At 49.6% G+C, this 103695-nt stretch overlaps 1 protein-coding gene across 1 annotated transcript; it reads left to right on the forward strand.

Moving 5' to 3' along the window:
- Positions 1-14889: 14889 nt before the first annotated feature.
- Positions 14890-88181, forward strand: LOC119963775 (microsomal triglyceride transfer protein large subunit-like). The gene is given in 19 exon segments (XM_038793061.1): positions 14890-15042; positions 26773-26954; positions 30819-30962; positions 40623-40730; positions 41532-41648; positions 53443-53582; positions 56122-56272; positions 58265-58422; positions 61793-61961; positions 64408-64515; positions 67490-67702; positions 71071-71282; positions 71739-71836; positions 74229-74350; positions 77492-77719; positions 84384-84508; positions 85573-85743; positions 88009-88073; positions 88076-88181. Coding segments are annotated over 19 exon segments (2682 nt in total). The 5' UTR covers positions 14890-14969; the 3' UTR covers positions 88174-88181.
- The last annotated feature ends 15514 nt before the right edge of the window (positions 88182-103695 follow it).

Consider the following 103695-nt stretch of genomic DNA (forward strand, 5'->3'; position numbering starts at 1 on the left):
ATCGAACCTGGGACCCTGGAGCTGTGAAGCAATTGTGCTATCCACAATGCTACCGTGCTGCCCCCACAGTCCAGACAGATCGTTCCATCCATGAAAACATAGGACATACGATAAATACACAATTTAAATACATAGACACAGGCATCGGGTGAAGCAGATGGAGTGTAGTGCTACTCAGCAGAGAAGATGTGTGAAGAGATCAGTTCAGTCTATAAGAGGGTCATTCAGGAGTCTGGTAACAGCGGGGAAGAAGCTGTTTTTGAATCTGTTTGTGCATGTTCTCAGACTTTGTTATCTTCTGTCCGATGGAAGAGATTGGAGTGGGAGGGGGCCTTTGATTATGCTGCGGGAGGTGTAGACAGAATGCTCAGCTGGATTTTGTGACCATCGGAGTCTGCATTGAGCCCATATTACTCAGTTGGGTGACCCTTGACTGTCGCTCAAACAACACCACCCACACCTCCTGCCAACACTTCAATTATTGTTATCATTAATAAAAGTGTTCAATTTTTTAAAATGAAAGATTTTAATGCCTCTCTCCACCGGGACAATTCTGGAGAGTTGGCAACTCCAGTGGGGGGGGGAGAGCAGGTTCATTCGTCTAGAAGAAAGACAAGCTGCTCGTTACATAACGAGAGATGGAGCACAATCCATCATGGAGTTAGCAGCTATGAATGCGTGGTGCCACCAATTTAAAAACCTGGTTAAGGACAGGCAGGCCCAGGGGAGGACAACATTCTCAATTATGACTATCAAGGAATGGTTGTATCCCTGGAGGTTTCTTTACATTTACGAGACAATAACTTTTATCATTGTGATTTTCTTTTCAAAAGACAATTAAAATGAGGATAGATTTTACCAAAGGAGGCTTGCTGGGTAATAAATGTATTGCATTTGTTTTCTGTATTCTTTTCACGGGCTGTGGGCATCATTTGTTGCCCATCCCTAATTGCCCTGGAACGGTCTCACTCAGCCATTTCAGAGATGATGTGGAGATGCCGCTGTTGGACTCGGGTGGGCACAGTAAGAGCACCAGGTTAAAGTCCAACATGTTTGTTTCAAACACTAGCTTTCAGAGCACAGCTCCTTCCTCAGGTTCACCCTGAGGTGCCAAAATAGACACGTACACCGTCGATTCTACCCCCTTCTCCAGTCCCCTTGTCGTCAGCACCTCCTCCAGCAATGTGGAAGCCGCTCTACTGGGAAGCTCAGTATCTCCTTCCTGGCAAAGTCTCGAACCTGCATGTATCTAAACATTTCCCCCTGCTCCAGCCCATACTTTGCTTCCAGCTCCTTCAATCCCGCAAACCGACCCCCAAGAAACAAATCTTTCAGTGTCCGAATTCCTTTCTCCTCCCATCTCTGAAAATTTCCACCCCACTTCCCTGGCTCAAATCTATGGTTCCCCCGAATCGGCATTTCCCTTGACCCTACCCCCAACCCAAAGTGCTGTCGAAACTGCCTCCAAATTCTCAACGAAGCTTTTACTACTGGACTCCCTCAATCCCAGATGTATTAATAGAATTTAAATTCCATCAGCTACCATGGTGGGATTTGAACCCAGTCCCCAGAGTATTAGCCTGGGCCTCTGGATTGCTAACTGCTTGACATTACCACTACCCCACCCTCTCCCCAATACCTTTACGCTTCTCAGGCTACCCTCCTATGTCATAAAAATACTTTGTAACACAAGTATTTATTTCTGTATAAGCATAGTCATGCAATCACAGTATATATTGTGGCTTATGTTCAATGTAAAACGTTTTGCTGGCACTGAGCATCAATTCTGGTAAAACGCGGAGGAATCTCGGCACGCACGTTATCGTCAATGTTCATCCTGCCTCGGTAACTTGCGTCCATCGATGTCAGTGCTGACGATCCGGCTTTGCATCAGTGGGTTGTGCTGAATGGGAGCGCCACCTTCAGGGTTCCAGAGGAATCGACACTGGGTTCAGTCAGAGCATTCACACCAACAGCTCTCACTCTAGTGGCAGTCCCTACTCCATTGAGGCGTCTATACCTTCTCACGTGGCAATAATTGAAAGAGAAGCCAACTCCCACCGGTCAAAAGAAGCACGAGGGTGGGGGAGGAGCGTGGTGGTGGAAGAGCATTGGGAGCGAATGGCAATAAATATCACGCAGTCATAAAGTAACTATGAAAGGATCTTAATGAGAAATGGAGTAAAATATTGTTGGCTGTTCAGTCTTGATGTTGAACTTTGGAAACGAATTGCTGCCTCCTGGGAGATGAGAGTGGGGAGTGTCAAATTGGGCACACGAGTGATACAGTGCTGACTTATTGCTACCGATCAGTAGGAAGGAGCTGGACCGACCTGGGGCTAAATTGATGGTGTTGGCAGGAGACGCAGAGTTGTAGCAGACCCCGCAAACCCTTCTCGCGTGACCCCCCCCAGTTGAGATCCCCTGTTAACTAATCCATGTGAAAAAATGAAAATGAAAAGAAAAATGCTTATTGTCACGTGTAGTCTTCAATGAAGTTACTGTGTGATGGAACCATCAATTCACCAGACAGGGCACGTGCTTTCAGATATGAACAGTGGTTTTAATCTACTTACTACAGAGCCAGCCTGTTACCCGTTGATGAACTCTCGGTGAACTGCAGGCTAACTCTGGACAAGGGTATTTATACAGCAGCACAAGGGGGAGGAGTCATGGGTGGAGCCAAGGGTGGAGCCCTGTACAAACTCCTGAGCATTCCCAGAGCTATTCCCCCTAGTGGTTGGATAACGCTACTGTGCTTACAAAGATACAGTGTGAATTACCAAGTTACATTCACCACACTGTGAAAAGCCCCTAGTCGCTACATTCCGGCACCTATTCAGGAAGGCTGGTACAGGAATTGAACCATGTTGCTGGCCTGCCTTGGTCTGCTTTAAAAGCCAGCGATTTAGCCCAGTGTGCTAAACCAGGCCATTAACCAGATTTGATCCCAGCTCTACATTGAGTGAGCTAAATTCTCAGCCACTGTCGGAATGATAGTGTTGACGGCAGTTATCCTGGTCGGTGTCGAGCTGGTGGGGGGAAAGACTAACAGCCAAGAGGAGTACAAGATCACCATCCAAACAATCCCTGCAGGATGCGTGGCAAACATAATTCAACGCTTTAAAAAGAAAAATACATAACCTCTTCCATAGCCGCGAACAATTCCAACGCACTGAATACCAATGAAATACTTCATGAAGTATAGTCATTATTGTAGCGTAGGAAATGTGGCAACCAATTGGGGCACAGCAAGATCCCACACACAGCAATGTGGCAATGACCAGGTAATCTGTTTTCAGTGATGTTGGTTAAGGGCTAAATATTAGCCAGAACACGGGAGAACTTCCTTGCTCTTCAAAATAAATCCGTGGGATATTTTAGACCTACTTCAGAGGGTAGACGGTGCCTCAATCTAACATCTCATCTGGAATTCATGCTCAGCAAGGGCGAGATCCAAGTCGCGAGTCGGGTGAATTGCGATCGGTCCGGTGTGGAGCCCGATTTGGGGCCCCGTGCTGGATTCACCCATTGGGCTCGGGTCTGCGCTGGGCGCAAGGCGGGGGTTGAGTTTCACCCTCTGCTTCCCTCTCCACAGGCGCTGTCAGGTCCGCTGAGTATTTCCAGCATTTCCTGGCGGGGTTTTTTTTGATTATGGCTAACTCAGTTTTGGATGATTGAGTTAGAAATAGACCAAAAAATGGTGATCAGAGCACAATCAAGATTTCAGTGTGTGCTTTCCGCGGGTGAGAATCTCAAAGTGTCAGAAAGTTAACTGGGACAAATGAGCTCACTGCTGGGATGCTTATGGGGAATAACGTGTAAAAAAAAGGAAACTTGTCAACATTAATTTTGTACTTGCGCTGATTTGTTCTTCATTATGATGCAGAACAGGGTGCATTTCAGTTCCAAATAAAACGGACCTGCAATCCTCGCATATCGTAGTTCAAAGTGCAAATTCCAGCCTTCGTATTTTATGGCCCGCATTTTCAGTTTCGCAAAGATCCTTTGGCCTTCAGGCAAATGCCGAGGTCAACACCATATAAAGTGAGAGGGAGATTGTGGGGTGCAGTAAATAGCATCCCTGCATTCTGAAGAGGAGTCATTGGACTTGAAGCGTTAACTCTTTCTTTCTGCATAGATGGTGTCAGACCCGACGATGGGCTTTTTCTGCCACTTCCTGTTTTTATTACGAATTGTTCTCTGTTGCGGTTGGAGATATGTAATTGTCGAGGGAAATAGGGAATGGAAAATGTAATTCCCATCATGGAGCCCAAATGATTCTTTCCATTGGTTTAAAGCTTGATTATAGGGATATTTTAAAGGGATGCTACACTGCAGACATATTTCAATGGGCCCATCGACATCTGGGTGGACACATGACCACACTTGCAGCAGGGAATTTCAAAGCGGTCAGTTCAATATATTTGTAACCAGCAATATTAACGATCAGGTAAAACCAGTTATGGGCAGGCTTAGACACATAGGTACATTGAAGATAGGAGCAGGGGGAGGCCTTTTGGCCCTTCGAGCCTGCTCCGCCATTCATTATGATCATGGCTGATCATCCAACTCAATAGCCTAATCCTGCTTTCTCCCCATAGCCTTTGATCCCATTCTCCTACTTGTGGCGCAATGGGTAGTACCCCTGCCTTCGAGCCAGAGGCTCTGGGTTCAAGGCCCACTCCAGGACTTGGTGGCTGAGGAAGGTGAGTTTACAACTCGGCCCAACAGGTTGTGCGTCAGCTTGTAAATTCTTCCAACACACACCAATGGCTGGCGGTCAGAGCGGGTCAGCCTTAGAACCATAGAATTTCTACAGTGCAGAAGGAAGCCATTCAACCCACCATGTTTGCACCGACCCTCTGAAAGGGCACCCTACTTACGCCCCTGCCCTATCCTCACCTAACCTGCGCATCTTTGGACACTAAGGGGCAATTTTTACCATGGCCAATCCACCTTACCTGTGCATCTCTGGACAGTGGGAGCAAACAGGAGACCCGGAGGAAACCCAAGGTGGGAATTGAAGCCGGTGTCTGGTGCTGTGAGACAGCAGTGCTAGCCACTTTGTGCTGTGTTGTCCTGGTTGATGGAAAGAAATTGGAGCCACTACCAGCACTATCCATAGCTCCAGACTGCAACATGCATGGAGAAGGGGATGTTGCCATGGCATCTCGACTCCTTGGAAGTCAGGTTGGCTCAGTTAACTGGCCGGCTGGTGTGGGTCAGATTGGTGCCGGCAACATGAGGTTCAATCCCTGTTCTGGCTATGGGTGGATTTGGGACCTGCCTCTTTGCCCTCCCCATGGTGGAGGTTGTGGGTTAGACTTTCCTTCATGCAGAGAACTCAAGATGAAGTAGTGCCACTCAGAAAAAGACCATAAGAAGGGGTAGGTATTGATGGAACCATCAATTCACCAGACACGTGCTTTCAGATATGAACAGTGGTTTTAATCTACTTACTACAGAGCCAGCCTGTTACCCGTTGATGAACTCTCGGTGAACTGCAGGCTGACTCTGGACAAGGGTATTTATACAGCAGCACAAGGGGGAGGAGTCATGGGCGGAGCCAAGGGTGGAGCCCTGTACAAACTCCAGAGCATTCCCCGAGCTACTCCCCCTAGTGGCCGTATAACGCTACCGCGCTTACAAAGATACAGTGTGAATTACCAAGTTACATTCACCACAGGTATTAACTCCAGTCCTTTGGAGAACAGGCAACTCCGTGGTGAAATTCTTTCCTCTAAAGGCAGTATGTACTTCCAACTCCGCATGATCATCACATCATCAATCATCAGGCTATCAGTGACATTGGAACCCATTTATATTTGAAACATTAACAGGATCTCTGCAAAGCCCAGCATGTGTTAGCTCAATCATTCCTACCCTATTTTAAGTGCAGGAAAGATTGATGATAATGGTTCCAAGGATAAGGAGCTTCAGTTATGAGGCTAGATCGGAGAAGTTGGGACAGTTTTCCTTGGAGAATGGAAAGTTGAGAGGAGATTTGATAGAGATGTTCAAAATCATGAGGGGTCTGGACAGAGTAGACAGAGAGAAACTGTTCCACTTGTGGAAGGATCGAGAACGAGAGGGCACGGGTTTAAAGTCATTAGCAAAAGAAGCAAAACTGATGTGAGAAAACTTTTTCCCGCAGTGAGCGGTTAATGTCTGGAATCTACTGGCTGAGAGTGTGGCAGCGGCAACACTCAATTGTTATCAGAAAAGGAACAATGTACAGGGTTACAGGGAGAAAGCGGGCGACCAACACTAAGTGAGTCTCTCATTCGGAGAGAACAAAGAACAATAGAGCACAGGAACAGGCCCTTCGGCCCTCAAAGCCTGTACCAGTCATGATACCTCCCTTGGCCAAAAACCTCAGCACTTCCTACTACCATATCCCTCTATACCCATCCTATTCGTATATTTGAGCTGGTGCACCTGGGAGGGGCTGAATGGCCTCTTTCTGTCTCTAACAATTCTGTGAGCGTTTTTAAGGACTTGGTTCCATTTTTGTTTCTCCCAGAGCCTCTCCAACAGCAGCTTTATAGACTTTATAGCGCCATGGGAGGCCATTCGGCCTATCGAGTCGGCAATGGCCCTTGGAATTAGCACCCTACTTAAGCCCACACACGTAACCCAGCGACCCCACCTAACCTTTTTTTGTGGACACGAAGGGCAATTTTAGCATGGCCAATCCACCTAACCTACACATCTTTGGACTGTGAGAGGAAACCGGAGCACCCGGAGGAAACCCACACAGACACGGGGAGAATGTGCAGACTCCGCACAGACAGTGACCCAAGCCGGGAATAGAACCCGGGTCCCTCGAGCTGTGAAGCAACTATGCTAACCACTGTGCTACCGTGCTGCCCTTAGCCTGGAGTGAGACCGTTTAGCATTAGAATCATAGAATTTACAGTGCAGAAGGAGGCCAATTGGCCCATCGAGTCTGTACCGGAGTGCAGTGGGTGAATCATTTAGAGTGGATCCGCATCTGATTTTTTTCTTGCACCATCCCTTACTCGTAGCTCAGTGTTTATAGAAGGAAACTCTCCCAGTCGCCCAGAGGCCATATTGACGCGAGTGCAGTGCCTTTGCATTGCATTGTGAGGACCATTAACCATAAAGAGAACCATAAACCACTCAGCCGACTCAGTGAGTTCTGCCAGTGGCCATTGCCTCCCCCTTGTTCATCACCACAGCGGCCAGTGTTCATGCATTAACCTTGGCAATGAGGTCCTTGGCAAGAGGCCACTGTCATAATATACACACAAGTCTATGATGGTGCACAGACAGACATTGATTGACACACAGGATGACCAATGAACACACAGAACACAGCAGCCAATCACCAGACAGGACACGGCCACTATAAAGCCAGAGGGCACTAGATTTCCCGCTCTCTGGGGATGCAGCCTCTGAGACAGTCAGAGCCTGTGAGCAACAACTTGAACATCCACCATGTGGTAGTAAGATAGTCTGGTCAGGTTAGCCTCAGGTCTCCAGTCAACTCAGCATAGTATCAACCCACATTTAAAGCATGTTTAATCGTTGAGAGTTAATAAAATAGAGTTGCATTTCTCCGAGTGTTGGAAGCCTGTCTCTCTCACTGCTATGGTAAACGCAGTCCTCGCAGACCCAGCTTACCCAACACATCAGTCACTACCTAGATGAGTCCCTTTTCCATATGGGATCTTTGCACAGCCATGGCTCAGTTGAATTGAACACTCACCTCACAATCAAAAGGTTGTCTGTTCAGGATCCACTCCAGTGACTTGAGCACGAAATCCAGGCTGACTCTCCCAGTGCAGTACTGTTGGAAGTTAGAACATAGAACATAGGTGTTGCCTTGTGAATGAGTTGTTAAACTGAGACCAATATTTCCTGCTCGGGTGGACCTATGGCACTAGGTGTACTGGCCAGTATTTATCCCTGGACCAACATCATTAAAACAGTTGATCATAGACTTCCGGTTGCGGCTATGACTAGCTAAGCCGCACATTTGGAAGCTCCTGCAACAAAGGTGTTTTTGGGCCAATTGGAGGGCCCCAACGGCGCTGAAAAAACGAATCCCGGTGGGGGAAGGTCCCCTGAGGAGAACTAGACCGATTTTATGGTCGGTACCCGGAGTGGAGCGGCAAGAAAAACGGCAGCAGCTCCCCAAAAAAAGCGGGGGAAGAAAATCAAAATGGCGGCCGGCGGTGCACCGGAGGAGTGGAAGAAATGGGCGGAGGAGCAGCAGGCCGCTCTCCTCCGTTTTTTCACGGAGATGAAAGTGGAACTCTTAGAGTCCATGAACGCGACGGCCACCAGGTTGGTGGGAGCCCAGGCGATCCAAGAGGCGTCGATTAAAGATCTGCAGCAGGAGATGGCCGCGAGGGAGGAGGAGGCCACAGTCATCGGGGCAAAGGTGGAGGTGCACGAGGCACTCCACATGAAGTGGCAGAGCCGCTTCGAGGAGCTGGACACTCGGATGAGGAGGAAAAATTTGAGGATCCTGGGCCTGGAAGAAGGCCTGGAGGGGTCGGATCTCCCGGGATATGTGGCGGAGATGTTGAGCTCCCTGATGGGGGAAGGGGCCGGTCCGGCGCCCCTGGAACTGGAAGAGGCATACCGGGTCATGGCCAGGAGGCCTAGGGCAAACGAGCCCCCGAGGGCGGTGCTGGTGCGGTTCCAGCGGCTAAGTGATCGAGAGAAAGTCCTGAGGTGGGCTAAAAGGGAGAAAAGCAGCAAGTGGCAGAACTCGACGGTAAGGGTGTACCAGGACTGGAGTGCGGAGGTGGCAAAGCGGCGGGCCCGGTACAACCGGACAAAGGCGGTGCTACACGCGAAAAAGATCAAATTTGGAATGTTGCAACCGGCGCGCTTGTGGGTCACCTACAAGGACCAACATCATTATTTCGAGTCCCCAGAGGAGGCCTGGACCTTTGTACAAGAGGAAAAGTTGGACACGAACTAAAACCTGGGAGCACCGGCGGTCGTAGCCGCCGGGGGACTCTTGATTGTGCAAGTGGCCCTTTTCTTTTTCAGGCCAGGTCGGAACTGGGTAACAGTTTCGTGGAGTGGTTGGGGTGTTTTTCTCGAACGGTTGACTTTTCTGAATATTTTGAAGGTTTCGAGTTGTTGGGTGTTTCTGTATATTTGTACTGTTGAAATCTCTATTGTGGGTCGTTGGCTTCTTATGGGGTGTTTTTTCCCGTTTCCAATTTCCCTTAGTTATTTACCCCTCTTACCCTTTTTCTTTGGGTGCTTGGGGGGGTTTTTTGTTCTTTTTTTTCTTTTCGGGTTATGGTTATCTGCGGTTATTTATACTGTTTGATGGAGGGTGATGGTTGGGCACACTGTTAGTTGATAGTTAGTTAATTATTTTGTTATTTAAGTATGTAGTTAAGTATTTATGTATTTAGTTGCCATTGGGTATTTGTATTTATATCGTTAAGTTGGGGAGACGGGACGGGGGGGAGCGGGTTGATTATGCGGGTCTTTCTCGGGGGTTTTAAGGGGATCTTTCACGGGCGCAGATGGGGTGAACCGGGAGGAGTCGGAATGTGGCAGGAGCAGCCGGGTCAGCGGAGACCAGCTGACTCTCGGGAGTACGATGTGGGGTACATCGCGGCTAGGAGGGGTCCTAGCCAGGGGGGGGGGGGGGGAAGGGGGGGGGGGACTGGGGGGGGACACCGGGTTGCTGCTAGAAAGACCAGGGACGAGAAGGGGAGAGCCGGGGGGGGGGGGCCATCGCTATGGGAAGCGGGTCAGAAAAGAAGGGATGACCCGGGGCGAGCAAGGGACAAGACATGGCTAATCGACAGGGAGTAGGGACGGGTCGCTCTGCGACCCGATTGATCACGTGGAACGTAAGGGGGCTGAATGGGCCGGTCAAAAGATCAAGGGTCTTCTCACACCTGAAGGGACTGAAGGCTGATGTAGCAATGCTGCAGGAGACTCATTTGAGGGTAGCAGATCAGGTCCGCCTGAGAAGGGGGTGGGTGGGACAGGTGTTCCACTCAGGCTTGGATATCAAGAACCGGGGGGTGGCGATTTTGGTGGGAAAGAGAGTGTCGTTTGTGGCGGCAGAGGTGGTGGCAGACAAGGAGGGCAGGTACGTGATGGTGAGGGGTAGGCTGCAGGGAGAGAGTGTGGTACTGGTAAATGTGTATGCCCCGAACTGGGACGACGCGGGTTTTATGAGGCGCCTGCTGGGCCTCATCCCGGGACTGGAGGCAGGGGGCCTGATCATGGGAGGGGACTTTAATACGGTGTTAGACCCTGGGCTGGATAGATCGAGTTCCAGGACGAATAGGAGGCCGGCAGCGGCAGAGGTGTTAAGGGGGTTCATGGAGCAGATGGGAGGGGTAGACCCATGGAGATTTGGTAGGCCTAGGGCGAGGGAGTATTCTTTTTTCTCCCACGTCCACAGAGTGTACTCTAGGATCGATTTTTTCGTATTGAACAGGGGGCTGATACCGAGAGTGCAGGACACGGAGTACTCGGCCATTGCGATATCGGACCATGCACCACATTGGGTGGACGTGGACATGGGGGAGGCGCGGGACCAACGCCCGTTGTGGCGCCTGGATGTAGGGCTGCTGGCGGACGAAGAGGTGTGCAGAAGGGTGAGAACGGGCATTGAGAACTATCTGGGTACGAATGACACAGGTGAGGTGCAGGTGGGGACGGTCTGGGAGGCCTTGAAAGCAGTGATTAGAGGAGAGCTGATCTCCATAAGGGCACACAGAGAGAGGAAGGAGAGGCAGGAAAGGGGCTGGTGGGGGAGCTCCTAGAAGTAGATAGGAAATATGCGGCGGCGCCAGAGGAGGGGCTATTAAGGGAGCGGCGTAGCTTGCAGGCCAGGTTCGACCTACTGACCACTAGGAAGGCGGAAATGCAGTGGAGAAGGGCGCAGGGTGCGGCGTATGAGTACGGGGAAAAGGCGAGCAGGATGCTGGCACACCAGCTTCGTAAGCGAGATGCAGCCAGAGAGATTGGGGGAGTGAGAGAGAGGGGTGGGGATGTAGTGCAGAAGGGGCAAGAGGTGAATAGGGTCTTTAGGGACTTCTATAGGGAATTGTATAGGTCTGAACCGCCGAAGAGGAGAGGGGGAATGAAGAACTTTCTCGACAAATTGGGGTTCCCAAAGGTACAGGAGGAGCTGGTGGAAGGGTTGGGGGCGCCGATAGAGCTGCAGGAGCTAATTAAAGGGATAGGCCAGATGCAGGCGGGGAAGGCGCCGGGGCCGGATGGGTTCCCGGTGGAGTTTTACAGGAAATTTGTGGACTTGGTGGGTCCAGTGCTGGTGCGAGCCTTCAATGAGGCGCGCGAGGGGGGGGTTCTGCCTCCAACAATGTCGCAGGCCCTGATCTCCTTGATTTTGAAGCGGGACAAGGACCCGGTCCAGTGCGGGTCCTACAGGCCTATCTCCCTCTTAAATGTAGATGCCAAGCTGTTAGCAAAGGTCCTGGCAACCAGGATAGAGGACTGTGTGCCAGGGGTAGTCCATGAAGACCAGACGGGGTTCGTGAAGGGACGCCAACTTAACACAAATGTCCGGAGATTGTTAAATGTGATTATGATGCCAGCAGTGGAAGGGGAGGCGGAGATAGTGGTAGCGCTGGACGCGGAGAAGGCATTTGACAGGGTGGAGTGGGAATACTTGTGGGAGACGTTGGAAAGGTTTGGGTTTGGGGAGGGATTTATCAAGTGGGTAAAACTGCTCTATTCAGCTCCGATGGCAAGTGTGGTAACAAACGGGAGGAGGTCAGAATATTTTGGGCTCCATCGAGGTACTAGGCAGGGATGTCCCCTATCTCCCTTACTCTTTGCATTAGCGATTGAGCCGTTGGCGATGGCACTGAGGGGTTCAGGGGGGTGGAGAGGACTGACAAGGGGAGGGGAGGAACATCGGGTCTCGCTCTATGCGGATGATTTGTTGTTGTATGTGGCAGACCCGGAGGGGGGAATGCCGGAGGTAATGGGGATACTAGCGGAGTTCGGGGACTTTTCGGGATATAAATTAAATCTGGGGAAAAGTGAGGTCTTTGTAATACACCCGGGAGACCAAGGGGAGGGAATTGGGAGGCTCCCCTTCAAAAGAGCAGTTAAAAGTTTTAGGTATTTGGGGGTGCAGGTGGCAAAGAACTGGGGGACCCTACACAAGTTGAACTTTTCCAGACTGGTGGAGCAGATGGAGGAGGAGTTTAAGAGGTGGGACATGGTGCCGCTGTCGCTGGCAGGGAGGGTGCAGTCAGTTAAAATGACGGTCCTCCCGAGGTTCTTGTTTTTGTTCCAGTGTCTGCCCATCTTCCTCCCCAGGGCCTTTTTCAAGAAGGTAACGAGTAGTATCATGGGGTATGTGTGGGCACATGGCACCCCGAGAGTTAGAAGGGTCTTTTTGGAGCGGAGTAGGGATAGTGGAGGGCTGGCGTTACCCAACCTTTCAGGATATTACTGGGCGGCAAATACATCGATGGTACGAAAGTGGATGATGGAAGGGGAGGGGGCAGCCTGGAAGCGCATGGAGAGGGCGTCCTGCGGCAACATAAGCTTAGGGGCACTGGTAACGGCACCATGGCCGCTCCCTCCCACGAGGTATACCACGAGCCCGGTGGTGGCGGCCACCCTCAAGATCTGGGGGCAGTGGAGGCGACACAGGGGGGAAGTGGGAGGTCTGATAGGGGCACCACTAAGAGGGAACCACAGATTTGCGCCGGGAAACACAGGAGGGGGATTCCAGAGCTGGCAGAGGGCGGGTATTAGACAACTGAGGGACTTGTTTATAGAGGGGAGGTTTGCGAGCCTGGGAGAGCTGGAGGAGAAATTTGGGCTCCCCCCGGGGAACACGTTCAGGTACCTCCAAGTGAAGGCATTTGCCAGACGACAGGTAGCGGGGTTCCCCGCGCTCCCCGACAGGGGGGTGAGTGATAGGGTGCTATCAGGGGTCTGGGTCGGGGAGGGGAAGATCTCGGACATCTATAAGATTATGCAGGAGGTGGAGGAGGTACCAGTAGAGGAGCTGAAAGATAAGTGGGAGTTAGAGCTGGGGGAACAGATAGAGGACGGGACATGGGCAGACGCCCTGGAGAGGGTCAACTCGTCGTCGTCATGTGCGAGACTAAGTCTCATTCAATTTAAGGTACTGCATAGAGCCCACATGACGGGGACAAGGATGAGTCGGTTTTTCGGGGGTGAAGACAGGTGTATTAGATGTTCGGGAAGCCCTGCGAATCATGCACATATGTTTTGGGCATGTCCGGCACTGGAGGAGTTCTGGAAGGGGGTGGCAGGGACGGTGTCGAGAGTGGTGGGGTCCAGGGTCAAGCCAGGATGGGGACTTGCGATCTTCGGGGTTGGGGTGGAACCGGGGGTACAGGAGGCGAGGGAGGCTGGAATATTAGCCTTTGCGTCCTTGGTGGCTCGGAGGAGGATCCTGATTCAGTGGAGGGACGAAAGGCCTCCGAGTGTTAACACCTGGTTAAACGACATGGCAAACTTCATCCAATTGGAAAGGATCAAATTCGCCCTGAGAGGGTCGGTGCAGGGGTTTTCCAGGCGATGGCAACCCTTCCTAGACCTCTTGGATCAGAGATAGAAACTGAGGCCATGACAGCAGCAACCCGGGAGGGGAGGGGAGGGCGGGAGGGGGGGAGGGGGGGGGGGGAGGGGGGACAACGACGAAGGAAGTACGGTAGCGGCGGTGGCACGGGCAAGGCCTGCCCGAGGACGCTGCTAGAAATGATAAGTTGGTCTGACTGTCGGTTCGCCGGCGGGGGGGGGGGGTGGGGGGGACGCGCGGGTAGGGGGGGGGGGGGGAATTTTTTTTTTTTTTTTTTCTTTTTCTTGTTAAGTAGGGGGGTTTGACTTTGTTTCGTTATAATTTAAATGTAAATGTAGGGGGGGTTAAAATGTTTGTATTTTGAAAAATTCAATAAAAATTATTTAAAAAAAAAAAAAAAAACAGTTGATCATATTGGCTGCTGTGTTTCTTCCATTACGCAGCACGGTAGCATTGTGGATAGCACAATGGCTTCACAGCTCCAGGGTCCCAGGTTCGATTCCGGCTTGGGTCACTGTCTGTGCGGAGTCTGCACATCCTCCCCGTGTGTGCGTGGGTTTCCTCCGGGTGCTCCGGTTTCCTCCCACAGTCCAAAGATGTGCAAGTTAGGTGGATTTGACATGATAAATTGCCCTTAGTGTCCAAAATTGCCCTTAGTGTTGGGTGGGGGTTACTGGGTTATGGGGATAGGGTGGAGGTGTTAACCTTGGGTAGGGTGCTCTTTCCAGGAGCCGGTGCAGACTTGATGGGCCGAATGGCCTCCTTCTGCACTGTAAATTCTATGATCTATTACAACAATACAATGCTTCACAAGGACATAATTGGCTGTCCAGCAATTTGCAGTTTCCTCCAGTTACGAAATGTTCTACATAAATGCAAGTCTCTTCCTGCGTAACCAATGACCTGGATGACATCAGTGAACTTGGGATGAGAGTGGAATATAAGATTAAACTTGAGAGATTCGTCCGTACTTTGTGATTTCAACAAGAAGGACTTTCCTGGACCTTTTCAAAGAGGCCTTTAACATCTACCGCCTTAATTGTAAGGTCTGGGAAAATGGACAGAAAGTTACACTGGAGGGAGTAACAAAGCCTTTGCAATGCTGATTCATCACTTTGATCGAGTGTGAGGTGTCGTGTGTGCCTTTTCATTCCGATGAACTGAGGACCCGGAATGTTTTGGGCCAGTTGATTCCAGGATCCACGTCAAATTACAGCTGATTAATATTTAACCCAGGGGGCCTAGAACCACTGTTTGGAGTTTGGAATCTGACCTCTGGTCCATCTAGATAAAAGTTAAACCTTCTGCCCTAACTCTTTCTAGTCAGTTGATTTCATTTTCCTCATCTGCCTCTCTCTCTCCCCCTGTTCCTGTTTTCTTTGATGCTGCCCCTTTCTGAATTGCTCCTGCCAGGGTAATGCAGTGCCGAAAAATGTCAACACTCTGGGTGCTGTTGATCCTAATGGCCTCCTCTTCAACATCGGCAAAAAGTAAGTAACGTGTCGTGAGTTCTGCTTTCTTGTTGTCTTTCATCTTTTCTGTGTGTAGTCCGAGGATCTGATTAGTAGTTTTGCAGCATTTATTTCTATCGGCCGCTTATTATCTAGTTTTTATCCTTTGCCTGTCTTCAACAATTAATGAGACTAAAACAACATTCAGTTCATTTAGTGCCAGCAATTTGCCGATTGTGTCAAGCATTCCACTCTCTGCTGTTCCACTGGGCTTTGGGAGAATAGAGAGTCACTCATGGGGAGCTGAGGCTGGAGAAAATTGAAACCAACAAATCTAATCTGGAATTCAGGAGAAGCGTCTTTACTCGGAGACTGGTGGGAGCTCAGGCCCACCAGGGGTAGCTGAGGTGAATGGTATCGGTGGATTTCAGGAGAAGCTGCTGAATGCAGGAGGTTGAAAGGAATAAAAAGGTTGTGCTGATGGGACGTGTTGAAAGGAGCCAGGAGTAAGCTCACGTGGAACAGTTGGGGCCGCTGGACCTGTTTCTGCGCTGTGATGTAATATGGAATCTCTTTTATCCAGGAAGAATGCCCTTTATTTTGCTCTTTCCATCTTGATTTCTTTCTCTTCTGACTCGAAGCTACTTTGTTGATTAAGATGTAAGAGCCGATGGGAACGCAAAAAGTTGTTTTCATCTACACAAAGAATATTGATGTACCACAAGTTGCCCACAAGAAAAGGCCTCGATGGAACTACTGCTCCAATGGTCGAGATTTGTCAGGAATAAAATAAATTGAGCGACGCAAACAGTTTCAGTACTGCCCCAGTCTCTTGCAAATGGAACTTGGGCCAAGCTCAGTAAAATTGATTGGTTTCGATTAAATTACATTACACAGAAAATATGGGGTCAGGGCAGCCCATGGAGGAGATGGTGGGCTGGATTCCCCCCCCCCCCCCCACCACCACCACCGGACGCCTAAATCGCGTTTGACGACAGGGTGGAGAATCCGTTTTCACACAAAAAATCGGGACCGTTGCCGGTTTCGCAATTCTCCGCCCGCCCGAAAGTCGGCGTACTCACGGAGTACACCGCGCTGAGTATTCATGGCTGAGGGCCGTTGGCCGAGGGCCGCCCCGCGATACTCTGTCCCCGACCGCCCAAATTCCCGATGGAGTGGTTCTAACATGGTCCCACCATCCGTGATCCTCGCGAGGCCGCTGCTGACTCAGTTCAGGGACGTCACAGTCAGGGAGAGCCGATCGGAGGGCGGGGGGGGGGCTTCATTTGAGACTGAGGGCTGTGTGTGCGGGCGGTCCGGGTCGGGCGTGTGGCCGATGCGGGGCACTATTTCGGCTATCCAGGTCCACGGGCTGAGTCCGCCATGGAGCACGGCGTGGCTGCTGGAAGCCGCCACTGTGCGCATGCGGGGCCTCTGACCCGGAAGTGCGGGGGGGGGGGGGAGGTGGGGCGCATCGGCAGCTAGAACTGCAAGCTCAACAACGGCTCCCTGCTAGCCCCCAGCAAGACAGGGAATCTGTGGCCTTTTGACACCAGTTTTCCTGGCATAAAAGACCACGGTTTTCACAACGACGTGGGGATTTAGTCTCAAAAGTGGAGAATCCAGCCCAAGGTGGGAAGAACTCCACAGGAGAAAAGAACAGATATTTGAAGGAGTGGGTGATTGAGGGGTATTGAAGTTTGATAATGACCTTGAAGTGTAATCTTTCCTGGTCGTGTATTTCACCATTCCCAAAACCTTCCTAACTTTTTTTTATTAATTCAGACGATGTGGCAAAGTCAGCATTTATTGCCCACCCTAATTGCCCTTGAGAAGGTGGGAACACCCTTCTTGAACACAACTAAATAGCTTACTGGGCCATTGCAGAGGGTAATTCAGAGTCAAACACATCACTGTGGTCTGAACTCATATGTAGGCCAGACCGGGTAAAGACAGCAGATTTCCTTCCCTATAGGGCATTAATAAGCGGGACGGGTTTTTTACGACAATCTGTTAGTTTCAGGGTCACCATGCCTGAGACTAGCTTTTTATTCCAGATTTATTTAATTAATTGAATTTAAATTCCCCCATCATCTGTGGTGGGACTTGAACTCCTGTCTCCAGATCATTGGTCCAGTAAGAATGTGCTCCGTTTGCTAATACACCTGCTAATACACGTAGTGGTTTCCAAGTGTTGCAAATTGAACGTGAACGCAATTGCAACTGAAGCCCTGCCTGCTGTCAATGTGGATTCGTCCTTCCCCTGGAAATTAGACCGTAGAATCATAGAATCTTACAGCATAGAATGAGGCCATTTGGCCTATTGTGCCAGTGCAAGCTCTTTGAAAGTGCAATTCAGTTAATTCCGTCCCCCTTGCTCTTTACCCGTGTTCCTTTGAATTTTTCCTTGTCCAGGGTATATCATTTTGAAAGTTCTTATTGAACCTGCTTCTGATATCCTTTTTTTTTATAAATTTAGATTACCCAATTATTTTTTCTATTAAGGGGCAATTTAGCACGGCCAATCCACCTACTCTGCACATTTTTGGGTTGTGGGGGTGAAACCCACGCAAACACGGGGAGAATGTGCAAACTCCACACGGACAGTGATCCAGAGCCGGGATCGAACCTGGGACCTCAGCGTCGTGAGGCGGTTGTGCTAACCACTAGGCCACCGTGCTGCCCTAGCTTCTGATATCCTTTATATCCTTCCAGCTGTCACAACTTGCAGTGTTTTTTTTTTACAAACAATTTTATTGAGGTACTTTAGGCATATAGAAAAAATGACATTGTACAGTACAAACGAAAAAAGAAGTCAAGACACAAATTCCACATTAAACATAATGCAAACCACGGCTCTGTTCACGCACAGACCTGCCTCAATATCCCCCTACTCTACTCTACCCTAGCAGTTCAGCAACGCCAGCCCCCCTTCTCCTCTGTTCCTTTCAAGCATCACCCTCTTCACCCGTGGGCACTTCCCCGCCCATACAAATCCCAGAATAATTTTATTCAGCCTCTTAAAGAAGGACCGCAGGACAAAGATGGGGAGATACTGAAAAACAAAGAACCGCGGGAGAATCGTCATCTTAACAGTCTGCACCCTCCCCGCCAATGATAGTGGGAGCGCATCCCACCTCCGGACCTCCTCCTCACTCGTTCCACCAGTTGGGACAGGTTGAGCTTGTGCAACCTGCCCCAGTCCCGTGCCACCTGAATCCCCAAATATCGGAAACTCTCCCCCACCAGCCTGAACGGCAACCCCTTCAGCCAACTCTCCTGCCCCCTCGCCTGAATTACAAACAACTCGCTCTTAGCCATGTTCAGTTTGTATCCGGAGAACCGGCCAAATTCCCTCAGGGTTGCCATAATACCGTCCATCCCCACCATTGGGTTCGATACATATGACAGCAGATCATCCGCGTATAACGAGGCTCTATGTTCCACTCCCCCCCCCCGGACCAGCCCTCTCCAGCCCCTGGAAGCTCTCAGTGCAATTGCCAGCGACTCTATGGCCAGCGCAAACAGCAGTGGGGAGAGAGGGCAGCCCTGTCTTGTCCCACGGTGCAGTCACAACTTGCAGCGTTGAATAAAATCACACACCTGGTTCTTTTATTAAGCCTGTTTGAGAATTTTGGAAAGATTTGGAAGAGCGTAGCACTTTGCTGAGGTTACAGACTAGGCCGGAGAAGCAGGGTTCCTATTTCGCTACAGTCCCGAGGTGTGAATATATACAGGCGCGTACGTGGGTGTTTGAATCAATTGAAGACTGTTTTTTCCCGGTTTCGTCTTTGAAAGACTGTATTCTGTCTTTTAATAAATACTCTTCCTTTTTCATTTTCTTCACCCTCACCCCACGCATCTCTCAATCAGGCATCTGCCAATGTAAATGCAAAGGTATAAAAGCAAAATACTACGGAAGCTGGAGATGTGAAATAGAAACAGAAAATGCTGGAAACACTCAGGGGGTCAGGCAGCATCTATGGAGAGAGAAACAGAGTTAACCTTTCGAGTCCAATTTGAACCATCTTCAGAGCTTTGGTGTGAATATCGCCACTTTAAGGATATGACTTAGTGGTCACATGCATCATGGGCTTCCCTGATTATGGAAAATGTTCATTATTCAGTAAATACAGCCCTGTCTTTTTCCTGAGATGCTCAGCTCTGATTGCAAGCCCAATGTGCGTGTGGGTGAGGGTTGGGGGTCTGATTGGGGTCAATGGTGCGGTGGAATTGTGCAGGTGCAGACTCACATCCTCCCAATCTTTGCCATTCTTCCAAACTTCAGTCTTAATGAAGTCCAAAGATGTGCTTAGAACATAGAACATAGAATTTACAGTGCAGAAGGAGGCCATTCGGCCCATCGAGTCTGCACCGGCTCCTGGAAAGAGCACCCTACCCAAGGTTAACACCTCCACCCTATCCCCATAACCCAGTAACCCCACCCAACACTAAGGGCAAAGTTACTAAGTGCTGGTTAGGTCGATTGGCCAAATCTTTTTATTAAACAGTAAAAAATATACACAAGGCCAAACGGTGCACACATAATTTTGTATTGGAGAAACAGGGTGCCCTCCTCTCAGTATCAATGTACGGGGAGGGGGTGGGGGGGTGGATAATCTGATTATTAAAACAGTTCACAACACATATCTACAAAAAACAAATGGTACAAACACTAAACTTTGCGCTGGAGAGACCAGATACCCTCACCTCTGTACCAACAGAAGGGAAAGGAAGGGGGTTGGTGGGGAGAGAGGGGAAAGGAGGGTGGTGGGGAGGGAGGGAGTCAGCGTGTTGGTGAAAGGGGGGGGGGGGGGAGGCAAATAGGGCACTGCCTGAACTGGCTATACTAAATTGCCCCTTAGTGTTCAAAGATGTGCAGATTAGGTGGGGTCATAGGGTCATAGGGTTACGGGGATAGGACGGGGCAGTGGCCCGAGGTACGGGTCTCTTTCAGAGGGTGGATGCAGACTTGAAGGGCTGGAAAGCCCCCTTCTGCACCGTAGGGATTCTCTGGGTTCTGTGGTTAGTGTACTACAGGTCTGTCTTTAATAATGGACCAGAAAGACTCAGCACATAATTCAAAGTAATTAACAGCACGGAAACAGCCTATTTGAATGAAATTAAAATCGCTTATTGTCACAAGTAGGCTTCAAATGAAGTTACAGTGAAAAGCCCCTAGTCGCCACATTCCGGCGCCTGTTTGGGGAGGCTGGTACGGGACTGATTAACCCACGTCAACATTTATGTTCCACACGAGCCTCCGCCCAGCCCACAAATTTCTGATTGACAAGGGAGTCAAGGGTAATAGGGACAGGCAGGAAAGTGGGATTAACGCCAGTCAGATCATCCATGATCTTATTGACTAGCGGAGCAGGCTCGAAGGCCTGCTCCAGATCCTTTGTCTTATGGTCCAACTCTGACAACATATCGTTCTATTCCTCGCTGCCTCGCTCTCTCTCTCACTGACGTCTTCAGTTGACTTTCCTTTAAATGAAACTCTGCTGGGTTTAATCACTCCCTGTGGGTGTGAGTTCCACAATCTCGCCACTCTCTGAGTAAAGAACCTTCTCCTGAATTCCCCATTGGGTTTATTCACGTCTATCGAGTTTCAGTCCCTCCCAGTGGGGAAGTGGGAACACCGGCTGAAATTTTCCAGCAGGTCTCGCTGGCGAGATCTTCCGGACCCGTGGACAGTGAATCCCCTGCCTCGGGTTTTCTGGGAGCAAAGGAGGAGGGAGGGGATGGGTGCACAGAACAGGAAACCCCATTGACAGCGCCGGGATCGTCCAATGGGGTGGGGAGGGGGGGTACGCAAAATCCTGCCCAGCCAAAATTTTAAACAACCTTATTAAAACTCAGCTCTCAACCTTCTGTTTTCTTTATGAGAAATGAAACTCACCTCTTCATCCTTTCCCAAGGGTTAGAACCTCTCAGTTCTGGAGAGTGAGAGGCAGAGAAATTTGCAGCTGATTGATTTTATTTGGGATTTGATATTTTTAAATTCAGACATATTTTTGAACCATTGCATGTTGCATAATGGAGAAAGCTGTGTCGGTCTATAAAACCCAGCCATTACAGTCAGATGTGAACGCTGTACTTTGCCATGGCCAGGAAGCTCGTGGCTTGCTAGGGATGGGTCTGAGGCTCAGGCGTAAAGCTTCACCCCCAGATTTCCAACTCAAAAGCCTGCACCAAGTTTGACCCTTGCCCCAAGTTTTAGAGATTGTGACAGCATCACATTATGATAAGCTGATTGTGCCGTTGAGTTTGTGAAGACTTTAACTTATCAGGCACTTTAATACAATAATTACTGTTAAAATATGTGTGCACTTCACATTGTCCCACATATTGTATTCTATAAGACGCCCCAGCACCGGTCTGTTATTAGTGGATAGCAGTGATACAGAGCTTGTCGACGGAGTGCTTAAATAGGGAGAGATATAGAGTTTGAGCAAACATCATGCATATAATCAAAGAGATCAGTGTCTCAATATGCTGAATAATAAAACTTAAGGCGCGGATTAGTAAATGGAATCAGAGCGGGAGCTGTGTTAGGTGGGGAGAAGCAGGTTGCAAATACAACAAAAAGTTACATTTATCTAACATCTCCGATGCATGTTTCATGTGTGAGGACAGCGGTATTTCTTCTGTTTCTCAGTGAACTTAAAACTGCGCCTCAGCAATTTTTTGTCTAGTTTTGTTAACTTAATCCTTTGTCAACTGAGTCGCTTGGTAATTCAGAAATTAAATGTCGCTGAAAAGAGACACGTTGCTGAAGGGCAACACGGTAGCATAGTGGTTAGCTCAATTGCTTCACAGCTCCAGGGTCCCAGGTTCAATTACCCGGCTTGGGTCACTGTCTGTGTGGAGTCTGCACATTCTCCCCGTGTGTGCATGGGTTTCCTCCGGGTGCTTTGGTTTCCTCCCACAGTCCAAAGATGTGCAGGTTAGGTGGGTTGGCCATGATAAATTGCCCTTAGTGTCCGAAATTGCCCTTAGTGTTGGGTGGGGTTACTGGGTTATGGGGATAGGGTGGGGGTATGGGCTTGGGTAGGGTGCTCTTTCCAAGAGCCGATGCAGACTCGATGGGCCGAATGGCCTCCTTCTGGACTGTAAATTCTGATTCTTTTCCATCTTGCCCTTATCAGGACAAAATGCAAGAATACCAAATTTCAAGTGATGACAACAATTTGTACTACATGGGGGAAAAAGGGCTGCTGATTGGTTGGCCAGTCGACAATGATTGGTTGAGGTGTTGCCATGGAGAAAGCAACAGAAACCAGCTTGCCAAGCTCCGGAGTAATTCAAAATAATGTCAGGCGGTAAGAGTGTCAGAGATTCCTGGTTTGCCATGTGATGGAAAGAAATTGGAGCCTTGACCATCACTCTCCATAGCTCCAGACTGCAACATGTATGTTGCCATAGCAACTCAGACTCCCCAAGCGAACTGTAAAACACACATACACCTACCTCCTGTATGAGGTGATCTCTGCCTCAGAATAAACAACACATGGATCAGGAGTGAGAACAGTTTAACAAGTTATATCAGGACTCCCCTGGCATTGCTCCCCAATAAATAGTGACAGGAGAGTATTGCAATGCATCCTTCCATAGTCATAGTCCATCTGGATGTATCTGATCTGTATCTTTAATGTCATGAGGTTTAGATCCTGGAAAATAGGCAAATCTTCAACAGTTAGAAGCTGATTCGCCTTGGACACATCCTCAGGTCATTTAGAGATTAATTGTTTCTTGCTGTAGTTTGGCAGCATCGGAAAAAAGCAAATTACTGCGGATGCTGGAATCTGAAACGAAAGGGAAAATGCTGGAAAATCTCAGCAGGTCTGGCAGCATCTGTAGGGAGAGAAAAGAGCGAACGTTTCGAGTCCGATGACTCTTTGAGTCATCGGACTCGAAACGTTAGCTCTTTTCTCTCCCTACAGATGCTGCCAGACTTGCTGAGATTTTCCAGCAGTTTCCCTTTCGTTGGCAGCATCAGAAAATGGCCCTGTTCCTTCTTTTCATGATTGGCTTTTATTTGTAGTAATGGACAGTTTGGTGATGTGTGGTGAACTGATGTAAGATGCCACTTTTCATAATCCACTGGTAAATCTCCCGTCTATTGTTCAAAATGAGTCTGAAGATGTGGGAACACACCAGACTCTTAGGCCATAAAACATAGGAGCAGAATTAAGCCATTCGCCCCATTGAGTCTGCTCCACCAGTCAATCATAGAACAAAGAACAAAAAAGCAATACCGCACAGGTACAGGCCCTTTGGCCCTCCAGGTCTGTACCAGTCATGATACCAACCTTGGCCAAAACCCTCAGCACTTCCTTGTGCCGTATCCCTCTATACCCGTCCTATCCATGTATTTGTCAAGATGCCTTTTGAACGCCGTTAATGTAGCTGCTTCCTCAACCTCCCCTGGCAACGCGTCCCAGGCACTCACCACCCTCTGTGTAAATAACCTGCCTCGCATATCTCCTCTAAACTTTGCCCCACGGACCTTAAACCTATGCCCCCTGGTGACTGACCCCTCCACCCTGGGAAAGAGTGCCTGCCCATTCACCCTATCCATGCCCCTCATAATCTAGTAGACCTCTATCAGGTCACCCCTCAACCTCCTTCTTTCTAATGAAAACAGTCTCAGTCTATTCAGCCTCTCCCCATAGCTAACACGCTCCAGACCGGGCAACATCCTGGTAAACCTCCTCTCCATTCTCTCCAAAGCCTCCACATCCTTCTGGTAGTGTGGCAGCCAGAATTGTGCGCAATATTCCAAGTGCAGTGTTACCAAGGTTCTATACAACTGTAGCATGACTTGCCAGTTTTTATACTCGATGCCCCGTCCAATGAAGGCAAGCATTCCGTTTGCTTTCTTGACTACCTTGTCCACTTGTGTTGCCACCTTCAAAGCTCTGTGGACCTGCATGCCCAGATTTCTCTGACTTCATGGTATATTTCCCCTCTATGTTAGACCTACCAAAATGTATAACTTCACATTTCATAGATCATAGAATCATAGAACAGTACAGCACAGAACAGGCCCTTCGGCCCTCAATGTTGTGCCGAGCAATGATCACCCTACTCAAACCCACGTATCCACCCTATACCCGTAACCCAAACAACCCCCCCCTTAACCTTACTTTTTAGGACACTACGGGCAATTTAGCATGGCTAATCCACCTAACCCGCACATCTTTGGATTGTGGGAGGAAACCGGAACACCCGGAGGAAACCCACGCACACACGGGGAGGACGTGCAGACTCCGCACAGATAGTGACCCAGCCGGGAACTGAACCTTGGACCCTGGAGCTGTGAAGCATTTACGCTAACCACCATGCTACCGTGCTGCCCAATTTGTCCGGATTAAACACCATTTTCCATTTCTCTGCCCAAATCTCCAACCTATCTATGTCATGCTGTATGTTCTGACAATCCTCAACACTATCTGCCACTCCACCAACCTTGGTGTCATCTGCGAACTTACTAATCAGACCGGCTACATTTTCCTCCAAATCGTTTATGGCTCATCCCCATAACCCCATATCCCCTTATTAATCAGGAACCTATCTATCTCTGTCTTAAAGACACTCAGTGATTTGGCCTCCACAGCCTTCTGTGGAAAAGCGTTCCACAGATTCACCACCCTCTGGCTGAAGAAATTCCTTGTCATCTCTGTTTTAAAGGATCGTCCCTTCAGTCTGAGGCTGTGCCCTCGGATTATGGTTTTTCCTACAAATGGAAACATCCTCTCCACATCCACTCTATCCAGGCCTCGCAGAACCTTGTAAGTTTCAATAAGAATCCCCCCTCATCCTTCTAAACTCCAACGAGTGCAGACCCAGAGTCCTCAACTGCTCCTCATACGACAAGCTCTTCATTCCAGGGATCGTTCTTGTGAACCTCCTCTGGACCCTTTCCAAGGCCCCAGCACGTCCTTCCTTAGATACGGGGCCCAGAACTGCTCACAATACTCCAAAGGGGGTCTGACCAGAGCCCTATATAGCCTCAGACGTCCATCCCTGCTTTTGTATTCTAGCCCTCTCGACATGAATGCTAACAATGTATTTGCCTTCCTAGGGCAGCACGGTGGCCTAGTGGTTAGCACAACCGCCTCACGGAGCTGAGGTCCCAGGTTCGATCCCGGCCCTGGGTCACTGTCCGTGTGGAGTTTGCACATTCTCCCCGTGTCTGCGTGGGTTTCGCCCCCACAACCCAAAAATGTGCAGAGTAGGTGGATTGGCCACGCTAAATTGCCCCTTAATAGAAAAAATAATTGGGTAATCTAAATTTTAAAAAAAGTATTTGCCTTCCTGACTGCAGACTGAACCTGCACGTAAACCTTAATAGAATCTTCAACGAGGACTCCTAACACGATAACAGGATGAAAACATCCAGCCCCTGGAACCTGTTCTATGATTCAGATCATGGCTGGATTTAACACCATCTACCCATCTTGATTCCGTAACATTTAAAATCTCACCTCACAAATCTCACAGAAATCTACCAAACCCAGTCTTGTATTTTTCTTTGACCCCCCCAGCTCAAAATGCCAGAAGATCTGGAATTTTGGGGCTGGGGGAGATTGCAGAGTTAGGGAGCAGTGAGGCCTTGCAGGGAACTGAATATCAGGATGATCTTTTAAAAACGGATGTGTTGCCAGACTGTGAGCCCTGATAGACCCACAAATACAGACAGTGATGGCTGAATGAGACCTGGTCAGGATATGGGCAGCAGAACTCTAGATCAGCTCAGGTCTGTGAAGGATGGAAGGTGGGAAGCTGGAGGTTGTCAAATCAGGAGGTCAACGACAGTATGGGAGAGAGTTTCAGCATCAGGTCGGCTGAGGCAGGGACAGAGAAAGGATGTCACAGAGGCGGCAGGAGGCGGTTTTAGCACAGCTACGGATCTGTGGTCGGGAGCACCGCTCGGAATCGCGCGGAAGGTTAAAGTTTTAATAATAATCTTTATTGTTGTCACAAGTTGGCTTACAGTCTGATTCAGCCTCAGGAAAGCATCAGGGAAAAGGTTGGAATCGATGGTTAGGGATCAAAGAGACCGACCAATAACTTGATTCTTCCCAATATTTAGTTGGAGGAGGTTTCTGCTCTCCCAGGACTGGATGTCAGATGAGCCATTTGACAGATCAAAGGGCAATAATAACGATATTTATTATTGTCACAAGTAGGCTGACATTAACGCTGCAATCATGTTACTGTGAAAATCCCCTAGTCGCCACATTCCGGCGCCTGTTCGGGTACACAGAGGGAGAATTCAGAATGTCCAATTCACCTAACAGCACGTCTTTCGGGACTTTTGTGGGAGGAAACCGGAGCACCCGGAGGAAACCCACGCAGACTCGGGGAGAATGTGCAGACTCTGCACAGACAGTGACCCGAGCCAGGAATCGAATCCGGGTCCCTGGCGCTGCGAAACAACAGTGCTAACCACTGTGCTACCGTGTCGCCATAAGTGAAGGGGCTCGAGAAAGAAGTGAGGTAGGGCTGGGTGTCATGAGTGTACATGCAGAACCTGGTTCCCTTCACTTAGATCTCTTCCACTGTCTCCCGTCACTGTTGCCGAGCTGGTTTCCTGAAGCCAGCTGTACTGCACTTCCTGAAGATGTGAAGCAATCCGTGAAGAACTGTCACAGACCTGAAACAAAGTAATGCTACCTGAGATATTCCTGTCAAGAACACGTCATGTGCAATGCCGCTGGGAATCCTCTTTACTTTCATTTTTATTTCTTTTTAAACCAGCAGCACGCGGTGGACCAAGGTTTAATGCGGAGAAGATCTACAAATACAGTTATACAGCGGAGGTACGGTTAGACACGGGCGAAGGAACAGAGTGTGCTGGATTTAAAATTGTGTCCAACATCAACGTTGACTTGTTATGGAGAAATTCGACCAATGAAGAGGACCAACTTATTCGAATTGTGGTAGGTTCTGTTTAATGGTGACCATTTTAACCATCGAGCAATGAGATACTGAAGGAGGCCATTTGGCTGTGCTGGAGCCAAAGATGGGTGGGGGAGCAACAGAAGAATGTTTTCCATTGTCTTTTCCTCAACTTTATCTTCTCTTCTCTCCCTCTGTGACCACTTCCTGCAAGTGTTTACCTCCATTCGTGAGGAACAGGAAGATCCCAGTAACAGACATATCCTGAATTATGCACCTGGCCAGGTGTTTTCTTACTTTTGTTTTTTTTATAATCTTCATTGTCACAAGCAGGCTTACATTAACACTGCAATGAAGTTACTGGGAAAAGCCCCTAGTCGCCACACTCCGGCGCCTGTTCGGGTACACGGAGGTAGAATTCAGAATTTCCAATTCACCTAACAAGCACGTCTTTCGGGACTTGTGGGAGGAAACCGGAGCACCCGGAGGAAACCCACGCAGACACGGGGAGAACATGCAGACTACGCACAGACAGTGACCCAAGCCGGAAATCGAACCTGGGACCCTGGAGCTGTGAAGCAGCAGTGCTACCCACTGCGCTAAGGGCTGCCCACCGCACTTGTCCTTACTGACGGTAGAGTGGGGGATGGGGGGTGGTTCAGCGGTAGTTGCTTTTATTTATTTATTTGCACTCTTGTAAACACTATTCCGAGTCTGCAGTGTTCTGCAAATGTTACATTTTCTCTGCGACCCCCTTTGCTCCGTAATCCCAAAAGTGAGCAAAGAGATACTTCAAAAGAAGTTGTTTGACTGGGCAGGGCTATTGGAGATGCGAGGTCCAGCCTGAGTTGGCAGCCTTTTACCTGCGGTGATCAGGCAAACGTTGCCAGATCTAATGAGTATTTCCTGAGTTTGATGGTTTTAATTTTAGGATCGATCCACGCCGTTTTCATCCCAATTATTTGACTGGAGTATTTGTTTTTACAAATTCGTAAAATGCCATCCATTTGTGGTTCCCTGACGTTCTGGACCTGCGAGGGGTGTGTGCAGCTGCACCTCCCCGAGAGAAATTGGTTCTGATCCTGTCTTCTGCCAGACACACTTCCCAGCTCCTGCAGAAAACTTTTCAATATCCCCATTGTCATTAGTGTAGATAATAATAATCTTTATTATTGTCACAAGTAGGCTTACATTAACACCGCAATGAAGTTACTGTGAAAAGCCCCCAGTCGCCACATTCCGGCGCCTGTTCGGGTACGCAGAGGGAGAATTCAGAATGTCCAATTCACCTAACAGCAACAAAAGGGAAAATGCTGGAAAATCTCAGCAAGTCTGGCAGCATCTGTAGGGAGAGAAAAGAGCTCACGTTTCGAGCCCGATGACTCTTTGTCAAAGCTAACAGACAGAGAAAGTGGGAAATATTTATACTGTCTTTCTCTGTCTGTTAGCTTTGACAAAGAATCATCGGACTCGAAACGTTAGCTCTTTTCTCTCCCTACAGATGCTGCCAGACTTGCTGAGATTTTCCAGCATTTTCCCTTTCGTTTCAGATTCCAGCATCCGCAGTAATTTGCTTTTCACCTAACAGCACGTCGTTCGGGACGTGTGGGAGGAAACCGGAGCACCTAGACGAGACCCATGCAGACACGGGGAGAGCGTGGAGACCCCGCACAGACAGTGACCCAAGCCGGGAATCGAACTCAGGACCCTGGCGCTGTGAAGCACCATTTTGCCCAGAATAGCGGTTGAGAAATCCCAGAAGCAGCAATCCACATATCATTAAACAAAGTATAATAGCGGTGAATCTGTGATTTTGGGATCTTTGCCATTCGTGGATAAGGCTTTAGGTTACCGACTCCCCGCGGAAGCACAGCAATCAATCTCCAGGACACGGCTGAGAGCAAACCCAGCGGTTTTCCTCCACACCAGGCCTCTAACAATCCATTTTTAAAAATCTAACCCTTGTGACATATACTTTCTTCCTGACATATTTATCTATCTTCCACTGAAATGTGTCTCTGCTGCCACTCCCTGAAGTGGTGAGTTCCACATTCTCACCATTCTCGGGGCAAAGATGTTTCTTCTGAATTCAGCGTTGCATCTTACATTTATGGATCCTAATTTGGTCGTGGTCTGGGTCTGGACAGCCCTGGAAGTGTGGTGGGGGCTAGTTCAAGTGAGGCATGTAAGAGGTCATTAGATGATTATTTGAATGGGAACAATGTGCAGGGGGAAAGGCAGGGGGAACGGCACCAAACCATGATGTTCATTAAGGGAGCAGGTGCAGATATGACGGGCTGAATAGGCTTCTTCTGCCCAGGAATAATTCTGTGACTCCCGCCGACTCCTCCCCGCTACACCCCTTTCCCCCAAACCCCCCAAAGCAGAAACAGTGGCTGGTTTAGCACAGAGCTAAACAGCTGGCTTTTAAAGCAGACCAAGGCAGGCCAGCAGCACGGTTCAATTCCCGTACCAGCCTCCCCGAACAGGCGCCGGAATGTGGCGACTAGGGGCTTTTCACAGTAACTTCATTTGAAGCCTACTTGTGACAATAAGCTATTTTCATTCCATTTCAGTGCAGAATTTTACGCTGGTAGGATTTTATTGCCCTGCTGAAGTCAATTCCATTGTGTTGCTCTGTTTATCTGGTTCTAAATACAGTGGTCAATATGGTCGCCTTCCTTAATCCTGATTATGTTTGCTCTAGAGTCGCCAGGTATCTTTCGATACCGCCACAAGGTTCAAACCCGAATACTGATCAAAGAACCAATACACCAGTTAGTTAGTTCAAAGTCAATACTATTTATTTACACACACAGTAATATATACTCATGTACAAAATACCACAAACTAAACTATCTCTAACGCTAACGCCTATACTTAACTTCGGGTGCCCACTGAGTCAGAGGAACAATGGCCGTTGTTCGGATCTGAGGCTGTTGGGTGCGAAGGTGTAACAGGAGAACAGCTAAGGTCGTCCGTCTGATGGCGAGCGTTGACCTTGGACTTACTGCTTCTGGTGCAGCTGGTGGACGGGTCTCTCCGCTTCGAGAGCCGAGTCCAAGAGAGCGATTCTCTCTCGGGGGCTTCTTCTTATACCCAAAGGGGGCTTCGCGCGTTTTTGGGCGGGACTTGAACTTGGCCCCAATTAATTGCGCCGTACCTTGATCACTCGTATTGATCTTGACCAATAAAGGGGTGGGTGCCCTGATGGCTGGGCGTGTCTTTGGTGGCCGCTGGCCTTGCTTTGTTTGTGCTTTTCTGGCACCGGGATGTCTGCTATAGTATCGGTTACTTGAGTGTCATTCCTTTGTTCCCGGAGATGGGCCATCAATATGTTAATTGACCTACAGTTTCAGTCTCGTCTGGGAGTTGCCTTCTCAATACGCATCCAGGCTCTGTGCCTGCCGGCTTTCCCAGCATTGTCCGTATTTCCCTATAGTCTTTGCAAACATCCATTTTATATTCTGGAAGTGGCCATCCCAGATGGCTACAATTGTGAACAGTTTTACGGTGTCGGCCTCTGCCCTGACAGAGCGGCAAAACCCCACCCTAGGTCTACCCTGTCACATTCTGTAATAATCTTTCAAACGTAATCATTGAATCATACAGCAATGAAGGAGGCCATTTGGCCCATTGAGTCTATGGCACCTCTTTGAAAGAGCTACCCAATTAGCCCCAGTCTCCACTGCTTATTCCCCATATCCCTGTAAATGTTGTTTTCTTTTCAAATATTTTTACAAATCCCTTTTGAAAGTTACTATTAAATTTGCCCCCCCCCCCCCCCCCCCCCCCCCCCACTCCGGCAGGCAGCATAATCCAGATTATAATGGCTTCCATTGACTTTGGATTTCTAGCGCTCAGAGTTTGCTATTAATTAGTGTCCGTTACGTTTCCTTTCCCAGATTACCGATGTCAACTTTGAAAACGTGAGTGAACGGACTGACGACAAAAACATCTTTAAAGACACCACTGCAGGAGGAGTTCTAGGGAAGAGCAACCTAGCAGCCTTGAAGAACCCAGTTCTCATACACTGGGTGAAGGGGAAGGTACGGTCGGTGCTGTGTTATTCTCTGATTAACCTGAGCTAAAACAGATTATTTAGCCATCATGATATTGCTGTTTGTCGGGGTTCACTGTGCTGCATCTCCCTACATGGCAACAGTGACTACACTTCCAAAAGTAGCTCATCGACGGTAACACTCTCTGGGACATCCTGAGGATGTAGAAGACGGCGTATAAATGCAAGTCCAGTTTTTCCTCCTTAAATTTCACCCCTAAAATTAATTCAAACCAGCAACCTTGGGACGCTAGGTTTTTATAGATAGATAGAGAAATGCAGCACAGAACAGGCCTTTTGGCCCACGATGTTGTGCCGAACTTTTGTCCTAGGTTAATCATAGAATTTTGGACACCAAGGGCAATTTACCATGGCCAATCCACCCAACCTGCACATCTTTGGACTGTGGGAGGAAACCGGAGTACCCGGAGGAAACCCACGCACACACGGGAGGATGTGCAGACTCCACACAGACAGTGACCCAAGTCGAAATCGAACTTGGGACCCTGGAGCTGTGAAGCAATTGTGCTATCCACAATGCTACCGTGCTGTCCTTAAGAAGAAATTAATCTACACTCCATTATTCTACCATAATCCATGTACCTATCCAATAGCCGCTTGAAGGTCCCTAACGTTTCCAACTCAACTACTTCCACAGGCAGTGCATTCCATGCCCCCACTTCTCTCTGGGTAAAGAACCTACCTCTGACATCCCCCCCTATATCTTCCACCATTTATCTTAAATTTATGTCCCCTTGTAATGGTGTGTTCCACCCGGGGAAAAAGTCTCTGACTGTCTACTCTATCTATTCCCCTGATCATCTTTTAGTAAACTCATGGCACTAATTGCGCCTCGAGGCAACAGTGCTAACCCACTGCACCACCGTGCTGCCCGGTAAAGAGACAGAGTTCACAAGAATTTAGTGTTAGATGTCAGGAAGAATATCTTCATCTAAGGAGATAATTTTTTTCTTTATTACTTCATGAATATCCAGCATTTATTGTCCATCCCTAATTGCCCCTCCTTTGAGAAGGGGATGGTGAGTCGCCTTCTTGAACCTGCTCCAGCCCATCTGGTGTAGGTACATCCACTGTGCTGCTAGGGAGGGAGTTCCAGGATTTTGACCCAGCGACAACGATGATTTTGGTGTTGTTCCCAGATAATGCCTGCTGTCCTTCTAATCGCCAAAGACCACAGACTTGGGCATTGTCGAGACTTGGAATGGAGTGGATAAGGGAGTGGACGCAGAAACCTCTAACTTATGCAGGGATCAGATAGTTGACATTGCAGCTGGTAATAAAGGTTGTTGTCATGGGTGCATGAACTACAATGGGTCAGGTATCTATCCCCTTATCTCTGTGTTCTGATCTTGTGAATGGGTCAGTTCTATTCTTCGTCAACAGTTTCAAAAGGAATTTGCCAGCAGTGAACCTATTTCTTGTTGCTCGGTAACCTGTGGTACTTTGACCTCCTGATGGTCATTACATCACTAACCCAATTAAAGAGTTGATGCGGTGATGTCTAGATTTGGAATGGACCAATGAAACGGTGACACATGCAGCTCAGCAACTATAGGGTAGTCACAGGGGTTTGGCAGGCAGCCCGGTGTGACACATGAGTTCAAGGTTCAGCCTCGGATTCTGTGTCCGTGGCCAAGGGAAGATGAGTTGCACAATCACAAACTATATTGGACGGGATTCACCGGCTGTTCACGCTGGCGGGGAATTCCGATCCCATGCTGGCGCACGGGATTTCCAGCGACGAGGGGCGCTGTCAATAGGAAATCCTCCTGACAATGGCAGGACCAGTATATCCCACTGGCGGGCCGCCTCCCCTACGGAAAAACATGTGACATGCGGCGGGGCGGTCTGTAAATCCCGCCCATATTAACCCAAGCTTAATGCCTCCGACCGGCTCCGTTACCAATACCGAGGTTCACTTGCGCTTTTAAAAATCGTGAAACTGGTGCCTTGGCTGCTGAGGGAGAGAGAGGGGGTACAGAAAGTGTCCAACGTCGCCATAGTTTGCTGACAGTTGTGCCGGTGGCTAGGGGGGGCTTCTGCCAGGGCCGGGGGGAGTAGCGGGGGTTGGCCAGGAGGTGGGCTGTGGGGTCGGAGTGGACGGGCACGGAACACCATTGCCGGCGGCGGCAAGGCACCACTAACAGCCCACTGTGAACTTAGGGTCATTGGTCATATGGGTTCCCCCAGGCCATCCCCCCTAGGTGCCCTCTGGCCCGATCTGACCCATCAGGTGTATGGGCGCGTTCCAGCGCAACCAGTGCCATCTTGTTGGCTGGGGTTGAGTATGTGTGGGGAGTGTAATGTGTGTGTGGGGCTGGGATGAGTGTGTGTGGGGAGTGTAATGTGTGTGTGCGGCTGGGATGAGTGTGTGTGGGGAGTGTAATGTGTGTGTGCGGCTGGGGTGAGTGTGTGTGGGGAGTGTAATGTGTGTGTGCGGCTGGGATGAGTGTGTGTGGGGAGTGTAATGTGTGTGTGCGGCTGGGATGAGTGTGTGTGGGGAGTGTAATGTGTGTGTGGGGCTGGGATGAGTGTGTGTGGGGAGTGTAATGGGTGTGTGTGGCTGGGATGAGTGTGTGTGGGGAGTGTAATGTGTGTGTGCGGCTTGGTTGCGTGTGTGTGGGGAGTGTAATGTGTGTGTGCGGCTGGGATGAGTGTGTGGGGAGTGTAATGTGTGGGGCTGGGATGAGTGTGTATGGGGAGTGTAATGTGTGGGGCTGGGATGAGTGTGTGTGGGGAGTGTAATGTGTGTGTGCGGCTGGGATGAGTGTGTTTGGGGAGTGTAATGTGTGTGTGTGGCTGGGATGAGTGTGTGTGGGGAGTGTAATGTGTGTGTGCGGCTGGGATGAGTGTGTGTGGGGAGTGTAATGTGTGTGCGGCTGGGATGAGTGTGTGTGGGGAGTGTAATGTGTGTGTGCGGCTGGGGTGAGTGTGTGTGGGGATTGTAATGTGTGTGCGGGGCTGGGATGAGTGTGTGTGGGGAGTGTAATGAAATGAAATGAAAATCGCTTATTGTCACGAGTAGGCTTCAATGAAGTTACTGTGAAAAGCCCCTAGTCGCCATATTCCAGCGCCTGTCCGGGGAGGCTGGTACGGGAATCGAACCGTGCTGCTGGCCTGCTTGGTCTGCTTTAAAAGCCAGCGATTTAGCCTTGTGATCTAAACCAGCCCCTAACACAGCCCCACGCACACTAATGTGTGTGTGGCTGGGTTGAGTGTGTGTGGGGAGTGTAATGTGTGTGTGTGGCTGGGTTGAGTGTGTGTGGGGAGTGTCATGTGTGTGTGGCTGGGTTGAGTGTGTGTGGGGAGTGTAATGTGTGTGTGGCTGGGTTGAGTGTGTGTGGGGAGTGTAATGTGTGTGTGGCTGGGTTGAGTGTGTGTGGGGAGTGTAATGTGTGTGTGCGGCTGGGATGAGTGTGTGTGGGGAGTGTAATGTGTGTGTGCGGCTGGTATGAGTGTGTGTGGGAAGTGTAATGTGTGTGTGGCTGGGTTGAGTGTGTGTGGGGAGTGTAATGTGTGTGTGCGGCTGGGATGAGTGTGTGTGGGGAGTGTAATGTGTGTGTGCGGCTGGGATGAGTGTGTGTGGGGAGTGTAATGTGTGTGTGTGGCTGGGATGAGTGTGTGTGGGGAGTGTAATGTGTATGTGCTGCTGGGATGAGTGTATGTGGGGAGTGTAATGTGTGTGTGCGGCTGGGATGAGTGTGTGTGGGGAGTGTAATGTGTGTGTGCGGCTGGGATGAGTGTGTGTGGGGAGTGTAATGTGTGTGTGCGGCTGGGATGAGTGTGTGTGGGGAGCGTAATGTGTGTGTGGCTGGAATGAGTGTGTGTGGGGAGTGTAATGTGTATGTGAGGCTGGGATGAGTGTGTGTGGGGAGTGTAATGTGTGTGTGGGGCTGGGATGAGTGTGTGTGGGGAGTGTAATGTGTGTGTGCGGCTGGGATGAGTGTGTGTGGGGAGTGTAATGTGTGTGTGCGGCTGGGATGAGTGTGTGTGGGGAGCGTAATGTGTGTGTGCGGCTGGGATGAGTGTGTGTGGGGAGTGTAATGTGTGTGTGGCTGGGATGAGTGTGTGTGGGGAGTGTAATGTGTGTGAGGGGCTGGGATGAGTGTGTGTGGGGAGTGTAATGTGTGTGTGCGGCTGGGATGAGTGTGTGTGGGGAGTGTAATGTGTGTGTGGGGCTGGGATGAGTGTGTGTGGGGAGTGTAATGTGTGTGTGAGGCTGGGATGAGTGTGTGTGGGGAGTGTAATGTGTGTGTGAGGCTGGGATGAGTGTGTGTGGGGAGTGTAATGTGTGTGTGCGGCTGGGATGAGTGTGTGTGGGGAGTGTAATGTGTGTGTGAGGCTGGGATGAGTGTGTGTGGGGAGTGTAATGTGTATGTGCGGCTGGGATGAGTGTGTGTGGGGAGTGTAATGTGTATGTGCGGCTGGGATGAGTGTGTGTGGGGAGTGTAATGTGTGTGTGTGGCTGGGATGAGTGTGTGTGGGGAGTGTAATGTGTGTGTGAGGCTGGGATGAGTGTGTGTGGGGAGTGTAATGTGTGTGTGTGGCTGGGATGAGTGTGTGTGGGGAGTGTAATGTATGTGCGGCTGGGCTGAGTGTGTGTGGGGTGCGTAATGTGTATGTGCGGCTGCAGCTTGTCAGCCTCCTGAGTGTCAATCACGGACCTGGCGAATCCAGCACCATTTTTCACTGGAATTGATTGTGTTCCACGTGGCGCCGGTACTAGCCCCTCAGAGATCGGTCTAGGATTTGCTGTGGTGAAAGTCCACGAATCCTGCCCCGGCGTCAACACTTAGTCTCAGGAACGGAGGCTCCCGCCCCTTGCATTGACATAGTCCCTTTCACGACCACAAGACATTCCAGAGCATTTCACAGACGATGGAGTATTTTTGGAGTGTACCCACACTGATCCAGCCCGCTAGTGGGACTTGAGTGAGTGGAACTTAACTCTGATTTGTAAACGACAGTTTTACAAGACATCTTGCTGCTTTGCAAGATTGCCAACTCACAACATTCTGTATTGGAGGGTGAGCTTTAACTCTGTGAAGTGTTGCAACTATTATTATGAGATAAGATGTAAATTACACACTGACGGTAATAAGGTTGAGCCTACGCGTTGCTTAAGGTTCAGAGTCTATGATCCCAGAGGCTGCTAATAGCAGATGGGCCAGCTTGGCAGTTCAAAAGTCAGGGTGTTTAGTAATCTTAATTCAAAAAAGAATAGATTTATCAGCGACTTTGCGCTTACTTGATGTCACATCCAGAGTAAAGTGCATCAATGTGTGGGGACATGTCCTCTCGTCCCTTTCAGCTGGATGAACCTGAATGTCTTAAACTGGGGAACAGCTGCCTTAATTCCAGCAGAGTGAGGATTCTTCTAAAGAGGCTCATCCAGTTATTCCCAGATCCCGACCTTTGCTAGTGTTTTCCGGGGGGAAGGGTGGGTGAGCTGGGGTGGGGGCCAGGTGGTGGGCGGGGTTGGGGGGTGGGGGGGGGGGGGGGTGGTGGGGGGGGGGGGGGGGGGCAGTGGGATACTGCTTGTCAAGGGAGTTCCCAATTTTCTAACTTTGTTTGAAGCCAGTCTGAGTGTGGAGGCTGAGCTCCCCACGGTGCGCTAGGATGGACTGACCTCCTGTAGGAGGTGGTAGCGAGCTACCCCACCAGGGCGGGTATCAGGCTAGGTATGGCAGCTGGAACGCCTTGAGCTCATCGTCAGCTTCCATGGTGAGAGGCAGAATGGACCTGAGGGTATCGGAGGTGGAGGGGGAGGAGGCAAAAGAAAGAAGAAAGAAAGACCAGTTATGCATTTGAGAGTTGCCTCCTTCTGTGCCACAGTGGCTCTGTGACGCTCACCACCCACCACGACTCCCAAAGTACTATAAAGCCAACAAAGTACCTTTGGAATGTAGCCACTGTTGTAATGTAGGAGATTTGTGCACAGCAAGATCCCACTAATAGCAATGTGATTATGAAAGATAATCTGTTTTTGTGATGTTGTTTGAGAGAGGACACTGGGGAGAATGTCCATGTGAGAGAGAGCGGACAGGGCCTTGGCTTACTGCTTCCTCCAAAAGACGGGACGAGGAGCAAGATACACTCCTCCCGGCCCCAGGCCGATCCTCAACATTTCACCCCAATGCCGTGGGCCAGCTGTCCAAACCATACCAATTAGATGCTTTCTCCCAGACTCATCGGCCCTGGTTGCCAACACGTTCTGAAAGAGTCTGTGGAATCTCTACCATACCTTAGGACCAAAACCTGGTGCTTGGGTAGAAACACAGACGCAGGGGGTAGCCATATTCTGCTCTTTCGACCCTTGCTCCTATTTAATTAGATCACATTAATGATCTGGAAGTAGGTACTGAAGGCAATGTTGCTAAGTTTGCAGATGATACAAAGATCTGTAGAGAGACAGGTTGTATTGAGGAAGCAAGGGGACTGCAGAAGGATTTGGACAAGCTAGGAGAGTGGCCAATGAAGTGGCAAATGAAATACAATATGGAAAAGTGTGAGGTTATGCACTTTGGAAGGAGGATTTTAGGCATACGCTGTTTTCTAAACGGGGAAATGCTTAGGAAATCAGAGCACAAAGGGACTTGGGAATCCTTGTTCATGATTCTCTTAAGGTTAATGTGCAGGTTCAGTCGGCAGTTAAGAAGGCAAATGCAATGTCAGCATTCATGTCAAGAGGGCTAGAATACAAGACCAGGAATGTATTTCTGAGGCTGTATAAGGCTCTGGTCAGACCCCATTTGGAGTATTGTGAGCAGTTTTGGGCCCCGTATCTAAGGAAGGATGTGCTGGCCTTGGAAAGGATCCAGAGGAGGTTCACAAGGATGATCCCTGGAATGAAGAACTTGTCCTATAAGGAACATTTACAGTCTCTGGGTCTGTACTCGTTGGAGTTTAGAAGGATGAGAGGGGATCTTATTGAAACTTACAGGATACTGCGAGTCCTGGATAGAGTGGACGTGGAGAGGATGTTTCCACTTGTAGGAAAAACTAGAACCAGAGGACACCATCCCAGAATAAAGGGACGATTCTTTAAAACAGAGATGGGGAGGAATTTCTTCAGCCAGAGGCTGGTGAATCTGTGGACCTCTTTGCCGCAGAAAGCTGTGGAGGCCAAATCACTGAGTGTCTTTAAGACAAAGATAGATAGGTTCTTGATCAATAAGGGGATCAGGGGTTATGGGGAGAAGGCAGGAGAATAGGGATGAGAAAATATCAGCCATGATTGAATGGCAGAGACGACTCGATCGGCCGAGTGGCCTAATTCTGCTCCTATGTCTTATGGTCTTATGGCTGCTTTGTTTCTTAACTCTTTTACAAAATTTAAAGTACCGAATTATTTTTTCCAATTAAGGAGCTATTCAGCGTGGCCAATCCACCTACCCTGCACATCTTTGGGTTGTGGGGATGACCACGCAGACACGGGGAGAATGTGCAAACTCCACACGGGCAGTGACCCGGGGCGGGGATCGAAATCGGGTCTTCAGCGTCGCAGGCAGCAGTGCTAACCACTGCGCCACCGTGCCGCCCGTTTCTTAACTCAATTTATATTGAAAGATACAACATTATTGCCTTGGACGATCTAGGGAGTTTATTCCTCCCCCCGTGTGTCTGCTTCTATCCTGAAGACACTGACTCTTTGCTGAAATACTGGGCGAAATTCTCCGCCCCCCACGACGGGTGGGAGAATAGCGGGAGGGCCTTCCCGACATTTTTGCCGCCCTCCCGCTATTCTCCCACCCCCCCGCTGAAGTCCCGACCCGAATCGCTGCCACCGTTTTTTTACGGCCGGCAGCGATTCTCAGCTGTTAGATGGGCCGAAGTCCCAGCCCTTTCCGCCGTTTTTACGAACGGCAAACACACCTGGTCTTGCCGTTCGTAAAAACGGCGTCACAAACTCGCTATTAATAACCATGGCACCGATTGGCACGGCCGTACCACGGCCGTGCCAAGGGTGCCATGGGCCCGCGATCGGTGGGCACCGATCGCGGGCAGCGGGCCCGATGCCCGCGCACTACTTGTCCTTCCGCCGCCCCGCAGTATCCATTCGCGGGGCGGCTGAGGGGCAACCCGGCCCGCGCATGCGCGGGTTTCGCGCAAAAACGCGATGACGTCACCCGCGCATGCGCGGGTTGGCGTCTTCCAAACTGCGCATGCGCGGCTGACGTCATATGACGCGTCAGCCGGCGCTAACTCCGGCAAGCGGGCTTAACGATTTTCGTTAAGCCCGTCTTGCCGGAGCCTACGGCGTCGGGCTGCTAGCCCCGACCGGGGACCAGAATCGGTCCCCGGTCGGGAAGGGGCGCGCTGCCGTAAAACCCGCCCGGGTTTTACGGCAGCTTTACGATTTCTCCCGTTTTGGGAGAATTTCGCCCACTATTCCACAGTAACCAATCCTCCAGTAGCTCATCCAATTATCATAGAATCCAGAAGGAGGCCATTCAGCCTGTCATGTCTGTGTCGGCCCTTTGAAAGAGCTATCCAATTAGTCCCACTCCCACTGCGCTTTCCCCCATAGCCCTGCAATATTTTATCTTCCAGATATTCACCCAATTCCCGTTTGAGGGTTTACGCTGCATCTGTTTCCACTGCTCTGCCGGTGAGAACATTCCAGATCATCAAACCCTGCTGTGTGAAAGCAATTCTCCTCTCCGGGAATTTTGCTAATTATCTGAAATCTTTGTCCCCTTGTTGCCAACCCTCCTGCCTCTGGAAACAAAGTTCATCCCAGCATCATAAACTCGGTGATAATTCACACAGTCAGAAAGTACACAGTTCATAATAATGACTGGTTATTAGAGGATTACTCTCCCATTCTGGCCTCTTGCACATCCCCGATTAAATTCTTTCTATTGCTGGCTGTGTCTTCAGTTGCCTGGGTCCTAACTCTGGAATTCCCTCCCTATCTCTCTCTCCCCTCTCCTCTCAACTGTAATTTAAAGGATTTAAATCCTCGTTGATTTCTTTAATAAAGGCGAATAGGAATCAGGTGACTAACATCCGAGACTATCGTAAGGTCGGGAAAGGAATCCACACCAAACAGGTTGAGTCAAAGGAAAAAAGGTTTAATGCAACAGAACAAGAATACAGAGCAGTTATTCTACTACAGGAGCCAGCACACAGTGCATGACCCTCCGGTTTTATACATTGTGCAGAAGGGGGCGCTCCATCCCTCAATGAGGAAGTGTGTATTCCCCCCCTTTGCGAATATCAATTCACCCAGTCTCATAAGTGTGCCATGACCTGCTTAACCCCAGGTTTATTTACAACACGTACTATGTACAAAAAGGCCCAGTCAGACTTTACCGGATCCACTATCTCTGTCAGTCAGTTCCTATCTGGCTGACCCTATATACACATGGTATCACCCCATAGTTAGCAGGGGAACTCACACTCCTCGGGCCACACAGGGAGAACAATCAAGTCAGCTCCTTGTTCTCCGTGCAGCTAATTACAGTTTCCAATATCTTCTTCCATGGTTCAGTGTCAAATGTAGTCTGACTACAGTCCTGGGGAGCATTTTTCCCAAGTTACTATTGTTGCTGCCGACACATTCTGAAACCTAATCCCACAGCCAAGCGTGGTCACTTACACTTTGACTTTTCTCATCCTCCAGGTGAAGACCTTCTACTCATTTTCCAATGAGCCGGTGATCATTCAGAACATCAAGAGAGGCCTGGCCAGCTTGTTCCAAGTCCAGCTCACAACCACAAGTGAGACCCAGGTAAACCTGTCTTTATGCAGGGATCCACCAGGGATGTGGTGAGTTCACAATGTCACGATACATTGAAATACACTGTTCCAGCTCACTACTCCCACTCCATTTAATTTCACTCGATGGGTTTTCAAAAATTCATTCGTGGGATGTGGGCATTTGTTGCCATCCTCAATGCCCTTGAACTGAGTGGCTTTCTCGGCCATATCAAAGGGGCAGGACGAGAAGGTCAGATGTCAAATTTCCTTCCCTAAAGGGGGATTAGTGAAGCAGATGGGTTTTCAAAACAATCGATGATAATTAATCTCCAGGACACCGCCCCGTGAGCTTGACTCAGCAGAGAAATCCCGAGAGGGAATAAGATAATTGAGAATAAAAAGGTTAATTTGAGCACTTTGTTCGCTAGTTATACAAATGTTGGACGCTGGGAAAATTGCTACTTGACAGCAAGAATCATCCAATGAAAACTCTGTTTGATCTCTGATCGTCGACGAGAAGGTGGAGCACGGCCAAGGTGGACATGTTGGGTGACCAATTGCAGGAGTGTTCTGGGCAGTGCGAACAAGCGGGTTGGAGTTGAGAGGTCACGTGATGAAGCCTCCAGGAATACGTCCAACTTGAGTTGACAACCCAAGATGAAAGACGTGTTCTTATCTTCTGCTTCCTATTATCACATTCGGTTCTTTATCTTTCAGCTTTCACTCTTACCCTCTTGTTCAACTTTTCCCTCTTTCCGTCCCCCCCCCCCCACCCCCAATCTCCTCTTCCAGTTTATTTCACACTATCTCTTTTCTCTCCCTCGCTGTCTAGGTTGACGTCTCTGGAAAGTGCAAGGTTAATTACCAGGCCCGTGACAACCAGGTGACCAAAGTAAAAGTACTGGATAGCTGTAAAGGGACGCGGAAAAGATTTACCAGTCACAGCAAGGTCAGTATCGGCAGAACACCCAACACCTCAGTCCCACAACACTCAGTCCATATCTACAGGTATATCTATGAATGTAAAAACTGGGAAGAACTGTATAGAATTACATCCAATTTACACCACATAAAGAGGCTGTACAGACAAGTGGTCCATGCCAGCTCTACACGAGCCTCCTCATACCTGACTTCATCAGCATATCCTTCTATTCCTCTCTCCCTCATCTGTTTATCCAGCTACCCCTTAAATGTTTCTACACTATTCACCTCGATCACTCCCCGTGGGAGCGGGTTCCACACTCTCACCACTCTCTGAATAAAGAAGTTTCTCCTGAATTCCCCATTGGATTTTTTAGTGATTCTCTCATATTTGGTTTTGGCCTCTCTCAAGTGGAAACATCTTCTCTACATTGAGCCTGTTGAATCCCTTCATGATTTTAAAGATCTCTATTAGATCAGTCCTAGGCCATCTCCCTTGTAGAGAAGAGATGCCCCAGGCTATTGTCATAATATTCACCAGTATATCATGGTGCAGACACACACACAGATGGACATACACTAGGACCAATCAACATGCACAAACACCGCAGCCAATCACCAGTTAGCACACGTGCACTATAAAGACACTGGGCACCACTTTCCCGCTCATTCTGGATGCTGCCTCTCAGAAGCACAAGAGCTCATCATTTACAGTACAGACTCTCAGCACGTGCTGAGTGATTCAACTGGTTCGGACAGGCACAGGTCTCTAGTTAAACTAGCATTGTGTAAACCCACAGTAATAGTATGTCTAGCATTTTATAAGAGTTAATAAAATAGTGTTGAACCATCTTCAGTGTTGGTGGCCTATGTCTGCTTCACGGATCCAAAGTGCCCAACACATCAGCTATCTTTCCTAATGGCTAGCTCACTGGCAGTATGATCCATTACACCAGCAGAACCCCTGGTACTGTTAGGGCCCCACTATGTGCTCCTCTCTGGGCTTACCCCATAAATGCCACTTATGCCCAGGAAGATTTGGATATATTTATTGTCACGTGTGCCGAGGTACACTGAAAAGTATTGTTCTGTGTACAATTCAGACAGATCATTCTGTACATGAAGAAGAAACATAGGGGAAACACACAATGTAAATACATAGACACAGACATCGGGTGAAGCAGATAGGAGTGCAGTAGTACTCAGTAGAGACGATGTGTGAAGGGATCAGGTCAGTCCATAAGAGCATCATTTAGGAGTCTGGTGACAGTGGGGAAGAAGCTGTTTTTGAGTCTGTTCGTGCGTGTTCTCAGACTTTTGTATCTCCTGCCCGATGGAAGAAGTTGGAAGAGCGAATAAGCCGGGTGGGAGGGGTCTTTGTTTTTCCTGCCCGCTTTCCCCAGGCAGCGGGAGGTGTAGATGGAATTAATGGACGGGAGACGGGTTTGTGTGATGGACTGCGCTGTGTTCACGACTCTCTGAAGTTTCTTACGGTCTTGGGCCGAGCAGTTGCCATACCAGGCTGTGATGCAGCCAGATAGGATGCTTCCTATGGTGCATCTGTAACGTTGGTAAAGGTTAATGTGGAAATGCCGAATTTCCTTAGTTTCCTGAGGAAGTATAGATGTTGTGCTTTCTTGGTGGTAGCGTCGACATGGGTGGACCAGGACAGATTTAGGAGATGTGTACCCCTAGGAATTTGAAGCTGCTAACCATCTCCACCTCGGCCCCGTTGATGGTGACAGGGGTGTGGACAGTACTTTGCTCCCTGAAGTCAATGACCAGCTCTTTAGTTTTGCTGGCATTGAGGGAGAGATTGTTGTCGTTACACCACTCCACTAGGTTCTCTATCTCCCTCCTGTACTCTGACGCATCGTTGTTTGAGATACGACCCACTACGGTTGTCTCAACAGCAAACCTGTAAACGTGGAAGGGATAACAGGCAGAAACTGGGATCAAGTTCGTCTTCCAGCAGAGGAAGCTGGTGGGAGATTTAATTGGAGTGTTGAAAATGATGTAGGTCTTCTGATCGAGTACTTGGAAAAGACAATGTGTGGACTGTCTGTAACCAGACAACATAAATTTAAGGTAATTGGAAAATAACCAGAGGTAGGATGAGGATTGTTGTGATCTAGCATGCACGACCTGAAAGGGCGGTGGAAGCAGATTCAAACAAAACTTACAGAAGGGAATTGGATGTAAACTCGCAAAGGAAGAATTTGCACGGCTGAAGAGAAATAGAGAGAGGATGTGACCAATTGGATTAGCTGTTTCAGAACCAACACAGACACAATGGGATGAATCTCCTCCAAGATACGAGTGGATTTTCACAGTAACTTCATTGCAGTGCTAATGTAAGCCTACTTGTGTCACTAATAAAGATTATAATAATATGTGTGAGAGAGGGTGTGTGTGACGGGAAAGAGTGTATGTGTGTAAAAGAGAGAAAGTGTGTGTTTGCGTGAAATAGCAAGTGCTTATGTGTGTGTGAGTGAGAGTTTGTGTATGTGTGTGTATGGGTGAGAGTATTTATGTGTGTGTGTGTGAGAATGCTTGTGTGTGTGTGAGAGTGCGTGTGTGTGAGCGAGAGTGTTATGTTTATTTGTTACTTTTGTTTGTGGTTTACAGCACAGGAGGCCATTCGGCCCATCGTAGCTGCACCACCTCCCAAAAGAGCAACCCAGTTAGTCCCATTCCCCAGCCCTATCTCCGCAGTCCTCTAAATTCATCACTTTCAAATATATATCCAGCTCTTTAAAAAAAAATTTAGAGTACCCGATTCATTTTTTCCAGTTAAGGAGCAATTTAGCGTGGCCAATCCACCTGCACATCTTTGGGTTGTGGGGGCCAAACCCACGCAAACACGGGGAGAATATGCAAACTCCACACGGACAGTGACCCGGGGCCGGGAGCGAACCTGGGACCTCGGGCACCCTGAGGCAGCAGTGCTAACCCACTGAGCTACCGTGCTGCCCGTGCATTTGGCTTCTTAATAAGTCTTCCATGTGTGGCCTTGTCAAAGGCTTTGCTGAAATCCATGTAAACTACATCAACTGCAATACCTCATCTATACACCTGGGGGGGCAGCACAGTGGCACAGTGGTTAATGCTGCTGCTTCACGGCGCTGAGGTCCCAGGCTCGATCCCGGCTCTGGGTCACTGTCCGTGTGGAGTTTGCACATTCTCCCCGTGTCTGCGTGGGTTTTGCCCCCACAACCCAAAGATGTGCAGGGTGGGTGGATTGGCCACGCTAAATTGCCCCTTAATTGGAAAAAAATGAATTGGGTACTCCAAATTTATTTTTAAAACACCTATACACCTGGTCACATGCTCAAAAAATTCAATCAAATTTGTTAGGCATGACCTCCCTCTGACAAAGCCATTCTGACTATTCCTGATCAAACCTTGCCTCTCCAAGTGGAGATAGATTCTCGCTTTCAGAATCTCCTCCAATAGTTTCCCAACCATTGACGTTGGACTCGCTGGTCTGTAGTTCTCTGGCTTGTCGGCACGGTACAGCACGGTAGCTAGCATAAATGCTTCACAGCTCCAGGGTCCCAGGTTCGATTCCCAGCTGGGTCACTGTCTGTGTGGAGTCTGCACATCCTCCCCGTGTGTGTGGGTTTCCTCCGGGTGCTCCGGTTTCCTCCCACAGTCCAAAGATGTGCGGGTTAGGTGGATTGGCTGTGATACGGCGGGGGGGGCGGGGGGGGGAGGTCAGACCCCCGTAGACTCACAATGGGAAGCGCATGCATAGATTTTAAAATAAATTTAAAACCCCCATCGTGGATCCAATTAAAATTTCAGCGGCCGGCTCACTTTGATCCGGAGAGGGAAGCTGCTCTCACTGAAATCAGCCGGCCTCTGAAATTGACACTGCCCGCTGCTCTCTCCCTCCAATCCAACTTTTAAGTTTTAATGTTTCTGATTGGAGGGAGAGAGCAGCCGGCAGTGTCAATTTCTTTTTTTTTCCTCCGGCTTGCCCCCTCTCCCCCCCACACCCTCCGACTCGCCCCCTCTCCCCCCAACACCCTCCGGCTCGCCCCCTCTCCCCCCACACCCTCCGGTTTGCCCCCTCTCCCCCCACACCCTCCGGCTCGCCCCCTCTCCCCCCACATCCTCCGGCTCGCCCCCTCTCCCCCCACATCCTCCAACTAGACCCCTCTCCCCCCACACCCTCCGACTCGCCCCCTCTCCCCCCACACCCTCCGGCTCGCCCCCTCTCCCCCCCAACACCCTCCGGCTCGCTCCCTCTCCCCCCACACCCTCCGGTTCGCCCCCTCTCCCCCCACACCCTCCGGCTCGCTCCCTCTCCCCCTCTCCCCCACACCCTCCTGCTCTCCCCCACAGCGTCCAGCTCGCCCCCTCTCCCCCCACACCTTCCGGCTCGCTCCCTCTCCCCCTCTCCCCCACACCCTCCTGCTCTCCCCCACAGCGTCCAGCTCGCCCCCTGTCCCCCCACACCCTCCGGCTCGCCCCCTCCCCACACCCTCCGGCTCGCCCCCTCCCCCCCCTCCCCCCCTCTCCTCCCCGTCCCCCAACACCCGCAGGGCCCCCCTCTCTCCCCCAACACCCGCAGGGCCCTCCTCTCTCCCCCAACACCCGCAGGGCCCTCCTCTCCCCCCCAACACCCGCCCCCCCCTCGGCAGTGTCAATTTCAGCGGCCGGCTGATTATTTCAGTGAGAGCAGCTTCCCTCTCCGGATCAAAGTGAGCCGGCCGCTGAAATTGACACTGCCGGCTGCTCTCTCCCTCCAATCCAACTTTTAAGTTTTAATGTTTCTGATTGGAGGGAGAGAGCAGCCGGCAGTGTCAATTTCAGCGGCCGGCTCACTTTGATCCAGAGAGGGAAGCTGCTCTCACTGAAATAATCAGCCGGCCGCTGAAATTGACACAACTGACAGTTGGGGTCCATAAGCCCCCCCGCGGTATATCGCGAACCGCGGTATTGCGGAGCGCGGTATAACGGGGGACTACTGTATGTACCTCATCCCGTTTATATGTGTGTGTGAGGTTTTATGCGTGTGTGAGTGAGTGTTTATGTGTGTGTGTGAGGGAAAGTGTATATGTGTGTGTGTGTGTGTGTGTGAGAGAGTATTTACCATAGAATTTACCATAGAATTCACAGTGCAGAAGGAGGCCATTTGGCCCATCGAGTCTGCACCGGCTCTTGAAAAGAGCACCCTACCCAAGGTCAACATCTCCACCCTATCCCCATAACCCAGTAACCCCACCCAACACTAAGGGCAATTTTGGACACTAAGGGCAATTTATCATGGTCAATCCACCTAACCTGCACATCTTTGGACTGTGGGAGAAAACCGGAGCATCCACTGCCAATAAACGGGATGAGGTAAATATACACTTAGAGAAAAATAAATTAATATTAGACAGTCAACATGGCTTTGTGAAGGGCAGGTCATGTCTGTCAAATGTAACTGAGTTCTTTGACGAGGTGATACAGGCAGTGGATGAACCTGGGACCCTGGAGCTGTGAAGCAATTGTGCTTCACAATGCTACCGTGCTGCCCATTTATGTGTGTAATAATAATAATAATCTTTATTGTCACAAGTAGGCTTACATTAACACTGCAATGAAGTTATTGTGAAAAGCCCCTAGTCACCACACTCCGGCGCCTGTTCGGGTACACAGAGGGAGAATTCAGAATGTCCAATTCATCCAACAGCACGTCTTTGGGGACTTGTGGGAGGAAACCGGAGCACCCGGAGGAAACCCACGCAGACACGGGGAGAACGTGCAGACTCCGCACAGACAGTGACCCAAGTCGGGAATCGGACCTGGGACCCTGGAGCTGTGAAGTAACAGTGCTAACCGCTGTGCTGTTTGTGTGTGTGGGTGAGCGAGAGTATTTATGTGTGTGTGTGTGTAAGCGAGTGTCTTTATGTGTGTGAGCGAACGTGTTTATGTGTGTGTAGGGCAGAACGGTGGCACTAATGCCTATGGCGCCGAGGACCCGGGTTCGATCCTGGCTCTGGGTCACTGTCCGTGTGGAGTTTGCACATTCTCCCCGTGCCTGCGTGGATTTCACCCCCACAACCCAAAGATGTGCAGAGTAGGTGGATTGGCCACGCTAAAATTGCCCCTTAATTGGAAAACAATAATTGGGTACTCTAAATTTATTTTTAAAATCTTTTTTAAATAAGTGTGAGCGAGAGTGATTATGTGTGTGTGAGCGAGAGTAGTTATATGTGTGTGAGCGACAGTGTTTTTTGTGTGCGTGTGTGAGCGAGTGTTTACGTGAGAGTGTTTGTGTGTTGTGTGTATAGTCTGCATGACTATGTGTGTGTGTTTGTGGAGGTTGGTGGATGGAGCTACGAGTATATTTTGCTGACTGGATTAGAGGTTTCTCTATTATTGAGGTGAGTTTGGTTCTGGAAATGAATGGCAACAATTGGTGATTTATGTTAATTGGTAACTCAGAAATCTGGGAGAATCTGGACCATTTGTGGGCATCAGTGAATGGAGGGGCGTGTGTAAAGGAGATGATATTATTTTCTGGCTCTGATTAGCACTTGAGTTCCAGTTAAACATTATTATTGACTTTGAAGGAACAACATCAGTTAGCTATTGATCGTGAGGACCATTGACAGTAATCTGAAGGGAGAGTGATTGTGTGTTATTCCTCTATCTATTTGGATTGGATTGGATTGGATTTGTTTATTGTCACGTGTACCGAGGTACAGTGAAAAGTATTTTTCTGCAAGCAGCTCAACAGATCATTCAGTACATGGGAAGAAAAAGGAATTAAACAAAATTCAAGAAAATACAAGAAAATACATAATAGGGCAAAACAATGTAACTACATATGCATTGGCATCGGATGAAGCATACAGGGTGTAGTGTTAACGAGGTCAGTCAATAAGAGGGTCATTTAGGAGTCTGGTGACAGTGGGGAAGAAGCTGTTTTTGAGTCTGATCGTGCGTGTTCTCAGACTTCTGCATCTCCTGCCCGATGGAAGAAGTTGGAAAAGTGAGTAAGACGGGTGGGAGGGATCCTTGATTATGCTGCCCGCTTTCCCCCGGCAGCGGGAGGTGTAGATGGAGTCCATGGGTGGGAGGCAGGTTCGTGTGATGGACTGGGCGGTATTCACGACTCTGAAGTTTATTGCGGTCCTGGGCCGAGCAGTTGCCATACCAGGCTGTGATGCAGCCCGATAGGATGCTTTCTATGGTGCATCTGTAAAAGTTGGTAAGGGTTAATGTGGACATGATGAATTTCCTTAGTTTCCTGAGGAAGTATGGGTGGTGTTGTGCTTTCTTGGTGATAGCGTCAACGTGAGTGGACCAGCACAGGTTTTTGGTGATGTGCACCCCTAGGAATTTGAAACTGCTAACCATCTCCACCTCGGCCCCGTTGATGCTGACAGAGATGTGTACAGTACTTTGCTTCCTGAAGTCAATGACTAGCTCTTTAGTTTTGCTGGCATTGAGGGAGAGATTGTTGTCGTTACACCACTCCACTAGGTTCTCTATCTCCCTCCTGTATTCGGACTCGTCGTTATTCGAGATCCGGCCCACTATAAGAACATAAGAAACATATGAACTACGAGCAGGAGCAGGCCATCTGGCCCCTTGAGCCTGCTCCGCCATTCAATCATGGCTGATCTTTTGTGGACTCAGCTCCACTTTCCGGTCCAAACACCATAACCCTTAATCCCTTTATTCTTCAAAACACTATCTATCTTTACCTTAAAAACATGTAATGAATGAGCCTCAACTGCTTCACTGGGCAAGGAATTCTATAGATTCACAACCCTTTGGGTGAAGAAGTTCCTCCTAAACTCAGTCCTAAATCTACTTCCCCTTATTTTGAGGCTATGTCCCCTAGTTCTGCTTTCACCCGCCAGTGGAAACAACCTGCCCACATCTATCCTATCTATTCCCTTCATAATTTTAAATGTTTCTATAAGATCCCCCCTCATCCTTCTAAATTCCAACGAGTACAGTCCCAGTCTATTCAACCTCTCCTCATAATCCAACCCCTTCAGCTCTGGGATTAACCTAGTGAATCTCCTCTGCACACCCTCCAGTGCCAGTATGTCCTTTCTCAAGTAAGGAGACCAAAACTGAACACAATACTCCAGGTGTGGCCTCACTAACACCTTATACAATTGCAATATAACCTCCCTAGTCTTAAACTCCATCCCTCTAGCAATGAAGGACAAAATTCCATTTGCCTTCTTAATCACCTGTTGCACCTGTAAACCAACTTTCTGTGACTCATGCACTAGCACACCCAGGTCTCTCTGCACAGCGGCATGCTTTAATATTTTATCATTTAAATAATAATCCCGTTTGCTGTTATTCCAACCAAAATGGATAACCTTACATTTGTCAACATTGTATTCCATCTGCCAGACCCTAGCCCATTCACTTAACCTATCCAAATCCCTCTGCAGACTTCCAGTATCCTCTGCACTTTTCGCTTTACCACTCATCTTAGTGCCATCTGCAAAATAGGACACATTGCCCTTGGTCCCCAACTCCATATCATCTATGTAAATTGTGAACAATTGTGGGCCCAACACAGATCCCTGAGGGACACCACTAGCTGCTGATTGCCAACCAGAGAAACACCCATTAATCCCCACTCTTTGCTTTCTATTAATTAACCAATCCTCTATCCATGCTACTACTTTACCCTTAATGCCATGCATCTTTATCTTATGCAGCAACCTTTTGTGTGGCACCTTGTCAAAGGCTTTCTGGAAATCCAGATATACCACATCCATTGGCTCCCCGTTATCTACCGCACTGGTAATGTCCTCAAAAAATTCCACTAAATTAGTTAGGCACGACCTGCCCTTTATGAACCCATGCTACGTCTGCCCAATGGGACAGTTTCTATCCAGATGCCTCGCTATTTCTTCCTCGATGATAGATTCCAGCATCTTCCCTACTACCGAAGTTAAGCTCACTGGCCTATAATTTCCTGCTCTCTGCCTACCTCCTTTTTTAAACAATGGTGTCACGTTTGCTAATTTCCAATCCACCGGGACCACCCCAAAGTCTAGTGAATTTTGGTAAATCATCATTAGTGCATCTGCAATTTCCCTAGCCATTTCTTTTAGCACTCTGGGATGCATTCCATCAGGGCCAGGAGACTTGTTTATCTTTAGCCCCATTAGCTTGCCCATCACTACCTCCTTAGTGATAACAATCCTCTCAAGGTCCTCACCTGTCATAGCCTCATTTCTATCAGTCACTGAAATGTTATTTGTGTCTTCCACTGTGAAGACCGACCCAAAAAACCTGTTCAGTTCCTCAGCCATTTCCTCATCTCCCATTATTAAAACTCCCTTCTCATCCTCTAAAGGACCAATATTTACCTTAGCCACTCTTTTTTGTTTTATATATTTGTAAAAACTTTTACTGTCTGTTTTTATATTCTGAGCAAGTTTACTCTCATATTCTATCTTGCTCTTCTTTATAGCTTTTTTAGTAACTTTCTGTTGCCCCCTAAAGATTTACCAGTCCTCTAGTCTCCCACCAATCTTTGCCACTTTATATGCTTTTTCCTTCAATTTGATACTCTCCCTTATTTCCTTAGATATCCATGGTCGATTTTCCCTCTTTCTACCTTCCTTCCTTTTTGTTGGTATAAACCTTTGCTGAGCACTGTGAAAAAATGTTTGGAAGGTTCTCCACTGTTCCTCAACTGTTCCACCATAAAGTCTTTGCTCCCAGTCTACCTTAGCTAGTTCTTCTCCCATCCCATTGTAATCTCCTTTGTTTAAACACAAAACACTAGTATTTGATTTTACTTTCTCACCCTCCATCTGTATTTTAAATTCCACCATATTGTGATCGCTCCTTCCGAGAGGATCCCTAACTATGAGATCATGAATCAATCCTGTCTCATTACACAGGACAAGATCTCGGACCGCTTGTTCCCTTGTAGGTTCCATTACATACTGTTCTAGGAAACTATCGCGGATACATTCTATAAACTCCTCCTCAAGGTTGCCTTGACCGACCTGGTTAAACCAATCGACATGTAGATTAAATCCCCCATGATAACTGCTGTACCATTTCTACATGCATCAGTTATTTCTTTGTTTATTGCCTGCCCCCCATAACGTTACTATTTGGTGGCCGATAGACTACTCCTATCAGTGACTTTTTCGCCTTACTATTCCTGATTTCCACCCAAATGGATTCAACCTTATCCTCCATAGCACCGATGTCATCCCTTACTATTGCCCGGATGTCATCCTTAAATAACAGAGCAACACCACCTCCCTTATCATCCACTCTGTCCTTCCGAATAGTTTGATACCCTCGGATATTTAACTCCCAGTCGTGACCATCCTTTAACCATGTTTCAGTAATGGCCACTAAATCATAGTTATTCACGATGATTTGTGCCATCAACTCATTTACTTTATTCCGAATACTACGAGCATTCAGGTAAAGTACCTCTGTTTTGAATCTTAACATCTCCAGTTTTAGTCCTTTTAGTATTACTGGGCCTATTCACTGAGCTCCCCTCAGTCACTGTACCTTGTACTGTTGCCCTTTTTGATTTTGACTATGTCTTCTCTGCCTTGCACTTTTCTCCTTTCTTCCTTTTGCTTCTGTCCCTGTTTTACTACCTTCCAACTTCCTGCATCGGTTCCCATCCCCCTGCCACATTAGTTTAAACCCTCCCCAACAGCTCTAGCAAACACCCCCCCTAGGACATCGGTTCCAGTCCTGCCCAGGTGCAGACTGTCCGGTTTGTACTGGTCCCTCCTCCCCCAGAACCGGTCCCAATGCCCCAGGAATTTGAATCCCTCCCTCTTGCACCATCTCTCGAGCCACGCATTCATCCTATCTATCCTGACATTCCTACTCTGATTAGCTCGTGGCACTGGTAGCAATCCTGAGATTACTACCTTTGAGGTCCTACTTTTTAGTTTATCTCCTAACTCCCTGAATTCCGCTTGTAGGACCTCATCCCGTTTTTTACCTATATCGTTGGTGCCTATGTGCACCACGACAGCTGGCTGTTCACCCTCCCCCCCCAGAATGTCCTGCAGCCGCTCCGAGACATCCTTGACCCTTGCACCAGGGAGGCAACATACCATCCTGGAGTCTCGATTGCGTCCACAGAACTGCCTGTCTATTCCCCTTATGATCGAGTCCCCTATCACTATAGCCCTGACATTTTTCTTCCTGCCCTGTTGTGCAGCAGAGCCAGCCACGGTGCCATGAACCTGGCTGCTGCTGCCTTCCCCTGGTGAGCCATCTCCCTCAACAGTATCCAAAGCTGTATATCTGTTTTGCAGGGAGATGACCGCAGGGGACACCTGCACTGCCTTCCTACTCTTGCTCTGTTTTTTGGTCACCCATTTTCTATCTCCCTCAGTAAGCTTCACCTGCGGTGTGACCAACTTGTTAAACGCGCTATCCACGACCTCCTCAGCATCGCGGATGCTCCAAAGTGAGTCCATCCGCAGCTCCAGAGCCGTCAAGTGGTCTAACAGGAGCTGCAACTGAACACACTTCTTGCACGTGAAGGAGCCAGGGACAGTGGACGTGTCCCTGAGCTCCCACATCGCACACGAGGAGCATGACATGGGTCTGGGATCTCCTGCCATGTCTTAAACCTTAGGGAAACTTATACAACTACAATTTCAAAGTAAAAATAAATAAATTAGATTTTCCACTTACCTTTCACTGCACCAAATTACCAAAGACCAACTTCCCACTCTGGATTTGCTCACTCCGGATGTGTCTCCTTGAAAAGTCGTATTGTCATTTTGTATCGTATCGTATGTATCGTATGTCGTATTTTAATGCTGAATTGAATTTTCCAGGTGTTAGGAGTCAATACAACATCCACATCAGCTAGCATTTACCTATTGGAAAAGAATCTCATTCATTCAGTTCTGTCTGAGGAACATCACCTGGTCTCACTCAATCTACGGCAAGACCTTGCGGCCAAAGTTGTATCAATGTAAGTTCACAATGTTGATAAATATGGACAAGGGGATTGGGGACTTGTTTATAGAGGGAAGCTTCCCGAGTATGAGGGCGCTGGAGGAGAAGTTTGCATTGTCGGGGGGAAATGAATTTCGATATCTGCAGGTGCGGGAGTTTCTGTGGAGGCAGGTACCAACCTTCCCATTCCTGCCGCTAAGGGGGATTCAGGATAGGGTGGTTTCCAGAGGATGGATAGGAGAGGGGAGCTGTTAAATTGATTTTGTTGCTGTTAAAATGACAAAGAAATACCTCAAGAAAATGTTTATTAAAAAAAAATGTGGACAAGGCGAATTGAGATAAAAGCAACAGATATAAAGGCATAAAGAGTTGCATTAATATAGCCCCTTTCACATCCCAATGCTGCTTTCCTGACAGGGGCTGGTTTAGCTCACCAGGCTAAATCGCTGGCTTTTAAAATAGGCCAGCAGCACGGTTCGATTCCCGTACCAGCCTCCCCGGACAGGCGCCGGAATGTGGCGACTAGGGGCTTTTCACAGTAACTTCATTGAAGCCTACTCGTGACAATAAGCGATTTTCATTTCATTTCAATTAAATCCTTCTTGAAATGTTGTCAATGTTGTAATGTAGAAGATATTGTTAGATGTGCGCCGGAGTTAATTAATATACTTTACAACAGTGTTTTTCAAACTTTTCTTCCGGGGACCCATTTTTACCAACCGGCCAACCTTCGCGACCCAAGCCGGCCGACCTTCGCGACCCACGCCGGCCGACCTTCGCGACCCACGCCAGCCAACCTTCGCGACCCACGTCGGCCGACCTTCGCGACCCACACTGGCCGACCTTCGCGACCCACGTCACAGACCTTCGCGACCCATGCCAGCCGACCTTCGCGACCGAAGCCGGCCGACCTTCGTGACCCACGTCAGCCGACCTTCGCGACCTACGCCGACAAACCTTCGCGACCCAAGCCGGCCGACCTTCGCGACCCACGCCGGCCCACCCTCGCGACCCACGCCGGCCAACCTTTGCGACCCACGCCGGCCCACCCTCGCGACCCACACCAGCCGACCTTCGCGACCCACGCCGGCCGACCTTCGGGACCCACGCCGGCCCACCCTCGCGACCCACACCGGCCGACCATTGCGACCCACGCCGGCCGACCTGCACGACCCACGCCGGCCGACCTTCGCGACCCACGCCGGCCGACCTTCGCGACCCACGGCAACAGACCTTCGTGACCCACACCAGCCGACCTTCGCGACCCATGCCGGACGACCTTTGCAACCCACGCCGGCCGACCTGCACGACCCACGCCGGCCGACCTTCGCGACCCACGCCGGCCGACCTTCGCGACCCACGGCAACAGACCTTCGCGACCCACACCAGCCAACCTGCACGACCCACGCCGGCCGACCTTCGCGACCCACGCCGGCCGACCTTCGCGACCCACGGCAACAGACCTTCGCGACCCACACCAGCCGACCCTCGCGACCCACGCCGGCCGACCTTCGGGACCCACGCCGGCCCACCCTCGCGACCCACACCGGCCGACCTTTGCGACCCACGCTGGCCGACCTGCACGACCCATGCCGGCCGACCTTCGCGACCCACGCCGGCCGACCTTCGCGACCCACGCCAGCCGACCTGCACGACCCACGCCGGCCGACATGAGCAACCCACCATTTTCTCTTACCTTGTTTGCTGCTGACAAAATGGAGGAAATGGTTTTGGGTCCCTTTGGCCCTCGTACTCGCTCCTCCAATGGAACCTGTTGGATGAAGGTGAAGCCTTCCGGTGTCGGAAAGTATGGAGTCTCCATCTGTCCAAAGTTCTGAATCTTTTTCCTGTAAAATTTTATCAAATAAAACCCCCCCGAATTTGTAAAAACAAATACAAATAAAATGAATAAAATAAATGAAAAAAAAATTAAAATGAATAAAATAAATGAATAAACGCCCCCCCCCCGAACTTGTAAAACAAAAAGCTGCGACCATTTTTAAAAAAAGCGGCCGCACTGCGCTTGCGTGTCCGATCATTGGTGGGTATGCGCATAGTTTTGCACATGTGCGCCGATGATCTGGCATGCATACGCAGTGTGGCCGCATTTCTTTTACATGTTCATGGCCATTTTGAAGGCCGCTTGCAGCTGCCGTTATTAACAGCCGGCTGCTGCGGCTGTTGCGCGCAGATTTGCGCGATCGGGAGCGCTGCGATGGCGGCTCCGTGACCCTCCCGACACCCGCCCGCGACCCACTCGGGGGTCGCGCCCCCGAGTTTGACAATGCCTGCTTTACAAAGTGCAATCAAGCGATGGAACTTGAGAAAGACAGACAAATCTGACCATTGCAATTCCACCTCTTGCAGCAAATAAGCGCAAATGTCATTTCTATGCCTTTTTCTTATCGCATTGAAATAAGGAAAAAACATAAATATTTGCGTCAAATATTGCAGCATGGTGGTGTCACGCACTGGACATGTTTTTATGTGAAACTGCACAATCAGAACTGAATGGAATTAAGCTGAATTAAAACTCTTTTTCTTTCACCTTTCAGACAGAAGTTGGAGTTTCTCTCGACAAAGGCTGGGCCTAAAACAATCCAAGCAGAACAAATTAGCAGCGTTATCAACGCTGTCAATCCCGAATATGTGCCCATCTCTCTGATCCCTGGGGCCGTCAAAGCAGAAAGCAAAGGTTGTCCTTCAGTAGGTAGTCAGACTGTTTTAATGCCTTTTTTGGTGATGTTCGGAACATAATTTAGTGGTGCCCAAGGTGCACTGAGTTAGGCCTGAGGAATATTTCTCAGAGAGAGACATGCTGCCTGGGCTTTTGGCCTTCTGCCCCCCCAGGGCAGATCGCCAGAAATGACCAAAGTGTAATTGGGTAAACAACAATTTACACTGGAATGCTGATTGGCTGGCATGTTGGGTGCACGTTAGGTGCTGACTCTCGGGATCACTCCCCATCCTTAAAATTCCAGCGTTAACGACAAGCGTTTCCAATTTAGATGCATCTTGAACAGAATCATCATCGACAATCTCTTGTATCCAAGCTGATTTTTTTCTTGCAGGTGACTGGGTGTCAATGTTGACCGTAGGTTTAGAAACGTAGAAACATGGAAAGTAGGGGCAGGCGTAGGCCATTCGGCCCTTCGAGCCTGCCGCACCATCCAATATGATCATAGCTGATCATGCAAATTCGGTATCCCACTCCCGCTTGATCCCTTTAGCCACAAGGGCCACGTCCAGCTCCCTCTTGAATAGACCCAACGAACTGGACCCAACAGCTTTGTGTGGTAGAGAATTCCACAAGTTCACAACTCTCTGAGAGACGACGTTCTTCCTCATCTCAGTCCGGAATGGGTTACCCCTTATTCTTAGGCTGTGACCCCTAGCTCTGGACATCCCCAACATCCGGAACATTCTTTTTTAAAAAATAAATTTAGAGTACACAATTCATTTTTTCCAATTAAGGGGCAATTTAGCGCGGCCAATTCACCCACCCTGCACATTTTTGGGTTGTGGGGGTGAAACCCACGCAGACACGGGGAGAATAACTCCACACGGACAGTGACCCAGAGCCGGGATCGAACCTGGGACCTCGGTGGTGTGAGGCAGCGGTGCTAACCACTGTGCCACCGTGCTGCACTAACATCTGGAACATTCTTCCCGAATCTAGCCTGTCCAGTCCCATCAGGATTTTATATGTTTCAATGAGATCCTCTCTCATTCTTCTAAACTCCAGTCAGTACAAGCCCAGTCCATCCAGTCTTTCTTCATATGTCAGTCCTGCCATCCCGGGAATTAGTCTGGGGAACCTTCGCTGGACACCCTCAATAGCAAGAATGCCCTTCCTCAAACTAGGAGATTAAAACTGCCACAAAACTCAAGGTGTGGCCTCACCAAGGCCCTGTATAACTGCAGCAAGTCATCCCTACTCCCATACTCAAATCCTCTCGCTATGAATGCCAGCAAGCCATTAGCTTTCCTCACCGCCTGCTGTACCTGCATGCCAACCCTCACCGCCTGCTGTACCTACATGCCAACCTTCAGCGACTGTTCCACCATCACACCCAGGTCTTGTTGCATTTCCTGGTTTCCTAAACTACCACCATTCGGATAATAATCTGCCTTCCTGTTATTGCCACCAAAGTGGACAACCTCACATTTACCCACATTATATTGCATTTGCCAAGTATTTGCCCACTCAGCCAGCCTGTCTAGTCACCCTGCAGTCTCTTTGCATCCTCCTCACAGCGCACACTGCCACCCAGCTTAGTGTCATCTGCAAATTTGGAGATATTGCAATTCCTTCGTCCAAATCATTAATGTATATTGTGAACAGCTGGGGTCCCAGCACTGAACCCTGCGGTACCCCACTAGTCACTGCCTGCCACTCTGAAAAAGTGTTTATTTCCACTCTCTGCTTCCTGTCTGCTTACGGGTCCTATCTTAGCTTCACAGGCTCTCCCAGTGAGGACATCAGTTGCCAGTTGATTGAGATGGTGGCGGATGTTATTTTGAGGAACTGCCCTTCCTCTTTGTCTCTCTCTCGCCGTTCTCTCTCTCGTTGGCTCATCTTGTTAGTAGGAGGGCCTTAGCACCGTTTTAGACCATGGATCGGCATTATGGGCAGAATAACCCTGTGCCCAAAGAGGGTTAAGTTTGTTTTTCTCTCTCTCTCTCTCTGTTTGGCAGCTTGTTGAATATTGGAAGACCATACGGAAAGAACTGGAGCCCAAGAATCTGGCAAAAGCATCTGCCACGAGGAATTTCCTATTACTGGTACAAGCTCTGAGAAAAGCCAAGAAGGTCGATATCCTGAAAATCCTGAGAAGTGAGAATGATAGCACGCTGTGAGTCACCCTGTCACTCGCTCTTATTAACACGCACTGCTCTTATACACTTTAGGAATGCTTGGGTGGTCCTGATGGATCAGTTTGCCTGGCCTCAGAGCTTGACACACAGGGAAGACTGATCATAACGATCATAAATATTTGGTGCATTGATTCACGTGACTGCTTTGCAACGAGTCTAGATTTCTGTCCACAACTGCCCCTCCCAAATCCCTCCAAAGCCTTGCACCTCCCTCCATCCACGGAACCTCACCCACTCCTACCACCCTCCAGGATCTTTGCACCCGTCTAATTCTGGCCCCTTGAGCATCCCTCATTTTAATTGTTCCACCAGTGGCAGCCATACCGTCAGTGATCTGGGACCGAAGCGGTGGAATTCGCTCCCCGAACCTCTCTGCTTCGCTGCCTCCTACTTTCGGATGGCCCTGATGGAACCTCCCTCTCTGACCAAGATTTTGCTCACCTGTCGGATCTCTTCCTGTGATTCGATGTTAATTGTGTTTGGTAACATTCTTGAAAGGTGCCATATGAATGTAAGTTAGTTTCAGCATCCACACGGTTGTACTTAGTAAAAGCTGAATCAAAGGTTGGTGATTGTTGGATGTCAGTTACGTTTCAAGTCCAGTTCTGTGTCTCCTTCCCAGTCCCCTCGCCCCACTCGCTGTTACCTCCTGAATCCCTCCTTCTTGCCTTCCTTCCTCCCCTGGAGGTGGCTGCTATGACAATCAACGATGGTATCAGAGAAAGTTTGAACAGAGAGGAATTGTGTTCGGTGTCAATCCTGTCAAAAGTGTAGGCTGAACATGAGCCTTCGACCCCGGACTCTTTGGCCGCTCAGATTGGAGGGAAAATCATGGATTCCGAGACTTTGATTTTTCCATTACTATTCTCTATGAATGCCTCCTGTGGTTGCAGGGTATATGATTGCAGAAATTACCCCAGTTTAGACCATGTCGGCAGATTAATATTTCTTCTTGCGAAGCCTGGCCGAAGATCTAAAGTCTGTTATTCAGGACTGTAATGAACGTAAGAATTTCAGTTATACTGTGTTCCATCAATTTGGTGCAGTAAGGGTTACCAGCCTGGGTTAGTGCGTATGACTGCTGCAGTCATGTTTTTTAAAATCCTGGTTTGAAAGACAACTCAGAGTTTTGGGATTCCAGTGGTGTAATTAAAGCATCGTAAAAGTTTGGGCCAAATGGATTTTTGTTTGGATTAAAAGGGCTCCCTGTGGATTAGTTAATTATAGACATTGTGTTGCAGATTGGTGAGATGATGTAACTAATGGGAGGAGTTAGAATACCAGGCATTTTGCATGAAAGCAAGCAGTGCCATTGGTTCCTGGAAGTTGAACCATGAAGATAGTTTCTGAAGACTTCTGCTAGAGATCCTGCATTGAATGACAGGATATCTCTTAAAACAGTCTCAAAGAACATCTCGGAGGCAAACATGCCTGGGTCTGCTAACTGCATTTAAAAGTGGATGTTGACCTGCAATGGAACTGTTGTTTGAGTGGGAATAAAGATAGCAGTTAAGGGTTAATGTGTCACTGTATTGATTAGCATTGTTTAAGGGGTAATTGTAAGCTATTTTCTTGTATGACGTTAAAGATATTTTAATGTTGTGTTAGTAATGAAGTTTGTTTTAATATACAGTATCGCCATTTTGCGTGAAATCGGGCGTCAGGGCGGTGCAGTGGTTAGCACTGCTGCCTCACGGTGCTGAGGACTCGGATTCAATCCCAGCTCTGGGTCACTGTCCGTGTGGAGTTTGCACATTCTCCCCAAGTCTGTGTGGGTCTCACCCCCACAACCCAAAGATGTGCAGGGTAGGTAGATTGGCCACGCTAAATTGCCCCTTAATTGGAAAAAATAAATAATTGGGCAGTCTAAATTTTTTTTTTAAATGATGAAAATTTTAACAGCGTAAACTCAGAGAGAGAGTTTCCCTTGTGGAGCGGAACCTAACTCGAGGCCATCAATATAAAATAGTCACTAATAAATCCAATGGGGAATTCAGGAGAAACGTCTTTACCCAGGGAGCAGTGAGAATGGGACATGCAACGAGACAGAATAGAGAAGCAAACGGTATAGGAGATGCATTATAGGTAAACTCAGCAAGCAGTCGAGAGAGATAGGTACAGAGGGTTATGCTAAAGAAGGACAAAGGCAGGATATACAGCGGACCAACACCATCTCGAGGTTTCCCTCCAAGTCGCCCACTGTCCTGGCGTGGAAATATATCGCCGTTCCTTCACTGTCGCTGGGTCAAAATCCTGGAATTCCCTCTCTAAGAGCACTGTGGGTGTACCTACACCACATGGACTGCAACGGTTTAAGAAGGCAGCTATTAGGGATGGCCACTAACTGCTGACCCAGCCAGCGATGCCCATAATACCTTGAGTGAATGAAAAGAAAATCCCTCTTGCAAAACTTGGATGGTTCTACCAGGATTGCACCAATAGTTACCCAGAAACAGCCAGAAAAATTGAAACCTTTTCTAACTTCTGGGTATCTATTGTATCCATCCAGATCGACACCTACAAGATGCCTCCACACCCCTGGCTACACCACCCCGCCCCCTACGGTATTCCAAACATCCCAAGTACTCCCCCCGTCGCACCCTCACACCTCCTTAAGAAACAAGACCACTCTGAACTTGGATCGCTCCTCAATCCCCCCCTCGACCCGCAGATCAAACACGGCCATCCCAGACCCATAGGAAGCAGTGTCAATTAAACTTGTTACACACACAGAAAATAGTATAATCTCTGCATAGATTTGAGATATAAAATGTACAACAAATAGAAGAGATTCCAATGGAGCATGAACACCAGCATTTACTGGCTGAATGGACAGTTTCTATTCTATATAGTCCATCTTATTCTATATAACTCACTAAAGCGCTCACAACAGTTAAATTCCTTAAGTTCATTGACTATCACTATCCTGAATTACCCGGTCTTATCCTCAATTCTCTTCATCCTTAGTGATGCCCTATTATGACCCTGGGTCAGCCCCCAACAGATAGATACCATAGTCCTTGCACAGAATTTCAAAGATTCACCACCCTCCTGAGTGAAGAAATCCTTCCTCACCTCAATCCTGAGACCAGAGTAGTGTTAAATCTTAGACAATGGCTGATTGAGGGAACTGTCACCTATTTGTTGATTGTCCCAAAACAAAATATACTATTTTGGACCATATTGGTCAAGAATGTTGGTTAACACTGTACCATTTCTTAATACTACTGGATACAGAGTAATGCATGTTTGACTGTGTGTGTAAGGAATAATGGAAAGTTGGAATTTTGGAACTTGATGTCCTGCCCCACATCTGTGATCAACAGTTTTCCAATTTTTCTCTCGCAGTCCACAGCTAGTTGATGCTGTGACCTCGGCACAGACCACCACTTCGTTGACAGCGATGCTGGAGTTCCTAAATTTCAGAAATGACAGTAACTACATCTTGCAGGAGAGGTTTCTCTATGCCTGTGGTTTTGCCTCCCACCCCACGGAGGAAATGCTGAGGGTTTTAATGGTAAGTATTTTCATTCTGACCAACGTCGTACTGGCAGACTCGGTCTGTCTCGGCATGGATTTTTGAAAACGTTTCTTTTAGTTATCAGCCTCCCTGTTCCGCTGCAACGACTCAGAGCGGAATTCAGTTCCCTGGGCACCAGCGCAACAGTGCACCGTCCAAATGGTCATTCTGTGTCCACAGAAAGGGAGTACAAATCTTGCCTGTGATTTATCTGACTCAGTGATGAAAAACCACCCGGATTCTGTCTCCGATGTACGTCCTACACATTGACATGTTTGAATAGCTGTCACTGGGGTGGCCAACGGGAGATCATTGAACTTATTCTGGACTGCGTTGGACAGATTTCCGATCGACAAGAAAGCCAAGGGTTATGCGGAGGGCTGACAAGCAAGTGGAGTTGAGACTACAATGAGATCAGCCATGATCTTATCGAATGGTGGAGCAGGTTCGAAGGGCTGAATGGCCTTCCCCTACTCCCGAGACCCTATGTTCCAATCTTGCTGAGACATTAAGGCCAGTTGTATCCAGCAGTAGCAATGTGAAGGGTAGACAGGAAATTCAGGCTGCTTCAAAGGGCTGAATTATCTTAATGCAAACCTGGCAAAGCGAGTGCTGTATTGCCCGTGTTTCAATGCCCAGGCTGAACGGAAATTGACCCAGGATATTTTGAGATATTTGAGGCAGGTCTGCCCCAGACTCTCCATCTAAGAGATATTTCAAAAGGCTGGGAAGGAGGAAAATCCAAATGGCTAAATGTCATTTTTAATCCTTCACAGGTATGGGCACCTCTGGCAAGGCCAGCATTTATTGCCCATCCGTAAATGCCCTTGAGATGGTGATGGTGACCTGCCTCCTTCAGAGAGTCCCTACAGTGCAGAAGGAGGCCATTCGGCCCGTCAAGTCTGCACCGACCATTTGAAAGACCCCCCTATAAAGATCCAATCCCCTCCCTATTTCTGTGACCCCACATAACCTTTGGACCCCTTAGGGGCAATTTATCACGGCCGATCCACCTATCCTGTACATCTTTGGACTATGGGATGAAACTGGAGCACCCGGAGGAAACCCACGCAGACACGGAGAGAACGTGCAGACTCCGTAGTGACCCGGGGTGCCAACCACTGTGCCAGCCAAAAGGCGGTGCAGCGGGTAGATGCTGGGAGATCCGTCTTCTGGGATCTATCCGTCTCATCACGCCTCGCAAAGTCTAATACGGTCTCGCGAGGCGCCGCAGTCTGAATCCCGCTCATTGTGGGTGGGATCACTATTTTGCAAATCTGCGTTTTAGAGCGAGACAGCTCGTCTCACTTTAATACGCATTAAACGGGACTGTGCGGTCTCCTTGAGGTGCTCCCCCCCAAGCCTCTGAATCCTGATAGATAGTGTGGTGCTTATCGGCGCTGCGAGTGCCGGGAAACATCTGACTAAACGCGCTCGGCGGCAAACTCTGTACCAATTCGCTCAGATCCCGCCCAACTTTTTAGATTGGAAGGATGTTCCAGAAATAAGGATGTAGGAACTTGGGATAATTCAGTACCTACAATCCAAACATTAAATAGGATAGGGAGGGGTCGCTGTGCATGATGTTTGTCAGACAGAGTGGCTCCTGTGATGTCCAACCACCATTTCCATATCATAGTAACAGAGATGCCAATGCAAACCATGCAAAGTAGGAGCAGGAGGAGGCCATTCCGACCTTCGAGCCTGCTCCGCCATTCATTATCATCATGGCTGATCATCCAACTCAACAGCCTAAATCCCGCTTTCCCCCCATATCCTTTAATCCCCTTCGCCCAAAGTGCCAAACCTAACTGGAGTCTGCATGTTCTCCCTATGTCTGTGTGGGTTTCCTCTGGGTGCTCCGATTTTCCCACAGTCCAAAGAAATGTGGGTTAGAATCATAGACTCATAGAATTTACAGTGCCGAAGGAGGCCATTCGGCCCATCGAGTCTGCACCGGCTCTTGGAAAGAGCACCCTACCCAAGCCCACACCTCCACCCTATCCCCATAACCCAGTAAGGAACCCAAGCCGGGAATCGAACCTGGGACCCTGGAGCTGTGAAGCAATTGTGCTAACCACTTTGCTACCGTGATTGAGCATGTTAAATTGCCCCTTAGTGTCTAAAGATGTGGGGGTTACTGGGTTACAGCGATAGGGTGGGGGAGTGGGCCTGGGTAGGGTGCTCTTTCAGAGGGTGAGTAAAGACTCGATGGGCTGAATGGCCTCCTTCTGCACTGCAGGGATTCTATGAACACTTGGGAAACACCAATTTAAACCAGCCCACAATTTCAGAAAGGAAACTTGGTTCAATAAATTGTGTTCCAATATAACATTTTAAAAATGTCATGTGTCCAATAGATTGTTGAGTATGTGTTTAAATCCAGTCTCTTTTGGACGATCACTGCTTCTACCTTTAACACTGATAGTTTTCTCTGTCACAGCGTATACTTAATGGAGAAATCAAGAGTAACGATATCCGAGAAACTGTTGTGATTATCATCGGAGCACTGGTCAGGAAGTTCTGCCAGAAAGGACAGTGTGAGCTGCCGGTGGGTACAGATACAGCCAGGTCTGGCTCATTTACATAATGTTACAGCACAACAACAGGCCATTCGGCCCAACTGGTCAATGCTGGTGTGTATGCTCCACATGGACCTCCTTCTACCCTTCTTCATCTAACTCGGTCACGCTAAGCGTCCTTTCCTCTCTCCCTGATGTATTTATCCAGCTTCCCCCTTAAATGTCCCGATACCATTCACCTCGGCCGCTCCCTGTGGGAGCGAGTCCCACATTCCTACCATTCCCTGGGTAAAGAGGTTTCTCCTGTGTTCCCCATTGGATTTAATCCTGATTGTCAGATAGTTATGGGCCTCTAAATTTGGACCCGGTCAGAAGTGGAGACACTTTGAGCAGGATTTTCATGGGGGCGATATCAGAACCAGGTGAGAATCCTGAACCTGCACTTGCCAGGGAGCAGACTGGAGGAGCTGTTTCATTGGAGTTGGCTTCTGATTGCCCCCCACCCTGCACTCGCCACCCTGAAAAGGGGGTTGGCAGGTCTAACGATGCGAGGGCTTCTCAAAAATGTCCTTAGAGGGGGCGGCACGGTGGCACAGTGGTTAGCATTGCTGCCTACGGCGCTGAGGACCCGGGTTCGAATCCCGGCCCTGGGTCACTGTCTGTGAGGAGTTTGCACATTCTCCCCGTGTCTGCGTGGGTTTCACCCCCACAACCCAAAGATGTGCAGGTTAGGTGGATTGGCCACGTTGAATTGCCCCTTAATTGGAAAAAATGAATTGGATATTCTAAATTTATAAAAAAAAAATAAAAAAAAAATGTCCTTAGAGGAATCCATTCGACCTCAAAATTCAGCGGGGGCAAAACAGACAGACTGCCCCTTTGATCAGAGGGGGCGCTCGACTACTGGCAGAGTTTGGGGAGGGGTTGCTGCCTTCCTGCCCAAGACCCCCCTCTCTGGAGAATGGTGTCTCTTTTTCAGGCCTACCTCAGGGACGCCACCTCCAGGAAGTTGGTGGCTAGGAGCGGCATTGCGGGGAACTCGGCCGCCGGGCCGAAAATGACGCGGCCGGCAGCACCTAATGACGTCAGCCGCGCATGCGCGGTTGCCGTCTTCCCCTCCACTGCCCCGCAAGACGTGGCGGCTTGATCTTGCGGGACGGCGGAGGGGAAAGAGTGCATCTCTTGGAGACGCCGGCCCGACGATCGGTGGGCACCGATCGCGGGCCAGTCCCCTCCCGAGCACGGCCGTGGTGCTCACTCATCTCTCCGCCCCCCACAGGCCCCAAACTCACCTTTCGCACGCTGTTCACGCCGGCAGCGACCAGGTGTGGTTGCCGCCGGCTTGAACAGTTCGGGAACGGCAGGCCGCTCGGCCCATCCGGGCCGGAGAATCGCAGGTCGCCGTGAAAAACCATTTTGGGGGTGGTGGGAGAATCGCGGTGGGTGTCAGAGCGGCCCTCCCACGATTCTCCCACTCGGCCTGGGGAGCAGAGAATCGCGCCCCTTATATTTGTATAGCACCTTTCACAAACTCGAGACATCCCAAAGCACTTGGTCCCCAAAGAAGTCCTTTCCCAGGGTGGTCGCCAAGGCAATGTAGGAAATTCAGCAGCCAATTTAAGCACAGCAAGCTCCCACAAACAGCAGTGTGACAAGTGACCGGGTAATCCGTTTAAAGTGGTTGGCAGTATGTTAGTTACTGGCCAGGACACCAGAGGAAACTCCCCTGCTCTTCTTCAAAATGGCACCGTGACGTCTTTTTCACTTCCACCCGAGCAGATAGACGGAACCTCGGTTTAATGCCTCATCTGAAAGGCAGTGTGACATTATGTATAATGTCTGGCACATTAAGGGTTAATGTAATACTATAGCCGACCACTAGATGGAGCTGGGGGAGCAGACCTATAAAAGGAATGCCTCTCAGGCTTCTGGCAGTGTGTGGAGAAGGCGGGAGAAGACGGGAGAGACTAGGGAACAATTCAAGATAGTGTGCATGAGACAAGTGTTAATATAGTGGAGATTGTAGTTTAGAGATGATATTGCTTGTTGTAGGAATAATGATCGAACTGTATAATAAATAGTGTAATAAATTTTAGCTTTGTTTATTTGAGTTGGCTTTTTGAGGTCTTTGTGTACACTACGGACCCATCCTGAGTATTAGCAACACACCACAACCCCTGACAGTGCAGCAGTGCGCGCAGTCCGGCCATGGACAGTGTGCCCTGGGGTAATAAGGAACGTCATCCTCAGCGACAGTAGGGTCTGCAACACAATCCACACCCCAGTTTGAGTTTTAAACAATGTGCTTTTCGTTTCAAGCTTGGGCACGTCAGCTGCTAGTTCAGGCCCAATGACAAAGTGGCCATTGGATGTTAAGCCCCATCCACTGCAACAACAACAACTTACATTTGTGTAGCGTTTCACAGGACCATTATTGGGATAAACCCAAGCACAAGCCACGCAAGGAGACATTCGGACAGGGACCAAAGGGTTCTCAGGAAATTTAAGAATGGCGGCAAGGTGGCACAGTGGTTAGCACTGCTGCCTCACAACATCAGGGACCTGGGTTCAATTCCGGCCTTGGGTGACTGTGTGGGGTCTGCACTTTCTCCCCGTGTCTGCGTGGGTTTCCTCCGGGTGCTCCGGTTTCCTCCCACAGTCCAAAGATGTCCGGGTTAGGGGGATTGGCCATGATAAACTGCCCCTTAGTATCCAAAGATGTGCGGGTTCGGGATTATGGGGGTAGAACGGGGAAATGGGGCAGGGTGCTCTTTCGGAGGGTCGGTGCAGACTCGATGGGCTGAATGGCCTCTTTATGCACTGTTCTAATTGTCTCAAAAGCAGGGAGTGAGGCAGAGAGATTGGGAGGGAACGCCAGAGCTTAGGGATCAGATAGCCAATGGCACGACCGCCAGGGATAAAGTGATGACACAAAAAGAATCAGCAACTTGCACGCTGTGCTTTAAATCTCTGAGCCCCAAATTATTTTTTTCTCTATTTCAGACTGTGGTCAGTGCAAAGGAAATGATTCTTAAAGGTGCAGAATCAGCGACAAAGGAATCTGAGATTGAGATGTACATCTTGTCTCTGAAGAATTCCCTTCTCCCTGCTGCTGTTCCTGTCCTACTGAAACATGCAGAATGGGGTTCGGGGCCCGTCAGCAACATTGCTTTGTCAGCTCTCCAGAAATATCCACGTGTGGACATCACAGAGGAGGTGAGATTTCACATCGTTATCACAGAGACGTGGTGTCACAGTGCACAGGGGGAGGCCGCGGCGAGTGCTAACTCTTTGAAAGAGTAATCCAACACGACGCACACCCAGCTTTCACCTCATCTGCTTGGGATGCGTCTCTAAAAAGGTTCTGTGGAATCTCATCCCACCACACTTTAAGAACGCTCTTAACAACCCCTTGTGCAAAGCTGCCCTCGCAAAGGCCACCCATTTGTAAGGTTCTCTGTATGCACGGATGGCAACGTCTTTGTAGTTGAACATACGACTTTGTAAATGAACAAAACTGTTTATTAATTAACTAAAACACTAAAGGGTTTCTATGATGTCTACTGAGATTACAGTTGGATATTATGGCTAAGTACAAACAACCTATCATTAACTATTGTGGTGAATGTATTATGACAGCCATTCACCACTGTATTGCATTGTACTATGTTGTTGCCCTTGCCGGCTCCACCTATGGACCATTGTATTGTATTACACCCCATTGTATCAGGTTGGTGCGCTTGTGGGCTCCGCCTGTGGCTTCGCCTCCTTGAGGGGAGGTACATAGAGTTGCTGCCCTGTAGGCGACTCTCAGTGCAGAGCAGTCGCAGGCAGGCACAATTCTAGCTGATTAAAGCGACAGTTCACTTCAACTCTCCGGCCCATGTGGATTGATGGTCCCATCAAATTATTATCAATTACTGTTGACTCTGGAGCTGCTCGATCTGTGACTGAAGTCTCTGCCTGTTGTCCAGGTTCTGTGCCTCACATGTGGGTGGCTTCCTGTGACATTCTCCTGTCACCATGCCACCTGTGGTCGGATGCTAGACTACGTCCTGACTCCTATGTGGGTGCCTTCCAGTAACCTTCTCCTGTAACCACGCCACCTGTGGTCGGATGCTAGAATTGTAATCTATGCATGCAAGCACTAATGTTTATATACAGTTTGGTTATTATGAGACATACACAAATGATATTCTACATATCATGACACCATTGTAACTGTTAGTAAAGATCCAGGGTTTGGTGTAATTTACCACTGCAATTTCAAATGGAAAATTGTAAAATGCAAAATTGCAAAAATGTAAAAGGTTCCACAGCTAGCAATGAGATAATAACAAGAGGAAATTCAGTAATTACTCAGCAAGCCAGATAGTAATGAAATGAAAATTGCTTATTGTCACGAGCAGGCTTCAAATGAAGTTACTGTGGTAAGCCCCTAGTCTCCACATTCCGGCGCCTGTTCAGGGAGGCTGGTATGGGATCCTTGGCGGAAGAAACAGAATTAACCTTTCAAGTCAATGACCTTTTGTCAGAACTGGAGTAAATCAGAGATGTGACGGTTTTGAGCAAGTACAGAGGCAGGGAAAGTTTGGTGAGGGGAGAAAGAACAAAAGGGGGAAGTCTCTGATAGGGTGGGGGCAGCGTTTAGGGCCCGAGGACCATGGGGAGAAGGAGGTGTGAGAAAAGGTGTTATACATCTTCTGCCCTTGCACAGCAAGTTGCTTTGGGGAGGGGAGGAATGTTGGAGGTTGAGGAGTGACCCAAACTGTTGCGGAGGGAATTAAACCGTCCGAATGCTCGGCGAGGATGGAGGGGAAGATTTGTTGGGTGATGCCTTCCCAGGCTCAAACCCTCCTTCAGGAAATCGCTAATTTACATGTCCGTCTTTTTGATTTGGTACCCTGTTATCGCGATTCAGAATCCACCCTCCTCAACATCGGGGAGACCATATGCTGATTGTGAGATTGCTGTGTGGAACATCACAGTTCAGTTTGCAAGCGTTACTCTGGGATCCCAGTCACCTGTCTTTTTAACCCTCTGCCTCTTACACACTCTGACCTCACTCAGCTTGGCCTCCTCCACTGTTACAATGAAACCTGAGGAACAGCACCTCAACTTTACAGCACATCACAGCCTTCCAGACTCAATGGGCTGGATTCTCTGATTTTGAGACGATATCCGGAGGAAGTGTCTAGTTTTACGATGAAAAAATCGTCGAGGCCCCAGCACCGATCCTGCGACTGCTGAGGGGCGAGCAGCCGCGCCACGTAAAACGCACAACCTTCCCGAAATAAACGGCCGGAGAATTGCTGGGTCCTTGGCTGCGCATGTGCATGGCGACGACGTGCAGCGGTAGCGCCGTACAACATGGTGGCAGCTGCGTGCGGACCCGACCTGCCAGATAGCACGCCCCTGGACCCCGTTCGCCACCCTCAGACCCCCCCCCCCCCCCCCCCCCGACTGTGGGGACGCTGGACACAGTCCGCAGCCGCCATGCCGGGTCCCCGAAAACTGAGAGCACACGTCCCTCGCACCGTCGGGAACTCGGCCCATCGAGGGTGAAGCATCGGGGGAGGGCCTTCAGGTAGCGTCCTGAGGCCGTTCCAATGGCATGCACCGCGCTCCTCAATGACACCGTTTTAGAAGGGGCGGAGCATCCAAAAACAGGTGCCGACCCTGATTCGGTCGTAGACAGGGATTCTCCGCCCGATCGGTGATTACGAAATTGGCGTCGGTAGACGGAGAATCCCGCCCCACATCTCCTTTTGCCTTGCACCATCACAAAAGATCAGCCATGATCTCATTGAATGGCAGAGCAGGCTCCAGGGGCCAGATGGCTGCTCCTGCTCATAGTTCTTATGTTCTTATCACCCCTCTTGTCATCTCATCTCTCCTGTCTTCCACCCAGTCATAGGCCTTCCCTTCTGGTCTTTCTCCCCTCCCCCTCCCCTCGCCCCCACACTTGTTTAAAACCTGTTACATCTCCAACTTACTCCAGTCCGGATGGAACGTAAACACAAGGACAATTTGGGTTGAGGGTGGTGCAGGGAACATGTTACTGGATGGACTGTTAATTCAGGGGTCCGGAATAAGGCACTGAGGACATGGGTTCAAATCCCAGCATGGCAACTAGTGGGATTTAAATTCAATAAACAAAATCTGGAATTGAAAGCGAGTCCCAGTAATGCCAACCTTAAAACTATCGATTGTTTTAAAAACCCATCTGATTCACTAATCTCCTTTAGGGAAAGGAAATCTGCCGCCCTTACCCGGTCTGGCCTGCATGCGACTCCAGACCCACAGCAATGTGGTTCACTCTTTAGTGCCCTCTGAAGTGGTCTGGCAAGCCACTCAGTTCAAGGGCAATTAAGGATGGGCAACAGATGCCAGCCTTGCCCAGCGACGGCCACATCCCGTAAATGAATAAGGAGGAAAAATGGCCCCAGCTGAAATGATGTGTGTGAGTGACAATCCTTGAGCAGGTTGTCACACTGGCTCTTTGGTAAAACTTGAGCAGATGCTTTGGACAGAGAGCTGTCTCCGTTTACAGAGCTCATTGTCACAACTTTGTGTCTGTCCAGGTGAAAAAGGTCATGAACAGGATCTACCATCAGAACCAACGGATCCATGAGAAGACGGTGCGAACATCTGCAGCAGACATTATCTTCAACAACAACCCCTCCTACATGGAAGTTCAAAATATTCTCCTTTCCATTGGCGAGCTACCAACTGAAATGAGCAAATACCTGCTCTCTAAGATTCAGGATATTCTCCGTTTTGGATTTCCAGCCAGGTACACTTAACTTCATTTGCAAATTGCATTTCAGCGGAAAGCAGATTTACGCAGAAAACAGCTGGGGGCAGGTGAGAAGAGATGTTTTAACACTGCGAGTTGTCGTGATCTGGAATGCTTCCGGCCCGAGGAAGGAGATTGGGCTGGGGTCATGGTGGGTCCAAGCCGGTCAGTGCAATTCCATTGAACATATCCAAATATCCTCCTTTAGAGGATCGCACGTTTAAAAACTACACAAGTTTCATAAGAACCAGGAGCAGGAGCAGGAGTAGGCCATCTGGCCCCTCGAGCCTGCTCCACCATTCAATGAGATCATGGCTGATCTCTTCCTCAAAGTCTTCCACGATTTATTTTTGTTTTCGGTAAATATACTTAATTCTGTAGCCCTCTGTACACCTGGTGCCGGGTCACCACAAAGATTGCCTGCTCCAAACATGTCTACTTTCTCCTTTGCAGTGAAATGGTACGGAAAGTTCTGAAGGATACCGTTGTCCACAACTATGACCGTTTCTCCAAGATTGGCTCTTCATCGGCCTATTCAGGATACATGACACGTATGACAACATTAATAATAATACTCTTTATTGTCACAAGTAGGCTCACATTAACACTGCAATGAAGTTACTGTGAAAATCCCCTAGTCGCCACACTCCGGCGCCTGTTCGGGTTTCACTGAGGGAGAATTCAGAATGTCCAATTCACCTAACAAGCACGTCTTTCGGGACTTGTGGGAGGAAACCGGAGCACCCGGAGGAAACCCCCGCAGACACGGGGAGAACGTGCGGACTCCACACAGACAGTGACCCATACCAGGAATCGAATCCGGGTCCTTAGCGCTGTGAAGCAATAGTGCTAACCACTGTGTTACCGTGCCACCCTCAACAGCATTCATATCACATCTTTTAAAGTAATCAAACGTCCCAGGCTGTTTATCAGCAATGTTAGCAGGCAGAGTTTCGCCTCCAAGTCACGTAAGGAGATATTAGGGCATGTTGCCAAAAACCTGTTCTAATATGTAGGAATTAGAACATAGAACAGAACAGGCCCTTCGGCCCTCGATGTTGTGCCGAGCAATGATCACCCTACTCAAGCCAACGTATCCACCCTATACCAGTAACCCCCCCATTAACCTTATTTTTTAGGACACTAAGGGCAATTTAGCATGGCCAATCCACCTAACCCGCACATTTTTGGACTGTGGGAGGAAACCGGAGCATCCGGAGGAAACCCACGCGCACACGGGGAGGACGTGCAGACTCCGCACAGACAGTGACCCAGCCGGGAACTGAACCTGGGACCCTGGAGCTGTGAAGCATTTTTGCTAACCACCATGCTACCGTGCTGCCCAATTGAGGAGCGTTCCGAAAGGAAAACATAGGAACAGGAGGTGGCCATTCAGCCCCTCGATCTTACTCTGTCATTCAATGGGATCATGTGACCTAACTCCGTATTTCCCACCTTGGATCAATATATCTTTATACAGAGGTGTCCAAAATGTCGCTCACGGCGACTGGTTGATTGGGAAGTAGTTTCCACCTGACCAGGTGCTTTCTCTACATCACTCACTCAGTGCTTCTTTCCGCCCACGCTCTCTGTGTGGAAGGGGTACGAGTAAACGTCATGTGATGATACGATGGAAACTAATTTAGATACTCACTGTTTGTTGTGTGTTATTGGTGAAGGCAGCTGAAAAGATCCTGCACAAGATGTTTCCCGTGGGTTGAAAGCAGAATGCAATTGGCACATATTGAGAATACGTCCACCTGTTAACTGGGTTGGCAGCGGGTGAGCCAACAGCCTGGCAGCTTTAAACTCAGGTCTTTCCCAGGTTGATGAAATGTAACTCCCGCCTGACCCTGTTGGCCTTGTGCGATACAAGTAGCCTCTACTGCATTTTGGGAGGTTGGTTTAGCTCAGTTGATTGGACAGCTGGTTTGTGATGGGGAGCGGGGCCAGCAGCGTGAGTTCAATTCCCCGTACCGGCTGAGGTTACTCAGGAAGGCCCCGCCTTCTCAACCTCGCCCCTCACCTGAGGTGTGGTGACCCTCAGGTTAAACCACCTCAAAGGGGAAAGCAGCCGATGGTCATCTGGGACTGTGGCCACTTTTCATTGTAACATTTTATCCTTAGGGCTCATCCCAATTCCTCCTGGGTAAGGATGTCCAACACTAAACTGCCCTTCATAATTTACATTCTTGTTAAAAATAAAAGATATCCTGGAGCCATAGAATAAGTATCAACAATATTGAACCTTTGCTACTTTTGGGTATAGAAGCCAATGTTATGTCACAGGATTGGATCAACGATCTGGAGGACAAGAGTTGAAATCCTATCACGCAGTTGGAGAATTTAAATTAAACCAGGTTAGAATTCTGGAACCAGTGACCACAGAAGTATCAGATTGTTGTAAACCCACCCCCGCTTTACTAATGTACTTTAGGGGACAAAATATTTACAGAATAGTGTGCAAGAGTGTTCTTGGTGAAATTTTCTTCTTTTTATCCATCGACCAGGCAGCATAAGGCCCATATTGTACAACATGTTTGAATGTCCCTGTAGGAGAGGATGGGACAGTGTGTGTGTGTGTGTGTGTGTGTGTGTGGGGATGGTGTGTGTGTGGGATGGTGTTTGTGTGTGTGCATGTAAGGGATGGTGTGTGCGCCTGTGGGATGGTGCGTGTGGGTGTGAATGTGGGATGGTTTGTGTGTGGAATGGTTTGTGTGTGTGCATGTATGGGATGGTGTGTGCGCCTGTGGGATGGTGTGTGTGTTTATGTGGTACAGTGTTACAAGGTGTGTCCAGCACAGGAAGGGATGGGAGAAAATCCGATGCAATAACTGGGACAGTCAGTGGGCTAAATCCTGGTGCAAGGTGCCTCGTTTCAGTGGGTGGCATCATGTTGCCATGTTACAGAATGAATTACTGGGCAATCTTTCACTTTCTCAGACACTTCAGATTCATCATCGACATACAGTCTGGACATTCTCTACTCGGGATCAGGCATCCTCAGAAAGAGCAACATGAACATCTTTATATTCAGCCAGGAAACACAGCTGCATGCCACCCAGGTATGGAAAAGTAGAACCTTGTGCTTCAATCAGATCAAAGACCTTCACTGGTTTAATCGTTTCTCCACGAAAAGGAGCAATTTCTTATCCAAAACACGTTGTCCTCATTTACAAAGCTGTTTCGGGAATGACATTAGAAAATGCTGGAAATACTCGGGCCGGACCAGCAGTGAGAGAAACTGAATCAACGGGTCAAATTTGAACCCATTCAAAATGCACCCAAAGTTTCAGGTCGCTGACATTGGATTAGAAATACACCTGTCTGTGGTGAAGGATGCTACAAAAACTGCTCAGCAATGACATTCCAAGAATTAGAGAGGATTACGTTGAATTTACAATCCACAAACAGGCCATTCGGCCCACCTGGTCTGTGTTGGTGTTTCTGCCCCACACGAGCCCCCTCCTACCCTACCTCATGTCACCCTATCGGTGTTTCCTTTTCATTTCTTCCTCATTCAAGCGTTTATCCAGCTGCCCCTTAAATGAGACTGTGCGAGTGAGTTCCACACGCTCACCACTCTCTGGGTGAAGACGTTTCTCCTCGATTCCCGTTTGGATTTATTAATGACCAACTTATTTTTATGGCCATCTGGGCTTTGACCTGACCCACCATTGGAAACATCTTCTTTACGATGAGGCTATTGAACCGCTTCATCATTTTAACAGTACTGACCCTCTGACAGTGCAGCTCTCCCTCAGTACTGACCCTCTGACAGTGCGGCGCTCCCTCAGTACTGACCCTCTGACAGTGCAGCACTCCCTCAGTACTGACCCTCTGACAGTGCAGCACTCCCTCAGTACTGACCCTCTGACAGTGCAGCACTCCCTCAGTACTGACCGTCTGACAGTGCAGCACTCCCTCAGTACTGACCCTCTGACAGTGCGGCACTCCCTCAGTACTGACCCTCTGACAGTGCAGCACTCCCTCAGTACTGACCCTCTGACAGTGCAGCACTCCCTCAGTACTGACCCTCTGACAGTGCAGCACTCCCTCAGTACTGACCGTCTGACAGTGCAGCACTCCCTCAGTACTGACCCTCTGACAGTGCGGCACTCCCTCAGTACTGACCCTCTGACAGTGCAGCACTCCCTCAGTACTGACCCTCTGACAGTGCAGCTCTCCCTCAGTACTGACCCTCTGACAGTGCAGCTCTCCCTCAGTACTGACCCTCTGACAGTGCGGCACTCCCTCAGTACTGACCCTCTGACAGTGCGGCACTCCCTCAGTACTGACCCTCTGACAGTGCGGCACTCCCTCAGTACTGACTCTCTGACATTGCGGCACTCCCTCAGTACTGACCCTCTGACAGTGCAGCACTCCCTCAGTACTGATCCTCTGACAGTGCAGCACTCCCTCAGTACTGACACTCTGACAGTGTGGCACTCCCTCAGTACTGATCCTCTGACATTGCGGCACTCCCTCAGTACTGACCCTCTGACAGTGCGGCACTCCCTCAGTACTGACCCTCTGACAGTGCGGCACTCTCTCAGTACTGACCCTCTGACAGTGCGGCCCTCCCTCAGTACTGACCGTCTGACAATGCAGCGCTCCCCTAGTACTGACTCTCTGACAGTGCAGCACACCTTCAGTACTGACCCTCTGACAGTGTGGCACTCCCTCAGTACTGACCCTCTGACAGTGCGGTACTCCCTCAGTACTGACCCTGTGACACTGCGGCACTCCCTCTGTACTGACCCTCTGACAGGGCAGCACCCCTTCAGTACTGACCCTATGACAGTGCAGCACTCCCTCAGTACTGACCCTCTGACAGTACGGCGCTCCCTCAATACTGACCCTCTGACAGTGCGGCACTCCCTCAGTACTGACCCTCTGACAGTGCAGCACTACCTCAGTACTGACCCTCTGACAGTCAGCACTTCCTCAGTACTGACCCTCTGACAGTGCAGCACTCCCTCAGTACTGACCCTCTGACAATGCAGCGCACCCCCAGTACTGACCCTCTGACAGTGCAGCACCCCTTCAGTACTGACCCTCTGACAGTGCAGCACTCCCTCAGTACTGACCCTCTGACAGTGCAGCACTCCCTCAGTACTGACCCTCTGACAGTGCAGCACTCCCTCAGTACTGATGCTCTGACAGTGCGGCACTCACTCAGTACTGACCCTCTGACAGTGCAGCACTCCCTCAGTACTGATCCTCTGAGAGTGCGGCACTCCCTCAGTACTGACCCTCTGACAGTGCAGCACTCCCTCTGTACTGACCCCCTGACAGTGCAGCACTCCCTCTGTACTGACCCTCTGACAGTGCAGCACTCCCTCAGTACTGACCCTCTGACAGTGCAGCACTCCCTCAGTACTGACCCTCTAACAGTGTAGCACTCCCTCAGTACTGACCCTCTGACAGTGCAGCACTCCCTCAGTACTGACCCTCTGACAGTGCAGCACTCCCTCAGTATTGACCCTCTGACAGGGCAGCATTCCCTCTGTACTGACCCTCTGACAGTGCAGCACTCCCTCAGTACTGACCCTCTGACAGTGCAGCACTCCCTCTGTACTGACCCTCTGACAGTGCAGCACTCCCTCAGTACTGACCCTCTGACAGTGCAGCACTCCCTCAGTACTGACCCTCTGACAGTGCAGCACTCCCTCAGTACTGACCCTCTGACAGTGCAGCACTCCCTCAGTACTGACCCTCTGACAGTGCAGCACTCCCTCAGTATTGACCCTCTGACAGGGCAGCACTCCCTCTGTACTGACCCTCTGACAGTGCAGCACTCCCTCAGTACTGACCCTCTGACAGTGCAGCACTCCCTCGGTACTGACCCTCTGACAGTGCAGCACTCCCTCAGTACTGACCCTCTGACAGTGCAGCACTCCCTGAGTACTGACCCTCTGACAGTGCGGCACTCCCTCAGTACTGACCCTCTGACAGTGCAGCGCACCCTCAGTACTGACCCTCTGACAGTGCAGCACTCCCTCAGTACTGACCCTCTGACAGTGCAGCACTCCCTCAGTACTGACCCTCTGACAGTGCAGCACTCCCTCAGTACTGACCCTCTGACAGTGCAGCACTCCCTCTGTACTGCACTCAAAGTGCCTGCCTGGATAAATGCATGTTGTCAGTGTTGGTGTGTATAGGGTTTGCTCAAGTTGTTAAGTGTGAATTTTTCTGTCGTGCAGGTTGTGATCGAAGCTCAGGGTTTGGAATCTCTAATCGCTGCAACAGCTGACGAGGGTGAGGCAGATCTTGAGTCCCTGGCTGGGATGTCCGCTGTCCTGTTTGATGTCCAGCTCAGACCAGTCACCTTCTTCCGAGGCTACAGTGACTTGATGGGCAAGATGTTCACAGCGACTGGAGAGCCAATGAGTGTGGTCAAAGGCCTTATTCTGCTGATTGACCATGCTCAGGTATCTGCTCATCTTCACCACCCTTCAATTTTAGATTCAAGGTCGTTCTTTGCTTTTTATACCTAGGCCATGATCTTAATCAGAACAATTTCTCTAATTGACATGTCCCGGTGGGTGGAACTATGACGTAGAATTATCAGTAAGTCCTGTACATAATTTTTTTAAATAGTGGGAGCGGGGTATTGCTGGCTGGGCCAGCATTTATTGTCCATCCCTAGTTGCCCTTGAGGTGGTGGTGAGCTGCTTTCTTGAATGGTTGCCGTACATATGATGTGGGTACACCCACAGTGCTGTTCATAGAACCCCTACAGTGCAGAAGGAGGCCATTTGGCCCATCAAGTCTGCACGGCCCTCTGAAAGAGCACCCAATCTAGGCCCACTCTCCTGCTCTATCCCCTAACCTGCACATCTTTGGACTGTGGGAGAAAACCAGAGCACCCGGTGGAAACCCACGCAGACACGGGGAGAACGTGCAAACTCCGCACAGTCACCCAAGGCCGGAATCGAACCGGGTACTTGGCGCTGTGAGGCAGCAGTGCTAGCCACTGTGCCGCTGTTAGGGAGCAAGTTCCAGCATTCTGACCCAGTGACACCGAAGTAATGATAAGATATTTTCCAGTCAGGATGGTGTGTGTTCCGGAGGGGAACGCACAGGTGGTGGTTCCTAGGCCTCTGTTCCCATTGTCCTTGTTGGGGGTGGAGATTGTGAATTTGGAAGGTGCTGTCGAAGGAGCCTTGGTGAGTTGCTGCAGTGTATTTTGTAGATGGTACACACATCTGCTACTGTGCGTCAGTGGTGGATGTTTAAAGTGGTGGGTGGGGTGCTGACCAAGTGTAGAATCAAGCATTATATGCAATTTGCCGCATAGAAACAGATTACTCAACCCAACTGGTCAATGCCTTTCTTTTATTTTTAAAAATATTCTGAAAATATTTAAGTATTTCACTCACGGGGTTTTACCCGCCCACACAAAGCCCAAAATAACCTTATTCACCCGCTTGAAAAAGGCCCTCGGGATGAAGATGGGGTGGCACTGAAAGACAAACAGAAATCTGGGGAAGACCGCCATTTTCACGGTCTGCACCCTCCCCGCCAGTGATAGCGGGAGCATGTCCCATCTCTTAATGTCCCCTTCCATTTCTCTACCAGCCGGGATAGGTTTAACTTGTGCAGTGCCTCCCATTCCCAGGCCACCAGGATTCCCAGATATCGAAAGCTCTTCCCGACCATTCTAAGCGGCAGCTCTCCCAGATTCTTCTCCTGTCCTCTTGCCTGGATCACGAACACCTCGCTTTTCCCCAAGTTCAATTTATACCCCGAAAAATTGCCAAATTCCCCCAGGATCGCATTACTTCCCCCATCCCCTCCAACGGGTCCGAAATATACATGAGCAGGTCATCTGCGGAATGCGAGACCCGGTGCTCAAACCCCCCCCCCCCAACACACACACACACCCCCTTTCCAGTTCCTAGAGGCTCTTAACGCCATGGCCAATGGCTCTACGGCCAGAGCAAACAGTAACGGGGAGAGGGGGCACCTTTGCCTCGTCCCTCGGTGTAGTTTAAAGTACTCCGACCTCAGCCGGTTCGTACGCACACTCGCTACTGCTGCCTGATAGAGCAACCGCACCCTGTCAATAAATCCCTTACCAATCCCAAACCTTCCCAGCGCCTCCCACAGGTAATTCCACTCCACCCGATCAAAAGCCTTCTCTGCATCCATTGCTACCACTACCTCCACCTCCCCTCCTTCTGCGGGCATCATAATAACATTCAAAAGCCTTCAAACATTGGCCTTGAGTTGCCTGCCCTTAGCAAATCCCGTCTGGTCTTCCCCTATCACCCCCGGGACACAGTCCTCTATCCTTGTGGCCAGTATCTTAGCCAGCAGTTTGGCGTCCACATTCAGTAGAGAAATTGGCCTGTATGACCCACGTTGCTCCGGATCCTTCTCCCGTTTCAGGATCAATGAAATTGAGGCCTGTGATATTGTTGTGCTTCACTAAATGTCCTCACCAGCAGTGGGCTCAATATCTCTCAAAACGTCTTATAGAATTCCGCCGGGTAGCCATCAGGCCCTGGGGCCATGCCCGGCTGCATGCCCTCCAGCCCCTTAATTATTTCCTCAATCTCAATTGGGGCTCCCAGCCCCTCCACCAGGTCCTCCTCCCCCCTCGGGAACCTCAACTGATCCAAAAACTGCCTCATCAACTCCACCCCAGCCGGGGGTTCCGACTCATATGATTTACTATAAAGATCCTTAAACACCTCGTTCACCCCCACTGGGTCCAGGACAGTATTCCCGCCTCTACTCTTTACTTTACCGATCTCCCTGGCCGCCTCCCTTTTCCTGAGCTGGTGCGCCAAAATTCTGCTTGCCTTTTACCCATACTCATAGATCGCCCTCCCTTGCCTTCCTCAACTGTTCCACTGCTTTCCCTGTGGTCAACTGCCCAAACTCCGCCTGTAACCTCCGCCGCTCCCTCAGTAGCACCGCATCGGGGCCTCCGAGTATCTCCTGTCCACCTGGAGTATCTCCTCCACTAACCTATCCTTCTCAGCCCGTTCCGCCTTTCCTCTGTGGGCCCGTATCGAGATTAATTCCCCTCTCACCACTGCCTTTAGTTTTTCCCAAACCCTCGCTGCGGAGACCTCCCCCGTATCATTTGTTTCCAGGTAGTTCTGGATGGACTTGTTAACCCGCTTCGTCCGCTAGCAACCCCACATCCAGTCTCCACAGTGGGCGTTGCCCTCTCTCCACACTAACCCGTAGATCCACCCAGTGCGGGGCATGATCCGACACTGCGATTGCCGAGTACTCAGTATCCACCACCTTGGGTATTAGCGCCCTGCTCAGAACAAAAAAGTCGAAGCGAGAGTATACCTTGTGGACATGTGAGAAAAAGGGAAACTTCTTTGTCCTCGGCCGTGCAAACCTCCATGGGTCTGCTCCCTCCCCCCATCTGTTCCATAAACCCCTTCAATTCCTTTGCCGTAGCCAGCCTCCTCCCTGACCGGCCCAAATGACCGGTCCATTTCCGGATCAATGACTGTGTTAAAGTCTCCTCTCATGATCAGGTTATGTGACTCTAAGTCTGGAATCTAACCTAAAACCCGCCTCATAAATTCCACATCGTCCCAATTCGGGGCATATATGTTCACAAGTACCACCCGCACCCCCTCCATCTTCCTACTCACCATTATGTACCTACCCCCCCTTGGCTGACACGATTCTCTCAGCCTCGAATGCCACTCATTTGTTGATTAAGATCGCTATCCCCCTGGTCTTTGAGTCCAGCCCAGAGTGGAACACTTGGCTAACCCACCCCTTTCTCAATCTCGTCTGGTCTGTAACCTTCAGGTGTGTCTCTTGTAGCATTGCCACGTCCGCCTTCAGCCCCCTCAAATGTGTAAACACGCGAGCCCTCTTGACCGGCCCATTCAGCCCTCTGACGTTCCGTGTAATCAGCCTGGTCAGGGGACTTCCAGCAACCCCCCCCACCCCCCACCCCCCGCGTCCCCGCTGACTAGCCGTCACCCTTTTTAGGCCAGCCTCTAGCTCACGCCTTCCGCCTCCACAAGCCACCCCCCCCCCCCCCTTGGGCATTCGCCATTCCCGACCTCCCATTTGTCCCCTAGTAACACTTCCTCCCCTGTCAGCAAAGCAGCTCCCCTACCTTCTCCCTCTCCCCCCCCCCCAGCAATGCCAGGAACCCAACCCCTCAGTTCAAGCTCCAGCTTAACACCTGATCACCCCCCACTGCGCTTCCGAGAGTCAGCTGACCCATGCTGACTTGATAGCGCCTGCCCCTGGCACCAAGCAGTCTGTCTCCCCATTGTCCTCTCCCCTCTCCCCCCACTTGGACAAACATATTAAAAGCATCACATTCCCCAGGAAACAAACATCAGAAAAAACAGCGAAGAAACAGCCACTTTAGAAAAAAAACACCCAAAAAACAGAACCAACCCCAAAGACCATCCCCCCCCTAACCAGCTCGCTGCAAGACAAAGTTACCTTTAGCCATTCAAACAGCCCCTTATTACACATAGCATTACTTATACTGATACAACCCAGCACAACAAATCGCCACCCCAGTACTCTCCAAGGCTCCAGTGTCTTTTAATTTGCCTCCAGTCTCTTTTCTTTAATAAAGGTCCATACTTCGTCTGGTGTTTCAAAGTAGAAGTCCCGTTCCTCGTGTGTGACCCACAGACGGGCTGGGTACAGCATCCCAAACTACACCCCCTTCTTAAAGAGGGCTGTTTTTGCCCGATTAAACCCAGCTCGCCTCTTGGCCAAATCCGCGCCCAGGTCCTGATAAATGCGCAGCTTACTGCTCTCCCACTTGCTGCTCCGTTCCTTCTTGGCTCACCGCAGAACGTGTTCCTTGTCCAGGAATCGGTGAAAGCGTACTACCATGGCCCTCGGCGACTCGTTTGCTCGGGGCTTCTTCGTGAGGGCTCTGTGCGCTCTATCCACTTCCAGGGGCCAAGGGAACGCCTCAGCCCCCATCAACTTCTCCAACATGTCCGTCACATAAGCATCCGATCCCTCACTGCCTTCAGGGAGGCCGCCATTCTAAGATTCTGCCTCCTGGACCTGTTCTCCAGGTCCTCCAGCTTCTTCTGCATTCTTCTCTGGCGGTCGTTCAGCATCTCCACCTTGGTCTCCAGCACGGTTATGTATTCCTTGTGCTCGGACACCTTTTTCTCCACCTCCTGGATCGCTCTCCCGTGGGTCTCTTGATTCTGCACAACTTGATCAATCGAAGCCTTAATCGGGTCCAGCGTGTCCTTCTTCAGCTTGGTGAAGCAATCTTCAAAAAACTCCACCAGCTGCTCCGTCGACCACTGTGCCGTCTCCCCGCGGCTCTTGCTCTCCGCCATGTTTTTCCACGTTGCCGGCTCTGCTTGCGTCTTCCTTATAGGACTTTTTCTTCTCACACGGCTACTTCTGGTCCAATTCTCCATACACCGGAGGGGGATTTCTCCTTACTGTCTCACTCTTCACCGATTTATCTCATAAAATCCCGGAAAAAACGGGGAAAAGTCCGTCACAGGTGGGAGCTATCAAATGTGCGGCCTACTCCTCCATGGCCGCCACCGGAAGTCTTCAATGCCATTCTTTAAGCAGCAATCCTCCTGCCAACCTAAATAATCTACCCTTCTATCCTTTTCTCTCCTATGTGTGTCCGTCGGTTCCTTTTAAATGTATCGAGACCTGTGGCACGCGAGAAGATGGAAAACAGATTTGCAAAGGCAATTAGCTGAGGGTTTATAACTATCAGGAAAGATTGAACATAAGAACATAAGAACTAGGAGCAGGAGTAGGCTATCTGGCCCCTCGAACATGCTTCGCCAATCAATGAGATCATGGCTGATCTTTGTGGACTCAGCTCCACTTTCCGGCCCGCACACCATAACCCTTAATCCCTTTATTCTTCAAAAAACTATCTATCTTTATCTTAAAAACATTTAATGAAGGAGCCTCAACTGCTCCACTGGGCAAGGAATTCCATAGATTCATAACCCTTTGGGTAAAGAAATTCCTCCTAAACTCAGTCCTAAATTTACTTCCCCTTATTTTGAGGCTATGCCCCCTAGTTCTGCTTTCACCCGCCAGTGGAAACAACCTGGAAGCATCTATCCTATCTATTCCCTTCATAATTATATATGTTTCTATAAGATCCCCCCCTCATCCTTCTAAATTCCAACGAGTACAGTCCCAGTCTACTGAACCTCTCCTCGTAATCCAACCCCTTCAACTCTGGGATTAACCTAGTGAATCTCCTCTGCACACCCTCCAGTGCCAGTACGTCCTTTCTCAGGTAAGGAGACCAAAACTGAACACAATACTCCAGGTGTGGCCTCACTAACACCTTATACAATTGCAGCATAACCTCCCTAGTCTTACACTCCATCCCTCTAGCAATGAAGGACAAAATTCCATTTGCCTTCTTAATCACCTGTTGCACCTGTAAACCAACCTTCTGTGACTCATGCACAAGCACACCCAGGTCTCTCTGCACAGCAGCATGTTTTAATATTTTATCACTTAAATAATAATCCCTTTTGCTGTCGTTCCTACCAAAATGGATAACCTCACATTTGTCAACATTGTGTTCCATTTTATTCCACAGGCTGGGCTCTTTTCTCTCCGACCGAGAAGGTTGAGGTTTGCCTTGATAGGGGTCTTTAAAATGGCAACGGGCTCAATCGGGTCAACGTAGAGAAGGCGTATCCAGTTGTGAAGGACTCCGAAACCAGGAATCATAGTTAATTTTAAGATAGTTTCTAATCAATGCAATCGTAAATTCAGGAGAAACGCCTTTACCCAGGCAACATGGGAGTCGTTCCCATGGGGAGCGGTCAAAGTGAATAGGATAGAGACACTTAAGGGGAGGCTGCTTAAACACATGAGGAAGAAGAGGGATGGAAGGATACGGTGACAGGGTGAGATGAAGGAAGGTGGTTGGAGACTCGTGTGGAGCGAGAACACCAGCAGGGACCAGTTGGACCGAATGGCCTTGTTCCTGTGTTGTAAATTCTATGTAACTGCGTGAGGAAAGCCTTCCCATTTGCAAATCTGAAGGATTCAATAGCATGGAATCCAATGCATAAAGTCGCTCGGAATTTGAAAGTCCTCTTTTTCTCCTTGCTTCAGATCTTTCAGCTGCCGTCAGGTCTGAGAGCAACTGTGGAGTTCCAGGGAGGGTTGTCTATTGATATCTCTGGTGGGATGGATTTCAGCCTGTGGTACCGGGAATCTAAAACCACCGTCACCAACAGGTATGAACGTTTTTGCTGCACCTTGTATTCTGTGCGTTTCATCCAGTGACGCTTACTGTCAATGAATTGGAACTGCATTGGGATTATTAGTCCAGTAACATAACCACCATATTATGTTCTGGGGCACATACGTGCACGGCTGTCAGGAGCAAACTGGGAATCATGATGTGCTGCTGACTTAAATTAAAAGTGGGTTATTCAAACCAAGGTACACAAAGTGGTATCATAAAGTCGCCATTGCTTGAGCAAAATGGTCAAGTGCCTTGTGATTGGCTTTTTTTTAAAGGGCAATTTATCATGTCCAACTCACCTAACAGCACGTCTTTGGACTGTGGGGGGAAACCGGAGCACTCGGAGGGAACCCACGGTGAGAACGTGCAGACTCCGCACAGACACTGACCCAAGGCAGGAATCGAACCTGGGATCCTGGAGTTGTGAAGCACCATGCTAACCACTGTGCTACCATGCTGCCCTGCTCTGATTGGCTTTTTGAATACGTGTTTGCCCCATGTGATTGGCTTTTTGAACACGTGTTTGCACCATGTGATTGGCTTTTTGAACACGTGTTTGCACCATGTGATTGGCTTTTTGAACACGTGTTTGCCCCATGTGATTGGCTTTTTGAACACGTGTTTGCACCATGTGATTGGCTTTTTGAACAAGTGTTTGCACCATGTGATTGGCTTTTTGAACAAGTGTTTGCACCATGTGATTGACTTTTTGAACAAGGGTTTGCCCCATGAGGCTCCTGCTCCTCTGCTCTGTTTGATACAACCTGCAGTCATGGTGGCCGTCTGCCTTTGAGCATTGCGCCCCGAGTCACATTCTGCCTCCAAGCAAAGCCCGGCTCCACTAATTCGGCTCCAAGCTCACCTCTAATTAGAGACTTTGCACATTAAAATAGTCGAGGGTTTGGAACCTGGAAATGATAAGGGTATCAGATTCCTGACCCCGAATTGATAATCAGGCGCATTGTCACATGCACTTGATTCAGTGTTTAGTGAATGGGGTATGCTGCACTGGTCTAAAATAGACTTCCTTTTCCTTTCACGCTTGTCCTCAAGAGGTGCAATGGTCGTCGTTGGTAACATCACAGTGGATTTGTTGTTTCTACAAAGTGGTGTGGAGATGAGAATGGAAACGGAGTCTCAACTCGATTTCATCTCCACAGTGAAGTTCTCGGAGTATCCATTTCTGGTCTGCATGCAGATGGTCAAAGAGCAGTTTCCATTCAGGTAAGAAACAAACCAATTGTGTTTGGTGCAGAAGAGAGTTGGCTCTGGGGCGAGCTGATAGAGGTCTTTATAACTAGGGAGGGGTTTGATAGAATAGGCAAAAATGTTGCCACTTGGGGGCAGGGGTCATGGAGGAGTCCAAAACTAGGGGGTCATAAAAATAGAATAGTCACTATTAACCCCAACGGGGAATTCAGGAAAGCTTCTTTCCCCAGAAGGTGGTGAGAATGTGGAATTCACTGCTGCATGGACTGGTTTAGGAAAATTGCTGAAGAACATAAGACTATAAATAATAGCAGCAGGAGTAGACCACTCGGCCCATCGAGCCTGCTCCACCATCCAATATGATCATGGCTGATTTTGGGCGTCAACGTCACTTTCCCGCCCGCTCCCGATATCCCACAATTTCCTTCTTTTTCATCATTTATGGGATATGGGTGTCACTGGCTGGGCCGGCATTTATTGCCCATCCCTAGTTGCCCCCTGAGAAGGTGATGTTGAGCCGCCTTCTTGAACCACTGCTGTCCATGTGGTGTAGGTACACCCACAATGCTGTTAGGGAGGGAGCTCCAGGATTTTAACCCTGTGACAGTGAAGAAATGGTGATATATTTCTGAATCAGGATAGTGTGAGGCTCAATGGGGAGTCTCCAGGTGGTGGTATTCCCATGTTTCTGGTGCCCTTGTGAGAGCCGTTGCTGAGAGACTAAGGGCGCGATTCTCCGCACTCACGACGGTGCGGAGAATAGTGTGGCTCATAAAATTTTACGGCCACGCTGTTCCGACGCCCTCCCGCTATTCTCCCCCCCCCCCCACGCCCGACTCCCGATACGAATCGCTGCCGCCGTTTTTTTTACGGGCAGCAGTGATTCTCAGCTGATCGATGGGCCGAGTTCCCAGCCCTTTACGGCTGTTTTTACGAACGGCAAACACACCTGGTCTGGCCGTTCGTAAAAACGGCCGTAAACTCTCGATTTTTAAAACCATGGCACCGATTGGCACGGCAGTACCACGGCCGTGCCAAGGGTGCCATGGGCCTGCGATCGGTGCCCACCGATCGTGGGCAGCGGGTTCGATACCCGCGCACTCTTTGTCCTTCCGCCGCCCCGCTGTATCACTTCGTGGGGCGGCCGAGGGGCATCCCGGCCCGCGCATGCGCAGGTTTCGCGCAAATGTGCGATGACATCATCCACGCATGCGCGGGTTGGAGTCTTCCAATCCGCGCATGCGCGGCTGACGTCATATGACGCGTCAGCCGGCGATAACTCTGGCAAGCGGGCTTAACGAAATTCGTTAAGCCCGCGATGCCGGAGTTTACGGCGGCGGCATGCTAGCCCCGACCGGGGACCAGAATCGGTTCCCGGTCGGGAAGAGGGGGGGCTGGCGTCAAACCCGCCCGGATTTGACGCCAGCCTTACGATTTCTCCCCATATGGGAGAATCGCGCCCTAAAGATCTGCATATCCCAGCCTTAAGTATACTAGGGGCGGAATTCTCCAACCCCCCGGGGGGTGGGAATCGCGCCGCTCCGGTCGGCGGACCCCCACGGCGATTCTCCGGCCCGCGATGGGCCGAAGTCCCGCCACTGACAGGCCTCTCCCGCCGGTGTGGTTTAAACCACCTACCTGACCGGCGAGATTGGCGGCGCGGGTGGGCTCCGGGGTCCTGGGGGGGGGGGGCGGGGCGATCTCACCCCGGGGGGTACCCCCATGGTGGCCTGGCCCGCGATCGGGGCCCACCGATCAGCGGGTGGGCACCCCTTTTTCTTCCGCCCCGCCATGACCTTCACCATGGCGGGGGCAGAAGAGACCCCCTCCCCTGCGCATGCGCCGGTATGACGTCAGCAGCCGAAACAAGGAACAAGAACAGGAAACAAGAACAGGAGAAGGCCATGGAACCCTTCAGTCATGCGCTACCATTCAACTAGATCATGGCTGACATTCCACCTCATCCCAACACCCCCTACCCCCAATGCGTAGCTGTTCGGCTATGTCCTTTAACAGGAGGTGGTACAGAGGAGGCCATACAACCCTGCCACTCAATTCGATCATGGCTGATCGGTATAGGAATTCCTTCTACCAACATGGCTTAACAAAAATCCATCAATTTTATCATCTTGAACACTTCACTTGGATCATTCCATAATTTTCTGTGCCTGAAGGAATGCATGGCTAATTTATGCAAACTATCTGCTAATTTAACCCTTTTGGTTCAATGTAATTCTTTTGAATCTGTACTCCCACTGAAAACCGTGTTTGATCTTACAGGCAAATAGTGACCAAATATGAAAGCTTGCCGTCAGGAAAATCACACGTGTCTCGGAAAGGGAAGAAATTCTGGTGGCTGGATCGGAGTTCCCTCTCCACCAGGAAAACTCCGACATGTGCAAGAAGGTCTTTGAGACGGAGCCGGACTCAGCAGAGTGGTTCTGAGACCCAAGGAAGGCATGGGGTGGGGGGAGGGGGGGGGGGGGGGGGGGGGGGGTCTTTCGATCACTGACTACAGAATGCTGCATCAGGAGGAATGAAGAAGGAAAACTAAACCGAACAGTAGAGGGAGCTGTCACCAGGCTCCCGAGTAACTAAATGGAAAATATGTCTTAAGTTATTAGATAGATAATTCAATTCTGAATGTAAAAATAAGTCTCTGAACTCAACAAAGTGAGGGGACAATAGTTCCCTGGTACATTTTCCATGGCTATACCTCGATCTATCAGAGTCAACTTACCAAACAATTAGCACCCTTTGTTGCTCCCTCTGAAATTTGGTATTCTTGTGTCTGTCCTGATGAATGCAAGAAAAAAACTTCAGCAGCACACCTCTTCTTTCAGCAATACTCTCCATCTTCCACTCGCTACTTTTTATGACGAGTTGATGTTGGGATGTCATTTTAACCAAACTTGGCGAAAGGAAATCGACCAGATCTTGTCCGGTGCTTATTTTATTTTTTACACAACACACAAAATTTGCTTTCCATTTAAAACTTCAATGGGGTGTAAATTTGAACTGCAGGTTTCCTGTTGCATGGGTTCGGCTAAAATTCACTTTCTGGATTGTTTTGCGAGATGTTCACAGGTCTTTCCACCCCCACTGTTAGACAGAGAGGTTCTCCCTGCCCGAGCTTTGAGCTTAACACCCCCCCCCCCCCCCACCCCCCCCACCCCCCCCACCCCCCCAATCCCCCCCCACCCATCCCCCCCACCCCCCACCCACCCCCCAACCTCCCCCACCCACCCACACCCCCACCCACCCACCCCCCCACCCCCCCCCACCCCCCCCCCCCACTCCCACCCCCCCACCTCCCCTCCTCCAGATATCATTCACCCCGACTGCCTGTATCCAACCAGGAGAGGGCATTAAAGGGAGAACGGAATCACCTTAAACTGCAGCTGTATTAACGTTTTGATTTATTCCTCAATTTGAATTAATACATTTCCCCTTTCAGGCTGTGTGTATTAAGTTAATATCTTCGAGATGTTTACATTTTTACATGTATTTAAAGTTTTTTTTAAGAAATAGCAGGAAATAAGCGAAGGTTAAAAAAAAGCACAACTATTAATGTAAGACACAGCCAACATAGATGGCACAGTGGTTAGTTAGCACTGCTGCCTCACAGCACCAGGGGCCCGGGTCCATTCCAATCTTCAGTGACTTCTCCGTGCGGAGTCTGCACGTTCTTCCCGTGTGTGCGTGGGTTTCCTCCGGGTGCTCCAGTTTCCTTCCACAGCCCAAAGACGTGCAGGTTAGGTGGATTGGACACGATAAATGCATGGAATCAGGGGGATAGAGTGGGTGAGTGGGCCTAGATAGGGTAGGAGGGTCGGAGCAGACGCGATTGGCCGAATAGTCTCCTTTTGCACTGTTGGGATTCTATAATTCTTGGAAAATGGGAAAATATTTCAGCATTAATATTTAAGAGCCTGTGGGGCGGCTGTGTTAAAATTGCAGACATCAATTATTTTGAACATAGGTAAGAAATCGTGACATTTCTCACTGTCAGCACCCAATTGAACACAGGAGCCCAAGAATTAGGAGCTGGAGGAGACCACTCAGCCCCTCAAGCCTGCTCCACCATCCAATAAGATCATAGCTGATTGTGGCCTCGCCTTCACTTGCCCTCTGCCTCCCTGGCACACCCAACCTTTTGAGACTCCGGCTGCAGTTGCCGTTTCTGGTTGAACATGTTCCTGGAGATTTGGTCACATCAGCTCCAATCCCCCCCCCCCCCCCCCCACCCACCCCTCACCTTCCATCATTGGCCACCCAACTCACCCACCCTTGCCACACGATGGGATAATTGGGAAGCAGCAGACATTTGGTTACCCGACAGGATGATTCTTGAACTCTCAATGTCTTTAATTTTTAATTCTTAGAGACTCTGGGGCAATGCTGCGAAGGGTTGGCCAACTAAGGTTACGTAAAAACAGAAAGTGCTGGAAAAACCCAGCAGGCTTGGTAGCGTCTATGGAGAGAGAAGCAAAATCAATGGTTTGAGCCCAATGTGACTCTTTTCAGAGCTTTGTGTGGTCTAAGCAAAGCGGGACTATAACTGCGGCTCAAATCTCATCAATAGGATTCCTAAAATGGAGGTTTAAGTCTTGAATTCTGGGTTCAACGGCCGCGATCTCTAACTTTTTTGATCGGATTTTGGGAAATTAGAAAGATTACTGAAGCCTCAGATTATTTCTTAACACTGCTTGTGTCTTTTCCCACGTTGCGCATGAGGAGCAATGGGCGGGATTTTGAGGCACCTGCCACCTGTGGGAATTTCCAATCCCGCTGGAGTTGATGAACTTTTGAACGGCTTGCTGCATTTTCCGGCCCCACCCCCTGTCGCAACGGGTCCTGAAAATTCCACCCTGCGGGGGGCATTGAAGTATAAATTGCAATATGAAATAAGAATCCTGAAATGGCAATAAGCAAAGCTGTGAGACCTAACGTTGATGAAACCCTTTAATTTTGTTTCTTAAAAACCAATGCGCTAAAAGTTGGGAATAAAGCACCAAGGTGGAATTGGGACTCTGTTAATGTGAGGACTGTAGCTAAATGAAAAGAGAAATACAATTAGCGTGAGACAGGACTAAAACAGTAAAACAGCAACAGTATTGAAACAGTAGACAGAGAGTTTGCCAAGTGTCATTGTTTTACATATGATCTAATTGAATGGCGGGACAGCTTGAGGTGTTAACTAGACTCCTGTGTCTAAAAAAAAACAAAGCCACTACTCTTATCGCTCAGATTGTTCTGCACCTGCCCCTTTAGTACTTACAAAAAATTCCCAAAAGGTTCATGTCATAGAAACGTGTTCTCTTTGTGGAGTGTTGGGATGCTTTGAGAAGTTGGACATGCCAAGATTAAAGAGAAAAAGAAAACTGCGAAAATGAAATTTGGTCATGGTGTGTGCGTTTCTTTCAAACCCATTTCATTTCCAACTGCATAATGTCCAAACACGAGTGTTGATAAAGTTAAGTCAATTACATCGGTGCTGAAACTGCATTGCCGTGTACATCGGTGCCGAAACTGCATTGTTGTGTGCATCGTGCCGAAACTGCATTGTTGTGTGCATCGGTGCCGAAACTGCATTGTTGTGTTCATCGGTGCTGAAACTGCATTGCTGTGTTCATCGGTGCCGAAACTGCATTGTTGTGTTCATCGGTGCCGAAACTGCATTGTTGTGTTCATCGGTGATGAAACTGGGTTTGTGTTCATCGGTGCCGAAACTGCATTGTTGTGTTCATCGGTGATGAAACTGGGTTTGTGTTCATCGGTGCCGAAACTGCATTGCTGTGTACATCGGTGCCGAAACTGCATTGTTGTGTTCATCGGTGCCGAAACTGCATTGTTGTGTGCATCGGTGCCGAAACTGCATTGTTGTGTTCATCGGTGATGAAACTGCATTGTTGTGTTCATCGGTGATGAAACTGCATTGTTGTGTTCATCGGTGATGAAACTGCATTGTTGTGCACATCGATGATGAAACTGCATTGTTGTGTACATCGATGATGAAACTGCATTGTTGTGTTCATCGGTGATGAAACTGCATTGCTGTGTACATCGGTGCTGAAACAGCATTGTTGTGTACATCGGTGCCAAAACAGCATTGTTGTGTACATCGGTGCTGAAACTGCATTGTTGTGTACATCGATGCTGAAACTGCATTGATGTGTACATCGGTGCTGAAACTGCATTGTTGTGTACATCGGTGCTGAAACTGCATTGTTGTGTACATCGGTGCTGAAACTGCATTGTTGTGTACATCGGTGCTGAAAACTGCATTGTTGTGTACATCGGTGCTGAAACTGCACTATTGTTTTTTGCTACATTGGTTGATGTCACCTGTCTATTGGCATGTTTCCTGGAATGGTCTTGTGGGGGTGTGAACCCTTCACCCATCCCTTTACAGCCCTTAGGGTCAGGGGGCAAAGTCAGGGCATCTTTAACGAGGAGTTCCTGCACCCAATCCCTCAGCTGCATAGAGTTACTAATCATGAAACAGGCCATTAGGCCCAACTGGTATATTTCAGTTACTTATATTCTTTGTTTTAATATAAATTTAGAGTACCCAATTTTTTTTTTCCAATTAAGGGGCAATTTAGCGTGGCCAATCCACCTAACCTGCACATCTTTGGGTTGTGGGGGTGAAACCCACGCAGACACGGGGAGAATGTGCAAACTCCACATGGACAGTGACCCAGAGCCGGGATCGAACCCGGGACCTCGGCGCTGAGGTTGCTTATATTCAACACTAGTCTCCTTCCACTCTACTTCATCTAAACTTATCATAATACCTTATGATTCGGGGCAGCACGGTGGCACAGTGGTTAGCATTGCTGCCTACGGCACTGAGGACCTGGGTTCAAATCCCAGCTCTGGGTCACATTCCACATTCTCACCACTCTCTGGTTGAAGACATTGGGCGGGATTCTGGCACCTGTTTTCCGGCAGGGCGCGCCCTCACCGGAAGAGGGATTGTCCGTCCCCGGCAGCCGGGCAACTCTGGCCATCCCCTCGCCGTCTGGAAATCCGCAGGTCTGAGTGCGCTGCCGGCGAAATGGAGGATCCCGCCGACGGAGAATCCAGCCCGTTTTTCCTGAATTCCTGATTGGATTTACTAGTGACTCTTGTATTTATGGCTCGTAGTTCCGGTCTCACCTGCAAGCGTAAACATCATAGGATCATAGAATTTACAGTGCAGAAGGAGGCCATTCAGCCCATTGAGTCTGCACCGGCCCTTGGAAAGAGCACCCCTCCTTACACCCCACCCTGTCCCCTTTATCCTGGTAACCCAGTAACCCTACCTATCCATTTTGGACACTAATGAAATGAAAATGAAAAATTAAATGAAAATTGCTTATTGTCATGAGTAGGCTTCAATGAAGCTACTGTGAAAAGCCCCTAGTCGCCACATTCCGGCACCTGTTCAGGGAGGCTGGTACGGGAATTGAACCGTGCTGCTGGCCTGCCTTAAAAGGCAGCGATTTAGCCCAGTGTGCTAAACCAGCCCCTAAGGGGAATCTAGAATGGCCAATCCACCTAACCTCCCAGAGATGGACTGTGGGAGGAAACCGGAGCACCCGGAGGGAACCCACACAGACAATGTGCAGACTCCACACAGACAGTGACCCAAACCGGGAATCGAACCTGGAATCCTGGAGCTGTGAAGCAACCTGCGAACCACTATGCTGCCATGCTGCCCACTCAATGTTCTATGTCTTCCGAATGAGGTTTGGGATTTGGCCATACGATTGGTGGTAGTATATTTGGTCCAATCAGTCATACTTTCCTGATCCCAGCAGCAGTGGAGCCCACCAGACTGCCAGGTGTTGACCCTGCAAAGAGGAGGTCAGAAAGAATGTGGAAGAGTTGAAGAGTCCCTCCTTTCTAAGAGCACTCAGATTGTTTTTTTTTTTGGTGCTGGTCAAGCCCAAGGAGACTGCAAGGGTTTCTGGGGTCTCCAAGGAGGGACCACTGCAGATACCTCGGCAGACCCCAAAAGAGCCCTTCAGAATCGACCACTTCGATCATGCAAATGTCTGTGGATCTTTGGATCGGGACCCAGCTCACCTCCACTGGTGAAACACTGCCCCAGAGAGGTATCAGATTGCAGTGTGAAAGCTATTACAGTATGTACATATTCCAGATGAGTTATTTTAATGAGAACTGTTAATCCCCAAATTCCTACCCGAAGACTTAACACTTATAGGCCACAATCTTGCGTTGCTCGGGTCGGACCCGAATGTGTGTGAAATCATGTGAGAAGATGTTGGGCGCATGTCCTGATGTCAGCACGACGCAATTGTGCAATATTTTAGTCAGCAGGCCCACGTGAGAGTTGGAAGCGTTCCCACCTCCAATCAGCAGGAAATTTGACCCATTAGGGTTAAATTGAAGGTGGCCCGTCCTTTTTAGGGTAGATGGGTGGGCCGTTGGCCAAAGCGGCCTTTACGTTTTAGCTGCAAACCTTGATCCTGGGCGGGCTGAACCGTCCGGGATGAAATAAGGCTGAGGTTTGTGTTTTGATGTGCGGCATAGACGTCGCGGTGTTTTTCCCCTCGGGATTTGTTTTGTACAGGTCAGAAACTCCCTGGGATAGATAGGTTGTCCCCCTCCCCCGAGGGGGCCCAGCGGAAGCACCAGCTCTTACCCTTCCTTCTCTCGGCTCGCACCCCTCCCTCTCTCGGCTCGCACCCCTCCCTCTCTCGGCACCCACCCTCTTCCCGCCTTCCCTGGCGGCGCTGAACCTTTCCCAACGCGTGTCTCACGCTGTTTGTCTGCGAAATCTCATTCGCAGGTCGATCGCGGCCAGAAGCATGTCGGGCCTGTCGAGTGGGCCCACACAACGGGCTCAAAATCCAGGCCTGAGTGTGATAATTTTTCAATTCAAGTTGCTTGGCCTAAAATGGGGCAATTTCCCACTCGATACTTTCCAGCATTTTCTTTTTTTTTAACAAACAGTTTTATTGAGGTAGTTTCTCGGCATTGTAAACAGTTACAGACATCAACAGAAAGAAAGCAAAAGAAGGCAAAAATGTGCAAACATCCACGTACATTCAATACTTCAATCGTAACAGACTGCACAAGCCCGCTCCTCTCCTATCGGCACTACCCGCCATTTTATCCCTCCTACTCTACTCTAACCTCCCCACACCCCACCCTGCTGACGCTCACTCTCCCGCAAAAAAGTCAATAAATGGTTGCCACCTTCGGGCGAACCCCTGTACAGATCCCCTCAGGGCGAACTTAATCTTTTCCATACCCAGAAAACTCGACATGTCCGAAAGCCACAACTCAGTCTCCGGGGGCTTTGAGTCCCTCCACGCCAATAATATTCGTCGCCGGGCTATCAGGGAAGCAAAGGCCAAAACATCGGCCTCTTTCTCCCCCTGGACTCCCGGGTCTTCCGAAACCCCAAAAATCGCCACCCCTGGACCCATCGCCACCCTTATTTTTAGCACCCGGGACATGATCCCCGCGAATCCCTCCCAGTACCCACTAAGCTTGGGACATGTTGCGGTCGAATTCACCCTACTCAGGGCTTCTGCCCACAGCCCGTCCTCCATTTCCCCGCCTAGCTCCTCCTCCCATTTGAGTTTCAGTTGCTCCGTCTTGGACCCTTCCCCCTTCATGAGCACCTTATAAATATCAGAGACTCTACCCTCCCCTCCTTCCCCCCTAGAGACTATTCTGTCTTGGATCCCCATTGGCGGGAGGCGTGGGAAGGATGGGACCTGTCTACGGACAAAGTCACGCAACTGTAGGTACCTGGAAGATGCTTACCTGTAAATATACATGTTAATTTTTGCGTGTTTTTGTTTTCTAATAATTTGTAATTTGTTGGATATAAAATATGAAAACTCAATAAAAAACATTTCCAAAAAAAAACTGTAGGTACCTGAAAATCATTTCCCCTTACCAGACCAAATTTCTCCTCCAAGCTCCTCAAACTTGGAAAGCTCCCTTCCAGGAACATATCGCCCACCCTCCCCACCCCCGCCCGCCGCCATGCTCGAAACCCCCCATCCATACTCCCGGGGGCAAACCGACGGTTGTCGCAGATTGGCGCCCAGACAGACGCCCCCATCTCCCCTACCTGCCTCCTCCACTGGCTCCATATCCGCAGGGTCGCCACCACTACCGGGCTGGTGGTGTACCTGGCCGGCGGCAGCGATAGAGGAGCCGTGACCAGGGCTTCCAACTGGAGCCCCTGCACGAAGCCGCCTCTACCCGCTCCCAGATAGACCCCGTACCCACCATCCACTTCCTTATCATAGCGATATTAGCCGCCCAGTAATAGTTAATCAGACTCGGCAAAGCCAGCCCTCCCTCGCTGCGGTTCCTCTCCAACATCGCCTTCTTCACCCGCGGGGATTTTCTGCCCAGACAAAGCTCATGATCATCTTGTTAACCCTTTTGAAGAAGGACTGTGGGATAAAGATCGGGAGGCACTGAAAAATGAACAGGAATCTAGGGAGAATTGTCATCTTTACAGTCTGCACCGTCCCTGCCAGCGACAGTGGGAGTGCGTCCCCATCTCCGAAACTCTCCCTTCATTTGTTCCATCACCCTGCCAAATTTAACTTGTGCAGCCTGCCCCAGTCTCGTGCCACCTGGATTCCCAAGTCCGGAAATTTTCCTCAACCAGCCTAAACGGTAGCCCTCTCAATCTGTTCTCCTGGCCCCTTGCCTGTACCACAAACATCTCACTCTTGGCCATATTTAGTTTGTATCCTGAGAACTGGCCGAACTTCCTCAATGTTTCCAGTATACTTCCCATCCCGGCCAATGGGTCCGACACGTACAGGAACAGGTCGTCCAGCATAAAGAGAGACCTTACGTTCCACCCCGCCCCTAACCATCCCCTTCCATCCCTTTGCGGCTCTCAGCGCAATCGCCAGCGGCTCTATGGCCAGCGCAAACAGCAGCGGGGAGAGCGGGCAGCCCTGTCTGGTCCCTCGGTACAACCTAAAGTACTCCGACACTTCTCTGTTAGTCCTGACGCTGGCCCTCGGGGACCTGATATAATAATTTGATCCAATCCACCAGTCCCCTCCCCGAACCCAAACCGTCCGAGCACCTCCCATAGATAGTCCCACTCCACCCGGTCAAAGGCCTTCTCGGCGTCCATTGCCACCACTACCTCCTACCTCTCTACCCGCCGGGGGCATCATTATCAACTTAAGTAATGTTCTCAAGTTGGCCGACAGCTGCCGACCTTTCACGAACCCAGTTTGGATCCTCCCCAATCACCTCCGGTACGCAGTCCTCCATTCTACCCGCCAGTACCTTTGCCAGGAGCTTGGCGTCACATTAATCAGGGAGATTGGCCTGTAGGACCCGCATGCCTCTGGGTCTTTACCCCGCTTCAATATCAGTGATATAGTGGCTTGCGACATTGTCGGCGGCAGGGTCCCTCTGTCCCTTGCTCATTGAAAACCCTCGCCAAGACCGGGCCCACCAGCTCAGAGAACTTCCTATAAAACTCTACTGGGTATCCATCCGGCCCCGGGGACTTCCCCGACTGCATGGCCTTTAGGCCCCCCAATACCTCCTCTACTCTAATCGGGGCCCCCAGCTCTTCCACTCGCCTCCCCCCCCCCCACCTACTGTTGGGAATGTTAACCCGTCCAGAAACCTTTTCATCTCCTCCGGTTCTTCCGGGGGCTCCAAAGTATACAGCTTGCTATAGAAATCCCGGAATACCTTATTCAATCCTGCCGGGTCCTCCACTCTGCACCCCTCCCCATCCATCACTCTACTTATTTCCCTGGCCGCCTCCCTCTTCCTGCGTTGCTGCGCTAACAATCTGCTAGCCTTTTCCCCATGCTCGTACACCACTCCCCTCGCCTTCCTAAGCTGTTCCACGGCCCTACTTGTGGATAGTGCCCCCAGTTCCGCCTGTAGTCTCTGCCTCTCCCTAAGTAAAACCTTCCCCGGGGACTCCGCGTGTTCCTCATCTATCCGACACATTTCCCTGACCAATCTATCCATCTCTGCCCGGTCTGCCTTGGCTCTGTGGGCCCCAATTGAGATCAACTCTCCCCGCACTACTGCCTTTAGCGCCTCCCACAGGGTCGCCACTGAGACCTCCCCCGTATCATTCACCTGCAGGTAATTTTGCATACACCTCCGAAGCCTCTCACATATCCCCTCCTCCGACAGCAGTCCCACGTCTAGCCTCCATTGTGGGCTTTGGTGATTCGCCCCTCCGACATGCAGGTCTACCCAGTGCGGGCATGGTCCGAGATAGTAATTGCCGAATATTCCGTGTTCTTTACCTCCCGTATACAGTCCCTGCTTAGAACAAAGAAATCTATCCTAGAATATACTTTATGGACGTGCGAGTAAAACGAGTAGCCCCTTCCTGTCGGCTGTCTAGCTCTCCAGGGGTCCACTGCCCCCATTTGCTCCATAAACCCTTTCAGCTCCCTTGCCATTGCTGCGAGTCTACCCGTTCTGGGACACGACCGATCCAGCGCCGGGTCAAGGTCAATGTTAAAGTCCCCCCCCCCCCCCATTATTAGCCTAGCGAGAGTCCAGATCCAGGATCTTCCCCAGCACTCTTTTAATAAAGTCCACGTCATCCCAGTTCGGGGCATATATATTCACCAGCACCACTCTTCCCCCCTCCAGTCTGCCCCGTACCATCAGGTATCTGCCCCCCCTGTCTGCGGCTATGCCCTCCTGCCTCAAATTGCACGCGCTTGTTGATCATGATTGCCACCCCCCTGGACTTCGAGTCCAAGTCCGAGTGGAAGACCTGGCTAATCCAGCCCTTCCTTAGCCTGGTCTGGTCCGACACTTTCAGATGTGTCTCCTGCAACATAATTACGTCCGCCCTCAGAGCCCGCAAGTGCGCGAACACCCGCACCCTCTTAGCCGGCCCATTCAGTCCCCTGACATTCCAGGTGATCAGCCTGGTTGGGGGGCACAACACCCCCCCCCCCCCCCACGCCGGTCAGCCATAGCCTTTCTCGGGCCGGCCCCCGGCCCGTGCGTCGCACCATTCTAGGCCCGCCTCTTGGCTGCCTCCACCCTCGACCTCCTTCCCACTGCCTACTTCAAATCCCTCCCACGTCAGCAGAACACCCCCCCCCCAGCAACATCCCCCGATAATCCCACCCCTTTCCAGCATTTTCAATAGGATGCGTGGCTTATCTCTAAAAAATGGCATCGCGAAAGCAGGGGCTGGTTTAGCACACTGGGCTAAATAGCTGGCTTTTAAAGCAGGCCAGCAGCGTGGGTTCAATTCCCGTACCAGCCTCCCTGAACAGGTGCTGGAATGTGGCGACTAGGGGCTTTTCACCGTAACTTCATTTGAAGCCTACTTGTGACAGTAAGCGATTTTCATTTCATTTCAATCAAGATTTGGCTGGAATCAGACCGTCCCCATAAGTGGTCTCAATCCGTTTTAGCTTTGGGAATGTTAATGCATATTACATTTCAAGGCATGAATTGGAAAGCTGCGACATGTCTGTCTGCAATGCAGTGTCAGGACCTCTGCTATAGATACTGCTGCCTTGAATAACCTCGTTGCCAACGGCCATGGTTTGCATTTCTATGCTGAGCAAAGTTAGTTGAGAGTTGCACATCTCTCGATACCTTTTGAGATTGGTTCTGACCGGGGCAGGTTCATCCAATAATTCACTGCATTTGATCACACGTCGTAGGGCATGAAGATTTTTCAATGCGGTTAGCAGCCCCGTGTTTCCAGGCACGGTTAAAGTTTACGCAGCTATGCGTGTCAGATACTCAAATATCTTTGCAAGGCATCCACATCACATTGACCAACTTAAGAACGTGAGCACAGAGATCCAGTCTGGCACTCCCATGCAGCACTGAGGGAGTGCAGGTACTGTCAGTCGGGTTATAGAATCACAACAGTGCAGAAGGAGGCCATTCGGCCCCATCGAGTCTGCACCCACCCTCTCAAAGAACACCCTACCTAGGCCCACAACCCACTCTATCCCCGTAACCCAGTAACCCCACCTAACCACCCTCCTAACTTGTATATCTTTGGACTGTGGGAGGAAACCAGAACACCCGGAGGAAACCCACGCAGACACGGGGAGAATATGCAGATTCTGCATAGACAGTGACCCAAGCCAGGAATCGAACCTGGGTCCCCTGGAGCTGTGAAGCAACCGTGCTAACCACTGTGTTACTGTGCTGTCCCTATCATGAAAGGTGCTACTACTAAAGTATTTTTATTATGATCAAGATCAGGCTTTCAAATTGTTTCCCCAAAATCAATGGAAATACCTCCCACTATTCTAATAGCTTATTGTGTCAAATGCGCAGATTATATTATTGTGAATTTCTGAGGCATATTTCTGAGCTTTTGGTAATCGAGAAAAAGGTGAAAACGTTTTAATTTACGACGAACATCTTGCCTGATAAAATAAATGACTGCGTTTCACCTCACAGTGCATGAAATGAAAATCACTTGTCACAAGTAGACTTCAATGAAGTTTTAGTGAAAAGCCCCTAGTCGCCACATTCTGGCACCTGTTCAGGGAGGCTGGTATGGGAATTGAACCATGCTGCTGGCCTGCCCTGGCCTGCTTTCAAAGCCAGCTCTTTAGCCCTGTGCTAATCCAGCTCTCACATGTTGGAAATCTAAACTCAAAAGCTGGAGCTCAGTAGGCCAGGCCAGGCAATGTCGTGGAGAGAGAAGCAGATTTGATTATAGAATCACTCCAGTGCAAAAATAGGCCATTCGGCCCATCGAGTCTACACCGACCCTCTGAAAGAGCACCGGATCTAGGCCCACCTCTCGCTCTATCCCCATAACCCTACTGAACCTGCATACTTTTGGGCAGGGGAAATATATCATGGTATATCACGGTGGTTAGCATAAATGCTTCACAGCTCCAGGGTCCCAGGTTCGGTTCCCGGCTGGGTCATTGTCTGTGCGGAGTCTGCACGTCCTCCCCGTGTGTGCGTGGGTTTCCTCCGGGTGCTCTGGTTTCCTCCCACAGTCCAAAGATGTGCGGGTTAGGTGGATTGGCCTTGCTAAATTGCCGTGGTGTCCTAAAAAGTAAGGTTAAGGGGGGGGTTGTTGGGCTACGGGTATAGGGTGGATACGTGGGTTTGAGTAGGGTGATCATTGCTCGGCACAACATTGAGGGCCGAAGGGCTGTGCTGTACTGTTCTATGTTCTATCTTTGGACAGTGGGAGGAAACCAGGGCACCCAGAAGAAACCCACACAGAAACCCATATCAAAACAGGGATAATGTGGCATTTCATTAATCCTTCTATCACCTCATGCTTACCCGGCCGTGCGGTGTTGATCCAATGGGAGATCCCATTGACAGTGGTGGGGCCGGAAGGTCCTGCCGCTGGCCAAGCTGGGTCACCCTCCACCGCTGAGAAAAACCACAGAGAGGCCAGAGAGTCTCTGCCAGGATTTCACAGTCCCTCCAGCTGGCGGGACCTTCTGTCCCTGCTGAAGCCAATGGGGTTTTGAATGATTTGCTACATTTTACCAGCCCCCCCCCCCCCCCCCCCCCCAGTCACAACGAGGCCATAAAGTTCCACTCTTAGGAACAAGAGTAGGCCATCACCCCCTTCAGGCCTGTTCTGCTATTCAATGGGATCATGGCTGACCTAATAATAATAGCTTATTGTCACAAGGAGGTTTCAATGAAGTTTTAGTGAAAAGCCCCTAGTTGCCACATTCTGGCACCTGTTCAGGGAGGCTGGAATGGAAATTGAACCTCCGCTGCTGGTCTTGTTCTGCATTACAAGCCAGCTGTCTTTGCCCACTGTGCTAAACCAGCCCCGAAACCAGACCTGTATCCTAACTCCATTAACCTGCCCTGGCTCCATGTCCCTTAATAAACTTGACCCAGCAAAAAAAAAAAAAATCTATTGATCGCAGATTTAATACGTTGAATTTTCAAAATATAAATTTAGAGTAACCAATTAATTTTTTCCAATTAAGGGGCAATTTAGCACGGCCAATCCACCTGCCCTTCACAATCTTTGGGTTGTGGGGGTGAAACCCACACAGGCACGGGGAGAATGTGCAAACTCCACACGGACAGTGACCCAGACCCGGGATTCGAACCTGGGACCTCGGCACTGTGAGACTGCAGTGCTAACCACTGCGCCACCGTGTTGCCCTAAAATGATGAATTGAGTGAACACCTACTACTGCTTGTCAGAGAGCTTCACACACCACCCATCCCGTGAAGAAGCGTTCCCTCACTTCTCAGTGGCCTGGCTCTGATTTTAAGGACAAGTCCCCTTGCCCAAGATTGACGTCACCAAAACGGGAAAAGCTTCACCTCGTGGATAGAACAGGATTACCCACTAAGGTCCACTTTGAGAGATCCTTGGCCCATGGCAGAAAATTGCTGAAATGTCAGGTTTTATAAGAAAGAATTCAGATCGAGTTGTGAGTTCAGCTGTTTAAATTATAAACTTGGGTCCGGGCTCTGTGGCTGCTTCTCTCTCCTTTCAGTGTACAGTATAACATGTTCATTCTCCAAACACCTGTTCTAGATTCTAATACAGATCATCCCAAGCAACATGGCTTTAATGCTTTCAGTATTACTTTCAGTCTGTCCTGAGTTGACATCGAAGCTCTTATTTCAATGGGCCCTGTTATGCTGGAAAGAACCAGTGGTTAGGTTCCTTAGTTCCCTTGCAGCCGACCACACACTTTTTTTTACATTACTGCAATTCTATAAGTTGTAATCAAGGACAGAACACCTAAAGGTTGATTTTAAAAAAAAAATTAGACTGCTCAATTCAATTTTTCCAATTAAGGGGCAATTTAGCATGGCCAATCCACCTACCCTGCACATCTTTGGGTTGTGGGGGGTGAAACCCACGCAGACACGGGGAGAATGTGCAAACTCCACACGGACAGTGACCCAGAGCCGGGATCAAACCTGGGCCCTCGGCGCCATGAGGCTGCTGTGCTAACCCACTGCGCCTGCCGCCTAAAGACTGATTTAAGTTGTTGCACTGGCCATATTAGATCAATCTCCTTGTCTTCCTGTTCTGTCACTTGTCATCTCAAAAGAAAATGTAAGATTAAGCTGGAGCATAAAAGGTGTTCAATTTGTTCCTTCAACTCTCCACCCTCAGTGTCTTATGGACAGGTTTCTGATGACTTTTTGAAAGAGCTGCAATTTGTCCAAAAACTGTTCTCCCCTTCAAGTTCTTATCCAATTGGAAGTTCCTACTGAATCTGCTTCCAACGCCTTTTCAGGCAGAGCCTTCCAGATCACAACAACTCGCTGCGTAAGAATAATCCTCATCTCATCTCGGCCTCTTTTGTCAATTGCTTTTAATCTGTGTCCTCTGAGGAAACAATTTTGATTTACTTGCTCGATCAAAATGCTTTGTGCATCTGAACGCTCCTATTAAGTCCCTCCTCAACTTCCTTCAATCCAAAAGAAAGGACTTGGGGGCAGCACGGTGGTACAGTGGGTTAGCCCTGCTTTCTCATGGCACTGAGGTCCCAGGTTCGATTCCGGCCCTGGGTCACTGTCCGTGTGGAGTTTGCACATCCTCCCCGTGTTTGCGTGGGTTTCGCCCCCACATCCCAAAGATGTGCAGGGTAGGTGGATTGGCCACGCTAAATTGCCCCTTAATTGGAAAAAATGAATTGGATACTCTTAAAAAAAAAGAAAGGACTTGCATTTCTATAGTGCCTTTCATGACCATGCTGCAGTCAAAAGCATTTTGTATCCAATAAAGCACTTTTAAAGCATAATCACAAGTACGCCTGGTCCACAAAAAGGTCAAATCCAAGCTGGCCAAGTACCTGCTCCATCAGTGCACTCTTGATGAAATGAAAATGAAATGAAAATGGCTTATTATCACAAGTAGGCTTCAAATGAAGTTACTGTGAAAAGCCCCTAGTCGCCACATTTCAGCGTCTGTTCGGGGAGATTGGTACAGGAATTGAACCGTGCTGTTGGCTGCCTTGGTCTGCTTCA

The sequence above is a fragment of the Scyliorhinus canicula genome, chromosome 3, assembly GCF_902713615.1.
Source record: "Scyliorhinus canicula chromosome 3, sScyCan1.1, whole genome shotgun sequence".
Lineage (NCBI taxonomy): Eukaryota > Metazoa > Chordata > Chondrichthyes > Carcharhiniformes > Scyliorhinidae > Scyliorhinus > Scyliorhinus canicula.